This window comes from Schistocerca piceifrons, chromosome 1 (genome assembly GCF_021461385.2).
Source record: "Schistocerca piceifrons isolate TAMUIC-IGC-003096 chromosome 1, iqSchPice1.1, whole genome shotgun sequence".
Lineage (NCBI taxonomy): Eukaryota > Metazoa > Arthropoda > Insecta > Orthoptera > Acrididae > Schistocerca > Schistocerca piceifrons.
The window spans coordinates 578,486,467-578,630,645 of NC_060138.1; the positions used below are offsets into that span (position 1 = coordinate 578,486,467).

Consider the following 144,179-nt stretch of genomic DNA (forward strand, 5'->3'; position numbering starts at 1 on the left):
ACATTTAAAATCCTAGAGCCAAGTGTGTTAAATCGCTCAATTTCACTCTTTTTTTAAGGTCAACGAAGTTTACGTAGCTCATAATTTTTCAAGTTACACTGTACATTTGTACCTCGTGTCAATCATCGTAGTGAAGACCTGGTGATGAACAAAATTTCTCAAAACGTCCCACATTTCAGCAATGCTGCAGTAATATAACTGTTCAAGTACTTATTTTTCTTAAGGTGAATGACTAAATTTGGCCCCAGTGTTTGCATGAACAAAAAAAGGTCATATCCAAAAACTATCTAGTTCTTTGATATAACCCTTCGTACATTTTCATCTTACAATAAAATTTTATTTCCGGCCAGAAACAGCTTCATATTTTGTGTTTGATCATAATATTCCTTACTTTTTAATTTACATTGCTTGCTGAACTTTCAAGCACATTGGTGCATTTTTTCTTTTAATTCCCGTACAAAAGGGTCATCATTGTATATTATTCCGCCAGGATCTTTCTGCAGGGCACCTGGTATATTGTACTCTCTTCATAAAAATACATCAGTTGGTGCATATCTTGTCACTGCATATGTGTGGCATTGAACACAAATACAGTTAAGGTATCAACGTGTCCTGTAGATACTCTTTATGGTGTCACTCATTAAGTTACTCCCTTGGTCACTTAATGAAACAGATGAGATTCCGAATTTTAAAATAATACTCTCCCCTAAGATACATGATGCTGTTATGGTGTCTTGTTCTTTGGTTGGTTCTGCAAGGAATTTTGTCAATGTATCCTGGAATGCTAGGAGCTGCCTTTTTCATTTGATTGAGAGGTCCTACAACGTAAATATCACAATCTAGAATACTTTTGCAGTAGTTGTCATTATTTCTAGCAGCACCTTTATTTTGTGCTAACTGACTGTGTTCTTTTGGCAGCTCTTGCACTTTTGAATGTACTGTACAACATCTAGCTTCATTCCTGGCCACATTTTGTATTTCTTTAAGCATTCAAATGTGTGACTTATTTCTTGCTGACTGCCTTGTGGAAAGCTATGGAACTGCTTCAGAATTCTTTGTTTCATTTCTTCAGTTACCTCTGATTTTGCAAGTGCATCTTCAGAACTAACAGTGTGTTCATTATTTTGTGTTTGTATTTCTCTTATGTGTTACAGGCTTCAGCTGCTTTGTTATTTTTGTCACTTTTGTACACATTCTTGTAATCAAGTTCTTCAAGCTCCAGCATGAACTTCATTGGGTGGGGCAGTCACACTTGCTGTCCAGGTCAGTGGCTTATCTGATTAACTTGAGAAAAAGACTATAATTGTTTTGTGTTATGTGGCTGTAGGTACTCTTTTTATAGTGCTAATCACTGTTGGGATTGGTTTCAAACCATCTGCGGACAATGTGTGTCTCAAGTAAGTGGTCTCGTTGCTTAAGAACAGTAATTTCGAATTATCGTGTCACAATCTTTCTAATGCTTCTGCTAACCTGGCATTATACTCCACAAATGAAGATCAGGGAATGACAACATTGTCTAAGTAAATGAACAATTTATCCCCCTGCAAATCCACCGTGACAAAATTAATACATTTCTGAAATGTACTGGAGGCAGTCTTTAATCCCATGGACAATCACTAGTACCTATAATTCCCCGGTGGTGTCCTAAAAATAGTTTTTCGTCAGTCCTCACCCAGTAACACCTGGTAGAATCCTTTGGCCAAATCTAAGGTTGAGAAAAACTTTGCCTTGCCCAAACTATCTAGAATTTCATCTATGCATGGACGAGAAAAACCTGTGTTGGCACACCGGTCATTTAAGCAGCTGTAATCAGCCACTAGTGGCCATTTCTGCTTACCACAAGCATCCATTTTCTTCATAATATGTGGGGAATTTCATTCACTAGTACCTGGAATTATTATATACAGTTGTCTTCTAACAATCTGTCTACCTCTTGCTGCAATGCTCACATCTGAGCTTGTGGTATTTGGTACAGTCTAGAACAGATTATACTTCCTTTGGCCTCTGGTAATAACATTATGTCACATGCGATGGTAATTGCGTGGGTTAAAAGATCTGGTAAATGAAATATGTCACTGTAAGCAATGCACAACTCTATGATCGACTGGTTTTCCTAGGAATACAATGTTCGATCCTCATGTCTTCCTTTAATCTGGCAATGTGTGATTTCCTCTCTTAGGGCATTTTCTCTACATTCCATATACACAATTTTTTGTGCACAATTTCCCTTGACACTGCTTCCACCCCACTTGCACTCTTTACTGCGACTAACTGAGAAGTCACGTTTGATACTACGGTTACTAACATTTTAGGAAGATATACACTTTTCTGTAATTCTGGTTCTGAAACTATAGTTTCACATAAACATCTTGCTCTCACTTTAATACACACCATTTTCACCTCTCTTGGGCCTAACACAAGTTTCACATCCACACTTTCTCTGACTACCTCGACTGCATTCCAGCAGTTCTGTTGCTTAATGTTACTTGTTTTTACTTGATTGTAACACTTGATTACTTTGCTCATTTACTGCTTTTCTCTTGTCCTTGCTCACTGGCATTGCACGTTCGGTTCTATTTCTGTATGTAACTTGACCCCTCTATTTCTTATCCACAAGCTCTAATTTGTGTAATTAATGACTACCTTGCATTTCTTAAAGAAGTCTCTGCCTGTTAACCCTTGACCTAACTGTTCTCCCCAACATGAAATTCTGGTCACTTCTAGACCACCGCAAATGTTAAATTTTAAATACACTGTTCCACCAGTATTTGTCACTTGGCATACTGTGCCTTTAATTAATATACTCTCTTCGGGGTTATACAACACTTGTTCTAACAAACTTTTTTTATATTAAAAAACAAAGATGCTGTGACTTACCAAATGAGAAAGCGCTGGTAGGTAGACACAATAAAAAACACACACAAATATCAAGCTTTCACAACCCAAGGTTGCTTCATCAGGAAAGAGGGAAGAAGAGGGAAAGACGAAAGGATGTGGGTTTTAAGGGAGAAGGTAAGGAGTCATTCCATTCCCGGGAGCGGAAAGACTTACCTTAAGGGGAAAAAAGGACAGGTATAAACACACACACACACACACACACACACACACACACACACACACACACACACACACACACACAGGCAGACATTGACATATGTCTGCCTGTGTCTGTATATGTGCGGATGGATATATGTGTGTGTGCGAGTGTATACCTGTTCTTTTTTCCCCCTAAGGTAGTAAGTCTTTCCGCTCCTGGGATTGGAATGACTCCTTACCCTCTCCCTTAAAACCCACATCCTTTCGTCTTTCCCTCTCCTTCCCTCTTTCCTGATGAAGCAACCTTGGGTTGCAAAAGCTTGAAATTTGTGTGTGTGTGTGTGTGTGTGTGTGTGTGTGTGTGTGTGTGTGTGTGTGTGTTTTATAGTGTCTGTCTACCAGTGCTTTCTCATTTGGTAAGTCACAGCATCTTTGTTTTTTTAATATATTTTTCCCATGTGGAATGTTTGTTTCTATTATAGGCTAATTTGTGCTCCACTGTCTATAAGTAATTGAAATCTTTTGGTATTGTTTTGCAGACAATAACTCAATAAATTCATTTTTATTCTTACAGTCTGTTGTGAACAATCTACCTGTGTTGGTGTAAGCAGACAGCTCACTTATGCCTTTTTCCTGTTTCCTTGTTCTTTTGGCTTCTGTCTGAGTGCCAACGAGATGCACTCTATGCAGTGTTATGCTAGTTGTCGTGGTCCCTTAAATGTGTAACATACCACTGGTACAGATTTCATGCAGATAACAGTGTGCCCCAGTTTGCGGAAAGTGGATCGTAGTCCATCTGTCTCTCTATAGTTCCCAAAGAATTCCCTTGTATCTTCTTCTAAGTATCTTCTTCTAAGTCCTTCCCTCAATTCTTGTTACTCCTTGAACCTCTCTTCATATTCCCTCTGGGACTGTTTGTACAGTGGTATTGAATCAATTGTGCTTACTCATTTTTCACACCTACAGTCTCATGTACTATAGTTACTTTGGTTGCACTTAGCACATCTGTTGAAGCTTTGGCAGTCTCTCGTGGAATGCCTCAATTTCTCACAGGTGTGGCATTTGACTCCCTTGTTACAATCAGAATTTGTGAAGCTCACTTTATAGCCATAGTTCTTTTTCCTTACTGATTGATTTCAGATTCCTCAGTATGTGCAATCTCTACTGTTTTGTCAAGCACAATGCATTCCCCTCTAGCAAGCACTATTGTCTTTCTTCTCTCATTGTATATTCCATGAAAGCTTCCTTCCAGCTTGGACAATAGCATCACCCTGCAATTGCCTCTCTGAATTGGGGTTGCAAATATTCATTTTTCTCCTCCCTGCTTGAAAACGTCTTAGACGCATAGTAGTTCAAAGTTCTTTTACAAGCATAATTTTACAAAAATGTGCTTATGACTTCATGCCAAAACAGTGGTTAAGTCCTGGACTGAGTCAATGATTCTAGTTTTGACAAACTTCAGGACAAAATAATGCTCTGTTTATGAAACTAATTGCAAGAACTATCAAAATTGTCCAGGAATTTGATTAATTTATCTTTACTGGCATCAAAATATTGGGGAATTAGTTTAAGCCCTTCTCTAATTGGGATAAGTGCTTAGACTGTTCTATGGTATCAGTATCTGCTGCTTCCATGCGTGACATTTATTTACTCATGGTGATTTGTTGTGATGACCTGCTATAATAGTGTGATGGCAGAGATGTCGTTGAAGGGAATGGCAGCATTGGTGATGAGGCTTGGCAGCAGTTGGTGTCAGTAATGATAATAGTGGCATGAGATTAAGAATGGCGAATGTCAGAGGGCAGGCTCCATATAATAGCGGATATCTGACTCAGGAACCTCGGCTCATGTAATAGTCTTCTCTCTTCCCTCGTCCTAGTGTCACCTTTGTTCGCTCCCTCAGTAGCATAAGTGTAGTTCAGGAAGTATAGGATCACAAGCCATCTGTTGTAGTATGACTTCAGGCTGACTGCTTCCGCAAGTTCAAGAAAGGACTATTGCCCTATCACAGCTACAGTAAACACCTTAACAGTAGAACCACCCCACATCTGACATCACTTTTTGTGTGTTATTCTGTTGTGACCGAGTGGTCTGTGTATCACCTGCAAGCATCATGAGAGGTCAACAGCTGCCTCCTGTAAGGTTAATACCCAGAACTGATGTGGCTAAGTGTCCTATGGTAGGGACACCTGTATTGGGCTCGACTATAAAGGAGCTTCCAGGTAAAAGAAATCTGAAGGAACCAACATTGAATGTTAACATATATGCATTTCCTATCCCTGAACAACTATACAAGAAATACATAGCAGGTGCGCCGAACTGCACAAAAGAAAGTGCATGACGCGTAAAACATGCCAACTGCAAGGAGGCGAGGCATATAAATTTAAAGTTCTACATCAGGGATTGACAGTCACAGATTGGGTGTCTGTGTGACTGATGCAGAGATACCCTTTGTTCTAGGAAACATTGAGTTTTATATACTAGGACTCCATTTCCACCTGTCCCTTCGGTGAGGATGTCAGCCACCTGACAGATTCCCGAAAGTATTGCAAAACTAGGCAAATCGTGATCTGATCTCTCTCTCTCTCTGTGGCTGAGAGTGGGGGTTCCTTTCAATGTTTGGCATAAACAATAGTAACCATTGCCACATAAAAAGCATTAGGTGTTGTTAGCTGTTTTGCTACTTTACATTGCTGGAGTAGGGGCCCCTCCTCTGCTCAAATGCCTTCCTTCAGCATACTCATGTATAGGATACATGCTGAGCAATGAATTCTCACTGTGGTGTGTTAGCAACCATGTGCTTACAGAAGGTGCTAAAAATTTGTTACCATACATCTGAACCTGACCATCAGAAGTTCTGCGGATATGGTAACCGTTGTCTTCAGCAATGCCAGCCAGGCAACTGACACAGTCAATTCCAGGGAGGGAATTGAGTCTGGTGGGATCACGAGGAGTTGCATCTGCGTTTAGACTGCATGTACACTGTGTCAGATAACACTTCTGATTTCGCCTCTTGGATTCTCCTATGTTGACAATGACATATGTTGTTACAGATCACGACAATATGCCGCAGATTATGCAACAAGCCAGCAGTTACACAAATGAGTGGACTAAGCAAATTAATAAATCAAAAACCATCTCAAATAAATTACCATTTCATAGTCTTGGCATACGGGCATTGAAAAACATTTTCTATGTGTGTTTCACATGATGGCAGAATTGTAGGAATGAACAGAAACGCACAATATAAAAACAGACATGGCTCAAAAAATAGCAATTAATTGAAAAACCACTTGCTTGCCTACTTTCAGCATTCCAGAATATTTGTGCTTGAGTGGGAGCCACTAACATATCATTTTAGCAAAAGACACATCTTTGCATAACTTTTTATAACTATCCCACTTGAGACTGAACAGAGAAGTAAATCTGCATGCAAAATAATATTTTTTAATGGAAATTGTCGGTCAGACAGCTGGGACTATTTTCCTTTAGCTCTAAAAGAGCTTCTTCCGAAGGAAGGAAGATTTTGATTCAATTCTCTTCAAGAATGAGGTCATTAGAGACTGAATGCAAAATAAAGTAGAGCAAGAATGAGTAGGGTGCCAGCCAAGTTGTTTTCAAAGAAAGCGTCCAGTATTCGTAAGAATCAATGTAGGGACACAACTGAAAAACTAAATAAAATGACAGGACAGAGCTGAAAACTGCTCTTTCAAATGCAAGTCCAGAACACTAGGCACGTCTCTGTCACGTTCAGTACTTTACAGTGCACTACACACTGGTTTTCTTCCACTCTGTACATTACTTTATCACAAAAATAATGTGATATATATCTATTACTTGGTATTGAAAACATTGTATCCTGAAATAACATTGGTAGAGCACTTGCCCGCGAAAGGCAAAGGCCCCGAGTTTGAGTCTCGGTCTGGCACACAGTTTTAATCTGCCAGGAAGCTTCATATCAGTGCACACTCCGCTGCAGAGTGAAAATCTCATTCCGGATTTGAGAATTCATCTATTTCATGCACTAAAGATAAAATCCATTACATAAATAGTACTCACCACATTTTGTGAGTAGCAATCCATTCTTTTCATAATATTGTTGTTATTCCATCCTGGACTTCCTATTGCTTCATAAACAGTACAGTACACTTGCTTATAACAATGTCAGCTTTTGAACAACAAACACAGTAAAAATAGTTGTATGATGCCACTGCCACTGTACTCCAATAGTTCTGACACAAGTAGAAGAGAAAGTGTGCTGACTCCCCTAGTTCACCAGTTCTGCCACAAGATGTCAGTTACTCCGCTTGTGACCTACAGAAGTACACGTTACTATGGAGATGCAGCACAGGAACTGATTCAGTCATGAAATATTTTCAGCTAGTTCTGATAGGTTCCAGGCAGTCTTCAAAGTTTTTGAATACTTCAGATCCTCCCACATTTGTTTAACACCTGACCAGCATTTCATGTGATGAAGAATCAGCTTGGGAATGATGTCCATCACATGATCTTCGCAGCATCCTAACATATGATAGTTCAACACTAATGTGATGCAAACTATTTAAACATTAATAAAAAATGTCGCCCTATAAACTGTCATGGAGCTGTACCGCAACAATATTTTCCACCTGGATAAGAACACTGAAGACACCTTTTGATGGGTATGTGAGCAATTTCTTTGTTGCAGAAGAGACATAATCTCTAATAGACATAACCAAAGAGGTTGAAATGTCTGATGAATTCCTACTTAATAGGCACAAACACTTTGCCCATTTTGTGACTCTTCGTGCTTCATGCACCATGTAACCCATCAGATGATAAATTAAACATTTTTTTGCTGATTAGCTTTCCAGACTCCTTTCCTTTAATTAGACTCCTTTCCTTTAATTATGTCTTCCAGTTCCAAAACTATGTCTCTGCCCTTTTGTTGCAAATCTCTAGCTAACGTCCACATCTACCTTACATATGACATCAACGAAAATTCACATTTATGTTTACATTTTCCACTGAAAGATAATGGAAGTTTAACAGGAATGTAAACACACTGTAACATGTGCAAGCTGAGCAAGTCCATTACTGAAGGATGACTATTGCAACTCAAGAGAGCTAATGATACCCAAATGATGTTCAAGTGAATTCTGATTAAATTTTGCTATCAGGACATAGCTGAAACCTCTTTCCCACAGTTCTAAGATATTCCTAACATACTTTCAAAGGTTAGTGTCAGAGACTAGAGAGTTCTTTCAGAAGCAAAGCTGTTACCTTTACTGGGAAGAATGTTTCACTATTTCATTAACTTCTTGCGAACCTTTGAGTTTTTGCACAAATCATCCTTAGGAAAGGAAGAGTTACTTGCGTCTACTAAGTTGTTCATGCACCTAGTGAATGATTCCTTTGATTCACTGCCTTTGAATTCTATCACTTCAGTTTTCCTGAAGAATTTTATACTGTTGGCTGCTGAGTTACTGAACAACTGCAGAGTTAATCTAACACTCATTCATTGAAACGACCTCGGATCCAAGTGGGTGCAAGTTAAGATGTGGCAAATGAAATGCCGTCCATCTAGGAGCTTAACTTCATCAAAAATCAGCACACCTAAGCATTAGTTTTCATTTTGTTCTTCCTAAAAGTAGTCCTTATTTGGTTCCACAGCTTGTGTATTGATTCCATATGAGCATCTGGGACCCTTTACTAAATTTTGGATATGTGTTCTGGAAGAAAGACATAACAATCCATGCTTCAAAAAACGTCTGTAGCCTTTGGGCAACTTAATTTTAAGAGCTTGCTGTCTGGAAGAAACTTGTCATCATACACCATTACCTTACTTATTCAGCTGGCACTTCATTCTCATAGTATCTAACATGTTTTTCTGTTTCCTACCAAGTGAAGAATGATCTAGAAGATTTGACTGCGTAATAACCTTTCGCTTAGTGCTACTTTTGCAGAAACTAATTTTGACATTTACTGTTCTTAATTTATTATGAATCTCAACACTTCCAGTTTGTTACACTTCAACGTTCTTTTTCATAAAATTATTGTTGTGTCCGTTACTGATTCATTCTGTACATTTTCTTCGACAGCAGAAACTCAGATACATCTACATCTACATTTATACTCCGCAAGCCACCCAACGGTGTGTGGCGGAGGGCACTTTACGTGCCACTGTCATTACCTCCCTTTCCTGTTCCAGTCGCGTATGGTTCGCGGGAAGAACGACTGCCTGAAAGCCTCCGTGCGTGCTCTAATCTCTCTAATTTTACATTCGTGATCTCCTCGAGAGGTATAAGTAGGGGGAAGCAATATATTCGATACCTCATCCAGAAACGCACCCTCTCGAAACCTGGACAGCAAGCTACACCGCGATGCAGAGCGCCTCTCTTGCAGAGTCTGCCACTTGAGTTTATTAAACATCTCCGTAATGCTATCACGGTTACCAAATAACCCTGTGACGAAATGCGCCGCTCTTCTTTGGATCTTCTCTATCTCCTCCGTCAGACCGATCTGGCACGGATCCCACACTGATGAGCAATACTCAAGTATAGGTCGAACGAGTGTTTTGTAAGCCACCTCCTTTGTTGATGGACTACATTTCCTAAGCACTCTCCCAATTAATCTCAACCTGGTACCCGCCTTACCAACAATTAATTTTATATGATCATTCCACTTCAAATCGTTCCGCACGCATACTCCCAGATATTTTACAGAAGTAACTGCTACCAGTGTTTGTTCCGCTATCATATAATCATACAATAAAGGATCCTTCTTTCTATGTATTCGCAATACATTACATTTGTCTATGTTAAGGGTCAGTTGCCACTCCCTGCACCAAATGCTGCAACTTCTCTGTATACTACAGCATCATCCGCGAAAAGCCGCATGGAACTTCCGACACTATCTACTAAGTCATTTATATATATTGTGAAAAGCAATGGTCCCATAACACTCCCCTGTGGCACGCCAGAGGTTACTTTAACTTCTGTAGACGTCTCTCCATTGATAACAACATGCTGTGTTCTGTTTGCTAAAAACTCTTCAATCCAGCCACACAGCTGGTCTGATATTCCGTAGGCTCTTACTTTGTTTATCAGGCGACAGTGCGGAACTGTATCGAACGCCTTCCGGAAGTCAAGAAAAATAGCATCTACCTGGGAGCCTGTATCTAATATTTTCTGGGTCTCATGAACAAATAAAGCGAGTTGGATCTCACACGATCGCTGTTTCCGGAATCCATGTTGATTCCTACATAGTAGATTCTGGGTTTCCAAAAAACGACATGATACTCGAGCAAAAAACATGCTCCAAAATTCTACAACAATGTAACTAACCTCTTGTTCAGTGTTTTCTTTGCCGTGTATTCCCTTTTGCGAGTGTTTTCCTTTTGTGTAATATTTTCTATAGGTATCTCAGTAAATTGGGAAACAAAGAGGAACAACATCATTGACTCGGAATTTCAACTTATTTGTGGCCAATAACAAACAAATCTATTTCTGTGTTAAGTTCCTCACTAAAATGTGAATCTCACACAAAACAATTGTTAGTCAGACCTCTGACTTTCTGAGGTACTGCTTTCACACATTAGTGAAATTTTACTTTGTTTTTTGGAGGTCCAAAAAATTTTTATCTTTACTTTCCCTGTAACCAGATGTATACACTGGAACAAAACACACAGTCATTTCTTCTTCTTCTTCTTCTTCTTCTTCTGATTTAAATACATGTAACTATGACTCTTAACACCATTTCATCACCACATCCTTCAACTCTACAATGTTCATTCACAACACCATAAACAAACTCCCAAAATAAGTACAGACACTAGCAACATACACCTTCTATACAGTAAACTCATGTCAACCTGAATCTCAAGCGACAGTGCTGCTCATAATTCGCAGACACAATACCTATCCTACGTTGCCCATATTTACGTGCGGGCAGTTGGCACACTTTCTCTTCTACTCGCTATGGTACTGATTAACTTCTACATACTGTAGACCCATGGATTAAGTCTTAGTAAAATGTAGATATCAACATCAGAAACTTCAACGAAGATCACTTGTGCTCCCTACAAGTCATAAGTGCTTGGGGCTAAGGATAATGATGCAAGCTTGTAAATGGAAACATGGAAAATTAACAATGTCTGTAATGGATCCAGGGCAATCACTAACTAAAATTCAAGATGGAAATGCTGAGAAAAAACAAATGTTAATTCTTGAGCCTTTGGAACAAGTGTTTCATCTGAAAGAGCATACACATACAACACAAGAAAGTGCAAGTAATGAAAAAAGAAGCCACACCAAGCCTTGTATCTCAGAAGACATAAAGTACATATAAAAGAAGCTTAACAATTAAGAGCTGTCTCTCAAGTTTTCTTGGCATGACTGATTCATAGTACTGTGCATGTCAGGATGTGGCTGAGGTGGAAGTGGGGTCTAAAAAAGAAAAAGTGTTAATTTTTCAACTCCGGTCGGCAAACTGCCTCCCGTTTATTGAGAAAACATTTACTGATTGACCTAGCCAGGGTACATTATGTGAGTTTAGCGGCCCTAAGGTGCAAACAGATTGAGCCGGGTCTCGAAAAGTGCACGGAGGCAACCGGCCAATGCGTCTGATCTCGTCGGGGGCCTGTCAGTAAAAGAGGACGATCCACACGCCTCGTTCGCGCAGCTCGGTGCGGTGGGCGCTCACATGTGATCTCCTGGACCTTTCTGATTGGTTGCTGTAGGAGCTCTGCCTAGGCAAGTGACACTTCCCTAAGCGTCACCCCGTCAGCAGTAAGATTGTTTGTTCGTTGTGGACGTGAACAAGCCGTGGGATAGCGGCGCATACTGGAAAAATCTGATGTGTCACCAACCCACAGCCTGTGCACGGCTCTGTGAAGATCCTTCCTGACAGATTAAAACTGTGTGCCGGATCGAAACTCGAACTCGGGACCTTTGCCTTTCGCGGGCAAGTGCTCTACCAACTGAGCTATCCAAGCATGACTCACGCCCCGTCCTCACAGCTTTACTTCTACCAGGAAGTTTCATATCAGCGCACACTCCGCTGCAGAGTGAAAATCTCATTTTGTGAAGATCCATTGCCATCCATAGATCACCCATTTTAAAAAAATTTCCCTTTTCTTTTATTGAAAATAAAGGACTCCCGTACTCAATCTGTCAGCACCTGTACATCTCCTTCCCCTTCCACGGGAGCGAGGTTTTATGGTGAAGAGTAGTTGTTGCTCTTTGATAAAAGAAAACAATTTGCTCCTTTGGTCGGGTGTGCTAATATTTGCAAAAATGGGGGTGGGGTGAATCTAAGTTTTACAAAAACATCTGTGTATACTGGAGTGGTTTTACAACAACATAAAAAGAAAGTACCTTAAAAAAAAACGATTTTATACAGGAAGAGTGTTGTGAGTTTGGTGATCAAAATCATAAAACATTTAGAGACATTGATCTTATCACACATAATTCAATATGATAATTTCCCATCATCATTACTGTATCAGAATGCAAATCTTAGCACAAAAAGTTAAAAGTATGTCAAAAGTTTCATAACATTGGAATGAAGTATTACAGATTCTGTTAATCATATATACTTGCAATGCTAAACTCGGTGTAGCAGAAGTGTAGATTCTGGCTGAACTGAATCACCACTGATCTTTTGAAGGTTACAAGTGCCTCTAGAAATGTGTAATTGTTTGTGTTGTTTGGCAAACGTTAAACTCGTTGTTTCATAGTGGAATCAGTTTCAGAATATAAACTAAAATATGAAGGTAGTAATCGTAACAAATTAGTTAATTCCACAAAATAAAAGTATTCAATTGACAAACATAGTTAACATAAACAGAATATGAAGATAGTAAATAATTAGATAAAACATTGTAATTCTCAAACTGAGAGGTAGTTTCTATGGTCAATAGCCTCAAAATAATAATTAAAGACCTATTGAAACACTAACAACCTAAAAAATTGCTTCATATACAGATAATAGAAAGTTAAAACATGTTCATAATGTAACATAAAAGGTATTTGCTTCTGTGTAGGGACACTGATTGCAGTTGGTTAAACATAGTAAAGTTCTAACTGTTGATGGTATATCTTCCACATATAATACAGACAATCATTGAAAAATAAACAGAGTGAGAATCTTTGGGTCAGATGCGGCGCTGTGATGGGGTGGCCCATGTACCACTGACAGAGAGCGAGGCAGCACAGGGCGCCACTGGGGATGGCGGGAAGGAGGGACATAGTGGCAGCTGCTTATTGTGTAGGCAGGTAGTGAAACACTCCCCCAGGGATTGTATCAGTAAAGTTTGCAGGGGTGAGCTTCAGTAGCAAATAAACTAAGGTTTCCTACATTCAGTGGCCATCTCTAGCATTTTTACCTAAAATATTAGACCCCAAAAGATAATTGCACTACTCACTGATAACAATGCTAGAACAGTAGCTATCTTTCCCAATAGTTTACATGATTAGATACAATGATACATGATAACAATAATAGTAAATGAACATTAGACAATACAAACTTTATTTCAGTTAAAGAGTGTATTTCACTATGGTAGACCATGCCTGACATTACTCTTGCTGAAATTCACCCTCGGGCTGTGCCTCAGGGACAGTTGGTTGTGTTGACTTAATGTGTTTACAATATCCTTTCTTATACAGGCACCAGAGAACGGCTCCTGCGACAATCAGGGTTGGAACAGTCAGGGCACTAGGCAGAGTAACCGTATACAATTGTTTCTGTGGCCCCAGGTAGCTATGTGAGCAACAGCTCAATCGAGGGCGATTTGGCCGTTTTCGTGAGCTAGTAATTCGTCAATTGACTGACGTAATCGAGCATCGGACTCGTTAGGTAGCCTGGGTACACTATCGGGTGATGGTAGTACCACTGGTACCGAAAAGTAAATAAAGTAAAAGGTGTCCGAGGCTCAAATTTTTCACTTGTGTTAGGTGTGCTGACAGTTTGATAGTAGGTGTTATTAAATCACATGTGGACATGTTGAACAGTAATCCACTGTTTTCTAGTGCGAAATGATACGTTCGAGACACGAAAACATGGTCATAGCACATTAAAGCAATTGTAGATGTTTTAGGTACAAAATATAATAAACTATCCCCTACTGGTTTAAACCAAGGCTCACGCAAGGTCGATAACATACGGGTGGTGGGGGTTGTTTCCTCTAAAAACAAGGCCACCTCACAGTCCTTAGTTCCAGTATGAATGGATAAGTTTGAACACATATAGTAATTAGTGTGAAGGCACTGATGGAGGTCAGTCAGCTACATGACAGAATGTCTTTGGCGATCATTGCTAATAGCTAAGATATCATTAGTTTGCCAAGTCACTTGCTTTTGTAGGGCAACCCAAGTAACTGGAAAGGTGTGTAATCGGTAGCATTCAAACTCGCAGTTGGCGCCTGTGATGGGTAGAGAAATCTGTGCACACAGTCCTTGAGAAGTTCGCACAAGATGTACTGTAGCTGCCGCATAATAATGGGGTAGTGAAGATTCCCATACGGGGTAAAGCATTTGCATTGGCGATGCCAGATGAAACGAGGCATTAACGTAGGGCTAAGCTTATGCTGTAGTCCTAGCAGAGTAATAGTATGGAAGGTGTTAATATGTAACTGAATAGCATGGGTGTTGTATAGTAAGATCTGTAGCGCTCTCGTTATCTCCAAAGTGTAGGTCACATTAGTTATGGTATGATGTAAAAACTCAAGGTCCCGTTGGATAACATTCCTGAATGTTTCGTACTGGTGTACAAGGTCAGTTGCCACGACATGAATTTGCCTAGTAGTAGCTAATAAACTGTCTTCAATATGGGTGAGGCGTAACTGCTGGTGGACCAGTACGTCCCGATTTTGGTTAGTAGTAAAAGTTACTTGATGAAGGGTTTGGTCCCAGTGGTTAGCGTCAGCATGGTCGGGGGTAACAAAGATAGTTTTGAGTATCACACCTCCGACATTGAACCAGGCTCTCTTAGCCCGAGTTAGGGGCACAGTGTCGAAGATGCTTCGTAATTGTTCTTGAGTGTTTAGCAGTGCTTATTTTAAATCCCACAGAATGCGTAAGGTGAAAGTCTGCTCTGATTGTTCAAGTTAAGGTTCACAGGCCAATAGGCGATTGATAAGTTGTTGTAAAGCTAGCTCTTCTTCCTTAATGGAGGTTAGTTGTATATCAGCACGTATTACCGCTTGATGGGTGGTATGTAGCAATTTGTTCAAACATTCAAACATGATGCCTGATGATGACGGATGATTCCTAAAGGGTGGGAGACTGACAGCTCCAGTAAAAAGAATCAATAAAGCACAGCATCTCATGGTGTAATGTCTGGTCGATATGCTCCTGGTAGTTATTCAACAACTCCAATAGATTATGAGCAACACCACCGAAGTGGCCAATGAAAGGACAGAGTGTAGTAGTGTCCTGCATTCAGAACAGAGAGAAGGCATGAGAATATCTCTATGCGACTGTATGTAGTAATGACGACAAAATATATCACAGCAGTGCGTAATAGTGTTTGATTAATATTTACTGTGCAACGGAGTCGGAGAGTAGTATGTTCCGATGAGACGGATGCCACTTTACTGTTAATACTGAACTGGTCAGTAAGTGAGCGGTCACGGGTCTTTATACAATAGCAAGTAGCCAAAAGAGGGTGGTCAGCATTGCTGACAAGCACCTATAGTCAGCGATCACATGTAGAAGACTCACACGGCAATTTCACACTCTGAGTGAATTCGTCAGCAGAATAAGCCCGCGGCTATGTAAGAAGTGTGACTGAAAGGGGATCAGCAGCGCCTATGTGTTATTTGTGAGTGTTTTTGTTTTATATATAGATATTTATGGGTCTTCACCCAGAATATTGGTGCTATATCAATGAGAGTCAATCTGTTGAGGTGGAAGGTTTCTTAGCCGCTAGATGCAGATAAACGGTTAAGTGTGTTGATGGAAGCACTTAACCATACGATAAAGTACATGACTGCTTGTTTCCTTTACAGAGAAGGTTACACACAGGTAGACAATGGCAGTAATTACATTTTGTAAGTGATAACAATTTTCAGAAAATTCCATAGGTCCTTTATCTAGGGAGTTTTTATTTCCGGGGTGACTGTTCAGATCGCTGCAGCTACCCTAGACAACACATTGTGCACTATGTTGAAAAGTGTTTTCTGCGTGAACTGTAACAGGTTTTCCCGGTGAGACGTATTTAATGAATAATCCTCTCCAAATAAAGTGAGTAGATGCAAAAGCGATAACCAGATAAGAGGGTTTAACCGCCCGAAATGCAAACAAAACAAGTGCAGCTGAACCCTTTTAATACATCTCCTGTAGTAGAGTTTATACTCTCCCTTTTAGGGTGGGGTGAGTATGACTGTATACGTATCATGTGGATGAGGTGTCTGTGAATGAATAAAGAACATTGTGCGGGAGTTCATGAAGCGATAACATGTAGTTCATACACTATGTCTGACAATATGTGGCTATTCTTCGCTCTGGGTTGCCAAAGCGAGATGGGAATCCATCATCATAAGCACCAGAGGTAATGAGAGGAAAAACCGATGATAGCGGCAATGAAAGAGATTCTGGTGTACAAGGTTGCGATTGCCAGATGGGCTGAATAGTAACTAACTTGAAGAAGGGCTTGCTACTGCTGTTATCGAGTGGTCGAGATTCGTGGATTAAGCAAACCAGTGCATATTTACGAGGATAACAAAATGTTTCCCGCCATCAGGTAAAAGTAAGGCAGAGCATGGCAGAAAAAGATGAAATAGCAAGCATTTGCGGAGAGATGGTTACGTGAGAAGCATTGGCAATGACCAGTGGTTACTACACCTGATTGCTTCAGGCAAATTGGGAACAGCAACTTAACAAGACAGATACTTTGGCTCTTTACTCCTATGAAAACTCGAGATTTGCTGACGTGACTGTTGGAGAAGAAATGTGCCAACACCTGGCATAATACTCGGGTTCAAACAAGGCAGCGAAATAATGCAGTATGTAATGACTGTAATACAAGAAAAGGCGGATCAACATTGTAATAATGTATAGCATTTTAAAGCTCAGAGTGACTTACTGCCCATTCTGTGGATAAAGATTCTGAGATGTGAAGCGTAGCCGAATAGTAAAGTTTACCGGTTACAATCCGTATGCACATGGCTGCTGATCAGGCAGCTCGTGCCCACACGCACACGTGTCTTGCGCTCTGCACTGCTTCACAGTAGTACGCGCAGGGAATAAAACTTCCCTCTTACACGACTCAGTACTGGCGTACTTAGTTTAGCGAGTTATGCTGAGAGATAATTTATATTGGCACTAAGAACTGTGTGGTGGCTCTTCCAAGTATCTATCGTATCGTTGCTAAGACGCAAATTACGCGTCGCGCTTGTGTTCAGTGTCACGAAAAGTCACGAGCAGCAAGGAAAAGTGAAAATGTGAACACGATGATTGTATTCATGTACTTTAAGGGAGGGACAAAGCTCTCCTTAGGAACAACCAAGTAATGCCCATGGTTACGTCTTTAAAAATTTTCAACGCAGGTTTTCGCGTACTGTTGAAGGACACCGATTCTTCGCTTAGCTAGATAGCAGAGACATGATTCTCACTTCACAACAGATTGTTGGAGAATAGCTTAAACATGGACACTGCAACAAGGGAGGAGCGATACCTAGATGAGAAAAATGGCTGGAAAGAAGGATAGGACCGGTATTGTTGGAGTAATTTACAGTACCACTGCATACTCGTCAACTAAAGAAAAAAGACAGGATAGATCCGAGGGCTCAGCAGTAGAGTAAAAGGGGGAGGGCTTCAAAAATTAACTGCAATCAAAGGCGACTGCAGGTATCTACCGATTCGGCAGCACGGATACCAGCATGTCGTGTGTTGTCAGTAGCGTGAGAAAACCGAGCCAACGAAATAGTTGTCGCTATTACTCGTTGTCCATTGTGAGTGCGAATCTGTCTCTCGCTGAACTAGCCAGTTGTGATTCAGGCCAACTCAGCAGGCATTCCTTTACCCTTGGCCAATTACTACGTAGCGCCTGGGCCATTCCTGAGTAGTTCCCATAATTTACTGAGTCCAACCTACCTATCTGACATGTCAGTGACTGTGTCGGATAGTCTTCCATCACTGCGGTGGCAGCGAAACATTCCCACAGACTAGCAGGTGTATTAGTTTTTATCGCGGAGCCGATCCTTGTTATGCAAGGTAGCAGAATGACTGGCATGGTTTAGGTGCTATTTGATTCATAAAGGAAAGATAATAGTAAGTAACTATCCCTTAATACAGTGAGGGGAGGGGGAGGGTTGAGACATGGCCCTGTGTTCCCTGCGTATACAAACTGAAGGTATACAACATAAAATGAAAAAAAAATGTACACATACAACATAATAAACTGACATGAGGCATAATGCAATTAGCGGCACACTAAAATAATACAAAACAATAAAATGAAACACACAGCATAAATTAGCTTATGACTTAGATCAGTGAGCAAGCATTGCAAAGCGACTGGAAGGCAGTATAGTTGTCTCAGGACTAATAGATGTGCAATCTGCTACGAGTTGGCATTTTTAAGACATTTAATTCCAGACGAATTATGTCACTTGAAAGGAGACTGTCATGATCCGTGGCTATGAATACTAAGGACATCCATTACTGGGTGTGTGAAAACATTACTTGTAATGCAAGGTGGTGTGATCGGTACAAAGTGCGTAAATGACGGTAATAGCAAATAGGAACGAGTGGGACTGTGGTGATGTGAGTCAAATGTAATTCATTGAGGTGTTAAATTGTAATAAAATCGTGGCAGTGAAATGATGAGATTCTCTCACTTGTTTGGTACCACCTATAAGCCCTGCCACACTCTCTAATAAATGGTTCTTTCTTTAAATCCGCTTACTCTGTTATGGTAAAGTATGCATACCCTATTGCGCTTGACTCTGTATAGACTTGCATGAGTAATTATGCAGACCAGCTGTCATTAACTCTGCCTCTACCTTGTCAATAGGTGTCTCTCATGCCCTATCCTCTTTCTATCATGTATCTCCCTAATCCTGGAGACTTACCTGAGCACGTACTGTAGCACCACAGCGACATCTCGACGATCCATGACTTACTTGTGGCGTCTGCTCGGTGAGCTGCTGTTGCGATCAGTAAGACATAATTTTATAGGTGTGTCGTAAGTAAACAGTGAATAATTCTCTGAGTTAGCCTTCTATAATGATCACTTGTATGAAAGCTAATAGTGTTCTATTCTTCATTAGCTAAGAAAAATGATTATCTGCATTGTAGAAGACAGCAAATGTGTATATGTGAGACATATTTACACTAGTAGTGCAGAACCCGTTTCATGACGTATCATGGCAGTTGTGTATCCTGTAATTCTCATACGTGCTTGTTGAACGCCATAGGTTGCATTCAGACAGCATAAGAGTGTGAATTAGTTGCAAGGCTGTAGATAAGGTAGGAATAATTTCGTTTACTAGTGTGTTTTATGTAATTTGCATTTGGTTAGGTATAAGATACTTCGTGTAGTAGTGTAATCCATCAACTAAGACTTGTGTGGTTCATTAGATGACGTAACAAATGACAAAATGTGGCGCAGTGATTCATTCGACGTAGGGTGTACTGGTGGGTGGGTGTGCGTGCAGCTGCGTATCTAACAGAATGCGCTGCTCTGGCGCCTCCAGCAACGACGCTCTATCAGGCAGCTGTGCGCTTCTTCGTACGCTTAATTATGTTTTGTTTTTGGCTGCGATGGCGTGACCTGTTATTTTTACTATGTCGGTGAATGACTTTAGTGCACTAGTGTTTGACTATGCCAAACTAGTGAAGTTGAGATACTCAATACGTGCTCTCTATCGGACGATTCCGAGCCCAGCTCCCTTTCGTACATAGCCAGGTTGGATAAAGAAATGCACATTGTAGTGGCCGGCTACACTAAGTTATGTATATCCGCCAATTCCTGAATGTGTATGGTGAAGGAGTACACCCGAAGACGCCCAAGAGCGGCACTACTTCCTTTAACTTGCAACCGCGAATATCAATAGTCTCTTTAAATATTATTGGGCGCTATATGAACTGAGATGCATTACATTAGAAATGATTGTATCCTCTACCAATTACGTAGTAGTGCCAGTATGTGTCAGTTCATAGACAACGATCTTTCTATGTGAACTTTGACTAAATAAGTTACTTTTTCATCACATAGTATTGAAGAATTTACATTGAATATTAACTTGGTCTGTAACCTGAGAAAACTTTTCACTAGCTTCTGCTAGGCAATCAATGAAAGTTCCTCTTAAAAGATAGCAATTTGTGTTGTGTACGTCGGCAGACATCATTATGAAATGATGTACTTTATTTGAGCATTGTGGTTAATAGCTATTGCAGCGATATTCAAAAGGGAAGTTACCAGTACTGTCATATGGAGGATGAATGGCATAAATACTACAAGTGTAGTTCCCATAACCAGGTACCATAACACAGATCACTCCTCTTCACACAACACTTACCTTTCAACGTTCTTTTTCATACTCTCCAGCATTTCAATGTAGGCATATGATGCGCTAAAACTTCGGTGCAGCTACCAGCTCTCTTTCATTACAGTGGCACTAGTAGGTGTATTTTGTTACTGATAGTCATACGTACTTTGCATAGGTGTAGATGGACAGTGTAACGTGTGAAAAGAAATATCATTAAAATTGCTGTGTCCTTCCAGGCTGAATGTTAGGTTTGTATGTACTGTGTAATTATTTCTTTCGATAATAAATGATTCCAAAACCTAACTATTCTCGTCCTGTTACCTTATTGATACATAGATTAAACTCTGGGGTAAACTCCATAGTTCAAGCATGGATTTGTACTCTCAGGGTGGGAAACAGAGAGAGAGATGTGGTGTGATATTTACAACGAGGCAGATGAAGCTGGTATGAGAGTGACCCAGCGATTATAAGCATTGGGTCTGATATTCTCTAGTGTGATACACAGGAACTGCAGAAAATGTGGACAGCTGTAATCGTTCCGTTATCTTAAGCTCTGGAGAATTTAATTACATGGACGATATAAACAGTGGCTACAACTGATCTAATATCCCAGGATTGAGTTTTAAACTCGTGTTAGTGTAGGATCATGATAGTCTCGTATTATTCGTCAATTACTTTTTCCATTCAGGAAGTGGTTAGGAGCCCTTGCGACAACTTATCGTACTATTTGAGCAGATATCTCCTCATCGAATATAATTATACTGCCGTTCCAACCCATACTTCCAGCACTTTGCTTGCTTGCTACTTACTCTACACTTTGCACTTGCATATTAGTAAGATACACTTAAGGCTGCAGCAGCGCACGTAACTGAACAAGTATTACATGAAACTTCAAATGAATATGAGTTAACAGCTACGCTTGATACACAACAAAACAAGATACAAACTTAGTCTCCTGACCTCAATGTATAAGGATGCTTGTTCCTTAAGGAATATCTAGGTCTGACAGGTAAAGGTTTTACGTTCTTTTTCTTCACTTTAGTCACTGTGGGTCCTGGCATAGTTGATACACTACTAGGCGATGGATTAGGCAAAACTGTCGGAATGGAAGGTACTTTTCCATAAAAGGGTTTCAGACGATCAAAATGTACAATCACTAACCGATCTGGCAACTGGATTTCAGCATTTACTGGAGAGGTTAACCGAATGATAGGGTATGGTCCCTCATATTGAGGTGCAAACTTCTTTGTTCTTCCTCGTCTTACTGTTGGGTTATGCAACAAGATTAAATCTCCAGGCTTGTAAAGGGGAATTACTGCATTCTTATTACTCCGTTGTAATTGTTTTTTGAAATTGACTTGAAACGGCGAGCTAACCTCTTGACTTCAGTTATGTCCACACCTGGGGGCAATTTGTCCCATTCAAAAGGTGAGTTCATAGGTTTGCCAAAAACTATCTCATAAGGACTATAGCCTGTTGACTCATGGACACGGCTATTACATGCTGAAGCGACTATATTGATATAACGGTCCCAATCTGAATGCGTTCTGTTTACATAGTAACTTAACATTTTCTTAATTGTCCTGTGGACACATTCCAGGCGGCCATTTGCCTTTGGATGAAAGGGGGTGGTTCTCACTTTTTGATTCCTAAAAGCTTGCACACTTGAACGAATAAAGCCGACATAAAGTTCATCCCTTGGTCTGTTAGAACAGCGTCAGGGCTGCCAAAAGGCAAAACTGAGTGATTGACAAATTTTACTTTTGGACGTCTTTATTTCTGTTTTTCCACCAATACCGTGCAGCTATCCTTGCATTTGTTGCTCTTCGCCCATTATGGCATGCTTGCAAACTATCATGATATTGAGCTATTATTCTGGACTGCAATTCCTTAGGAATTACAACTCTATTACCACCTGGAGTCTTTTGGTATAAAATACCATCCTCAGTAAAGAAATCTACACTGGTAACATACCTATGACATTCAACATCTCAGCTTTGTGCCTCTTTCAGTTCCTAAATCAAAACATCATTTGTTTGAACCACCCTTACTTTATGACTCAGGGAGTCAGCATTAGAATGCAGTCTACCAGGTTTATGCTTAACCTCGTAGTCATATTCGGCAAGTATTAAAGCCCATCTAGTTAAACGATTGCTAGGATCTTTCAGATTCAACATCCAAGTTAATGCCGCGTGATCTGTTATTACAGTGAACTTTCTACCATACAAATAACATTTAAAATAGTTTACCCCGAACATAAGTGCAAGCAATTCCTTTTCAGTAGTACTATAATTTATTTCAGCCTGATTCATCTGGCGGGAGGCATACCCAACAGGTCTTTCCTCTCCGTTATATTCTTGGCTAAGGACTGCACCCAGAGCAAAATCTGAGGCATTGGTTGCAAGAATAAAAGGTTTTTCAAAATCTGGATAGACTAACAGAGGTGAGCTTTTTAGTACTTCTTTAATCTTCTTTACAGCTACTTCACATTCTTCTGACCGCTCGAAAACTGCACCTTTTGTCAACGACTTGGTTAACGGCTTAGCTATGGTGGCATGATCTTTCACAAACCGGCGATAGTAATTATATAGGCCAAGCAGTGACTGTAACTCTTTTACATTGGTTGGGGTGGGAAAATCTCTCAGAGCCACAGTCAACCGAGGATCTGGTTTGACACCTTCAGCACTAATGACATGTCCCAAGTACTGGACTTGTGATTGTGCAAATGAACATTTTTCTATCTTCAGACTTAAATGGGCTCTCTGCAAACGTGACAAAACATCCCTCAACTTTTCTGCATGTTCTTCAATAGTTCTAGAAAATACAATAATATCGTCTAAATAAACTAAACATGTGGTGGGCTTTAAACCACGTAACAATAAATCAGCAAATCTTTGAAAGGTTGCAGAAGCATTCCTGAGACCAAATGGCATGCGTAAAAACTCATACAAACCCAAAGGCACAATAAAGGCGGTTTTAGGTCTGTCCTTGGGAGCTATAGGAATCTGATGATACCCTGATCACATATCTAAAGTGGTGAAATACTTGCAGTTTCCTAACTGATCTAGGGTTTCGTAAATACGAGGCAAAGGATAAGTATCAGGTGTTGTTACTTTATTCACCGCTCTCATATCAACACAGAGCCTATAACTCTTCTCACCATTGATTGATTTCTTACGAACCAGAACGATTGGGGACGACCAGGGGCTGGCTAGGGTTGAATAATCCCTGCTGCTAGCTGCTGTTGAACTGTGTCTTCCACTATTGGTTGTAAATGATAAGGGATCCTATATGCCTTTTCAGATATAGGTCTAGCATCCGCAGTGGGAATCTCGTGCTGTATGAGGTCAGTAGCAGGCAAATATTGCCTTTCCTCAAACAACCATGCAAATTCTTCCAATAAGGGGCCATATTAGCCTCTGCTCTGCTTTACTCAAATGCTCTAACTTTTCATTAAATTGCTTTTGCAAAGAGGGTATCAGGGTATGCACACTTCTAATAGGGAACTACTTCCTATTTTGACTCTTACCTTCATTTATCACTGAAAAATCATCATCTCCTATTTCCTGACCACTTGCTAAAACTGTTCCACGTGGAATCTCTATCTTTCTCAAACCAAAATTATCGACACATACAGGTACACAAAACTTCTTCCCTTTTCTCTCCACAGCACATAAACCTCTCTTCACATGAACTTGTAACCTGTCCAACACATCGTTTTGATGGAGCGGATCCACAAAAACGATTGAACAAATAGGCAATGGAGCTTTGATATCAATCCATAGAACCTTGCCTGTCCCACTCTCAATGGTAACTGGGCGTGACGATTTAATGGGCCATGTACGCGGTTCTGTCAGATCCTGTGAGAGCGGTCGTCCCTCACAGTTTCCTCGCGCGATTTCAGTCCGAACGCCGCCGAATAAGTGAGTTTCCTCACCAAATTGGACGGTGTGCGTCCTATAATCGATTACCCCTTGGTACTAATTGAGGAAATCATTGCCTAGAATGATACCAAAGTCCCTCCAACGTTTCCATGCAACCTCCATATTAAAACCATATGTTTTTTTACTTAACTGAAAACTAACGAAAGATGATCAGGCAGGAATGATCAGTCCTTCACCCAATCCAACAATGTGATAGCGGGGCAGTTTCAACCTCCGCTTATCGTGATAAGGGACAAACAGCACGCTAATTTGTGCTCCCGTATCTACTAACACTCTAATTGTTCTACCCCTGAGTTTACCCTCTAGCAAAATATTTGCCACCTCATCTTTCTGCTGTTTTTTATACACCGGTTTCATTACCTTTATCGGGGGTGAGGGTTGGTGGCTGAGCCTGAGCCTGACCCCCCCCCCCCCCCGACCATTTCCCTGTTGGTAACTACCCCGTTGCCTGTTTGTCAGTGGAACATTTTGCTGCGTTTGTCTGGTTACATTGTTTTGGGGGCATGTGGCATTAGTATGCCCGATCTTGTGGCATCTGGCACAACACGGTGCGCGGCAGCGGGCGGCAGTATGATTAAACTTCCCGCAGCACTGACATTTTGCATCATTAAGAAACACGTGCCGCGACTCGTTACTTCGTGATGGGTTAGAAACAAATCTCCCTGCTTCCTCACGTAGTAGTGCAATTCGCACAGCTTTGTGCAATGTAGTAGGGGAAGCCATTTTCACTTCTGTCCCAGTTTGTGGGTTAATCCCTCGAATGAACACATCTATAGCCCTTGCTTCTGCTTCGTCTATTAAAACTTCATTACGGGCCTGGCAGTTGCTAAGCACATAAGTGCGACACAATACCGTGCGGATTCGATCAGCAAATACTTCTAAATCTTCATTGGTTTTCTGTGATAAGGTAGACAGCAAATCCCGATAATAACTGACACCTCTCTTATCGGAATAGCGCTCTGCTAACCCTTTAGCCAAGGCTTCAAAAGTGATAGCATCTCGCAGAGCGTCGACTGACTCAACATATGTTCGAGCGTCTCCTGCTAGTTTCAGCTTCAGCACACTCAAAAGGAAACTATCAGGCCAGCCACAAGTCCTACCTACATCTCTGACACACTGCGAAAATGTCGTTACATTTTCGTTAGTTTTACCCGCGAAAGTCGGGATGAAATTTACGGCAGGGAAACTGCCAACAAGAGTGGACATAGGCGGAACTGTGCTAACTGCAGAGGCGCGACTAGCGCTTGCAGCTGCTTGTTCAATTGTAACTTTTTTGTTGCTTTCCGCTGCAAGCACATTGCACTGCTCTTGCAATTCCATCTTTTGCACAGTTAACTGTCTTATCTGATCTTCTAACATAGTGACAGGGTCTGCGCCAGGAATTTTGGCAGCAGCTCCTGCTTGCTTATTTGAACGGGTTTCAGGCATGTTTACAAAATGACTTCACAAACAACTCAAGGAATTGCTACAAAGATAGCGAGGCCAGGCTACTGCAATTGCTTGCGACTTACACTACTTCATTATGCTGGAGGCGGCGACGTTGGCGGCGCAGCAAAGGCGGCGGAGGCAGACAAGGCGGCAGCTGGGCGTTGACTGCAGGCTGCGCAGCGACGCTACAGCGGCGGTGAGAAGTGCTGCCCCGGCAGCATCTGATACAGTGGCATCCGGCTGACTGTGGCTTGGTTGGCGGTGTGATGGTCAACGTGCGGCGATGTCGCTGTATCGCATGCGTTAATGCTGAAATAAAATGGGCCACCAGGGCCGACGCGGCGGCAACAGGGACAGTTGCATGTAATAATGCAGTGTCGTATCGGTGCTTCCAGCACCACAAGAAGTTAATTTACTGCATGGCCCCCGGGTCAAAGAAAATGTCCCGGCATCTAGCCGTAATTTCAATACTTGTTAGACTGCATGGTGTGTCGGATCCCACTTCACTGACACCAGTTGTGCATGTCAGGATGTGGCTGATTTGGAAGTGGGGTCTAAAAAAGAAAAAGTGTTAATTTTTCAACTCCGGTCGGCAAACTGCCTCCCGTTTATTGAGAAAACATTTACTGATTGACCTAGCCGGGGTACATAATGTGAGTTTAGCGACCCTAAGGTGCAAACAGATTGAGGCGGGTCTCGAAAAGTGCACCGAGGCAACCGGCCAATGCGTCTGATCTCGTCGGGGGCCTGTCAGTAAAAGAGGGCGATCCACACGCCTCGTTCACGCAGCTCGGCGCGGTGGGCGCTCACACGTGATCTTCTGGACCTTTCTGATTGGCTGCTGTAGGAGCTCTGCCTAGGCAAGGGACGCTTCCCTAAGCGTCACCCCGTCAGCAGAAAGGTTGTTTGTTTGTTGAGCACGTGAAGAAGCCGTGGGATAGCGGCACATACTGGAAAAATCTGATGTGTCGCCATCCCAGGGCCCATGCACGGCTTTGTGAAAATCCATTGCCATCCATAGCCCACGCATTTAAAAAAAAATTCCCTTTTCTTTTATTGAAAATAAAGGACTCCCGTACTCAATCTGTCAGCACCTGAAAGTATGCTTTCAGGTATTCAGCCATGAAGAAGAAGGCTTAGTTGGTCGTCCATTGTGCATAAAATGGAAACAGCAACTCGACAGAACACCTGGATGATATATAGAAATTGAAAAGAATCACAAATGTGGATAGAAAAGAATGATAAAGGTTCTGATAGCTCAAGAGACTATGCCTGTTAATGTAATTTTCTTGTTTCAGAGATAACATGATGCTGTGCTTCAACTGAAATATATCAATCTATTTCAATACATAAAATTCGCATAAGGAATTATGCCATGAAAGTTCATAAAAAAATCTACAGAGCCCTCCTGTCAGTCAGATAATAACCATGGCTGCAAGATGATAAAGTAAGCCAACAACAGAAATAAAATTGTGCTTTACATTAAAGATCCACTATCCACAATGTTGGTTTCAGTATCCAGGTGGATTTACATCTAATGAATGATGGGAAGAAACCATTTTTCTATTTCAATCACCACATACAAACAACTTATTGTATTTTATGGCCTATAACAAGCTGCAGACTGTAAGGTGCACCTTAATTTTTCAGCATTTTTTAAAAAATAATATTTTTACCATTATTACTGTAAAGCCAGACTAAAAACATTCCTAGTTTACAAAACCAAGCTGACATGTAAAATCCCTGAAAACAGTCATCTGAACTTTCTTCTTCTTGTTCTTCTTCTTCTTCTTCTTCTTCCTCTTCACCATCATTGTTGTCTTCGTATATAAGATGGTCTCAGCTGCCATCGAAAGCATTTACACTCTTTCAATGACATGTATAAAACTTTTGTTATTTCCATCTCAAGATTATTTTGGAGCCACAAACCTTTCAACCAGAAAATTAAATTATATTCCATGGAAAACTTCCCACATACTTGAGCAGATTCTCTGGAAAAAATTGAAAGATCTTCCACCTTATTAGCCAGCTTGTAACAATCCATAAACTCAGGAATGACTAATCTAACCACACCAATTGTGCCTATACCATTACATCTTATTTTCAACCAACAGGTCTTCACTCTCACATTTAAATAACAAAATAACACAGTATTATTGTAAGAACAGTTTTTATGTGAAAGCCAGAAGAAATTACTGTACAGCAATGTAAAGACATGTCATACAGGGCAAAGACTGCAAATTGCACATTACATTGAAAAACGGTACACACAAACAAAAAATATTTTGTACACTGGAGAAAATAAAAAGGAAATTGCAATAATGCATATGTTGACAGCTGAGCTACATTTAAAAACAAAAGCTGTGACACTTATTTGACAAAATTTAACACAGTACTCAGTAGGTCACAACTAAATGCTGAGCTAGAACATGGAATTTCATGTTGATAAGAACTGACAGTTCTCACAAACAACAATAAGTCCACCATTCTTTCTTTCTAACATTATATTTTCCATCAATATTTAAAACCTTGCACATACATGCCAAACACATGCACACACAATGATAATAAACCATATCAGAGAAGGCCCTGTCTTTTTAAATCCTCAAAGGTTTTCTTGTTAACAACATTTCCAAGTGAATCTTCATATTCCTCTTCCTGTTCAGGTTGCCAGCGCTCACTCTGCTTCTGTGTTTTAAGCTTCTCCCACACTGAAAATATAAATAAAACAACCACTTGAAACTATAAAACAACTTCAAAAAACCTTCAGATACAATCCCTTACATACACTGAAAATGTTTGCTGAAGTTTTGATCATCACACAGTATCTATAGTAAAGAAAACTACTGAAGGAAACAATGTCAGAAGTACTACACATGACAAAATACAATGACAAACATATTTCTGTTTTCTCCAATTGAAAAAGAGCGAGAGAGAGAGAGAGCGCAATTCCTTCAGTCAGAGAGGGGTGAGAGAATGAAGCATCTTTGGATACCTCTAAAATGACTTATGATTAGGTCAGACAGGATTTTAACCTCTCTCATCCTATCTGCAGCTGACTGAGGAAAGACCAAATGTGTACTAGTATTAAGCAAATGATCAATGGAAAACAACTGGACATAATGATTGCCCAAGTGCAGTGTGACCCTGTAACATTCATTAGTACTGGTTTACAAATTACACAATAATAGTAACACTACTACTACTACTACTACTACTACTACTAGTAGTAGTAGTAGTAGTAGTAGTAACAACAATAGAACAAATAGAAAAGTGGAGTAGCTATTCATCATAATAGCGGAGATGCTGAGTTGCAGCCGCATCGCGAGCAGGAGCAGCAGCAGCAGCAGTGTGTGATGGGAGTGCCAACTGAGTGGGGACAAGGAGGAGGCTGGGACAGAAAAGGGGAGGGATAGAAGGGAAAGGGGTGAGGGACAATGAAGTGTTCCTGGGGAGCGCGCAGGGACGAGGTGGATAGAGGGTAAGGTAGCTAGGGGGAGTTGGGAGGATATGCCGAGAGTAAGGGATGGGGGAAGAAGGGTTGCGGGAAAGGAGAGAAGTAAAAAGACTGGATGCGTCATTGGGAAGGGCTGTGTAGTACTGAAATCGGAACAGGGAACGGGCTGGATGGGTGAGGACAATGACTAACAAAGGTTGAGGCCAGGAGGGTTACGGGAATGTAGGAAATATTGCTGCGAAAGTTCCCAACTGCGCAATTCAGAAAAGCTGGTGTTGGTGGGAAGGATCCATTTGGCACAGGCTGCGAAGCAGTCCCTGAAATGAAGGACGTCATGTTGGGCAGCGTGCTATGCAACAGGGTGGTCCACTTGTTTCTTGGCCACAGTTTGTCAGTGGTCATTCGTGCAGACAGACAGCTTGTTGATTGTCACAGCCAATAGAATGCAGCACAGTGGTTGCTTAGCTCGTAGATCGCATGACTGGTTTCACAGATAGCCCTGCCTTTGATGGGATAGGTGATGTTTGTGAACGGACTGGAGTAGGTGGTGATGGGAAGATGGAGGGGACAGGTCTTGCATCTAGGTCTATTACAGGGATTTGAGCCATGAGGTAAGGTGTTCAGAGAAGGGGTTGTGTAGGGATGGACAAGTGTATTGTGTAGGTTCGGTGGATGGCAGAATATCATTGTGGGAGGCGTGGGAAGGATAGGAGCAGGACATTTCTCATTTCAGGGCATGACAAGAGGTAGTCGAAACCCTGGAGGAGAATGTAATTCAGTTGCTCCAGTCCTGGGTGGTCCTGAGTTACGAGGGGAATGCTCTTCAGATGGTGAGACTTTGGGAGGTGCTGGGAGAGTGGAAAGATAAGGCACAGGAGATTTGTTTTTGTACAATGTTGGGAGGATAATTATAGTCTGTGAAGGCTTCAGAGAGACTCTCGGTACATTTTGAGAGCGACAGCACATCACTGCAGATGCGATGGCCATGGTTAGGCTGTATGGAAGGGGCTTCTTGGTATGGAACAAGTGACAGCTGTCGAAGTGTAGGTATTGCTGGTGGTTAGTAGGTCTGATACGGTCATAGGTACTGATGTGGTCATCTTCGAGGTGGAGGTCAACATCTAGGAAGGTGGATTGTTGGGTCTTGCAGGACCAGGTGAAGCAAATGGGGGAGATGCTGCTGAGGTTCTGGAGGAATGTGGAATGTGGATAGGGTGTCCTCACCTTCAATCCAGATTGTATGGATCTGAACCAATTAGGATTCTGGGTATTTAGGAAGAATTAAGATGGCACATGGATAGGTGGACATAGGATGGTGCCATGTGGGTGCTCATAGCCATATCCCAGATTAGTTTGTAGATGATGCCTTCAAAGGAGAAAGTGGGTTTGGTTGATATGGTTTTTGCAGGACTATGTTGGTGAGGGCTAAGGACTGGTGCAATCTAAACAGATGGAGGTCACTGTGGAAGGAGATGGGTAATTTGAGGGTAAGGCCATTTGGGGAGGATTTCACGAGTGAAGCAACAACACAAATAGCATGTGGGACAGGATTCTCACTTGGGATAAGGAAACCTTTCTGTATTGATGCAGATGGAAGGAGCAAGGACCCACGGTGGCGGAAAAAATGCAAAAGTTATATAAATAATGTGTGACGATGTCCAAAAAAATTGGAAAAATACACCCAAATACATTGGAAAAATCACTAGAAGGATGATATGGATGAAAAAGAGGGCAACAAGATGAAATCTAAAGGGAATCAATGGTAGCGAAAGGTGAAAACTCACTAAAATTGGTGTGAAGTCACAATGAGATCAAAGAAGAGATACGAAATTTTACTGCAGGTAGCAGGTCTAAGGGTGGAAGAAGGGGGATGACAGATATGACTGAATGAGGTGGAATTACTTGGTGCGAACAGGGATAGAACGAAGAAAGAGTGGGGCTTGGGGAGGGATTCTTAGGGTGAGATAAAAGATGGTGTGGCATGGGAAAGGTGCAGGAAATAACATGTGAAAATATGGGAGAGTGAAACAGGGATCAATTTATAGTTATAAGATAATTGATATCGGCGGGAGTAATGTGGGACACAAGATGCTGCATCAACAATCAGCATGGTCTTGAAGCCGTCTGTCATGCGTGGGCGAGACAGTTGATACAGTATGGCTCATATGTAGAGCATGCAGTACGGTTTGTAAAGTGACAAGAGAAATACAGGGAAGAAGAGAAAGGAAGATGGACACTGAGTACAGTAACACATTAGAAAATAGTAACAAAGGAAAACAGCACTGGGTTAGGATCGAAGAAAAGCTGCAAGGCAAAAACCAAACAATGGAAAATCCAGGACAGAATGTAACAATATTATGAAAAGGAAAGTAGCTACTCAGCATATAGAGGAGATACTGAGTCGCAGGTAGGCACAAAAAAAACTCTTCTGGCACTCCTACTTTCTATATGGTTCCTAAAGTCCATAAACCCAACCACCCAGGATGCCCCACTGTGGTCAGTTACTGTGCCTCCACTGAGTTTATCTCTGCTCTTGTGGACCAACAACTTCTATAAATTACCCAGAACCTACATTCCCATATAAAAAATATCAACCATTTCCTCCACTGACTCTCCACAGTTCCTACCCCTTTCCCACACAGTGCCCAGCTCGTCACTATTGAAGCCATCACCCTTTACACTAACATCCCTAATGCCCATGGCCTTACTGCTGTTGAACACTACCACTTTCCTAGTAGCCATGACCAACTATATCCTCATCTACAGTTAATTCTCCTTTAAAGGCGTTACCTACAAGCAAATCAGGGGAACAGCTATGGGTACCTGTACGACACCATCCTATGTCCACCTATTCATGGGATATCTACAGGAATCCTTCCTAAGAACCCAAAATCCTAAACCCCCTCACCTGGTTCAGATTCACTGTGATATCTTTGCGATCTGGATCGAGGGTGAGGACAACCTATCCACGTTCCTCCAGAACCTCAACAGCTTCTCTCCCATTTGCTTCAACTGGTCCTATTAAACCCTACAAGCCACCTCGACGATGGCTACATCAGCACCTCTGTCCATATCAAACCTACTAACCACCAGCAATACCTCCACATCAATATCTGCCACTTGTTCCATACCAAGAAGCCCTTTCCATACAGCCTAGCCACCGGTGTTTGTCGCATCTGTAGTGACAAGCGGTCCCTCTCAAAATATTCCAAAGGTCTCACTGAAGCCTTCCAACATTGTACAAAAACAAATCTCCCATACCTTATCTTTCCAGTCTCCCACCACCTTCTAAAGACTCACCATCGGGTCACAAAGAAGCATTCCCCTTTTAACTCAGTACCACCCAGAACTGGAGCAACTGAAATAAAGTCTCTGGCAGGGTTCTGACTGTCTCTCGCCCTGCCCTGAAATGAGAAATGCGCTTCCCACTTTCTTCCCACCCACTCCACCGTGGTACTCCGCCACCGACCAAACCTATACAATATACTCGGCCATCCCTACACAAGCCCTGCTCCCGACCCTTTACCCCATGGCTCATATCCCCATAATAGACTTAGATGCAAGACCTGTCCTATCCATCCTCCCACCACCACCTACTCCATTTCGGTCACAATCACCATCTATTCCATCAAAGGCAGGGCTACTTTTGAAACCAGTCATGTTATCTACAAGCTAAGTTGCAACCACTGTGCTGCATTTTATGTGGGCATGACAACCAACCAGCTGTTTGTCCATGTGAATGGCCACTGACAAACTGTGGCCAAGAAACAAGTGGACCACCCTGTTGCTGAGCATGCTGCCCAACACGATATCCTTCATTGCAATGATGGCTTCACAGCCTGTGCCACATGGATCCTTCCCACCAACACCAGCTTTTCTGAATTGCACAGTTGGGAACTCTCCCTACAATATATCCTACAGTCCCAAAACCCTCCTGGCCTTAACCTTCGTTAATATTAATTATTATTTTAACAAGACTCTTCCCCTTTGCAGTCCAACACCAGGACCACATAATACACTGCCATGGCTATTTAGATTCGCTTGATGTTGCACTTCTTGAGCTCTGGCCATTTGCTGTTTCTATTTTGCTTCTTTTTTCACTGTTCAGTACACCTTCTTTCCGTTTTCATGCTTGATCTGTGTTCAGTTTTTGGCGGGCTGTCCACTGGGCCATCTTACCACTAGATCTGAAGGGGGGTTGTGAAGGTGAGTTTCCCTTGTGAGAACAAGTAATTGCGGCCATGGTTATTAGCCTCCGATTCATAGTTGGTTAACTTACTTTGTTGTATATCCATACGTAACTATTAAACTTGCTTCTTGTTATCTCAACCCCCCCCCCCCCCCAAAAAAAAAATAATTTTATATATATATATATATATATATATATATATATATATATATATATATATATATATATATATATATATATATATATATATATATATATATATATATATATATATATATATATATATATATATATCTCTTAAGTAACTATACAAAATTTCCTCCATGGAATGGAAGGAGTTCTTACTATGCAATGACTTTAATTTATTTGCAAAATTGTTGTATTTACTGGCACCTTTAGTTCACCAGTGAGGCAGCCAATTATTTTCTTGATACTTATCTGAGCCTTTCTCTGCCATAAGGCTACATTTGTATTTCTATTTTTAGAATGCTGTTTATGACTACTTCTGCTGTTTCCCATTGTATTAAAATTATCAACTTCAGAAGGTACTATTCTTAACTTCAGTACATTTTGTTATATAAGAAGTAAGTAACATATGCAAATGCCATGTGTGTTTCTCATAAAGTGTTTGATGTACTTAAATTTTAGTGAATAGGATTTTTTCCCACATCTTGTAAGTAGATGGAAGAAAGTTGAAAAATAAATGAAAATATTAAACACTCTGGACCATATAAACTGTTTGTTAAGTTTTAGCTCAGACAAATAGGTTAGTGCTAGGGAATATTTTTTGCATACTTGGATACCATGGAAAATACTAGTTAAATTAAATCTTACATATTACCAGCAAAGATGGTGGTGGTGGTTAGTGTTTAACGTCCCGTCGACAACGAGGTCATTAGAGACGAAGCGCAAGCTCGGGTTAGGGAAGGACTGGGAAGGAAATCGGCCGTGCCCTTTCAAAGGAACCATCCCGGCATTTGCCTGAAATGATTCAGGGAAATCACGGAAAACCTAAATCAGGATGGCTGGAGACGGGATTGAACCGTTGTCCTCCCGAATGCGAGTCCAGTGTGCTAACCACTGCGCCACCTCGCGTGGTACCAGCAAAGGTGGAATATTACTGACAACCAAATAATTAAATGTAAATACCACAAATTATAAAACTTCAAATTTTTCCTTTCCCTTTAACCCTTCTAGCAGGAAAAGGAGTCACTGGCTCTGAAAGTTAACAAATTTTCATGGCTTTTAATCTGCCACTGCTAAGTGAGTAAATTTTTTTATCCATTCATATTATACTTTCAAACAATTATTAGTTTTGATAAAACATTACATTCATTTCATGAGGCTGGTATTTCACTGCACAATACTTGAAACATTTCATGCCTATTATTCAGAAATAAACTACATCCTGTATGTAAAAGTTAGAAATGACAATGAGTCATTAGAGACAGAGCATACATTCGAATAAGGATGGATGGGAAAGGAAAATGCTATGACGTCTGAAAGGAAGCATTCTGACATTTTCCTTACGCAATTTAGGGAAATCGCGGAAAACGTAAATCAAGATGTATACCGACATCTCTATCCGCCATTCCAATCCATTGCTTTGACTGTTCAATTATATCAACTCCTCAAATTTGTGATTTTACGTTGTTTGATGCTGCATGGTATACAGCAGAAAATGTTTTTCTTTCATGTAGCTTCATACGAAGTAATCAAGGGCAGCTGAGGTAACAAGAAAGAGGTACACACGTTATCCCTTAACTAAGGAATCTATTATGCAGCGTTGTAAAAATATGCCTCAGGTGTTCATTTAAGAATGGTATGTGGCACTCTCTTTGAGAAATTACAAATTTTACAAATCAATCCCCATGCACTGGGAAAATAAAATCGTGCAATATTAACTTGTATCACTTTGCACTGTTTATGGTCAAAGAAGAAACATGAATATTGAAGGATAGGGTAGAGAAGCCAATCTGACAATAATCAAATAGATTTCTATTGACAAATAATTACCAAGCTATGTGTTGAGATATATTTCTGGAGTGATGTATGAAAATAATAACAGGAAAATACTTACATGCCAAAGCATCTTCAATCTGTGTGACATTTGCAAAATGGGCTGTGTTTGGAATTCCAAGACATCTCATACCGTGTGCATGGCGCCACTCCTGTAAACAAATAATAATGTGACCATGTATTTTGTTAAACAAGAATATTTTTTTATTTTTATAAACTAAATCTTTACTTACGGCGAAGTGTCTCTGGAATGCTTTTGGCCCCTTGTAGGTAAAATTGCCACATATTTCACAATTGTAACTGATGTTCAATCCATGAAGCTTGTACAGCCAGTAAGGAATGGGCTGAAATTAAATTATACAACACTTTAAAATTGTAGTATACTTGACACAATGCTAACAAAAGTTCAAATGGATAACTTTCTGTAATAAAAGTCTACAACCTCTACACATTCTTCAAATGACATATATTCTGCTTTTGGCTGTAAAAGATTTGATGTCATATTATGACACAGAAATAGGTTAGGAATAATAAATGTTCTTTCAGGGCTGTGTCACTTGTTATACGTCAATAATGTTATGAAAAGGACAGAGTGCTACTTACTGTAAGGATGACACACTGAGTTGCAGACAGACACCACAAAAAGAATATTACACATTGAGATTTTGGCGAAAGCCTTCTTCACAAATGAGAACACGCACATTCGCACAAGTAAGTGTGCCTGTCTGCAACTTAATATGTCATCTTTATGGTGAGTAGCATTTTCATACTACTGTTGGTATTACAATCTGGACTTTCCATTCCTTATACACCAATCAACAAAAGTTTTGCATCACCCTCATTTCGAAATTCATGGCACAGGATGCTCGCTTTAATCCCTCATGGGATATTATAAATGAGATCAAGCCATCCAAGATCCAAATTACCCTAATCTTCACAATGGCGATTCTGCATAGGTAGCGCTGAGTACATGGTTATTTTCAAAATTAGCTTATTTCAACTGACACCGTACATGTTCAATTGGGATCATGTTTGGGCAATAGGCAGGTCACTCAATTCTGATGATGCTAGAGTATGGGGTCATTCCATATCAAATCACCCAATAAAAAATAAATTTTACACTCACCTCCTTAGATTTTCATGAAATTTGGCTCAAATGGTTCTAATACCATCCTGACAACACCTGCAATTTTTTTTTTTGCTGTATCTCTTACAGTTTTTTTTTATAAATTTTTAAAGTTTTTATGTTTTGCATTTTCTGAACCTTCGGAAATGGTCAGTTTAATTTGTATTCAAAACTTTAAATTTGCTTATCTTAAAAACTCTTTTAGATAACATCATGAATTTTTGCAGCAAGTTTATTTATTATACATATTTGAAGATAAAAATGATGCTATTAAAATATATTAATATTTTCTATGAAAAAAAATATATATATGTATTTTTTTCTTTTTTTTTTAACGGATGTTTTGTTTTATAAGAATTGCAATACCTCGAGTCTCAGACCTGATAGAATGCTCAAATTTGTTTTAATTTACTCTTAAACATATAGGCCACTTGATAAAACAAAAATAATGATGGCTTTTTAACATGTTTATTAATTATAGTAGATTACATTAGAATTATGTACAAAGATAGTTTACTTACGACACTTACGTATAACCCAACTGATTACTTGAAACATTGAATTTTTTGAGTAATTTTGTCTTTTTAATAAACATTAATGCTGATTCAAACTGTTTTTCCACTTCATCCAAGAGCTTTCAGTTCTTTTGATACAGTCTTTTTTGAAGTAATACATTCTCCCAGTGCCGCTTGATTGAGGTGCGTCTACTACACAGACTATGTGCTCCAAAGGCACTATGCAGGAATCGTCTCTTTCAGGCCAATAAAATGATGCAGCGGGTCCTGAAGGATGTAGAAATAGAATTTCTGCATCTTCTTCATCATTGAATATTGTTTATACCAGTCCAAAGTACCAGTTACTATCATAATTTGCAGCCACATAGCAATTTATGGATGGTTCAACACGAACCCAATCAGAAGAAGAATGGAAAGAAAAGACTAAGGAGGGTTTTACACTATCTGTAGTCCTTCTAATTTCAAGGTTGTTTGTTGGAAGTGGTTTGAAGTTATGAAAACTTCTAGTTCCAGGAATGGTTCGGGTTGCTTTCTAGTTTTAACTGTAGCAAGTCAGCTTCTTTTTTGTCAGTAAAGTGAAAATGAATGTTTTCAATATTTTTTTCACAAAACTTATACACATCGATTGCTGTCATTATTTGTTCTTTGTCTGAAAGCTGTAGACTGGCTTTCCTTAAAATTCTTTTAATATTTCCTCCTAGGCCATCACAAATTGACTTCCCATGACTTGTTGCAAAAAAAGAGTGTTGGGCCTTCAAATTAAAGTCTCTCAAGTGTTCAGTCAAATTTTTAAAACTGTTTCTATTTTTGTACTGCCCAGCACCACCATCTGTAAAGTAGTGAACTGAGTCTATGTCAGTATGATGTAATGACAGCCACTTTGTAATTTCTTTTTGTACAAAGTGAACAAAACCAGTGTCATGTTCTTGGTCATCACTAATAAAACAGTGGTTGGAAACAAAAACATTGTTTTCCTCATTTCTTAGAAAAACTCCAACTGGGTGTAGAGTACAACCACCTCTATTCCAGTGGTAACTTTGGATCTCATTTTGTATAACAAAGGAATAATTTTCACTGAAATCCATCACAATAATTGCTGTTTTGGGTGGTGGGTCTTCTTTCAATCTTTTAAAGGCTGCTGATTGGGATTTTGCTATAAATGAGTGTGGGGTGAGCTTTTCCAATGACCTAACCAATAAAGAAATGTAGTCTTCAACACTGATAGACAGACTGATCATTTCTGCCCTGTCTGTGTTAACCCACTGACTGATTAAAATTTCTTCTTCTAAATCATAATCTTCACTTAGTTTTTCAGTTAAGCACTCTGTTAGTGCAGTATTTGCAGGACAGCTGTTGCAATGATGTAGCATGCAGTTTTGGTTTTCTGTGTTGCACACAAGCATCTTAATTAGGTCTTTATAAGATTCTTCAATTTTCACAGCATCCAGTAATAGTTTAACATTCTGGTGGATACTGCATACACATACAGTGTGTGTGCCTGCAGCATCAGCAAGGATACACCATTTAGGTCTCAAGAAACAAAATTTTGAAAATCCTACTTCTACCTCGGGATTCTCCCATTTGAAAGAATAATAGAGTTCTCTCAAGTTACACAAAATGAGTCTTTTTTGCATGTACACATTTTTTTGAACACTTACTTTGTCTTTTGTTCCAGGTAGCACTCTGGAACTTTCATCCTTTTCATAAAAATCTGTTACAAGTCTTACTGTATTTTCAGAAAGAGTTTTACCTTTTTTTGGACCAGGAGTTTCCAAAATACCCTTTTCAGATTTTAGCTTTCTAGCTTGTCGCACCATGTACTCACTTACATTAAATTCTTTCATCACTTTATTTCGAGTCCAAGAATCTGGAGCCAAGGTCAGAATCTGGATTTTTCTAGACCTCCCAACAGATGAAATCTTCTCTTTCATAAGAGAAATCATTACATCAAAATCCTTTGCTTTCTCAACCACACTTTTATCTTCTTCGTCATCATCAGAACTTGGTGCATCATATTTTAATGCTTTTGAAACCGCCTTTTTTGCAGTCTTTTCAATACTGCTAACCTTCCTTTTAAAATAAGACCCTTTACTTTGTTCTGACAAGCCATGAAGCTTTATCGGTGTTAAACCTAAATAATCAAGAGCAATGTTTGTTTGTACGAGGGATTCATTTCTGGATTCCAATGATTCTAATTCAACCATGACTTCATCATCTGTTTCACTTTCATTGACTTCAACTCTTAATTTTTCCTCACAAAAGTTACAGCATGTTGAGCAAAGCTAATATTTTTTGTCAGTAATTGTTTAGAAAGATCCAAGCCTACACTTCTCAACGATTTTTTGATGGGCTTTTTGTATTTTTTTAGTGGGTCTACACATGTTGTTTGATACTTTTCAAAAACATTTAAGAAGTAGTAGCTGTGGTGTGAACATATATTCTTAAATTCACACAGATTAATTCCAGATCATAGGTGGATCAAATCTTTTTCTTCCTCACTCAATTCTGATACCGGTTGTAACTTTTTTGAAGGTGTGTAGGTTGTTTGGAAACAGTCAGATTTTTTAAATAACCCTACACTACAGGTTTGAATATCTGACATACTGATTTCACTTTTGGTCTGATTACTGTTCTGGTTACTTTTATAGGATATTGGAAAAGAATCTCTGTAAACTAAGCAACAGTACTTACTGAGAGTTCGAATAAACTTAATAAAATACTATCCAAGCACTATTTAACACTGTAATAATTTTTTACTTCAAAACACAGGAGTAACAATACAAAATCCAAGTGTACATTGTTACTCCAAGAAGACAAAAACTTATTTTCGGTGTCTAAGTCACTTGGCATTTTTTATTTTTAAAATATAATTAATATTATTTTAAAAATTAGATAACTATTAAACAGGTTAAAAAGCCAACATAATTTTTCTTTTATCTAATAGCCTATACAATTAAGAGTATTTTAAAACAAATTTGAGCTTTCTATCAGGTCTGAGACTCTAGATATTGCAGTTTTTGTAAAACTAAACATCCGTTAGCTAAAAAAAAAAAAAAAAAAAAAAAAAAAAAAAAAAAAAAAAAAAAAAAAAAAAAAAAACCCTTATAAATTTTTTTCATTTGGAAGAATTTAATATATCTTTATGGCAATTTTTTTAACATTTAGATATAATACACAAACTTATTCCAAAATTTCATACTGATATCTTGAGTATTCTTTAATATACAAATCTTTTTAGTTGTGAGGACACGTTTAAGTTACAATTTCCGACTGCTGGAACAAAGCCAAATCTAAAAACTTTAAAAATTTATAAAAAAAACTATAAGAGATAGAGCAAAAAAATTTTACAAGTGCTTTCAGGATGATAAAAGAAGTAATTGTACCAAGTTTCATCAAAATCTGACATGGTTGGTGTCAAGGCCTGGGTGACTTGACATGGAATGACCCTAATATGCTGAAAGAACTTTTCACAAGAACAATGTGACAAGCAAGTGAGTTACAATCCCTCAAGATTAGAATTGCAACTAAAATGTTGGTAGTACAGTCTCGTTATTAGATGCAGAATATCATCCTTGTATTGTAGAACAGTGAGACTGCCCTCAACAACCATGAGAGGTGTACCATGGCCTCATGTACTGCCATCCCAGAACATAACTCCACCATCACTTTCTTGCACATGTGGGGGACAGTTTTGGATGTGTCTGATACTACCGGGTTTCTCCAAACACATTGCCTGTGATTATCCAGATACAAACAGATCTGAGTTTCGTCCATAAGTAACACCAAATGCCAATCCTGGGGAGTTCATTCTGGTCAGAGTCCATGGTGGTGGTGTATATGACATGGTGCTCACCATGGTTGTCAAGAATGGAGATTTGCATCATGCAGCTATTTTCCGACATTTTGATGTGATAAATGACATCCTATAGCCTCCTCTAACATGGAATTAAGTTCTGGAACACTCAGCCCACCATCCCTTTGACTCAAAAATCATAGATATATCATCATGTACATCTGTCGAACTTTTACAGCCTGTGCAGCATACACGACCTATCAACTGGAACTGATACCATGTCTACACCACATTGTTTTGACTATGGTGCACACATCAAGCAATTTCGCTGGTTGACAAGCCTCATGTCTGAAACATGATGATGCAGATCTGATTGCTGGTCACAATTAGTATTTGTGGGAAGATTTGTGGGACCTGTTCATTGTGTATATCTTCAACTATAGTTGGTTTCCTATTTTTCATTGAATTCAGCTCATGATTAGATTCTTTTACAGTAAATGACATTTTGAACTAATTTGATTCTTTGCTATGGCAAGATAATTTTTATTTTCTGACATTTATTGTTGGATTTTCCATTTCATAGGAATTGGTGGCCAGTTTGACTGGGTATTACTGCAGGGAATTGTTTGACTATTGTACAGTTAAGTTTTTTGACTAACTTCCAGGATATTTTGCTGTTCTGAGTCATATCCATTCTTTTCGGGGTTTTGCTCTATTTGCTTTGTCTTGAATCACCAATCATTGCCACTAGTTTTTCTCCACTTAGGACTACCTCTTTGCCAAAAGGATTCTGTCAGTAAAGTGCCAAAATCTTGAAATTACTAAGATCTCCAATAGTTAATTTGATATATCACAAACAAAGACAGAATTTTACTGGGCTATCATCAAATATCCCATGCTTCATAAATGTGTAAACATTTACCAAAAATTATTTAACTGCAGCTTTCAGAAGACAGTTCAATTCCAGAAAAGGGATTAATGGCAGAAGATTAACTTGTTGAAATGTTTAAATGCCAATTAGAAATTACTCACCTTTCCATCCCATCCCAGTGGCAAATTCTTAGGATTGTATGGTACATCAGTATCATCCTCATCCTCAGATTCACTTGCACTTGCTTCTGCATCAGAATCATCACGTTCTCCTTCTGTGCGAGCTTGTTTGCGCTGAACATTTTCTTTTGTAGCATTTCGTTGTTCAGAAACTAACTCTGTGAACCTGGGGAGACAAAGAAATATTGATAACCTCATTTAAGTAATGAAACCATCCTGTGATGAGCACATTTTTAATAATAGCATTTACAATCAGAAACACTATAATTTGGTCCAGGGTCGCTCCTATATATATTTGGAGGTTTGTGCTACCCCCATGAAACATTTTGTTAAAATGTGTTTGCTTTTTGTGCCTTATATACAAGTGGGGAGGTAGTGCAGAACACAGCTAAGTCTGATGGAAATGTGCCAACAGTGACTTGGGGTTGCACTGTACTTGCAAATGTGGACTGAGGTATCTCAGGAGGGGACAGGGTATGCAGAGTGCTTAGCAGCATGTAGCTACGAGCAATGTAAATATTTCCTGGGTGTTGTCTCTGCAACTGAATGAATTTTGAGGCTTGAGTGACACGTGAACACATTAAATAATGAATCTGGTCATTTCCTTGCTCTCTGAATCTTTTAGTCGACCCAACTTTGAAGAAAAATTAGAAATCAAGAGGCTAGTTAGGCCGACTCCTACTTTATGAATTTCACAGACAGTTAAAATGAAAAAGTCGTCAATTCAGTAAAAAAAGTCTACTGCAAATTGTACAGTAACAGTGATGGCTGTATGGTTGTGATTTCAAAAATGTCTTGCTTTATTTTCCTTGTTTATTATTTGGATAAGAACTTTCATGGATATTAAACACTTCCATGACAAAATTAGGAAACATGAATTTTCTTTAGTTCATTTCAATAACATTTTGAATCTGGCTACTATAGGCGGTATAAATATATCTATCCATTTGAAAGCAGGTACAGAAGGTCAGTGGCATTACACTAATAAAAAGACACCGATACTAGGTACATACTAAATCTAATTATTACATATCTGTTTTTGTGGTGCATTGGAACTTGCCCTCAGAGGGTACAATGAGACTGAAACATCTTCCAATTCTGGCCTTTTTCGTGCCTTGATTAATTTTAGTGCACAATTAGACTTGGCATTAAAATTGCATTTAGAAAAAATCAACAATTTTCAAAGGCACCTTAAAACCATGTAGTATGAAGTCTTCCATTGTATGCTTCAAGACTGCCAAGAAGAAACTTGAAAAGAAATTAAGGGTACAGAGTTTGTTTCTGTAACAGCTGACAAAACAAGTAATGCAGCCTTTGTTTTCTAGATAGTACTAATATCCAGGTACATCATTCATGGACGAACTATTGAAAGAGTTTGGAACTTCACAACACTAGAAAATCATGACACTCATTCTCGGGCAACATACATAACACAACAGATAAATCACCGTTTGGAGAACTGTGAACACAAACTAACAACAAAAATGTATGATGGTGCAGCAGTCACGAGTAGCTTGTGATGCACGATATGATTTCGTGTTAAAGAAAAGTTTTCCAATGCCTCTTACATTCAATGTTGTGCCCGCCAGTTGCATCTGTTTATGCTTCAAGCTGCTTCAATAAATAAAAATTTATGAATATTTTTCACTACACTTCATGGACTTTGCAGATTCTTTTCAGCATCTCCACAAAGAATAGCAATTCTCAATGAAATACTATGCATATCTACCAACTTTCAAAAACAGAAATCCAGAAGATCCCAAATCGCAAAAATTTAACATGTGTATGCATCGCAAGGTGTTCAAACATAGTGAGGAAAGAGATTACAGATAATGTTAAAACATATAATGTAGGCTACATTTTAAGATAACCATTTTCGAACTCTGAATTAGGTACTTACACAAGTTACTTGCTGATGAGTGTTAATTTTTTTGTCACTTAACACTGGGAACAGTTTACACACTACACAAAAATGAGCTTTTCTGCTCTTGATCTTGCAAGCCACAATACGAACGACAGTGTCAAAACTACTAAACTGAACATTTATTTACACTTATTTACAAAATTTTCAAGTTCACAGAACACTGGCTATATTCCATCACAGGTTGCAGAGGAGAGATGAAGACGAGTAGCTTTCTTCGCTTTCTTCAGAAATTCTGAAGGAAAACTATTCATGTAGCATGGACCACTGATTCTTGTTTTCAAAACAGAAATGGATCTCACAGTTTCATTTGACACACAGGACCTAAACTGATTGTGATTCTTCTTCATCAAGCCGAACACCCACTCAAACTCAGCACTGCTGTGCAGTAAATTCAAAATAGAAAGCATTAGCCTAAAAACCTATAGTACTTAGGAACACGAATGCTCATCAAGCAAGCCCATTTGGAATCATCTGTCAAGTTCTCACTCTCAACAGTAGCAGAGCCATCACCTGCAAAATGACTCAATTTTCCTGCTGCTATCCTTTATTTTCATATTGGAGACGTGTTTAACGGATTTAATGTGTCCAGAATGAGATTTTCACTCTGCAGCGGAGTGTGCGCTGATATGAAACTTCCTGGCAGATTAAAACTGTGTGCCCGACCGAGACCCGAACTCGGGACCTTTGCCTTTCGCGGGCAAGTGCTCTACCAACTGAGCTACCGAAGCACGACTCACGTCCGGTACTCACAGCTTTACTTCTGCCAGTACCTCGTCTCCTACCTTCCAAACTTTACAGAAGCTCTTCTGCGAACCTTGCAGAACTAGCACTCCTGAAAGAAAGGATATTGCGGAGACATGGCTTAGCCACAGCCTGGGGGATGTTTCCAGAATGAGATTTTCACTCTGCAGCGGAGTGTGCGCTGATATGAAACTTCCTGGCAGATTAAAACTGTGTGCCCGACCGAGACTCGAACTCGGGACCTTTGCCTTCGGATTTAATGTGATTTATTAATTCAGTTCTTCCTCCGTGAGCAATGTTTATATCACACAAACACATGGAACAGAACATTAATGTCTCATCTTTCCATGATAGCATAATACACAGAAATTCAGCACAATATAAATCCCTAAAAGACTGATGACATCATTTCTTAGTTGAACTCACCACGAAAACCCTAAATCACATAATAATATTGTCGGTCGACTTTCCATCAAATTTCAAACACTCGCATCTCAGAATAGCAGCTATTATCGAAAGTCAAAACTAAAATGCGATATGAATACAGTGGGCAGGAAAAATCTCGGGAGTTGAAAATCCGGAAAAAAACTATGTTCATCCAGAAAACTGGAAGACTACCCCAAAATCCAGAAATCTTCTGGGAAAACCGGAAAACTTGGCAGGTATGATTATGAAAACAGCTGCCAAGTTCTGTGCTTATTCTTTTGCATTTCCAGTCAAAGAGTGTCAATACTGTTTTCAAATATAGGGAAGATATTATCAAGTGCATGAATAATATAACCAATGGGGATATGTGATGAAAATACCATCCTGCAAGCCTGCGGCTTAGTAACTATTTTGAGGATGAAGGATTCATTTTATGGCTCTCGTTTTTTCATAATATTATGATCCACATTGATATTTTGTATAATCAGCTACAGAAAAGGATACTAACCCAACTTCTGCGTAAAATCAATTGACAGCTTTTGAGCATGAAATTATAAACTTCAGAGAATGTGTAAATGAAAAATTCAACAGAATTGCATAAGTATCACAAAAGAGTGAGAACAGAAGATGGAGAAGTGAAATGTGATCTATTACGGGAGGCAAAAGACATATGTGATGATGTAAGTTCCAGGGTGAAAGAAAGATTCAAGCTTAGAGAACACTTAGCCGCAGCCTCTCTCTTTCTACAAAGAAATTCACCATTAAATCTTCCAGCTTTCCAGAAACTTCTTTTAGAGCTGGTATTGAATGTTATTCTTTTTTGGAAGCAAAGAAACTTTGAACGGAGCTCTCTTATTTAAAGAAAGAAAAGGATTCAAAAGTATGTGTGCAGCTCTGTGCTTGCTAGACTCTGTAACAGCTTATAATATTTCTGATACACTGAATGAACTTGTGAAACTGTTGAAAGAATAATTATAATTACCATGATCACATCAGAAGAAGAACATTGTTTTTCATCACTGAAATGCATCAAAACTTTCTTACAGAACACTATGGAGCAACAAAGACTAGCACTTGCTGATTTTCTCACCTTTGTTAATGTTTTTATTAGTAAGCACGGTGCACCACCATCTTTTCTGGTCACAATCCAACAATAAATATGATTATGATTAAATGGAAATAAAAGAAACACCACCTACGATGTCAGGGACTGTGTTTTGGTGGACAAATACTTCAAACAAGTTAGTTACTTTGTAAGCCTGGGCATAAGTGGTATTTACAAAATAAGTTTGTCTCCACTACTGAACAGGCAGAATAATAAAACACTCATGTCCATCAAAATTCTTAATTGTCAGTAAATTTATTACACTTTATTTTTAGAGCAGTGCATATAAGCTATAATTTTAATTGAAGAAACAAGTGACATCTGCTCCCCACGTATCTCCAAATGCTTCACTATTACATCACTAATGTCAACACAGTTATAGTGATTAACACACACAGTTGTACACAGGAAATGAAAAAGTGCCAAAAATGGCAGATACCAACAGACAAAGCAACCTCAACAGATAAAGTTTTGTTAGCTGGTGGTGATGACTGTTCACAAGGAGTGGCAATTTTGTTTAGAGGTTGCTACCTGTCACTTAGGAACTGTAACATCTATTCCACATTATAAACCCAAATAAATCTCAAATGTTAGCTCTTAATCTCCCTTTCAATGTAGAACAAAGATTCTTCAAGTGTCTATTCGAGTTACATGTAATGATGAAAACAGGAAATGACACACCACAACGATTATATCAAAACCTTCTGAAAGGTTTGTGTGCAGGACTGGGACTTTAACCTGGAACCTTTGCTTTACACAATCAAATTTTCTATGGAATGAGCTATCCAGGTATGAATCATGGTTCATCCTTACAGTTTTACTCTTATTAGTACCTCTTTCTTACTTTTCAAACTTCAAGTCCCTTTCCAGCATGCGGTTTTAATAAGCCCGGAAGTTTCACATCAGTGACTTTCTTAAGAAAAAACATTGCAAATAATAAAAATATTAAGAAACACAGTGTAAATAATAAAAATCACAAAATATTTTAGGAAAATAAAACTAGAAATATGTTTCTGCAGACAACATAGCAATAAATTGTGTTTGTGATGGTTTTGGCAAACAAGGTCGAAATGCAATTAGCAATACTGTCCTCAGAAAAAGAAAATCAGATGTGAAATACAATGCTCAATGTTATTTCAGAACATATAAAACCTAAGTTTCCTCAATACTTCACCTATAACAATAATTTACAATAATGACTGCCATTTCTCTTAGGTTAAATAAGACAGATGTGATTTGTATATCTGCAGTATATTCTCCTTTTTGAGAAACTGTCACACTTTTCGTTGAATTTGCAACTACGTTATACAGTATAGTTCCTGACATTTATTCTATTGTTATATATTGGGGATACCCAGGAAGTAAGCCAATTTCCAGGTAGAGTGGGAAGGAAACAGAATAGTTTCTACACTGACTTGTGGAGTACATCATTGTGCTTAGAGCTGTGACAGCGAGAATGCTACATTATTTTTCATGAGACTATAGTAGTGTTGTAATGGAAAATTTCATCAAACGTGAAATCTTCTTTGCAAAACAACTTTCTGTGGCATAAAATCCAGGAGCTGTTGACATTCATCATGAAATTTGCATTTTATATAGCCCAAATGTGATGAGTGAAGTTGCTATGCATCAATAGTGTAACCTTATGATCTAATTTATTATGTAGCTACCAGTTTCAGCACTTCAATGTGCCATCTTCAGACCTTAGTCAATGCCGAAGCAGTTATCACGATCCGTATATATGCTGCATCAATGGCCAACATAATTGGTTTACGCAGACTATCTGCAACTGTGATGCCAGCACTCCAACCATCAACTGCCAATTGACGGTTGGAGTGCTGACAGCAAACTTACAGATAGTCTGTGTAAACCAGTTATGTTGGCCACTGATGCAGCATACAAATGGATCATGACAACCCCTTCAGCATCAACAAAGGCCTGGAGATGGCACATTGAAGTGCCCAAACTGGTAGCTACATAATAAATAAGATCACAAGGACGGTTGTATGCCTTTCATTTTTTTACAATAGTGTAATTTGTCTAATAGAATGCAAGAAAAACAATCTCAGATTATTTCCCGCATTTCCTGTTTTTTTTTTTAAAAAAAAAATCCCAGGTGAAAATACACTATACTCCAGATGAATGTGTGTTTTTTCCATTCAAGAGACAATATACTTTCCTTCAGAGGTGTAAAACTTATCAATCCTCTTAATGCTACAAATTTTAAACAGCAGTGTAGAAAGTTACCTTTAAGCTTGGCCTTTTTTACAATGTGTTACCTTTATGCACCAATAAAACTTTAAATCATGGTATAAATGGCTGCTCTTCTGGGACTGAAATTTTTCTAAGTGGCTGGCTCTCAAAGTGCTAACTTTTGAATGAAAGTCAAATGTTCAGTTATGTAAGAAATCCATCTCATGTTCTCACACTTAATTTATCTTGCACGAAAAAAAATTGACTTTGAAAATAATGCTTCTCAAACAACTCACAATATTTTCCCATGACCTGTTAGAAATGTAAAAAGTTGTGACATCACACACATCGAAAGCAGTTTGTTGTTACAAAGTATTGCATAGTCCTCTTCCTAAAGTCCTCGACACATTTTGCTGTCGGCATACACTTGTGTGCGCAGTGTGTTTTTTTTGCTGTAAATGGTGCATTTCCTTTGCAACTTAAATCTTATTTTGGTGTTATTCTCTTGTTTATGTTTTATTGCTACAGTATTATTCTGCAGCAAAAGGCAAAAGTAAAATTATTTGTTAGAGTATCAGTCTTTACAAGTCAAAATACAGAAACCCAACTGAAAACTACAACAATAAAAAATTCCCAGAATGCTAAAAAATTTCCACGTTTCTCCCGGATGAAAAACATTCCTGCTTTTTTCCCAGATTTCCCAAAGAGTGGACACATGAATGTAAATGATGCTGATGCCAATAGCATTTGCTGCCTGTCTGTAATCAGCAACAACTGGAACTGAAACTGACATAAATATTTATGAAAACTTGTGTTCCATAATGTATCAACAGCTTTATTCAGATTTCCAGAGCATTCTGTAAGTGATCATGACTAAACTAGTTGAGAGTCACTAGTTCCGTGCTCGTTGAGTTCTGAATCGCTTTTTGAGAACCACAACACTCAACAGATGATTGCTTCTTTGTGCTTTCTTATTTGTTACAATACAGAAGAAAAAATTCTTCTGAACAGAACCAAGGCCAAACCCAATCAGTCAGAGAAGTTATGGCTAGCAATTATTGGGGCACTCAAGGAACCTTGTGTGTTGATTTTACGGAATGTAGAAGCAAATCAATCCTGAAGTCTACTGTGAAATATTAAAAAAACACAGAGTAGACATTCAAAACAATTGGCCTGGTTATCTTGGCTATTGGTTTCTTTTTACAGCACAATAATGCTTGGTAACACAATGCTCGACAACCACAAGAACTGTTACATCAGTTCAAATGGGACACTTGTGAACATCCATCCTACAGTAGAGACTTTGTTCCAAGGGTTTCCACCTCTTCATGCACAAGAAATAGTGCTTCACCCTGAACACTTAGACTAAGTGCAAGATGCTGTCAGAATTTTATGAAGTGGGAATAAGTTGACTTGTCAGCAGATAAGACAAATGCTTAAATTTGAATGGCAATTATGCAGACAAGCAATACAAAGGTTCAGCTTTCAAAAATTTACAATATTTATTTTTACCTATGGCAGTATTTATTTATGGCCTAGTAGAAGTTATTTTCTGGATAGTCCTCATATCTGCTTATTGCATTTAATTTTATGTAATCTGCATACACAATCAATCACAAAGGCTTGCACTACATCAACATTAACTATATAAAAATGTTCTATTTGTGTTTGCAGTGTATAAAGTGCATTACGTCCAAACTGCCTTGTGCACTTTTTGTCATTATGCCTAATAAAATGAAAAAAAAAAGGAAGAGGAAAAAAGTTAAACATAACAGCAATTCACGAGATATATGACGTATCAGTTTGGTTGTTGGATTATTTTACTTTAATGGGTATTCTTTTTGGGTTTAAACACATTACATAGCAAACATACAAACAAGTGAACACAAATATAATCATATTTTATACAATACAAATTAATATTTTTACACAATTTGACAGCCACAGAGAAAGGGAAGTGATATAAAAATAGTGAGCTACAGAACACAATGAATGTGGATTGTAATATGATTCTAGCACATGTTTTGTTCCAGAACAATAAAGTACATTACAAGACATAAAATAATTAAATTACCTGTAAACTTGTGCTTCTAATGCAGCAATATCTCTCTGCCTTTCACTTTCTTTGCCACGGCCAGCTTTACCTGGTTTGTTCTTGGCTAGCAAATTGGGATCTAATGACTTTTTCCCTTTAGTGCTGAACAGTCTCTGAGCCCTTTCTTCAAGTGTTCTGTGAAAAGTACAAGAACATACATAAATATTTATTAATATAGAAACTGTTTAAATTACATATTCCCAACATAATGTCACTTGGTACAGCAGGAAACACAACCAGAAAAAATATATGTTTCAGTCTATAAATGCCATCTCTTATTTTGCCTACTGCTGACTGGTTTCAGAACACAGGACCATCCTCAGACAAGCCTCTGGCATGCAGGTGCCATGCTGCTTCCCAAGCAGGTGTGTCAAATACTGCATGCCAGGAGAAGATGTGAGGATGATATGGTGTACCCAAACCAGCAACCACTAGGCCCAATAAAAGAACTGTGATAAAATACATATTTTTTCTAACTTCAATTGGTCCGCCATCTGATAACACGAAGAAACAGAGACAACCCACCTTCTAATATTTATGAAAAATAGTAATTTGTTTAAAAAGGAGCACCTCAAAATATGGCAGCTGCAGGAGGAAGAGGGGAGAATGTGATTTGACAAAAGACATTCTTCTGGCTTGCATTAAACACATAATAAATTCCAAAATGACATGAAAGTAATTGTCAAATATTTTAGAGAAAAATATGCAAATAAAGAGAAACACTTTGAAAATAGTATGAAAAATGTGTTTACATCACTGGTGTTCAAGCCAAATAACAGAGCACAGGTTGCTCATTTTAGAACTGGAAGCAACATCATTACTGTCAATGCACACAACCACAAAGTATTTGCCTTAAATAACAGAAAATTCAGTTATGTACATGGGTATGAAATTTAAACCCCCATTTCATTGTGACAAAACATGAAAAAAAATCAGAGGAAATATGTAGTACTACATGAATGAAACTGTCATTGGCAACCAGCAGACAAAAATATTTTATCAGCCATGTGGTATGCAACCTGCACATTTTCTTTTCTTGGTTTTGCTTTGAATCTTTCCTGTCTTGGGTCAAAAGCTTTTATATTGCATTACAATGTGGCATAATATTAAGACAAAGGTTGCATATTGTTAACTGGACCAAAAAAAATTGACTTTTTATCAGACAAGTATGCATATTTACCCTCCACATTTCAGTCCAAGAGCCATAAGTGCAGATTTGAGTCGATCCAAGCCTAGAGAAGCCAGTTCTTCCCAGGATGAGAAAGCCGAGAGATCAAGATGAGCTCCAACATGAGTAAGAGCGCTTCCAGTTTCTTTCTGAAAGCAAAGAGGACTATTTTTAAAAAGAGGTGAATGAATTTTGATTTGCAGTCAAATGAAAAAGATTAGTAAATGAATGGTCATAAAAACTATACCCTTATCATATCAAGAATGATATAAAAACATTTTTTAAAGGAAAGAGTATGAGATACACATTTTATTCATTTTTCTTTTATTAATATATTTTATTTTGTTGTATTCAAATTTTCAATGAACAGTGAGTTTTGTTTGTTGAAGAAGTGACTTACCGGCCAACCAGGGAAGGTTCCAGCTTCCCATTGTGCATTAAATTGCTTCTGCACATTTTCCATCTCAGCATTTATATCCAGCAATGGCTTAATTCGCTGAATATAGTCATGGAGGTAGTCAAGCAATGATTCCAAGTACTTTCTATACTCCGAATTTTTTCTATCTTTTGGTATGTCAAAAAGATGGTCAAATGTAGTCAGGTATGTTATGTAGTCCACTTTCTAAAATATAAATCTTAAGTATAAAAATCCATTTCTTACATTAGCTGTGTATCATCACACGGCCATAAAATAAAAAAATCATGGTTAATCATGAAACAACTTATGAAAAATTGCATACTTACCTCTATACCCTTAAGATTGACGTACTTCTCATAGCATTCATGAAGATCAAGATATTTTCCATAACCTTCTTCATCCGTAAACTCAACCATGTCTGTGAAGTAAGTCACGAGAAATGTATTAAATCTGCGAAGGACATTTCGAAAAGGAATAGCAATCACCATATTAGGTAAAACAACAAACTTATTTTTCACATTAAGCAGAAAATAAAATTTCTTACAATTCAAAATAGTATTAAACAAAAAATGAATACTTATTTTAAGGAAGCAAAATGTTTTATTTTATTCTACTCTTTTCAGAAAGCTGGATATGGACAGAAATGATGCTACTAGCATTTTATCAACAATGTCGACCAAGACGATGTTTTCTATTGACAGCACTCAAGTTTGATGGCCAAAAGCCAAAAATGAGAAATGCATAAAGAGGAAATGTTATAAATGAAGCTATGAGTTGGTCCATGACCAGATGCGCCTATCTGCACACCAGTTAACTTGTCACAACATTTTAAAAAACTGAGTAAGGTACCAGACCTAGCTTTCCTTTACGTAACAAACTGCAGGATTTGAAAAAGTCATAGTACTGCCTTGAGCTGCTGGTATTATTTACACACGTTACAACAGTTTCAGTCATCTAAGCATCATCATGTTCCTATAAACCAAATAAAATAACACATAAGTGGCATTATAGGCTTAAACTGTAATGTATGTGACATTCCCTTACATTTATGTATTGTTGTTGTTGTTCTTGTTAATATTTACATCAGTAAACAGATCCATGGCAATTTATGGCTGTAATGTTACTTTTGTATAATTTTATTTGGTATACAGGAACGTGACGATGGCCAGACAACTGAAACTGGTTGTACAGCTACGGGGCAACACCATCTGAAAAAATTGCTCTGGTGAATATGTGTGTGTGTGTGTGTGTGTGTGTGTGGGGGGGGGGGGGGGGGGCGCACGCTCCCATTTATTACGTCTGCAATATGAATAGTATCATTTCCAATTTTCATAGTTAATCTCAACATTGAAAGTTTTTGTACAAATCTTTGGAAAATTCCAAATAGAAAAATTTTACATTAAGGTTTTTTCTTCAATGTATATTTTTAACAGAAAGTTATATAAAGAAAAAAAGGACTCTTGTTTGGTGTAGTAGGTTTGTGAGTACAGTGATTACTGCCAAACAGTGGTAACAATTATTCCAGCGACTTATAACCAATCAAATACAAATGTATAAGATTTACTGCAGTCAATATTAATTACACCACCAAAAGTCAATTATCTCACTAAAAAGCAGTAATCATTCTGGGCATGAGGGTGTTTCTAGCAGATAACTGAATTTTAGTGCTGACTCACTATGACCTACCTTGAGTCATCTTTGCAATGAATTTATAATTTAAAGAGATTTTTCATTATCAACATAAATGTGCTGACATTAGACCCTCAATAAAAAGAAGAGATGAAAACTACATCTAACACACACTCTATTAAAAAAAAAAAACTAGGAAAGGAGCCCATGATTACACTCTTTTCACAGTATACCTAACTACCTTTCAGTTATGTTCTAAAAATATTTTCTCAGAAATTAATTCCCGTCAGCCCTTAACAACAGAAAATATCCTGACGGCATATTTTGTGAGTTGCTGAGACCTTTGATTGTGTAGTCCATACAATTCAGCTTGGGAATCTAAAATGTTACGTCTTTAATGGCAACTTTCTTGCATGGATAGGATAGTCTCTTCATAATAGAAAGCAGAGCGATACAGTGGCCAACTGCACTGCAGGAATAAAACTTAACTCGGAATGGAGCAAAACGAGAGTGTTCAATGAGATTCTGTTCTAGCTTCACTCCTGTTATAACATATGTAATTGACTTTCCACCGGGTGTATAAGCGGAAACACACACACACAAATCCCAGATTTTTTCCCAGATCTCTCTGTTAAAAATGCACTAGAACTTTCCGGCATTTTAGAAAATTAAACTCAGCAAGGAAGGGGGGAGAGAGGAATGTGTTTTGGATAGATCTTTGACATGCAGCAACATTTATGCTGCATATTTTCATATTACGACATGCTGCATATTTACGGAAGTATAAATTCAAATCCCACCAAACACAACATGTTAATTTCAGAAGCACTGAAATAGAGATTGCAATGTGCTATTGTAAACCAGTCATAGCTAATGTCATGTGATCTCGGCACCCAATGACAGCAGATATTCAGACCATAGGATACATACGTGATGTAGTCAGCCAATAGCAACACCACTGTCACGTAACAAACACAAAAATAGGAAAAGTTAATGGTTTAAATTAATGTACATAGAGTAGCTACATGAAAAGCTAAGCTTTCAGATATAATAATAGTCTTGAAGATTAATAAGCTACAAAAAAAGTTAAGCATTCAAATATAACATTGGTTTTTTTAGAGCGTGTTACACTCTAAGATACATCACACAAATATGCTAGTAAAATTTTAAACAATGACATTAATGTCTGGTCTTCTGGGTTTGAAATTATTCTAAGCGACTAGTCCTGGAAGTGTTAAGTTTTAAATGGGAGTCAAATGCCCTGTGCTTTAAGAAATTCATTGCACATTCTCACACATAACGTAGTTCATCCTGTGTAAACGCAAATTTCCTTTGACAATAATAGCGCTTTTCAAAGAACCATTTGCAATATTTTCCCACGACCTCTTAAACATGGGTTCATTTCAGCAGCTGCCAGAGAGCACCAGAAAACAGGTGTTACTATGCCTGGGCAGCTACGATGATGTAGGAAACCCATATGTTTGTACACATACAGCATTAAGAGATCTTACATGACGTCATAAAAGAAATAGGACAACAAAGGATACTTCAAGTGCATAGGAATTTTGTAACCCATACTAAAATGCATAATTCAGCTTAAAGGACACATTTGTATGTCCCAACCTGATACTAAGTTTTTCAGTGCACTTCTTGGAGTTCCAGTACTATATTGTCTAGTATTTGATTCCTTATTATGACAATGCCATACGTCCCAGAAGACAAAAATGTGCACTTGAAATTCAGTAAACAGCTGAAACTAGCCAATAGTGTGGAATGAAACACTTCGTTTCTTATAAATTGACTGCATCTGTTGAAAAGATTAATAAAAGCCATATTTATTGAGCAAACCAACAAAAATAACATCATTGCTGTGCAAGGCGATTAATGCTTGACTGCCAAAAATGTGGAAATAAAATCAAATCAGAAAACTGAAACTAATAACAGCCTTCTGTAATTGTGTGAATGTGTTTCAATTCATCTGATAGCTCCCGGCAACAGAAATCCGTTTTGTTTTCATTTTACATGTGAACTGTAAATGAAGAGGAAATAGGACATAAGGAAACAGTAAAATCACTAAATACGAACATGTCACTATACCCCACCCCACTAAAACCCAGACTGCTCTGCGCATGTGCGAGTCTGGCAGCTTGGGTGTGCCAGAAAAATTTTTCTGTGTAGCGTGACTGCTTCTTGCTACTGGTGCAGCCACCCACGCTTCCAGTAGACAGAAGTGGGAGAAGGCACTGCTCATACGCAACTCAACTGCGCATGAGCATCAGCTAGCAACTGCTTAAAATGAACTTTAAACAGTTGTGACGTCATGCTCATCAGAAGCACTTTGCTGTTATGAAGTATTCCATATCTTCGTCCTAAAGCCTTTGATGCATTTTGCTGTTTAGCAGCTCTTACCAGTCAAAACTACAAAAATTTAATTCAAGACTAAAACAATGAAAAATTTCAGGAATTCTAAAAAATTCCCAGGTTTTTCCCGGATTTCCTGCTTGTCTCAGAGCGTAGACACCCTGTTCCAATGACATGGCAAGACAACTCAAAAATTGCAAGGTTCACTGATTATACAAGTATACTGCTATATTGTACAGACTAATACATGCCACTCACTATAAAATGCACCTTAATTTTTAAGCTTTTTTTTTTAATGGCACTTCTCCCATTTTATTATTAGATAGCAAAGCCAGACTGAAAACATCTTAGTTGATAAAACCAAACTGACCTTTAAAATCACCATCTAAACTTTTCTTCTCCTTCCTCATCATCATCATCATCATCATCATCATCATCACGTAGAAAATGGTACTCACTGCCATCAAGAGTGTTACTTACGCCACACTTCTTGAAAGATTTAACAATAATGTCTTCATCACTCCAGACCATGACTGTTTTATCCACCCGCATACTGGTTTCCTTCGCACGAATTCATGTTGGGTTTCATCTATCATCCCATTCGTCCCATCCGTCTCTCATTTACACTTTAAACAGTTTATTTCTCGAGATATTATGAAGTTGCAATTGTGAAGTAAGTCCTCCCGGAATAACAGCAAGCTCTGTGTTTCCCTGTCTCAATTTCTCTTTCACAGAATTTTTCAAGTGACTACTAAATTGATCTAGCACAAGAAGAGAATTCTTCTTCAACAAAGCAACTTTACTTCTCTCCCACACTGATAATCCATAATTTCATATGTCTCGTCTGTCCAACCCTTGTCATGTGAACAACAATACCTGGCAGTATTTCCAAAGGTTTTGGCATTGTTTTGTGCTTGAAAATAGTCACTGGATTAAGTTTAGTACTGTCAGCACAACATGGAAGGAAACAGTGTAGCACATTTTCTCACGCCCACTTGTTTTTATAGTTACAGTTTTAGCACAATTCATGGCATCAGTTCTGTTACTCAGTATATCAAATGTCAGAGGAGCTTCGTCCATATTCAATTTCTGGCTTAGTTCCGCACTCATTTTCTTACGATGTTGAACAATACAGTGATGAAAAGAAATATTCTCTCTTCATACTTTGGTGGCATTTTCTGAGATATTTTGGTTTTGTCTCGCATGTTACATCCATGACGCTTCATAAAACTTTAGCACCAACCAACTCCACCGCTAAAGTCTGTTAAGTTTTACTGTAGCGCTACCTTACCAACTTGTATTTGAATCATTTCTGTATTAATTCCAATGCCATTTTGACAGTGCCTTTGAATCCATTTCAATAAGTCATCATTTAGATCGGGCCATTTTGGATTCAGTCTTCTGTTTGGACATTTGGTCTTCCTCATTTTTTTCATTTCTCCTTTACTAGCCTGTCAAATGCAAGTGGTTTTTTCTGTTGGTGGAGGGCCAAAATGCCGCTCAGCTGCTCTGTTTCCATGTTCTTCAGCATATGATATTATTTTCAATTTATAGCTCGCATCATATTAATACCTTTTACTTATTAACACAACTACTGTACTGTTACCAATAACACAAATCACTTTCAATTCAAGTTCACTGGTACCGTAGATTGCAGTTAAGCATCATAGGTTAGACTGTGTTCTGGGTACAAGATGGCGGGGTGGGAGGGAGACAGTTTTAGCAAGTTTGTGAATCCCCGCAACTCATGTTCGTCGCATCAGTGCACTGCTGCTTCCAGTTAAATCTAATGTTGCCAGATAGAGATTCGTTCCCTGCAGCAGAGAAAATATGGCCATTTTCTAGACTGGCAAGAATTTTAAATCAGACACTGGACATTTTTAAACTAATTTTGAGTACAAGACACACCTGCATACAGGTTATTTTTATACAATTTTCAAGTATAAGATGCAGCTGCATTTTGGAGGCAGTAGTCTGTACAATATGTAAACCAAGGGTCTTAATCCACAAAAACTAGATGATAAACAAATGGTTTACATCAATAAATGCAATTCTTATTTTGATAAAGACTCACAGGAGTCTTACATAGTAACATTCTGTAACACTGCAGCTAAAGCAAACAAATTCAATTACCAAAAAACAGCAAGAATAGCAAGTAGTAAAGTTGGAGAAATGGCCTGATGAAGAAAGGTTAATATAGAATAAGTTATAGGCAACCATTCACTCCATTATTTTATGTGTTGCTCAACCCAAGAATTTCCATTATTGTTCTAAATGTTAATACTGGATGCCCACTATGACCAAGAACCAACTGCATCCTATGAAAAGCAATAAACTGGAACTCCATAATTTGTAGAAGCTGAACAAGAAAGTAATGCAATATCTAACAGTTGCTTCTCTTTCCAATCCAGGTGCCAGTACTTTTTTTTATTTTGGATCAATACATAAAAAAAGACTTTGTATAAAACAGGAAAATAACTTTTTCATCCATTATGTCTTATAACCATAAAAAAATCATTTTTCTTAAAATCAGGATGGATCCGAGTTAAACAAGACACACAAACCACAAGTAAAATTCAGTGACTTCGTTCCCAGTCAGCAAGGCACTGTGTTAAATGCGGCAACACAATCTGTAAGAGACACTGTGAGGTAAGCTTAAAAAGAGCAGATTGATATTTAAGTAACAAGATTAACACAACTAAGAATACCGTCTATGTCTTCTGTTTTACATGCCATCACAGTTTATGACTATTTTCATCAAAAATAGCATCTAAGCAGAATTTTGTCACACAGACTTTTGTCTTCAGATATCTGAGGAAGAAGACAACTTGTACAAAGTACGAAGTTTTCAGGCTTATTTAACAAGCTACGTTCTGTTACCTTGTGCTGAGAGTAAATGAAAGTATAGTATTATCATACTTGCTTGTTCATCTGAGGGATTTTCGCGCAGTTTATTCAGTTCTTCAAATTCCACAGACATAGGGATACTGATCTGAAATTGAAGAGAAATTACATTAAAGCTTGTTCACAATTTCCATTGCACAGCATTTCAAAACTGTTACAATCTGCAATATAAAAACATTTAATAAGCAGTGACCAAGTTGCATTTAATAATTTGTTAGATTTTGGTACTATCTCACAGGCAAGCCATAATAAAATACAAACTATGAGGTTGGTGGAAAAGTTTGTAGCAATTTTGGTGGTGGTTAGTGTCCCGTTGACAACGAGGTCATTAGAGACTGAGCGCAAGCTCGGGTTAGGGAAGGAAATCGGCCGTGCCCTTTCACAGCAACCACCCCGGCATTTGCCTGAAACGATTTAGGGAAATCACGGGAAACCTAAATCAGGATGGCCGGAGACGGGATTGAACCGTCGTCCTCCCGAATGCGAGTCCAGTGTGCTAACCACTGCGCCACCTCGCTCGGTGTAGCAATTTTCTTTTGCATTTTGGTATTCTGGTTGCTATGGTCTCATTTATCAATTGTCATTTTTTATTTGTGGTTCACTGCAGCTCTCTGAGTTCACATACTGTCATTTGGATACAGTGTGTGGAGTGTGACAGCAGCAAAAGCATGTGCATGATGTATCAGGATAATCCCACTGGGACAAAGCACAGCAAGAAAATCGCTTTCTCCTTTTAAGGAGGATTCCTTCAATACTAGTGACTCTTCACATTTAAGAAGACCTTCGGGATTTGATGATGATCGTCTAAATGCATTAACCCACAGTGATCCATGTCAGTGTACTCGAGAACTGGCCAGTGTGAAGTGTGATCATTCCACCATTGTGGGACATTTACATGCAAAGGGGATGGTTCAGAAATCTGGTGTACGGGTACCACACACTTTACGCCAAAATCACAAAAATCAGTGGTGGCCATATGTGCACCTCTGCTTGCTCGTCATTAATTGGCTCATGAACAACACCCAACATTCCTATCCCACCATATTGTTACTGGTGATGAGACACGGCGTCTTTATGCTAACATAAGGAAAATAAAGAAATGCCTGAGCCCAAACAAAGCAGCAACTCTGCATACAAAGACCTCCGTGCATCCACAAAACATAATGTTATGTACCTGGTGGAGCAGCAACAGTTTGTTGCACTATGAATTGCTTCACCGAGGTGTAACCATCACTGCTGACATTTATTTGCAGATGGAACACAAAAACACTACACACTCTATGATAACACCTGTCCACACTCTGCTAGAATGTCAGAAAACAATATACAGGAGTTGGGTTGGGGAGTCATTCCATCCACCTTATTGACGTGATCTTGTGCTCTCAGATTTTCACCTTTCTGTTCTCTACTAAACAACCTTCCAGGAGCTTCCTTTCGAGTTGGAAATGCACTCTGAACATGGCTCAGCAATTTCTTCACTTCAAAACCACACGATTTCTACTCACAGAATTGAAAAGTTAAAAAAAAGTTACCCCAGTATTAAGTAGTGAAGGAGACTATATTGTCAATTACTGAAGTCTCTGCCTTGTGTTCATTAAACTCGCTGTGTTCATTAAACTTATGGACCAACCCAATAAATGCAGAATGCAATTTCACTCTGCAACTAAACATGAGACATGTAACTTCCTTGCAGATTAAAATAGCGTGTAACCATGACTCAAATCTGATCCCTCACTTTTAATGGGGAATACTTATAATCATTCTACACAGGTGTCTTCACAGCCCACCTTCACAGCTCCAGCTAATACCTCTCTACTACTTAACAAACTCTATACAATATCCTCTGAATGGTTTGTAGATCAGCACTTCTGAAACATAGCGAAGAACAGCTCAGCCAGAGACCAGAGCAAAGTTGATCGAAAGTTGCACTCGACTGTGCTCGAATATCTCACTCAGTAAGGGCGTTGTTAAGACGGCTATGCCCAAAGTTTTTAGCAGCCCGTAAACTGTAAGGCGGAGGACAATGGGGTTGTTTTCATTCGAAAGAGTGATGTTTTTTGACCTTGGGACGTGTGATCCCCCCACAGCGCGGTAAGAAAGCACAGGCAGTGCTCAGTCAGAGATGGTGCAGGATGGAGCTGTCGCGTCGTGACTTTCGCGCCATGATTTTTTACAGTTATAAAAAGGGTTTAAGTGCCAAAGAATGCCATTCTTCTTTGCTGCGTGTTTTTGGTGAAGCTTCCCCTTCCAGGGCCACAGTTGGGAATTGGTTTCGCGAGTTTTTGAGGGGTCGGCAGTCAATTGAAGATGAACCTCGTCCCGGTTGGCCAGCAACAGCTGTGACTCCTGAAAACATTGATGCTGTGAGGAAAATGATCAAAGAAGATCCACATCTTACATTTTGCGACATTGACGGGACCCTAAATATTGGATCAACAGCAGCACAAACCATCGTCCATAGTCACTTAGGCCTTACTAAGAGATGTGCCCGTTGGGTGCCACATTCCCTGACAGAAAGCCAAAAGGAGGCAAGAGTGGACTGGTGTCGTTTCATTCTCGAAAAATTCAACGGAGGGAAGTCCCAAGACACCTACAATATCGTCACAGGTGATGAAACGTGGGTCTACCATTACGACCCTGAAACGAAGAGACAGTCTTCTGTGTGGTGCTTCCCAGGGGAGGAACCACCCACAAAAGTTCGATGAAGTCGGAGCTCTGGAAAAAAAGATGGTGGCAACTTTTTTCATAAAGATCGGGCATCTCAACTCTGTGACCTTGGACACATGTCGTACAGTCTATGCTCAATGGTATGTGAACGATTGTCTTCCAAAAGTCATCCCCACATGGAAGTCACAGGATCCAAAGTCCAAGAGTGGGCATCTTCTGCTGTATCACGACAACGCATCTGCGCATAGGGCTGCCAGAACGATGGACTTTCTGGAGAAGGAAAAAGTGCGAGTGTTACCCCATCCCCCCTATTCACCTGACCTGGCCCCCTGTGACTTCTTTCTGTTCCCTAAGACTAAGGAAAAAATTTGAGGCCAGCGGTTTTCATCAGATGAAGAGGCCATTGCAGCATACAAGAGTGCACTAAGTGACATCCCAAAAGAAGCTTGGACTGACACATTTTCTAAGTGGTTTCAGAGAATGGAAAAATGTATACATGCTGCTAATGGAGAGTATTCTGAAAAGTTGTAAACGTTTTTTGGCAAATACATTTTTTTTCACACATTCTGCTAAAAACTTCCAGCATAGCCCTCGTTACAAAGTTCAAGTATCTGGGTTTCGGCCCCAGTCTAGAAATCTTTCAATTTGACAATCAGTGTCATAGATTGTAAAAATAGCAGACCAATAGTCCCATAGCAATTTACAACATATGCAGCACTAAATAAACATGTGTTAACACGTTACATAAATCTTATAAGTTAATTTTTTTTAGTGTGACCACAGAACCTGACGAACTTGACAAGTCACAATATGATCACCCAAATAGTTATAGAACCTCAACCACTCCTCACAGTTGGAAGAAGACAGTTTGCATTTATCCATTCCTAGGTAAGCTTACCAGACAAAATGTCAGCCATCCTCCTTAAAAGAAGACACTGGTTAATTTAAAGCTTGTAGATGATATAGAACTGGTACCAAGTGGCCATGTGACCCTTCACCATTGACATAAGTCATGGCAGAAAAGTGGTGTGTATGTGGCACTTGGTTCGATGGAATCAACACACTAAGATGGGTCAACATGGAGACCCAACAGAAAGGCAGAAAGATGGTATTGTATGTGGATGAGTCTATGACCATTATGTGAATGGAGCTGGCCAATGCGTTGGTGTATCAACGTGGACAGTTAAATGTATCTATACAGAATAGTGTATCAACATACACTGTTCCATATGTCTACAAGGAATGGCATACAGCTTACAGCCATATAACATGATATAAGAACACTAGTCATAAAAAGGTCCTGACCAACAGAGACTGAAGACTAAGTGTCATGTCTCTGTCAATCTGCTGCTGCCATTGAATGCACAGCCATCTCAAACTGTTTCTAAGTAAATGTTGTCAAAGGAACTGCAAGCAAATGGACATGTGGAATCAGGTACCTGCAAAAGGCCATTGCTCGCAGCACAACATCAAGCTGCATGCCTTTAACGCACCTAACAACAAACAAACTGGTCAGTAATTGACTGGAGATGTGTAATGTGACCTGATGAGTCTCAATTTTGCACTGACTGACAAATGGCCCACAGAGACATGTAACTTGCAGTCTGTTCCAGTCGGAAATGGTTCTGAGATGTTTTAGGGGTGTTTTTCATACCGTGCCTTGGCCCACTCATTCAGATTGACATGAATATGATACTTTCATTTTCCAAGGTGACAACAGTTGTTTTTACAGGGTTTCACAAAAGCACTTCTGGTATGATGGACAACACTCAAGGACCCAATTGCATCTTCATCAATCCACTAAATCACCTCATGTTACTTCCACAGAAAATGTATATGAATCATCTGTAAAAGCAAGTGAAATGTAGTAATCAACATTTGTGAATTTGCCGGTGCTACAAGATCTAATCATCAACAAATGGTTTCAGTTGGGTATGACATAAACAAACAAAAATTGTGGACGCTCTTTCTAGCTGAACTGAGGCCTTTATAAGGACTGTAGAGGATATTACATGGCATTAGCATGTTGTCTCCTGAGGGAGAGTAACTTTTTGGCTAGAATACTTCTTTGCTGTACAGGTGTGAGATGACTTTGAGAACTGTATATAAATAGACTCATCAGACCACAATAAATAATTCAAGGTTTATGCACCATGCTTAGTCAGGTTTAGAAATACCCATTTCACTGCATTAAGGTTATGGTTTTCTACTTTTCCGAGCACTTGCAGGACATAAGAGAAGCATTATTTCATCATGTTTGATAAATTGTTTTTGTGGGTGATACATTATTATACTTGTTACCATCAAAAATATGTCCTTACCAGGAAAAGTGAGAATAGTGTATTGCTAAAAAAAGAATAGAGGTCATTCACAGATTGTGTCGGAGGCATACCAACTCACATAACAATGATATTCCATGAATTTTAGAGTCTACTAACCATGATGTTGAGAACCATGTTTTGTGCCGAAATAATCAGGTAGGATGTTCCGCGGCTCTTCAACAATTAGGCTTCCATCTTAAAAGTGTACTACAGACATCCACCAACAATTAGAAAAAAAAGAGATAATTTACTGACACCCACAATCAGACATAATAGAATTTGCATATGAAGTTACCAGAATGGTTATACCAAACTGAAACACATCTTCCCCAAGCCAGAAGTGTCACTGCAGTCGCAAAGTTCAAGACTTACTACATACATGTAATTCCACTATTATATGCATGCTTCCCGTGATTTACCCATCTACTGCACATTAATCTGTAATGAGATGCTGTAAACGCCGATAGTGGCAGTTACTAAGTTTTAATGGCAGAGCACCTTTGTTTTATGACCACTGTTCAATTACACTGGCCACGAACAATGAAAAGCTGTTTCTAACTATGGCATGTATGGATCTTGTCATTTTAAGAAAGATATTAACGATGTGTGAAGCTGTAATGGCGCCAACACTAATCATGGATATTCTATGATCTGGTCATCTTTGACCTTAAGACTGGTTTGAGGCAGCTCTTCACACTAGTCTACCCTGTCTAAGCCTCTTCAGCTCTGTGTATCTTCTGCAACACTGCAACTTACTCCCCCCCCCCTCCTCCTCCTCCTCCCCCCCCCTCCCCACACACACACACACACACACACACACACACACACACACACACACACACACAAAATTGACAATTCCTTTTTACCTCAGGATGCGTGCTATCCAATCTTTTAGTCAAGGTGTGCAGTACATTTCTGTTCTCTCAAATTTGATTTCATACCTCTTCATTAGTTATACAATCTAGCCCATCTAATCATTCTTCTGTAGCACCAGTTTTCAAAAACATCTACTGCCTTCTTGTTCTAACTGTTTATCATTACCACTTCACTTGCAACACCCTTTTCTAGTCCTGGGGTGCTTCTGCGCCACTGATAGAACATTGCTAAATGTGTTGCCTGTTCTACTGTATAATCAGTATAGAAACTAAAACATACATCACGAGACCCCGATGTTAAGCTGCCATCAAGTGAATTCTCCATTTTCACACCACATAGTAATCTAAAGGAGGAGGGAATGAGAACTTCTGACAAAAGACAATGGAAAAATAGGCTGGGGATCAGCTGCACATTTGTTACTGTTATGTACAGCAAACTGCCAAACGCAAGTTCTGCATTCCATGAATGGAAGTCAGACTCTGTTGGAAATCATGTCCCCAATTTCTTTAAAAATTATTACCAGAAAGAAACTGTACTGGGGATTGTTATCATCATTACTGAAATTAATGCCTTTGCTATACCTCTAGACATGGTTTTCTTTCTTTCTTTTGCTACTGCCTGTACCTTGCATTGTGCGCAGGGGCGGCTGGGTTAAGTACGGATTTGGCATGGTTAATATGAAGGGGTGGCCAGATGCCCTTCCTGCTGCCAAACCATAACCCCCCCCCCCCCCCCCCGGACGGAATTAGTGTACCCCAGCTGTCAGTGTCTAGTGTAAATCGTGAAATAGTGTGAATGTGTTTCAAATGACTACAAGTCGTGTAACTGAGGCGGGACGTGGGGACCAGCCCGGTATTCACCTAGTAGGATGTGGAAAACTGCCTAAAAACCACATCCCGGCTGGCCGGCACACCGGCCGTCATCGTTAATCCGCCGGGCGGATTTGATCCGGGGCCGGCGCGCCTACCCGAGTCCAGGAAGCAGCCCATCAGCGCTCTCGGCTATCCTGGCGTAGCTCTAGACATGGTTTTATACACCCATTAATGTTTATAATTAATAAATATGACACATAATATTTTGTAACATGAGATTATAAGTACAAAAAGACATGCCTCACACCACCTTCCTAGGTTTAGATAATTCCACTACCAGTAGTAACAATCAGTTACACCAACTGGATTGCAAGTGCAGAAAAAGCTCATGAATGACAAACAGATGAAGGGAAAAGGAAACATGCCACAAAGCAATCATATCACTAATTCTTGCTGAATAATTCCACAGACACACAAAGAAGTTGCCATTATTCACAGTATAATGAAACAACAGCAAATAATAATCAATATGCCTCCCTGTTATTATTCTTCAGTATCAGCAACTGAGATTTTAAAAAATATAGTAATTAGTAACAACTGTAGTTTTATCCTTAAGAGTAAATACAAAAAGAAATATGCAAACCTCATTTGGCAAACGCCTATAAAAATCTTTAATGGCCTTCAGTCTTGTATAAAACTCTGCAAATTCGTTAGGACCAGAGAGTGCAGCCACTTCCTCCTTTCTAAGTCCATCTTTATCTTCATAAAGTTCTCTGAGATTATTAGTACTGTCCATGTAGTGCTGAATAACAGAAAATACAATTATGCATAAATTAATTAGTTTCTGCTATCAATTTTAAAATACTGTGTAATAGCAAACAAGTTAGATTTTTCTCTTAATATATACCTAATCTATTACAAGACTGTGCAGATAGGGATATCTGTGGGTATACCCACAGAGCGTACATTGATAATATTAACAATGTGGCTATAATTTCATTTAAAATTAAGCAAGAAGACAACAGACAAATGTGAGAAACTAATCTGGAATTATATATATACTAAGATGGTATCTGTTCTTTTGGACATGTCCGAAAGAACAGATACCATTGGTGACCATACAGCTCGTTAGAATGAAATTCCAATGAAATGAACACCCTTAGCTGCTTACAGGCGTTGACATACGTCAACGGGGACAGATGAAAATGTGTGCCCCGACCGGGACTCGAACCCGGGATCTCCTGCTTACGTGGCAGACGCTCTATCCATCTGAGCCACCGAGGACACAGAGGATAGCGCGACTGCAGGGATTTATCTCTGTCCGAAAGAACAGATACCACCTTAGTATATATATAGTTAAGGCTCACCGGCCACTCGAACATCTTCTTCTTCTGTGCGAACACACAAACAGTGCCCGAACTCTTATGGGAATCGGCAATGCGCCACGAGTAATGAGTATAATGGGCAGGGCCACTACGAATGTAGTGCGGGACAATATGTTCAGAATGTGGGTTTCGCGGGAGGCGTGCCAGAAATAAATCCCTGCAGTTACGCTATCCTCTGTGTCCTCGGTGGCTCAGATGGATAGAGCATCTGCCACGTAAGCAGGAGATCCCAAGTTCGAGTCCTGGTCGGGGCACACATTTTCATCTGTCCCCGTTGACGTATGTCAATGCCTGTAAGCAGCTAAGGCAGTTCATTTCATTGGAATTTAATCTGGAATTAACGATTTGACAGAAATTTGGTTACCAATTATTTGGGGAAAACAAGGATACAATGGCTTGTTTTACAGTGTATTCTAAACTGGAATTCAAATAAAAGCATGGGGCTGGACAAAGTAGTATAATTAGTTTTTTTAACACAAATAGTGATGTCAAAATTCTCAAGTTCCTCTGAATATCAAGGTGCTGCACCAAAACACAAATTTCTCTATCTTAACAATGGAAAATCCAGGATAGAATGTAACAATACCAGAGAAGTAAAGTTGTTACTCACCATATAGCGGAGATGCTGAGTCACGACAGGCACAACAAAAAGATTCACACAATTATAGCTTTCGGCCATTATGGCCTTTACCAGCAGTAGACACACACACACACACACACACACACACACACACACACACACACACACGCGCGCGCCCGTTAATGCAACTTGCACCCACGTCTGCAGTCTCAGAGAACTGAAACTGGTTCTGTCAGAATAATGGTCTGAAATACTTTCAAAACTGGTTTCAGTTCTCTGAGACTGCAGACATGTGTGCAAGTTGCGTTGGCGTGAGTGTGTGTGTATGTGTGTCTACTGCTGACAAAGGCCTTAATGGCTTTTTATTAGCTTTGGACATTGCATATGGAAATGGTTTTGTTGAAATGGAATCATTCGTTATCGATGTGAAAGCCAGATGTGGTGCTAAATTCTATACAACTGCTACTTTGCCCAATTATCAGTTTCAGAAATTTAAAGGACGCAATCTATCTCCTACATGAAACTTCAAGATAGATGACTTGCAAAATGTATCAACAATATGACATGCTATGTTGTATTACGGTGTGGTCACAATAAGCCTCTGTGTGTTTAATTATGGAATGTAAACTATTACTTTATCTCAATTAATTATTAAGATATTAAGTTAAAAATCTTTACTGAACAGCATTTACTTACATCCAGAAGCATCTTCAAACGGTGGTCTGAATTTATAACCTCTCGGTACTGAAACATACAAAAGTCTAGAATGAGAGTAAAGTCTTGAAAGGGAAGATGAAGAGGGTGGGCAGAGGAAGACTGCTGCCCCCACCCTTCCCACAAACTCCATGTCCTATACCACAGCAAGCAATATGCAACAAAACCAATCTGCACTCCAGAGCGAACACTCTATGGTGGTGTAACCTTATCCCTTCTCACACTGTTCCTGACTCTCCTAATCCTGCCACCATCCTATGATCACCTCATCCACTTCACACAGCACAAATCCTAACAACAATCAGCTTCTTATTAATGTACCTATACACTACTTGAGGCGACAGCTTATCTTTACTTATTTCGCTATTTATTTCAAGATACCAATGTTAAATCACATTCTGCATTATTCTGATATAAAAATGAAATGTACAATGTCATGGATTGTCTGTGAAGTGCCAAAAAGCACTAGTGTAGTTGAGCTTTTGTGTCTCTTAGTTCTATGGGAAATACTGGACCACCCTCTGAGCTAGTATTAAAGACAGATATTTAGTACAAAATTAAGACTATGTATTGATCAATGATCAAAATGCCATGGTAAATCATAAATGTATTACCCAAAACAGTATAAAATAATACATTTCTTGTCATAATGAAGAGTTTGGAGAGCCTCTCTCTACTTATCAGCAAAAATTTAAGCCTGATGCTATCTTCATGTCAATGTGACCAAAAAAAGGAGTATGCTCTTTTGTAATCTTTTTTGTATTTAAATGCTAGTGCTTGAAATTTGATGACTGTTTTTCTATACATTCTACACAGTCTGTATCTCGAATGAAAAAATACATTACCTCCCCCTCGTTATAGCTTAGTGTGTTTCACTTGTCCCTTCGGTTTATATGACACACATGCTTAAAATTTGCTACTTGTACAAATACCACTAGCAAATGTCAAGCTAGCACTTATAAGAGTTCTGTCAGAATAATGGTCTGAAATACTTTCAAAACAATATAAAACTGGCACAAATTCAACTGATAGCTTTCAGTGGACATTATCCATTCAGACAACACATATCAAGTAAACTCTCAAAATACGGCCACTGTGCCATAGCGCTACTTTTTTATGTTTTGAAAAGACAAATTTATTGAGGAAAGCTACCTGACCAAACACCTGGAAAAAATAGGGCATGCAGTTTGTAACCCACCTCTCGATGAACTAGGAATACTCCTAGTTCTTCCTTACTTTGAAGCTAAAAAAAGTTGCTATAAAATGAACAATCAGTGGCCTTTGTTAGAAGACATCAAACAGAAAATTCTTCAATGCCAAGCCCTAGTGGCGGAAATCAAAACTGAAGACGCCAGGTGCAAACTCTGCCCATCAAACAATGACAACAAAAACCCTATAAAGTGCTCAAATTGCAACAAACATTGTAAAACTCATATGTTATGCACCACTGCCAAAATTGTGGAATATTCTAACTTGTCTTAGGTGAGGCAGTTAAGACTTTAGAAATTACAGCTATTGCAGTTTTCACTCTTATTAGCAATTTTTATTTTGTGCAATTTCAAAATAAGTGCACAAAAACTATTTTTTACATCACTGACATGACTGTTAGTTTCTAACACTGCAATATTAATTTTATGGCAGTTAATGCACTAATTATTTTTAGTGCAAGAAGATGAGAATTTAAAAATTATTGTTATTGTAATTTTTGATGTAAGTTAATTGACAATTTTTTATTTTGTTCATCTTAAAACCAAGTAAAAACTCAATTGTATTATATCCTGTTGAGAATCAGGGCCTTACAATTAAGTGAATACTGAAAAAGTTTATATGTACACTAAAAATTTATTTACTTTGTTCCAAATACAGCCTAAAATTGAAATTATGTAAACTTTTAATACTTTATTAGTGTTATGACCTTAAATAACAATTAGGTCATTATGAGCTGAAAGAGTATTTACTTTTAGCTTTCTTGACAAGAAGAACCAAGTTAAATGTGAAGGAGCTCATGCGCCCAAACAGAGGGCATATAAGATTTCAAGAAAGGATTATCTATGGCATTTGGTTAGTCTACTGTAGTCATTCATTAAGTATGAACTGGAAAGAGTCCGTTGCCATCACATAAGACTGTCAGTTTTTCCCATCTCCTAAAATTTGATATTGGAAAACTTGCAACCTTACTCTGAAAGAGCTACTGGGATACTTAATTTCACCACAGCACACAATACTAACCACAAAATTTACATAATAATGTTTGGTCCCAAATAACTTACGATAATGAAGGATGGGTTAAAAGACAACAGATTCACAGTTGTTTAATGTATAATAAACATTTAAATGTAGCTGAGTAGGATTTTTAATTCAAGTATAGGGAGATGGCAACACCGATAAAACCATCTCATACGACAGTACACAATGAGACACACTCATTGCTTCACTCAGGATGTACTTTCTTTGTAGGAAAAGGTTGGCTAACTACTAAAGAAATGTTGGAAACGTGTTACGATTGGGAGGCTGATAGCTAAATAGGGGTTTATTTCCAAACAATACCCTAGACTATTCTGTAGCTGCAGCAACTGCTGTGTTGCATTTGATGAGTCATTTGGAAGAACTGTTAAGTCATTAGAAAAAGGGGCAACACTTGAGGTGTCTAGAGTGACTACACACCACACAATATTGATGGGTGATCGAACTATGGCACTACCCAGTGTGTTCTCCCCCTACTAAACCCTGAGAACAGACACACTCAATATTATTTGAGATGCCATGATTAACTCTATTTCGTAAATTCTTTGGGAGTACAGGAAACTACTCACTGAAAAGCAGAAACGCGGGATTGAGAAAACTAGCTAACTATTAGAACTTGGCAGGAACTTTGGGAGCTAGAAAATTGCCAACCCCTCTGCCTGGCACATTCCAACAGTGTCATTATGACTGTATGGTGTTCACACCAAAGATTGCAAGCAAACAAATTTCACTGACTTGGGCAAGGTACACAAATGAATGAACAAAGATTGTTTTACTGTTAAGACATATTTATGTCTATTATTGTGAAATTTATTTGCTTACGTAAAATATCGCAAGTGAACTAACAGGCTAGGATGTCATCAGCTTTGAGCAGTGACATTACTGTCGTTAACAACATGATATCAATGTTGATTTTTTTTTAAATGGGCAAAGCTTCAAATCAGTCTGTCATAACAAACAGTTAATTTTTTAAGTTTCACATTCATCGACTTCACCAACTCACAACCAAACTGTCTCCTTCCAACCTAACCTAGATCTCCAGCAAAGCTATTAGATCAGTTTCTCACCACAAACAAGTTCTTCGCTTTCACATTTGTAAGTTTTACCAACTAACAACAAAACATAAGTATGCATAAAAAGATGACATCATACCATATATTAACATTAAATCACTGGTTGAAGCAGACAACTCGTAATGAACATTCCTCTTGACTCTATAGGTTTATTATAAACCGGCTTTCAGTATTTTAGGTCGGAATCAGGTTCATCTTGAAAAATGTATTAACGTCAACTTGCAGATAAAAAGCACACCAGAGTCAAGAGAAACAATTACTAGACAAATGTAAGTGAACAAATCCATGTACACAGATGAAGTAAAGAAAAATGCTGCTTCAGTTGAAAGTAGGGTTAACACTTTGGTGAGCAAGCCCAAGTGCAACTCACCCCATAACAATGCACTCAAAAACTGTGAGGTGCAAGCCACCTATAACTCAAAATGTGGACTATTCTAGTATGAAATGTTTGGACGTCTCACTATCTGCCCCTTGACAAGACTGCCTCCTGTTGTCAATTTCTAGAATTATTTAAAAAAAAAAAACAGTAGCGAATGTAAGAGCTGCTGTCACAACTTATTGAGACATTGTGTGATTGTGAAGTCATGAAATTTGTGCATTTATTTGGTAGATTTTGGAATTTGCTGTAATTCTACTATAAACATGTTGAGCAAGCAAGGAATTTTAGAACCTCTAGAAGAAGAAACAACGATTCTGAATCGGAGGGAGAAATATCTGAGGAGGGAACAGTTTGATGAAGATTCATACTCAGATAATCTTCAGTCAGCTACAATTTTTCATTGCTAATATGGCTGATACAGATGCTACTACTGTAATTACAACTTAGTTTAGTGTTATTTGTCTTCATCTCATTTTTTAAAATATGAAACTCATGCTGAAGCAGCATACAAGATTTGTTTAGAGAAGACAAAACAGTCTGGGTAAAGCAAACAGCAAAAAATAAACTGGTATTGCCCTGCTGGAACATACCTCTCCGTAAGTCAGAATGCTTCAGACTTTTCCACACAATAAAAGCCAGTTATGAGTGAAATTGCTGAAGAAGTCACATTATAATTTTTGTTTTGAAGGACAATTATACTTTTTGTCTCTGTTGATCCATCATGGACAAGACACTGACCAGCCACATATTTACCAAAGAAATATCACACAATGGCGGTAGGTTTTCAGAAGCTGTTATTTTATTTACCCGACCAGTTTTGGCATCTCATTAATGCCACCTTCATGCCCCAATACAGTGATGCATGCACAAGCAGAGCCATCAATACCTGGATTCCGCAAATTTTTTGTGGAATGTGCACTTCAAAGACTTGGAAACTGTCAATGTCTCTAAAGGACACATTCCACAAAAAATTCAAGGAATCCAGTTATTGATGGCCCCATTTATGCATGCATCAATGTATCTGATCTCTATATATGGAGTGCACAGGGGCTGAAGATGGCATTAATAAGAGGCCGAAACTGGTTGTGTAGCACTCCATCATGCTAATTTTGTCTTTCACTACTGAAATTAGTGCAGTATATACAGAGCAGAGTTTGGTTTTCACAGCAACATACTGCATGATCTGCTCAGGGAAGCTGACAAAAACAGAGAATGGATAATTTAGTGAAGAGGAAGATAATGTTGTGTGTACGGATGACAGAGATACAGACCCAGACTTCTGGAAACATGGCATGTTGGTGTTTTTTCTTTGATAAATAAAGGAATTATACTTTATCATCACATCTATAAAATATGCAGAAATCAAAACAAAGATGAAAAAAAAAACTTTAAGTTTAATCTTTTTTTAGTGTATATTATGCTTTAACCCTAGATTATTACAATCTCATAAAATTTACAATTGCAGTAGGTATCTCTTCGTGGTTCCTGCCAAACTGGGCACATGAGCAACAGGTATTCATGGCAAAAACTGTTGTTAACAATGGGTGAATAATTTACTGCCCAACTCCAGCAATTTGGTGACACTGGTATTCTTTCTGTAAATATTATGAATGTTTAGTGATGGTTTAGTTTATATCACATTGCTCTTATTCTGCGCTAATCTTGTCTTTTGCTACTGAAATTAGCACATGTACAGAGAGGAGTTTGGTTTTCACACCAACATATTGGATGATTTGCTGGAAGAAGCTGACAAAGACATAGACAATGGATAATTTAGTGAAGAGGAAGGCAATGTGTGTATGGACGACAATGGTGTAGACCCAGATTTTGAAGCAACAAATGAGGAACACAAGGCGGCAGAAGAAGAATCGCTGGGCAACCTCAGAAAACCGATCTCGGCTGTGCTTAGATTGTAATAACACCATATTAAGCAGAAGACTCTCAATCCATTTCACATGGAAAGTACTCCTGGAGTTACAATAATTTTTAATTAGTGCACAACACAAATAATGACTTCTTTTTCAATAAGATCTTGGGCAGTAAAATTGTCATTATAGGGTATAAAAAGGGCATTTTGTATGTAACATGCCACTGGAGACCTAACAACTGCAATTAACTGGTGCAAAGCTTCTAAATTATGACTTCCTTTGAATGAAATTTGATAATTTACAATGATTTGGTAGCAATGTAACATTTTCCCCCTTTAGTCCTCTAGGGATCACATATAACAAAAATCAAATGTACCACTAACATTTCAAATAATGGCACAAGTGGCTGGTTTTTCTGGGCCCAAAATTATTCTAACTGAGCGGACCTCAAAGTAATAACAGAAGAAAGTGAGATCTGAAAATGAGGAATGATACTGAATATAGTGTTGTAAACAGATACAGATGTTTATATAACAAGGGAACCTCCCCATCGCACCCCCCTCAGATTTAGTTATAAGTCGGCACAGTAGATAGGCCTTGAAAAACTGAACACAGATCAATCGAGAAAACAGGAAAAAGTTGTGGTGGAACTATGAAAAAATAAGCAAAATATACAAACTGAGTAGTCCATGCGCAAGATAAGCAACATCAAGGATAATACGAGCACATGAGTGCCGTCGTCTCGTGGTTAGCGTGAGCAGTTGAGAAGCGAGAGGTCCTTGGTTCAAGTCTTCCCTCGAGTAAAAATTTTACTTTCTTTATTTTCGCAAAGTTATGATCTGTACGTTCTTTCATTGACGTCTCTGTTCACTGTAATAAGTTTAGTGTCTGTGTTTTGCGACCGCACCGCAAAACTGTGCGATTAGTAGACAAAAGGGCGTGCCTCTCCAATGGGAACCGAAAACATTTCATCGCAAGGTCAACCGATTCCTCCACAGGAAAACACGTCTGATATATTCTATACGACACTGGTGACGGCATGTGCGTCACATGACAGGAATATGTTGTCGACCCACCTAACTTGTACACTTGGCGAATGGCTAAAAAGATTCTTCTACTTTGCCCGATTTAGGTTTTCTTGTGGATGTGATAATCACTCCCAAAAAAGTGATGAAAACATAAGTTTGTCACATAAACTGCAACAAATGAATGCAACAGTTTCACAGTCGCACAATTTTCCCTGTGCTCTGTCAAAACAAATGTTTTTAACGTTTTCAATTTTTTCCATGTGTAGACCGTCAAATCCTGCATATGCCCAACCAAATCTGAACATGTCCTGGAATTTTGGAGAGCGAAGATGATTATGTGTGAGTGCCTGAACTTTGACAATTGTCTGAAAATAAAAAATTAAACTTTTCGCTCGAGGGAAGACTTGAACCAAGGACCTCTCGTTCCGCAACTACTCACGCTAACCACGAGACCACAGCGCTCTTTAGCTCACAATTTCCTTGATGTTGCTTATTTTCGGATGGACTACTCAGTTTGTATATTTTTCTTATTTTTTCATAGTTCCACACAACTTCTTCCTGTTTTCTCGATTGATCTGTGTTCAGTTTTTCAAGGCCTATCCACTGTGCCAACTTATAACTAAATCTGAGGGGGATGCGATGGGGAGGTTCCCTTGTAAGATTGTGTACGCCCTTGGAAATGGAAGGTATCAGGGTCATTCCACGCCAAATCGTGCAGCCAAAAGTAGATATGAAACCCAAGGTTTTTGGATTTATTCCAAAATTTATATGTGAAATTTGTGCATAAAGATAAGAAAATATCAAAAGTTTCATCCAATTCTGTCACACAGTTTCTGAGTTATCACCGTTAAAGTTTTCAGCTAATTGTATTTCTAAGGACGATTAAGACATAACTGAAGCATGCATGCTTTTACAGAATTTGAAGCAAAATCGTTAAGTTTTGAAGCTAGAGCCTTGAAATTTTCACTATTTTGTTCTCAATTAAATGCTGAAACTGATTGATCTACAAAAATCCGATTTATAATGTTCATTCACATTGAAAAACTGTACTGAACTCAAAACATTGTTAATTTCAAAACTGTGACGTAAGTGTAGAAAATTATGAATAGCTAAAATCTCTCTCCAAATAACCCAGTACAACAAAATGTTTTTGAAAACCGCATAAATTACCTTTCAAATGGTGCAAAAAAATTGGTGGGGTTCTGAGTTGTAACAATTTTATCTTATACTGAAGTCAAAACAAGTTTTATCTATTCAAAGCATATAGAACGGCTGTTTTAAGATTCAAAATGGTTATAGTAGAGGTTATATAGGGATTATACAGAAGTAAAAGGTTTTAAAACTATAATTTGGAAGATCAGCTACTTAAAACAGTAATTTACTGGTACATTTCTTGTTATGTATTTTTAAATTGGGACAAAGACTTTACTGTAGTTGTAATTTTATTTATCTTTTTTGTTTTATTTAGCTGAAGTTAAAGTCAAGAAACACACATTTTTTAGAGTCATGGGAAGTGTGTTGAAGTTCAGATAAGGCAGTACTACTATGCAAGAATGCACATGAAAAATTCACCAGTCAGCAGTCTGCCTGCTGTCTACCGTCAAGACATGAAATTCAAGCCAGGACATGAAACCATCCCTCTCCTACAGCCTGCCTGTACTGCAAGTCTATCAGTGTGCATTTTGCTCTGTTCATGTTAACTGCCTAGTGTTTTGTGCTTAATGACATTTTAAAAAATTGTTACATAAACACAGTTATAATTTAATTTTTAAAACTTTGTTTTGTGTGTGTTTCTTGCCATGGAGATAAGAGCAAGCTCGAGTAAAGATGAAACTAATTTTAAGTATTCAGTAGGTTCATTACTAAATGTTTCATGTGAAAGTACTTCACTGACAAAAAGCAAAAACATTTATTTAATTTCAGAAAGGTTGTCTAAAGAAATATTTTGAAAAGAACCAAAAATCCTGTTGTGATCCATTTAAGAAACATTCTGTACCTTTAACAAAGAAGAAAGATTTGAGGATAACTACTCTGGAAAAAGCAAAATATGTCAAGGAAAATAAGAACATTATTTTAGTGCCAGGAAAGCTGTTGCGCAGTACATGTAGAAAACTGTTGAAGGAGGCAACACCTACTTTAGATCATGAAGGTATTGCTCTACTTGGAAGTGACAAAGCAAATAATATTGAATTAAATAATGCAAAAAGAGTAGTAGAAAGAGAGAAGTTGTATGAAACTCTTTTAGGGTTGGATGTGACAACACTTAAACTTCAGTCATTATTTACCCAATTGAAGAAAAAAATATGCTAAAAAGAAGTTTAAAAAACCAAAAGAGCAGGTTAAAAAAAGTTGTCATTTGTTTTGAAAGTACAAGAATCCAATGATTCAAGTGAAGCTGACAGTACAACTCAAGGTAATGAACTGAAGGCAAAATTGAGGATCTTTATCATTTAGTGGTTACTATGAAGGAAAAACTCAAGATAAACTTAACCACACGTGAAAAAATACAGAGATTAACAATCACTCCAAAGTCTTGGTCTCACAGAAAAGCAGCGAAAAAATATAATGTATCAGAATATTTCGTGAGAAAAGCCAGAACGCTTGCAAAAGAGAAAGGTATTTTGGCTTAGATACAATCCAAACATGGCAGAACCCTTCCCCAAGAAACAACAGACACTGTCCAATTGTTTTATGAAGATGATGAATTTTCTTACATGTTGCTAGGTGCTAAAGACAAAGTTAGATTAAAAAAAATACTTACAAGACAAAAAGAATTCTTTCATGCAACTTAAAGGAACTATTTATTGCATTTAAAGAAAAACACCCAAATATTAAAATTTGATTTTCCAAATTTTGCTCCTTGAGACCGAAATGGTGTGAGCTTTCTGGTTCACCTGGAACTCACAGTGTGTGTGCTTGCTTGTACCACCAAAACGTTGAGCTTTTAGGAAATGCTCTGAAACAGCATGATAAGGAATCAATACACACTATGATGAGCAAATTCGTTTGTGGTAGACAAAACAGGGACTGTATGTTAAGACATTGTGATGTGTGCCCAAAAACAAGTGAATCACTACAGCTACATCTAAGAGAAATACTAGAAGACTAAGATGGAGATGAAGACATTAAATTTTCGCAGTGGGTTTCAAGTGATGGCAGAATGACTTTACAAACAATGCTACTACCTTGCAAGGAATTTACTGCTTTTACTATTTAAAAAAAAATTGAATCTCTGATACCTCACTCTTACATCACAAAAACTCAAAACTCTTACATGAAGCAGAGAAAGGAAAATTTTACATTTAATGAGGTTTTAGTTCTTATGGATTTTGCAGAAAACTGTAACTTCATTCTGCAAAATGAAGAGCAATCCTACCACTGGGGCCACTTCGAGCTGCTCATTTCATCCAGTAGTGATTTTTTAAAAATGAAGATTCCACCACAAGAGAAACATCATTGTGTTTCATTTCAGATGATCTAAAGCATGATGTACCATTTGTATATTCAGTACAAGGAAAAAACCATGGATTTCATAAAACAAAACTTTCCTGATGTTGACCAAACTGAGTATTTTACAGATGGTTGCAGTGCTCAGCACAAAAACTTTAAAAACATGATAAATTTATGTTTTCATTACAAAGATTTTAAATTAAATGCAAACTGGTCATTTCATGCTACGAGCCATGGTAAAACAACATGCGATGGGATCGTGGACACAGCCAAGAGAACTATTACAAAAAAAACTTGCAGAGCAGTAGGAAAAGTGAGCAGATAATAAATGCTGAACAAATGTACAATTTTTGCAAAAGTTTATTCTCAAAAATATATTTTTTCGTTTTAAAGTAATAAGAAATTGAAACTAAAAGAACAATGCTTGAAACTAGATTTCAAATGGGTCAAACAATACCGGATACAAGAAGTTTCCATTATTTTTAATCAGCTTCTTGCGAAGAAATTACAGCCAAACAAGTGAGTTCAGACGGGGAAATTTTGTTGAAACAAAATATTTTTGTGACTATCCCAACTATTAAACTTAACCTACATTCTTTCATTGTATGCATTTATGAGCAAAACTGGTGGCTAGGAATGATTCTGGGTTCCAATGAAGAAGGAGGGGACTATCACATTCTTTTTATGCACCAGACGAGCAGAAACTCTCTTTTGGCCTCAAAAAGAAGACAAATGACCTGTTCCACCAGCCCATCTTCTGTGTGTAATAGCTCCTGCAGAGGTAGCATCTCAGTTCAGCAGATCACATAAGATTGATGCTAATTCCTGAAAGGAAGTCATCAAAACATGGAACAATTTCAACGTTTTACTGTAAAAAAAAAAATACCTTAATGGACATTTAAAAGTAATAAATGAAAAGCACCAGTTTGCTTTTGTTCTACACCCGTGTGAGTTCGATGTTTTCGATCGAGAAGTTCGTCAAAGTGTAAGTGATCTTATTCACGACGTATTTTTGTGTCAGAACAAGAAATTATCTATGATTAGGAAGGTGAGTGAACCTCTAACCTCAAACTGTAAACAAAATTTTTCGCAACGTGTAATTAACTTATCGAACTTGGTTCTGTCCCCAAAGGAACAAAAAGTGCTTGAAAAAGGTTTTAAATATGCTCCTCCCCACCCTCCATCAGAAAAACAACTGGATGTTATGAAAGTTGATATTGAATATGCCTTAACGAAAGACACCACTGCAAAATATATAGTTGCCAATGCACTAAAGAACGAAACCAAATTCGTGTGTAACATCCCACGGTCTATTGACTTTCACACCCTCAAGTCCTTAAAACAGAAATTACAACACCAAGGTATCGTTGCCACAAAATCTGATAAAGGCAACAGCATTGTGCTTTTGAACAAATGTGATTATGTGGATAAAGTTAATGATTTTCTGAATACCACAGGCTTCCAAGTCTGTCCTAAAGACCCTACTAAATTGTTCAAAGAGGATGTTAAATATGCAATCATTTCATGCAAAAGCATATTCTCTGAATTTGAAGTAAAACTGTTAACTAACATGAACCCAATGCCTCCTAGAATGTACGGCCTTCCTAAACTGCATAAACAAGATATTCCTATTCGTCCAGTTGTATCATCATTCACTGCTCCATCTTACAAACTAGCCAGTAAACTTGATGTCCTAATTAAGAGCAAGACTAAATTTAAACCAAAGCATGGTATTTCAAACTCTGTGGACCTAGTAAACAAGTTAAAAGGTATATCTGTCTCACACAGTGATAAATTAGTATCCTTTGATGTCAGCAGTTTGTTTTCTAACATACCAGTAGTAGAATGTATAGACATTCTGACAGAGCTGATGCACAAGTCTAATGTCAATCCTGTGGAATTGAATGACTTGAGACTTGCCACACAGACCTGCCTTGCACAGAACTATTTCCAGTTCCAAGGCACTCTTTATAAACAATTAGATGGCTTAGCTATGGGTTCCCCTCTTAGTCCACTGTTGGCTGAAATATTTATGGACCATTTTGAACAAAATTTTCTAAAAACAGAACCTTTGAGTGCAAACATCAAATACTGGTTTAGATATGTAGATGATGTCCTGTGTATGTGGACTGGTACTACAAGACAACTCAACACATTCTTGAAAAACCTAAACGGTCAACATAAAAATATCCAGTTCACTATGGAAATTGGCAACAAATCCATAAACTTCTTAGATCTCACCATTGACATCAGTACACACACACATTGTTTCAAAATTTACAGAAAAACAACAACTACAGACACAGTAATACCTTCTTGCTCACAACACCCCATAGCTCACAAACATGCAGCTTTCCACTCAATGGTACACCATCTCATATCCATCCCCATGTCCAGAGATGATTTTAAAGCAGAGTTAGATACAATAAAATTTATTGCCTCAGCCAATGGCTACAATCCAGTTCTTATTGACCACATCTTGCACAGGAAACAAAAACGGAAAATTATACCCCTCCTCTATGCCCCACCTGCTTCCCCATCCACTGTCTGCAAGAAATGGTGTACTCTACCATTTCTAGGTAAGGTATCACAGACTATAGCCAAAGCACTGAAATCCTGCAAGTATAGGGTTTCCTACTATGTCAGGAACACTACAGCCCAGTGTGTTTTTAATAGCAAAGATAAGATCCAGTTATTAGCCAACAGTGGGGTATACAAAATCACCTGTTCTGATTGTGACAAATTTTACATTGGTCAGTCAGGCAGAGACATATCAACTATGCTGGCTGAACATGAACGCAGCTGGAGGTTGCAGAATTCAGACTCTGCATTTGCTGAGCATGTACTGAGTGAGGGTCACAACTACCAGCCAGTGTCCCATGTACTTCACTTAGCAAACAAAGGCCATAAACTCAACCTGCTGGAAGCCCTGGAAATTACCAAACATCTTGCTCACAGTCCAGATCTCATCCTAAATGACCAGACACAACTCAACACTTCCCCTCTCCTAAACTTCATATAATCATCTTTGTTGTTCATTACTTCCCACACCCTCTCTTCCTACATATTCCCATTTTCCTGTAGTCATTAAGTTGTTTTATTTGTTGCAGTTGTCTTTGTATTCCACATATGCTGTAGTTTCAATATTTAAGGGTTTGCTTTTAACTTGTACTTGTATTACTGTCCATGTTTAACTCCCCTTGTAGTTGTCTCATCAAATACTGTTCATATTTTACTTTGCTCATTTATTTAATGTAAACTGGTATACAGCCACTGCTTTGATTATAAAGTTAATGTTAAAATGCAGTACCACCACACTCTCAAACTGTAGGTTCCCTCAAACACCTCAATTTTCCTGCATTTATTAATTTCTGTTTATCGTATTGATATAGCTTAAGTTCTTCGTGTATTCTGTATTTACATTGACAACTGTCTCTTCTTTTTTTTAATTGGTTGTGTATCACTCTCCATGTTTCATACCTCTTGATGCAGCCTTGCCTAGTACTAAGTTTATCTTATTTCAATAGTTTTGTTTATCAATAGATACCGTTATGTAGGCATGTTATTCTTATATTGTGCTAAATGTTTTCCTGTCAACTCCATTGTTATTTATGTACTGTTCAGTTTTTACTATTTCATTGCAAAGATGTTACTCACTGTATGTTTCTACTTCACTCTAGATGTGTTACTTCTCTTCCAGTGTTGTCTGCTAACATTTAACTTCTTTGGTGATAATACTCAGTAAATGCCTGAAGATGGCCTTGTAAGCCGAAGATGGCCTTGTAAGCCGAAAACCGGTTAGCAATAAAAATAATATTGTAGAACAAAAGCAAACTGGTGCTTTTCATTTATTATAATGTTGTTCTACCAAGAACCGACGGAAGATTCTGTTAATATGACATTTAAAAGTAATTATTGTGCATATTGAGTCATATAAACTTAGCATAATACTTCAACTGATTGGTTGGTTTGGGGGATTAAAGGGACCAGACTGCTATGGTCATCGGTCCCTTTTTCCAAAGACAAAGATCACCCACAGAGAATAAAAACGAGGAACAGAAGAGATCACAGACGATACACAACAAGAGAAACTGAGACAAAGACAAGACAAGACGAAACGAACTAAAACCACACAGAGTGTGACGGTGGTTGGCCGACCAGAGAAATAAAAAAGGAAAAGCCAACCACTGGAAACACATTAAAAAAAAATCAGTTTAAAATCGGAGGCCAAAGGCCAGAATCAATACAAAACAATAAGATAAAAACAGAAACACTCAGATTAAAGAATAAAAACCCCCTGCCCGAATAAAACGTAAAACTAAGTCAGCCATAGCCGAGTCATCTGTTAAAAGGGCAGGGAGCGAGTCAGGCAGTGCGAACGACTGCCTGAGCGCAGCTAAAAACGGACACTCCAATAAAACATGAACCACGGATAAAACGGAGCCGCAGTGACATAGAGGCGCGTCCTCACGGCGCAATAAGTGGCCGTGCGTAAGCCGAGTGTGCCCAATGCGCAGCCGGCAGAGGACAACAGACTCCTTGCAAGAGACCCGCAAGGAGGAGCGCCACACACCGGTAGCCCCCTTGATGGCCCGAAGTTTGTTGCGTGAAGGCAGGGCGCGCCATTCAGTGTCCCAAAGGTCCAGAATTTTGCGGCGTAGGAACACTCGCAAATCTGTCTCCGGGAGGCCAACGTCCAGAGATGGTGCACTAGTCGCCTCTTTCGCCAGCCGGTCAACATTCTCGTTGCCGGGGATCCCAACATGGCCTGGGGTCCACACGAAGACCGCAGAGCGGCCGCAACGCGCAAGAGTATGCAGGGACTCATGGATAGCCATCACCAGACGGGAACGAAAAAAACACTGGTCGAGTGCTCGTAAACTGATCAGGGAATCGCTACAGATAACGAAGGACTCACCTGAGCAGGAGCGGATATACTCTAGGGCTCGAAAGATGGCGACCAGCTCAGCAGTGTAAACGTTGCAGCCAGCCGGCAAGGAACGTTGTTCGGAATGGTCCCCTAGAGTGAGCGCATAACCGACTCGACCAGCAACCATCGAGCCGTCGGTGTAAACAATGCCAGAGCCCTGATACGTGGCCAGGATGGAATAAAAGCGGCGGCGGAAGGCCTCTGGAGGGACTGAGTCCTTCGAGCCCTGTGCCAAGTCTAGCCGAAGGCAAGGGCGAGGAACGCACCACGGGGGTGTACGCAGAGGTGCCCGGAAAGGAGGTGGAACAGGGACAAGCCCAAGCCCGGAGAGAAGCTCCTTGATGCGTATGGCGATCGGACAACCCGACCGGGGCCGACGTTCCGGCAGATGGACGACCGACTGCGGGAACAGGAGATGATAGTTAGGATGCCCGGGCGAGCTTAGAACATGGGCAGCATAAGCAGCCAGCAAACGTTGGCGTCGGAACCGCAGTGGAGGGACACCTGCCTCCACGAGTAAGCTGTCCACAGGGCTGGTGCGGAAAGCACCAGTGGCAAGGCGTATCCCGCTGTGGAGAATTGGGTCCAGCACCCGCAACGCAGACGGGGATACTGAGCCATATGCCAGGCACCCATAATCCAGACGGGACTGGATTAACGCCTGGTAGAGCCGTAACAGGGTAGAGTGGTCGGCTCCCCAGCGGGTGTGGCTCAAACATCGGAGTGCATTGAGATGCCGCCAACACGTCTGTTTGAGCTGCCGGATATGAGGCAGCCAAGTCAACCGGGCATCGAAAACCACCCCCAAAAACCTGTGGGTCCCCACCACAGCAAGGAGTTCGTCGGCAAGATAAAGCCGCGGCTCAGGATGGACTGTTCGGCGCCGGCAGAAATGCATAACGCAGGTCTTGGCTGCCGAAAACTGAAACCCATGCGCTACAGCCCAAGACTGCGCCTTACGGATAGCGCCCCGTAGCTGACATTCAACAGCTGCAATGCCAGTAGAGCTGTAATAAAGGCAGAAGTCGTCAGCATACAGGGAAGCGGAGACAGAATTTCCCACGGCCGCAGCAAGCCCGTTAATGGCTATTAAAAACAGACAGACACTTAAAACAGAGCCCTGTGGCACACCGTTCTCCTGGACGTGGGAGGAACTATACGAGGCCGCGACTTGCACGCGGAAGGTACGACACGACAGAAAATTGCGGATAAAAATCGGCAGAGGACCCCGAAGACCCCATCCATGAAGCGTAGAAAGAATGTGATGACGCCATGTCGTATCGTACGCCTTCCGCATGTCGAAAAAGACAGCGACCAGGTGCTGACGGTGGGCAAAAGCAGTACGGATGGCCGACTCCAGACTCACCAGATTGTCGTTGGCGGAGCGGCCTTTACGGAACCCACCCTGAGAGAGCGGCCTTTACGGAACCCACCCTGAGACGGAGCCAGAAGGCCCCGAGACTCCAGTACCCAATGCAAGCGCCGGCTCACCATCCGTTCAAGCAACTTACAAAGAACGTTGGTGAGGCTAATGGGACGGTAGCTGTCCACCTCCAGAGGGGTCTTCCCAGGTTTCAAAACGGGGATGACAATGCCTTCCCGCCATTGCGACGGAAACTCCCCCTCGACCCAAAGACGGTTGTAAAGATCGAGAAGGCGCCGCTGGCAGTCCACTGAAAGGTGTTTCAGCATCTGACAGTGGATGCCATCTGGCCCAGGAGCGGTATCAGGGCAAGCAGCTAGGGCACTGCGAAATTCCCACTCACTGAATGGAGCATTGTAAGATTCCGGGTGGTTGGTGCGAAACGAAAGGCTCCGACGTTCCAGCCGCTCTTTAATGGAGCGGAAGGCCTGGGGGTAATTCGCAGAAGCGGAACTCATAGCAAAATGCTCTGCTAAGCGATTTGCAATGACGTCGGAGTCGGTACAAACGGCTCCATTCAGTGAGAGCGCAGGGACGCTGGCAGGGGTCCGATAGCCGTAGACGCGTCGAATCTTGGCCCAGACCTGCGAGGGAGTGACATGGAGGCCAATGGTGGACACATACCGCTCCCAGCACTCCTTCTTGCCTTGGCGGATAAGGAGGCGGGCCCGCGCACGCAGCCGTTTGAAGGCGATAAGGTGGGCTAAGGAGGGATGTCGCTTGTGACGCTGGAGCGCCCGCCGGCGATCTTTAATCGCTTCAGCGATCTCAGGCGACCACCAAGGCACAGCCTTCCGCCGAGGGGACCCAGAAGAACGGGGAATGGCAGATTCGGCGGCAGTAACGATGCCGGTGGTGACAGATTGAACCACCGCATCAATGTCATCAGTAGAGAGAGGCTCAAAAGCGGCAGTGGAGGAGAACAAATCCCAGTCAGCCTTATTCATAGCCCATCTGCTAGGGCTATGAGAAGAGTGATGCTGTGGTAGTGACAAAAAGAGCGGAAAGTGGTCACTACCACACAGGTCGTCATGCACACTCCATTGGACAGACGGTAAGAGGCTATGGCTACAGATGGAAAGGTCAATGGCAGAGTAGGTGCCATGCGCCACACTGAAGTGTGTGAAGGCACCATCATTTAACAGCGAGAGATCGAGCTGCGACAAGAAATGCTCAACGATGGCGCCTCGACCTGTGGCCACTGACCCACCCCACAGAGGGTTATGGGCGTTGAAGTCGCCCAATAGCAAGAAAGGTGGCGGCAATTGGGCGACCAGTGCAGCCAGGACATGCTGCGAGACATCACCATCTGGTGGAAGGTAAAGACTGCAGACGGTAATAGCCTGTGGCGTCCACACGCGTACAGCGACAGCCTCTAAAGGCGTCTGGAGAGGGATAGACTCGCCGTGCAGAGTGTGAAGGACATATATGCAGACGCCACCAGACACCCTTTCATAAGCTGCTCGGTTCTTATAATAACCCCTATAGCCACGGAGGGCAGGGGTTCGCATTGCCGGAAACCAAGTTTCCTGCAGAGCAATGCAAAGGAAAGGATGAAGGCTGATAAGCTGGTGGAGCTCAGCGAGATGGTGGAAGAAACCGCTGCAGTTCCACTGGAGGATGGTATTGTCCATGGCGGAGAAAGGCGTGACGGGATGGGGAAGGCAGATTACGCCGCTGGGTCACCTGCTGCCTCCGATTGAGCACCCGTGCTAGTGTTATCCATGGCGTCTGAGGGACCGGCGAGATCTAGGTCCTCAGCGGACGCCAGGATCTCCACCTCGTCCTCAGATGCAGAGCTGTAAGGTGGCGGTGGGGTGGCTGCCACCGCGAGTTCCTTGGGCTTAGAGCTCTTCTTCTTCGATTTCTCACGCTGCTCCTTGGGTTTAACTGGCTGGGAGGGCTTCACCGATTCAGTCTCCGGGACTGAGGAGGATCGTGAAGCCCGTCGACCAGCTGATTGCGGGCACTTACGCCACTGTCGGTCGTCAGCCTTCCCACTGGTGGAAACCTGGGAAGGGAGGGACCCGAGGGACCCCTTGCAAGTGTGAGAAGCCGAAGAAGTTGGACACTTCTCCGGCTTAGAAGCAGGGACGGACGTCCCTGATGGGGGGGATGGTGTTGCCCCTGAGGTAGGTGGCGCAGGAGCAACCCGGTGGGTAGAGCCCCCCACTGGCAAGGGGGCAGGAGGAGTCTTACTGCTTATCGAGCTGGCTGGAAGTCGTGAAACTGATGGGGCGAGCACAGGTGTTGTAGCGGCGGCGTAGGATGACGTCATTCGCACGGGATGTAATCGGTCGTATTTCCGTTTGGCCTCAGTAGAAGTCAGTCGGTCCAGGGTCTTATATTCCATGATTTTGCGTTCTTTCTGGAAGATTCTGCAGCCTGGCGAGCAAGGTGAATGGTGCTCCCCGCAGTTGACACAGATGGGAGGCGGGGCACATGGAGTATCGGGATGAGACGGGCGTCCGCAATCTCGACATGTGAGGCTGGAAGTGCAGCGGGAAGACGTATGGCCAAACTTCCAGCACTTGAAGCACCGCATCGGGGGAGGAATATAGGGCCTGACATCACATCGGTAGACCATCACCTTGACCTTTCCCGGTAACGTATCACCCTCGAAGGCCAAGATGAAGGCACCGGTAGCTATCTGATTTTCCTTCGGACCCCGATGAACGCGCCGGACGAAATGTACACCTCTGCGCTCTAAGTTGGCGCGCAGCTCGTCATCAGACTGCAAAAGAAGGTCCTTATGGTAAATAACTCCCTGGACCATATTTAAACTCTTATGCGGTGTGATCGTAACAGCAACATCCCCCAACTTGTCACAAGCAAGTAACCGTCGTGACTGGGCAGAGGATGCCGTTTGGATCAGGACCGATCCAGAGCGCATTTTGGACAAGCCCTCCACCTCCCCAAACTTGTCCTCTAAATGCTCGACGAAGAACTGAGGCTTTGTTGAGAGAAAAGACTCCCCATCAGCTCTCGTACAAACTAAGAATCGGGGCGAATAAGTGCTACTGCCATCCTGAGATTTACGTTCCTCCCACGGCGTGGCCAGAGAGGGGAACGTTTTCGGATTGTACTTTTCAGCATTAAATTGAGCCCGAGAACGCTTAGAGACTGCTGGCGGCTGGCCGCCAGCGAGAGATGATGTACCACGCTTCATTGCGGGTCATCCGCCCTGATGCCACCTACTCCGACCAAGGGCCCTCCCCACGGGCGCCACCCAGCCGCAGCAATAGCCCCCTGGCAGGACGGCCATTGCCGGGAGTCCTGATGCCCCAAGGAGATGGGCATCTACTCCTTGGCATACGAGGGGAGTTAACGGCGCAGGCATCAGTAGAGCGATCCCTGTGTTGTCAGGGGGCTACAACCAAGAGGGTACATGGCGGCCCCACCACAACGGGCTGGCTACCGTGCTGGATCTTAGGTGCAAAAATGGCCAAGGTCGTCGTCGCAGTTAAAAGAAACACTGCAGAGTGCAGCGTGGTAATCGCCCAAGAGATCGAAAACGAGCGGGACACCATTGCAACGACGAGAAATCCGGCTAAAGGTCTAATTGCACGACGGAAACAGTGCACCATGTAAGGCGCCCTTCCCCAATTGGCTCGCTCTTCGGATAAATTTAGAAAGATGGAGGTCAAACCCGAGAGGGGACCATCACATAAGGCCGAAACGTTGGAGACTCCTTTTAGTCGCCTCTTACGACAGGCAGGAATACCGCGGTCCTATTCTTACCCCCAGACCCGCAGGGGGGACTTCAACTGAATAATTATTAAACTTTAAAGTCATCAAAACCTCTTTGTACATAGGATTAGTTTGAAAACAAATAATTGCCAACTCGTGTATTCAAATGTAAGTAAACCTAATTTGTAAAATTCTCAATGTTCATCTGGTATTTTCATAGTTGTATTGACTTCAAATATTTAATTATTGTCTCAAACATGTACAGGGTTATGACAAATGATTGAAGCGATTTCACAGCTCTACAATAACTTTATTATTTGAGATATTTTCACAATGCTTTGCACACACATATAAAAACTCAAAAAGTTATTTTAGGCATTCACAAATGTTCGATATGTGCCCCTTTGGTGATTCGGCAGACATCAGGCCGATAATCAAGTTCCTCCCACGTTCGGCGCAGCATGCCCCCATTAATGAGTTCGAAAGCATCGTTGATGCGAGCTCGCAGTTCTGGCACGTTTCTTGGTAGAGGAGGTAACACTGAATCTTTCACATAACCCCACAGAAAGAAATCGCATGGGGTTAAGTCGGGAGAGCATGGAGGCCATGACATGAATTGCTGATCATGATCTCCACCACGACCGATCCATCGGTTTTCCAATCTCCTGTTTAAGAAATGCCGAACATCATGTTGGAAGTGCGGTGGAGCACCATCCTGTTGAAAGATGAAGTCGGCGCTGTCGGTCTCCAGTTGTGGCACGTCCAGATACACGAGTCCTGTAACGTTTTTTTCGCAGAAGAAAAAGAAAAAGCACACCGTGAGATTGCACAAAACACGTTAACTTTTGGTGAATTGCGAATTTGCTGCACGAATGCATGAGGATGCTCTACCGCCCAGATTCGCACATTGTGTGTTCACTTCACCATTAAGAAAAAATGTTGCTTCATCACTGAAAACAAGTTTCGCACTGAACGCATCCTCTTCCATGAGCTGTTGCAACCGCGCCGAAAATTCAAAGCGTTTGACTTTGTCATCGGGTGTCGTTGCACTGTTATGACTGACTGATGTGAGTGCATTTCAAGCACGACATACGCTTTCTCGGCTCCTGTCGCCATTTTGTCTCACTGCTCTCTCGAGCGCTCTGGCGGCAGAAACCTGAAGTGCGGCTTCAGCCGAACAAAACTTTATGAGTTTTTCTACGTATCTGTAGTGTGTCGTGACCATGTGTCAATGAATGGAGCTACAGTGAATTTATGAAATCGCTTCAATCGTTTGTAATAGCCCTGTATTTTACTCAGTAAATTACAAAATTTGACTTCAATTTGATATAAAACTGTTACAACTCAGAACCCCAACAATTTTTTGAGCGTTTGAAAGGTAATTTTATACTGTTTTCAAAAATACATGGTTGTATTGGGTTACTTGGAGAGAGATTTTGGCTATTCATAATTTTCTACAGCTACGTCACAATTTTGAAATTAACAATATTTTGAGTTCCGTACAGTTCTTCAATATGAATAAACATTATAAATGGGTCATTCCATGTCAATTCAACCAATTTGAATGTTCCAGCTGATAGTCTCAGATTTGGCTGAAATTTAGCACACCAATGCTACTAAGTGTGGAACACTCATGTACAAAATTTTAAGTTCCCCTGCCAATTAGTTCCAGAATTATGGCTTGTGAAAGAAGGTTGCGTGACCTGGAAATTGCAACCCGTATCTGGCAATCTATCTTCAGACCCAACTTCAGGTCTTAATAACTTTGGAACTATTCCGCACAGTCCAGTGAAATTTTTACAACCCAGTAACATCCACTTAGAGAACACACACTATGAATCAAAACACAAACAACATATTTCTAAGGGAAAATAAAAAATTCCAAAATGTAATTAAAAAATAGGTACACATTGTAGGTGCCCTCTATGCCAAATGTAATTCACTCAAAAAGAGTATATATTTTTTGTGGTAAGCTTAATGTGGCCTAAACACACACAGAACTCATCTTGCCCATAACAGTCACACAAACACAGTTACATGCACACGCACGAAAATACAAAAATTTGAAAAATTACCCGAAAAACATTGATTTTTGAAGTGTGGTAGCACAAAAGCGACAAGTGATATCCAAGCCAAATTTCAAACACTGCATAAGTAGATCATAATATAATATGTGGCAAAATTTCAACTTGTTATTGCAAGGCATTTGTGTACAATAAAAGTTGAAAGAGATTTATTTGGTTACGTTTCTTTTAACATGATTTAGCAAGTAACAGTGATGATGCAGACAGCTTGTTTCAGATAAAGCTGCAGCAATTGTTGGGAACCATTAGGCAACAGAAAGTTAAACAATGGTAGTTTTCAGGGACAGAATGAGTCATTGTTAGGCAGGAACAACAAAGGAAACAAGCAACAATTACAGGTTACTAACGTTTTTAAGATTCTAGTTCAGACCGGTCAGTACTGTTGTGGAAAGCCAGTATGGAGGCAGAGGAGTGTACTAGTGGTGCTTTTGTTCAAACAAGTTGCAGAATTGGTAGAGCACAAGCATCTGAATGTCATAAAACAACATATGAAACAAAATGTGGCATTCGCTTTGTCTTGTATGATCTGAATAAATCGGACTAAGATTTGTTGCTACGGAGATCCGGGATACACCCTGTGGGCACAAGAAGTACAGTTCCAGGAAACTTTAGTGTTTGTTACCATCATATGAAAGTGTTTCTGTATAAGTATTTTTTCCTACAAAGAAGTTGTTTTGACCCATTTCAGATTCATAAGAAGACAGTGAAGTGTAGCCACAGAGAAACTGATATCAAATCAGTATTGAATGTAAATCAGTGCATGGGACTTAACATGAAACCAGGACAAAAGTTATGTTCCAGGTGTGTTACACTGCTAAAAAATGAAGAATATTCTGATAACTTACATGACAGCGACGAGGAGTATCAGCCACCTACAACCACAGCGGATGAGCAATTAAATACTTCAGTGAATGCTCTTGGTTTGTCTCCCACGAAGATACACAAAGTTGGGAAAAGAGACAGGCCCAGCTATGGTAGAAGAAAACTACAAGAAGCTCAAATGGAATTAAAACACAAATTAGCTGACACACTAAAGGTGGAAGAGGAAGAACTATCTGCTCCAAAGGAACAGAAATCATGCCAGAAATGCTCCGATTTGGACAAAATTGTGCATGATTTGAAAGAAAAATGTGCCATATCCACACGCCAGAAAAAAAGTAGCTATTCTTACCCTTGCACTTTCCAGCTGGTCTACTGACTACACTGCAAAGGAATTCAATGTTTCTACATATACGGTAAAGCAAGCTAGGAAAATAAAAGCAACCCAAGGAGTGCTTCCACAACTTCAGAAGGTAGGGCAAGCAATTGAGTTCAGAAATTAAGGTGCTAGTGTCGGAGTTTTATGAAAATAATGACTACAGCCGAATAATGCCTGGAAAAAAAAGACTGTAATGGTGAAAATGGGAAATGTACATGTACAGATGCAAAAAAGTCTGTTGCTATGCAACATATCAGAACTATATGTAGAATTCAAGGAAAAGTATCCCAATACCAAAGTAGATTTATCATCTTTTTTCAATCTTCAGCCAAAATGGGTTGTGCCTGTAAGTGCAAGGGGCACACACAATGTTTGTGTATGAGAGACCCATCAAAATGCTAAGCTGATGTTTGCTGCTATAAAGGATTCTGGTCTGGATTACAAAGGTGCAATGAAGCTGCTAGTGTGTGGCATCAGTTCCTACCAGTGCAGGATACACAGGTGTGAAAAGTGTCCTGGTAAGGCAAATCTTGAAGAACACATGAATAACAAACTGTATGGTGAACTCCTTATGGATGACGATGAACTTGTTTCTTATAACCAATGGACACACATGGATCGCACAAGTCTTGAAACAAGTACAGTGGAAGATTTTTGTTGAAATGTGTTGTCAAAAACTGGACAAACTGACCACACACAGCTTCACAGCAACAGCACAATCAGCTTATCTCCAGTTTTGTAAGGACAATTTGAAACAAGATGAAATTATAGCAATACTAGACTTCTTTGAAAATTATGCATTTATAGTTCAAGATGCCATCTGAGGATATCATTGGGACAACAGTCAATCAACTCTCCAGCCATTTACAATTTACTACAGAGGTGAATCAGGTGATGTGTGTGATGGTACTGATGCTACCATTAAGCGCATGGCATCATGAGCTAGTCTGCAGCACCCTACAGAAGGTCACATTCTAACACCTCTTCAATTATTTACCTGGGTACAGAAAAATAACTCTGGCATACAATTGAAAGATGAGGTGAAATCAGTCGAAGAGTTGCTAAAAAGCAGACTAGAACACGTTAAAACTGTTGCATGCACAAGGAGCCATCATCACTTCTCTCCAGCGGACTCTGACTATGTGCAGGTGAGCAGACTGTCCGATTATAACTACAGGTTCATGCACAACATGCATCTGACTAAGGATTCAGAAACAAAAGCAGCAACATACAACCAGGTTGCTATGTTACTGCTATTTATGATGACAAATGGTACTTAGGGTGTGTTGCAGAGTGCCATGAAGCAGAAGGTGATGTATTTGTGAACTTCATGCCACCAGCAGGACCAGCAAGATCATTTCACTGTCCACGTTTGGCAGACAGGTGTTGGATTCCTTTTGAATGTATTCTTATGACAGTTCCAGTTCCTACCACAGTGTCAGGAAGACAGTACAATTTGCCACTCAATGTACAGAGTACAGTAGCTAAAGTGTGGGAGAACTTCTGTTCGAAGTACAATCGACTGGTTTTTAGCTGTTGAGGTGCAGTAAACATAAATGAAAGGTTGTGTTAATCTCTCTATATGTTGTTGCCTAGTGATTAAACAGTTGTGGGAGAGGATAAGAAGAGGCAGAACAGTTTACAATATGTTTTTACAAAATTGTGTTGTGGAACAATGGCCACATCACCAAATACATCTGTCAACTTCCATTGTACACAATTGTCTCGCAATGACATGCTGAAATTTTGAGATATATATCATAATGGTGTACTTATGCAATGTGAGAAATTTGGCTTGGATACCACTTGTCCCTTTTGTGTTACCACACTTCGAAAATCCATGTTTTCAGGTAATTTTTCAACTTTTTGTATTTTCGTGTGCATGCAACTCAGTTTTTGTGACTGATATGGGCATGATGATTTCTGTGTGTGTTTAGGCCACATTAAGCATACCACAAAAAAATTTACACTCTTTTTGAGTGAATTTTGTCATAGAGGGCACCTACAATGTGTACCTATCTTTTAATCACATTTTGGAATTTTTTATTATCCCTCAGAAATATGTTGCTGGTGTTTTGATTCATGGAGTGTGTTCTCTAAATGGATGTTACTGGGTTGTAAAAATTTCACTGGACTGTGTGGAATAGTTCCAAAGTTATTAAGACCTGAAGTTGGGTCTGAAGATAGATTGCCAGATGTGGGTTGCAATTTCCAGGTCACGCACCCTTCTTTCACAAGTCATAATTCTGGAACTATCTGGCAGGGGAAACTAATACTTTGCACACGAGTGTTCCACATATGGTAGAATTAGTCTACTGAATTTCAGTCAAATCTGAGACTATGAGCTGGAGCCCCAGGTTGAACTGACATGGAATGACCCAAATCGGATTTTTGTAGATCTATCAGTTTCAGTGTTTAATTTAGAACAAAATAGTGAAAATTTCTAGGCTCTAGCTTCAAAACTAATGCTTTTGCTTCAAATTCTGTAAACACATGCATGATTTTGTTACATCTTAATTGCCCTTGGAAATACAATTAGCCTAAAACTTTAAACGGTGATAACTCAAAAACTAATTCTCACGGTTGGATGAAACTTTGAATATGTTCTTGTCTTTATGCATACAATTCAAATATAAATTTTCGTAAACATCTATGAGAACTGGGTGTAGGGCCCTGGATGACTTAGTATGGAATGACCCATCAAATTTTCTAGGAGTCAGTAAAATCGTACTGGTACTCACAAACATAATGTATGAGCAACTATAAACTGGAAATACATGGATCAGGAAAAAGTTACCAGCTATACTACCTAATAGACAGAGACAGTTGCTGGAACCTAATGAATCACCTTCATACTTTTTACTGCGAATGAATTTTCTCCCTCTCTGAGGAGTGTACACTGTGTTTGGTTGTATGTGACAAGTTAAAGATGTGTGCCAGATTAGGACTCAAACACATTTCCATGTATTTATTTGGACAGCACAAAGGAAGGACCTCTCCTGTGAACTCCATGTTTCCCATTGGGCTGAATTAATATAAAATTAGTAGATTTCATAAAAATGAAATGATGTTTCAATGTGTGCCACCTCCCATCTTCTGACGAATTGGCCATCATCAAGACATAATTCCTATGTTTCACCAGAATATGATGGAAAGTTACATTTATCACAACTAGTACTTTATATTAACTACTGAGGTATTTGATAAATCAATATGAGAAACTGGGTCAACAGATGGGTCCAATTCCACCCATCGGCTTTGACCAGTGACGTAAGGCTGTTGTGGCATGTCATGTCACAATGGCATAAAGTTTAGTTCATGAGCGTGTTTGCAGGTGTCGTGTTCATGCAGTCGGTGGTGTTCTTTGGTGGTGTGTTTGTGGGTTGCGTGATGTGTGGTGTTGTGGGTTTAGTTTGTGCTTGTGGTGTTTTTGTAGGTGGCGTTTTGTTGTGGTTGGTTGTGCTCTCTGGTGGTGTTTGTGGGTGGCATGTTATGTGTCGTATTGTGTTCATTTGAGTGGTAGACGTTGATGGGTTTTGTTGTTGTGCTGAATGCATGTCTAGTGGAATATTTTGACAGTTTAATTTTTGTTATGGTTAAGTTATTGTAGTGACGCTTTCAGTTCGTTGTGTGTGAATTCTTTAGATAATTGTTGTTGTCATGTCTCTGTTAGGTATGGATATGACACAGAAGATAAACAGTTTTCGTTTGTGGGGGCTTATGGGTGACAGTGCGTTGTCGCTTATAAAGTTCTTGCAGCTGTTCGGTCTCTTGGCGGAAGTGATGAGATGTTTGGTGTGTGGAGAAGACACGAGGCTTACCAAAGTTCAGGCATCTCAGACCAGGGACAGCTACATGTGGAGATGTCGCAGGGATAACCTATGGCGCTCTATACGGCGAGGTTCCTGGTTCGAGAAGTCTAGGTCGGCCATGCGTGATACTGTGTTGATGAGTTATCATTTTTGCTATCAATCCTCTCACAGTTTTTGTGCGCATGAGGTGGGTGTCAGTGAGAGGACAGTGCTTGATTGGTATTCTTCTTGTCATGAGATTTTTTCTGAATATATTAAATATAGGGGTAAGTCGGGTGGGCCTGGGGTGGTTGTAAAGATTGATGAGTCACAGTTTGGGAGGAGAAAGTATGCGAGGGGTAAGCCCGTGGTTGGTTTATGGGTGTGGGGGGCTGTGGTATTGGGGGCTGGGTGTTCATGATGTGTTTTTAGGGTTGTTGAGGGGCGTACAGAAAGGGAGTTTGTGGGTTTGATTGAGGAATATGCAGGAGTGGGTAGCACTATAGTTTCGGACGTGTTTTATTCTTCTAGGGGGTTGGGTCAGCAGGGGTAGCCCCTAGAACGTAGGACTACGTAAACCTAAGTAACCTAAGGACATCACACACATCCATGCCCGAGGCAGGATTCCAACCTGCGACCGTAGCGGTCATGTGGCTCCAGACTGTAGCGCCTACATTTAGTAGTGAACCACAGTGTTGAGTTTAAGAATTATGAAACTGGCACCTGTACTACTGCTATAGAGGGGTTTTTGAAAAGGGGAGGGGGCTGTTAAGTCTGTCATTGGGAGGGGGGAAGAGGTGCTCTTCTAACTTTCAGGCTCATTTAGATGAGTACTGTTTGCGGAAAAGTGTCCCCGAGGGCTATTGTATTTTTAGGGGTTTTTTAAGGGCTGTCAGTAGGATGTATAGGCCGGAGGTTGTGGTTTAGTTTGGTTTCGGGGAGGGGGGGCTGGTTGTTGTTGGTGGTAAGGTTTGGGGACGTAGGTGGGTGCAGGGTGGTCGGTGTTTTTTGATTTTGTTGTGGAGGATTTGTTTTGTTGTAGTTTTTTTAGTTGTAGGGTGTGATTCTGAAGGGTTTTACCCCCCCCCCCCCCCCCCCCAATGATTGTGGAGGTGGTGCTAGTTTTGGATTTTATGATTTGGTATCGGTAGTTCTGTTGACCTATATAGGTCAACGGAAGTGTTCGATTCCAATTTTGTTGTTGTAGGTGGCTTTTTTTTGAGGTAGGAATGATTGTGGAGGTGGTACTAGTTTTGGGTTGACCTATATAGGTCAAGGGTAGTGATCGATTCCAGTGGATATTGTTTTTAGTTGATTTTGGGAAGTTTGTGGTTGTTTTGTTTTATTGTTTTTCTCGTTTTGTTTAGTGGCGTGTGTTTATTTTTCGTTTGTCCCCACCCAAAAACCCCCAACTTCCCCCTCCTGTCCCATTAGTTTCATTATATTTTTCGATGAATATGCATCTGATCGCTTTTCAATCTATTTTCATGTTTGTTGTGATGTGTACGTAATGACTTCATAGGCACGATATGGGAGTTGTTGTGAATGGTCGTTTCCGTCAAGGGTCAAAGCAGATGGGTGGAATCGGACGCTTCCATTATCCTGGGAAACTTGAATGATAAAACAAATGATGCTTATGCTAAAAGAAAATTACACACTTTATTGTTATTACACTTATTGATGTAAACAGGATTACAATGTTTAAAACCCTCATCTATCTGAAATTTGGCAATACATAAATAAGAATTACTTATCAACTAAAGTCTTCAGGGAACATATGGTTTCACTGTAACTGTTAAGGGAGGACTGGATGTCATTGTATGAAATGAAGAAAGGCAGGAACTAAACAGGAGAGAGGAAACATTTATTTTTAAATGTATACAAAGAAGAAAAATTAATGAGAAGTGAGACGGTTTCTAAATTCAAGTGTATGGGAAGTAAATGGCAAGCTGAAAACTACAATACAGATTGCAGACAACACATTTGTGGGAAAACATAGGAACACTGGATAAAATATCATTGGCATAGTTCATATCAATTCAGGCAGGCTAGGAAAAAATCTTACCATCATAGTCTAGGATGTTATCGAATTCAGCATACGTTAAAAAGAAAAAGTAAGTAAATAAAACAAATTTTCTGTTTTCTCCAAAAAAAATTCTGCTCCGAGATACAGCCCTTCAAAGATGACACTGCACACACCATTTTGAAGATGCAAATTTTGGAAAAAATTTTAAAATACTGTATGTCTGGAACAGTTATAGATTATTATTATTATTGAAAGGTAATTGCTTTATGATTACAAAGAAATCCTCCACTTGGACTTATCTGTCAAAATTCTTTTACTATAGTGTTCTGAACTTTTTTTTATAATTTATGGATTTTTTTTTTTCAAAATTTCCAATCCATAAAATTTTGATATATATATATATATATATTTTTTTTTTTTTTTTTTTTTTTTTTTTTTTTTTTTTTTTTTTTTTTTTTTTTTACCACATAGTTCCACATTCCCTGAGAAGGAGAGCTTCCACTTTTAGGTTGAACAGGTTTTATAAACAATTGAAATGTTTGCCATACATATAACCTGTTTCATTATCACATAACAGGATCATAAAAATCAAAACCTAGGCTTATTTAACACAATTTTAGTTTTGAAAGAGGAGAAAAAGATTCATTTTTCAAGCATTTTAAATGGTTCCAAAAATATGGGAAAGGTCCAAAGACTTAAAGGTTTCAATTTATACAACTTCTGTGCACTGTTTTGTACTGAAATTAGGCAGTCAATGAGCTAAAAATGTGTTCCACTGCTTCAGCATCTTCCTTTGATACAGAATGATGCCTTCCTGTTGAACCAATAGGAACTGGAGCACTTACAATCTTCTAAACATTGTGTTCCCAGGTTGTGAAGCTGCTGTTTCTGAGGTGTTGGCCAAACGAACGAAATTTCTTCTTTCTTGCTCTTTAAAGTGTGTGCAATATCAGTTCGCCCATCACTTTAAGTCCAAAAATGTGTCTCCTGAATTCCTTTCACATCAGTAGTTTGTTTGGACCATTCTTCTTTTTTCTGCTAATGGAATTCTTTGATTTCCTCTTTGGACAAAAGAAAGAGGCTGTGGATGTGTAAAATTTCACGACTCTCGTAAAATCCTCAGTGTTCTGAACCACTGCTGTATTTGGTCTGAAAAGATTATGTTTTGTAGCATGGTGCTTCAGCAGGCCTCCTATACCATCACAAGGCCCCTTCCCATGACCAGTAGCACTGCATACCCAGTCAGTTGGCACAAGCAACTTAATTCAAACAGCTGGTAACGATTTTAAAATGACTAGGAGCACCATCAGAAATGATGATGTCCTTCTCTGCCTCTGTTTGTAGTGGAAGAATTTTGTGCATTGCTAGTAAAGCATGTGCTGAGTCATGTCCTGTGTCATCACTTATAACTGCAACACTTGAGGTCTTGTTTTGAAAATATGTCACTCCAGTAAAAATTGAAACCTGGTCATCACTCCAATGATGCCCTTGTACTTCTTGTGGGAGGATTACAGACAAGTTCTCAGAAAATCACAGTGAAGAACTAAGCATATTTCTTCAGTCTGTACACATCATTTCACTTCTGCAATGTGTTGTTGCAATATCTTCAGAAGCTGGTGATTTACTGCTTTCACTGACCATTTACATAGTCGATCAATAAACCTGTCAAAGGCAACAGTTTTCTTATTTAGTTTACTTCACTCCCATATTGCATATGTAATTTCTGCCAAGTTATCCGCTACACCTTCCAGGCCAAGAGTATGTAAAGACAGTCCTTCCTTTCCACGGCAGTTACTACATTCTTGAAACAAACAAGTCTCTCGCTTTACGTCACAAACTACTATTGACTTCACATGCCCAACCAAGGTTTCATATATCATGTGCTCCACTAAGTCATAGTGCCACTTAGGTCGTAGTGTCTAAAATTTTGATCTTCCAATACGTGAAGTTGTAGAGCTGCTCTTATAAATTGCAAAAGTTTCTTTAATACTGCGAGTCATGTACCTCTTCACTTTAACAACTTTTTGACTTTTCAACTGGTACAGTTATAGTGCCGTTTTCCTTGGCACTCTGGTGAGAACAATCCTATTTATCTTCCAGATAAAATGACTGCACTATTTGAATTTGAGCTGCTTCTACAGGATGACGACAAGAGAAATCTGGTCTTCCAAAGACTCCTTTTACAGACCTCACATTTCTTGATACGTCTACCATGCACTTTGATACTGATGAAACATAGTTCAAAATTGTTTTCTCTGAAAATGCCTCTGGAATAATAATTAAAACTTGCACCTTTTATTTATTTATTCCATGTGATCTGATGGCACACAGTGTGTTTCAGATGTCGGAAAATATCATTTAACATTGTTAACATATATTAACATAGGCCTATAGTATCCTAATGTGTTATATTGCTCAATGTTTTCAATTTAACACAAACAGCAAGATTACTGTTCTAAGTATTCATTTACAGAGTAAAAACATTGACACAACAAATATGACTTCACGGCTTTGCTAAATTTTATGTTGTCTTCGATGGACTTAATACTAGTGGGAAGATTGCTGAACAGTTGGGGGCCCATGTGGAAAGCTCCCTTTTCACACAGTTGAGTGTTTGTACGTATAACATGCAGGTTTGCATTTTTCCTGGTGTTGTGTTCATGTATTTCATTATTTTTTACGACTCTGGGGTCAGTTGGCACTATGTGGTTTCTGAAAAATTTTAGAGTCTCAAGAATGTAGAGGCAAGGCAGTGTAAGGATTTCCAACTTTCTGAAGATGGGTTTGCAGGAGTCTCTGGGTAATAATACTCAATGCTCTCTTCTGGATTCTGAATGTGATCAGAGCAGTTGGAGAATTTCCCCAGAATATTACACCATATTTTAGGTGGGCTTGTATGTAAGCATAGTACGCATTGGTTAATGTTTTCTGGCTAACACGTTTTCAGTACACTCAATGCATAACAGCCAGTACAAATACTGGCATTTACCTTTCCTGTAAGTGTATTCCATTTCAGGTTATCTTGAACCCACAGATCCAGGAATTTGAAAACAGTGTCGGTATCTCTTGACTGGTTATGTACAGTGACAAATGGCTGAGAGGAATTTGCATTTTGTGTTGTGTGAAAGTTCATGGAAGCTGTATTTTTGGTTTTGATAGTTAATCTGTTGATTTTAGCCCAGTTGCTGAATTGTTCAGTGGCCAAGTTCACAGCTTTTTGCACAGCCTCTGTATTCTCCCCTTTGAGGAGTACAGTTATGTCATCAGCAAATATTATTGTTTTGTGTGCATCAACATTCAGGCTCAAGTCATTAATATACAGGAGGAAAAGTAGGGGGGTCCCAATACTGAGCCCTGTGGAACACCTTGCTTTACAGTTTTATTATTTGATAGTATTTCGGTTATTGAGTTGCTTTGTCTATTAGTATATTTCATGCTCACTCTCTGCATCCGATTGGTTAGGAATGTAGCAATCCAGTTCTTTGCAATTCCTCTGATACCATAGTGTTCTAATTTTTCCAGTAATATCTTGTGGTCAACAGTGTCAAAAGCCTTTGACAGATCCAGAAATATGCCTGTTATGGGTTGTTTTCTATCTAACAGTTCTAATAGCATATTTATGCAATCATATACTGCAGTTTCAGTAGATTTGTTGCTTCTGATCCCATGTTGAGTTAAACTTAATAAATCTTTTTTTTTCAATGAAGTCCATAATTTTTTTGTACATTATTTTTTCAAAAACTTTAGAAACGCAGGATGAGATTGAGATAGGCCTGTAGTTATTCATATCTTTATTATCACCTTTTTTGAAGACAGGAATTACTTTAGAAAGTTTCAGAGCTTCAGGGAAGATACCTGCCTGGAAAGAACAGTCACAGAGGTGAGTTAATGATTCTGCAATTGTGTGTTCACAATTTTTGATTACAGCTGCTGGGATACTATCAATTCCAGCTGAATATGAATTTTTTAACTCTCTGGGGGCTTTTGCAACATCATTTTCAGTGACTTTGGTAATGAAAATTGACTCTGCACATATGTGATATTTTTGGTTTGCTGGTTGGTAATTTGTGTTAGGATTATTTTGGACCAATTTTTCAGCTATGCTCGTAAAGAAATTGTTGAAAGAGTTCACCACAACTTCGGGATTAGATATAGATTCATTGTTGAGTTTGATTTCTATGTTCGTGTGTGAAGCTTTCATTTCCCCTCTTTCCCTTTTTATGATATTCCACACTGCTTTTACTTTATTGCTGGATTTGTCAGTGTACTCATCATTCTGTGTCCTTTTTGCTTCTCTTATCACTCTTCTTAGGATACATGTGCAGTTTTTATAGTATTCTGTTAGTTGGGGGGGAGTCACCACTTTGTTTACATAACATGTGGAGTATTCTTTTATGTTTGCAAGAGATTTTTATAGCTGGTGTAATCCAACTCTTGTTTCTATTATTATTATTATTATTATTATTATTAGTTATTCTTACTGGTTTTTGTGGAAAGGCCTCTTCAAAGTGGTCGATCATTTTGCAAAGAAATATGTTGAATTTCATGTTGACATCATTGGCTGTGTACATCTCTGTTCACTTTTCTTTGCTAAGGTGGGCATTTTACTTGTTCAAGTTCTCTTGGGTGAAAAACCTTCGTAAAGTTTTAGGTGGGACTGGGTTTGAGGTATCTTTGCTAACATTGACCTTTAGAATGACGGCTTGGTGGTCGCTGAATCCTGCATTGTATACTTCTAGAGTTGGGTTAAGTTTATTTCTATTTGCAAAAATTTGATCTAGAGCTGTCTTGGATGTAGGTGTTATTCTAGTGGGCTCGTTTACAAGGGCATGCAGATTATAAGTTTTTGCAATGTTAATCAATGTTTCCCTGTTTCTGTTGTGGGTGAGAAAGTCTATATTAAAGTCACCACATATAATCACATCCTGTTTCCACTGACTTATTTTGGATAGAAACAAGTCCATTTGTAACAGAAAATCATTAATACCACTGGAGGGGGGACGGTAAATTGTAGCTACAATTAGATTATATCTGCAAGCTTTATGGCTGCACATTCAAAGATCGGAAATTCGGAAGCGTCCGATCCCGCCCGTCTGCTTTGACCCATGACGTCACAAATATGGTGGAAACGACCATAAACCACGATTCCAATATGGCGCATATAAAGTAGGTACGCACACATTATGAGGACGAAAATACATCGAAAAACAAACACACACACTTTCCACAAAAAGCCTAACGACACTAACGGGACAAACGCGGGAAATGGGGTGTTTTTGGGTGGGGGCAAACTAAATACACACAAATTTAGACACCCTCCCACGCACAAAACCACACAAAATGACGAAAAACACCGACATCACAAAACTCCCCAAATACCTCTAAACACAATATCATCTGGAATCGGATACTTCCCTTGATCTATATAGCTCAACAGCAGCTTCCGATCCCATAAATTAGAATCAAACTCTTCCCTTGGCTTATATAGCTCAAAAACATCTCCCAATACCAATACCAACATACACAGCCACACATTGGGATCGAACACTTCCCTTGACCTGCGCAGTGTTAGTTTTATCCGTCATATCCATTCCTGAACAAAAACAACAGCCGATTAATTTTATTAAAATTACCGCATGACGTACAGTGAACAACACTAAATTAACCTTCACACAAAATCGTTAACCCACTGAAACGAATTCCACTACAAAAACAGCCGACCCATTACACCACACAAACGAAAACCCTGAACATACCACCAGAGAGCACAACAAACCACAACACGACGACATCTACAAACACGCCACACTCACAAACCGCGCCGTCATGACGTCACACACAACACCCTTACGTCACGGGTCAAAGCCGACGCTTGGGATCGGACGCTTCTGTCGACCCCAAAGATCTTGTCTGTTCCTATTTCCTTTAGGGTAGGAAGTGGACTATATTCAATGTGTTGTTTGATGAAGATGGCAACCCCACCATGTCCAGCATTTGATCTGGAGTAGTGTTCGCACAATTTGAAGTTTGCAATGCAGAGCCAGTGCTCTGCTAGGCACACTACTGAGACATCACCGAGTTCACTGTAGGATGCATGATATTCAACAGCTGAATTGATATTTGTGAAAAATTCCTGGCTAGAGGTGCAAGAGTGCTTTTGTTCATTTTCTTCTGAAGATGGAATTTCTACTTTGAAGATTGTGGTCAGTTTTTCTGTAGTGTATTCATCCACAGAGTTAGTTATTTTGTCTGTGCTTTCTTGATGCATAGAGCTTATGACTCGATTTCACTGGCCACAGTTTCTTAACAGCACTAACACCTATTTCTGTAGTTGACTAATTCACAGTATTTATTTCTCCTTAGATGATGCAAAATCTGCACAATGGGAGTCTTCACCTTGTTCAGATACTATCATCGTTGTTATTCTGTCAAAACGTTTAGAACACAAAAAATCGTCACTGGAAACATCTTCACTTTGAAACAAGGTCTTCAAATGAGAACACTTATTCCCAATCTTAACAGAGTCTGTTTTTCTGTTTGTCTTATATATCACTCTTTTATGGATATGCAAATAGTCAGCACACTTCACTCTCCTGTGGCCCCCAAACAGAAGACATATCAAACAGACACTTCACAAAACACACTGCAACTATGCCAACTGGCAAATTCCTCATTAAAACACATAACTCACTGGATGGTCTCAGATTTCTTAGCAGCCTCTTCAATAAACAAATTAGCACTGAACAACTACAATACAGAAACCTGCAATGAACAACCACAACAAAGAATCTGACAAGAATCTGCAAGACAATAGTAAGAAACAACTTCTGTGAAGACGTATATTATCATTGAAAGTTAAAAAAATGATTTTTTAAAATAAAACCTGTCAAACTTAAAAGTGGAAGCTCTCCTCTACAGACAATATAGTACTACACGGTACCAATCAACAGAAAAAAATCTAACTTTTCTGGATTGGCATTTATTTCTGTGAATTACTACACAGTAATAATCAACAGAAAATAATCTTACTTTTCTGGTTTGGCATTTTTTCTGTGAATTACAAAAAAAAATTCAAAAGAACTTTGACACATGTCCAAACGGAGTATAATGCTGTAATCATCAAGCAATTATCTTTCAAATAAAGAAGTCTCTAATAAAATTTCTAGAACTTTTACAAAGATACAGCATTTTAAAGATTCTTCTGAAATTCGCATTTTCAAAATGGTGTTCACAGTGATATCTATCAAGGCCTGTATCTCGGAGCAGGAATTTTTTTGGAGAAAACAAAATAATAAGTGTTTCTTACCTACTCCTGAATTTTAACATATGCTAAATTCAATAACATCAAAGACTATGAAGGTAACCCCCCCCACCTGAAGTGATGCGGATTATGCCCAATGCGATATGACAAAACGAATATGAAGAATCTAATTGTGTAAGACCTACAAAGTTATTGACAGCTATTTCTTTAAGGAACAATTAACACTATTTTCCTGTGGGATTTAACTTGAAGTGATCAGTATAAATAGAAACTACCTATCCCACTCCCACACCGTCATGCATAGTGAATATGTAATTCACCAACAACGCCCTCTTTTTGATGCTCTTTATTTAATCAAATAAATAATGATTTACATATTCACTCAATCTCTGAAATAGGCCTAGAGAAAAAATAAGTCACATCTGATGGCAGAGTATGCTCCACTACACACTGTACAGTGGCTTGCGGAGTGTTTATGCAAATGTAGAATTCCCAATGCTTTTACTTATTGGCATGTTAAATCTTTTACTGACGTAGCCTCACTCGACTCTAATTTCAGTCATTAAATATATAGCATCAGCAACCATATCCTACCATAAATGTTATATCTTTAGACACATTTCCTGTTCACTCTCAACTGATTCGAAAACAGCTCCAATGCTTAAATCTCTGTTGGTTAGTAAATTAATAAGATGAACCAAAACTGTGAGTTGAATACAAACAATCCCATATGAAAAGACAACCACTCACTGCACAGAGGAAACACTGAACAGCAGATACGTGTGTAGGTGGCCTAAAGCAACGACAGGAACAGTAGACAGGGGTGTAAACAAGGAGTTGAGCGGCGTATCTCGATATTTGTGTAAGAGCATTTTACCATTCTTTACAACAAACGTGTAAATGAAATGGAAAATGTAAATTAAAATAAAATCAAGGAGGTGGAATACTACTATTCGTCTCCATATGAAGGTGGATGGAAAGAACTACAGCGCACCAACTGTATTTGTGTTGCTGCCTACTGCTAGCACATACAAGCATAAATTCCACGCTCTCTTTAAGTGGAGAAATTAGTCACTTCTGCATCCATTTAAATCGACTATCTTTATCTCTTATAGAACATTCCCCGTTAACTAACCCACAATTTTTATTGCTTCGAAAATTATTAATTCGGGTTTATATAGACCTAATGCAACGGAAAATATATTTTACAAGAAGGATACTATTAAACCTTATCTTCGATTTCACAACACAAAGTACGATTTCTTTAAATGCTGTGTCAGTCTGAGGCCGATTCAAAAACTAAATATACAAATAACAAGCATAAAACTCACGGCGGACTTCTTATGCAACATTTCTTTGACCATTGCGTCCATCAATCGTTCTCGTTCTTCATGGTATCTCCTTTGTTGTTCAAGAATAGTTTCCATATTTATCAACTGCAGAAACTAAAAGCATCAATTATAACAACACTCTAGTCCATTAAACTCAACTGAGTTGACAACATCAACAACCTGAAGTCCGGAAGTTACAAAACCAAAGACTCTTAATTACACCTTACAACCCAACGATGTTAGAAAATAAGCCACCTTCAAACCAAAGGTCTAAAGCCCGGTCCACACGCAACGATCTGTCTGCGCAGACATCGGTGCAGATGTCTATACATGCAAAAGATCGCTGCAAATGTGGTGTGTTCACACGACACAAACCCCAATCTACTACTCGCCCGCCATCTGTCGGTGTAGAAAAGAAATATCAGTGGCAAGCGACTACGCTCCCCGCAAACGTCAAACATTTAATTCAGTTATTTTGAAATATAGAAATGGAGGAAGTTCTGTTGTGGTCTGTGTTCGCAACTTGTGTTGCAAAAAACATTCAGACCAAGCGCAGTAAACAGAGAAAGCGGGCAAAATGGTGTAGACAGTGGCTGCTAAAGCGAAAACAGTTTTCTCACGTAAATTTACTGAGAGAGTTGCAGGACGAACCTAACGACTGGCGAAATTATTTGCGGATGGATGTCGAAACTTATAATTATCTCTTAAAGCTTGTAACCCTTCATATTATGAGAAAAAATACTTGTATGAGAAGGGCAATTTCTCCTCATGAACGGCTGGCGGTAACATTGACACTCCAATTTCGTCTTCAGTTGTACTCCTGCCTGGTCTTGGCGTTTCTTGATCACTAAGAAAGCCAAGCAGATCAAAATACCATAACGTTGGCTGGTATACTTGATCTACTCCTACACCAGATCTAGATTTCTGAACTTTGGATAACTCAATTAGAGCATTGTATGCTGCAGTCTTTTTGTCTCGGTCACTATATTCTTTACTTTTAATCTTCCACAAACATGGGTGGTTTCTACATATTTCAATGAATTCACTTACAAACTCTTGAGAACACTGACGAGTATCAGACAATTTAATGCCCTGTGCACGCAAACACTAGACTGAGCAAACAGCTGTTTCGCGCCAGATTTGCGGCGATCTCCTGTCCACACGCTCCAACTTGTCTGCGCAGATGTGGTTCGAACCCACAGATTTGAGAGGTTTCGCTCAAACCTCCAACTCCAACTTCCAGGTTTGCACACACCTCAGGTTGGTGCAAATCTTCTGTCCACACGCAACGATCTGTCTGCGCAGATGTGATGTGCGCAGACAGATCGTAACGTGCGGACGGGCCTTAACGATCTCTGTAATCGACTATCTAAGTAGCGTCTCTACTTGTTACAGTGGGATAGGATGCGTCTTTACATGTAACTGAAGTAACGCCACTGCAAGTAGCGTGAACTACTGTTTCCAGTGGCAGATGAAGTTCTAACAGCGGTGTTTCTCAATATGGTGTTCATCGTTCGTGCATGTCCGCCATCGTGCACGTTTGGATAGTACAACGACAGTCTAGTTTGGGTTGCAGCTGTTATGACTAAATTTGAAGAATAGAACTTGCGAATACTGAGTGCAAAACTGTATCTTGTGCAAATAAATAACACGAATGTCTGAATTACACTGCCGAACACGGAGATTCATTCGTTATAGTGTAACAATTTTGAGTTTTTGTGTTTCATGAAAGTTAACAAAAATAGAAGATCACACATTGATTCAGCCGTTAAATAACGCTTAATCCATCAAATTGGCATTTAGACCTTCATGAGCCACTAAAAAAAGACGAGCGTAAATTCAATGGTGATTACAGTGATAATCCATAAAATTATGACAACCCGCTCAATAGCACGTCGGTCTAGCTTCAGGATTCGGTGATTGGGCGTGGCATGGATTTAACATATCCTCGTTTGGTTTCCGTAAGTACATAGCTTCAGATATCTACGTGCAGCTCACGTAATTCCTATAATTTTGAGGTATGTCGTTTTGTGGGTGTGGAGCTGGCATCCATTAGCGTCTCAGATTTGTTCCATGAGGTTCAGATCAGGAAATTTGAAATCAAGCACCTCAACTTTCACCATCATGCTTCTCAAACCCATCCCATCTCCAGCTCAACATAATGTCACCTATGTTTTATCTTTCACAGCAAGTGTCTTCCCCTCCACTCCTCCCTTATGAACACACTTCATCACACCATTACCCATCTGCACTCTTCCAACTTGAGTCGAAAGGTGGAAAAATTAAGATAAACTTAAAAAGCAGTATCTCTCATTTTAGATAATTTGGCGAAAGGAAATAATATAATCTCAAAATCTTGATTATTTTACCCTGCTCCATCTATGCATGAAACAGCTATTCGTCCCTACAACATTGAACATAACAAATATTCCACAATACACAATGTACATTTATATGTACCATGTCCTTGTCTTACTTAAATTATCGTACAATACATGCTTTTGTGACTGGTATTTGTGACCAAGGTGTTTATTTGTTATAAGTAGGGACACAAAAATTTCCCCAAAAATAGCATGAAAGTGGCGGTTTTTTATGAAATAACGCGAAATTAACCATTTTTATGATATCTCGTTACATGTGTCCTTTTCCCATAAATTTTTTTTAAATCTGAGAATGATATTATCAGTGCTAGTAACTGGCAGTTATTGAATTCTGAAATAGCGTTATGTCTTTTTTTACCCCAAGACAAATGACAAATCATTTCCCGCATAACAAACTATGATGTACTGTCAAAACCAGCAACGAAATCGCCAAATAAACACCGAATTTGGCAATAAACACACTTAATTTGGCAATAAACACACTGAAATTGGCAAACAAGAACAATTAAATTGGAAAAAAACACCGAATTTCGCAAAAACCACTCCCAAGTTTGGGGAAGAAACATCGAATCTGGCAAAACAGTAAGACCCAATCTGACAAAAAGACAGCCAAATCTGTCGAAGAACATAACACCGAATATGGCAAAAAAGTTGAACTGAATCTGTAAAAAAAGTAACACCATATCAAGCAGTCAAAACACTAACATCAAATTTAGGAAAAAAAGCATCGAATTAGGAAAAATATAATACCAAAATTGGAAAAAACAACATAGCAAAGGAAAAAATAACATCAAATATGCAAAAAAGGAAAAAATTGACAAGAAGAATTTGGCAGCTACGTAGCAAAAAATATGACCCAAGTCGGCAACAAATAACACCGAAATTGGGAAAAAATAACAGCAAATTTGTCCAAAAAATTTAACGACTTTTTTCTGTCCCTAGTTATAAGAGAATTAGGATGTGATCAAAAACGTGTTTCTGTACTTAATGTTTCGTCACCTATTGCTGCAGATATCGTTAGAGATAGCAGTTTCAAACTTCAACAAACTTAACAAGCCTGATTATTTATATGTATTGAGTCGTGATGTCATCAGAACGCTACCTAAGGTCACAGAGTCGTGTCGACAAGTCTTAGGAAGCATGCAGTGGAGAAAAGTTGACATTGTTGCAGTAACTCCTACAACTTGTCTCATTTCAGTCCTCCTTTCCTGTTAATGTCGTTTCTGTGCTTTTGAAGGACAATTTTCTGTTAAAGGAGTCTTTTAAGTACAAACTGTTTCTGTTGTTTTGTAGGCCCACGCTGTGGGCTTTCACTGTAAATAAAGCAAACGGCACCTGCTATTCCCTTCTGTAAGTTTCGTAATACAAGTCGATGTGGCTCTGCAAGTTTAGACAATTCATCTTGTGGGGCTTCTTCAATTTTGAAACTCCTTATAGCTTCTGATGGTGTCTCCAGCATTGGAAGACGAAATGTTAGCACAGAAACATGTAGTGGACCATGGCCTAATACCCACAACAGAACAATTAATTGGTCGACCGGAGTGGCCGTGCGGTTCTAGGCACTACAGTCTGGAGCCGAGCGACCACTACGGTCGCAGGTTCGAATGCTGCCTCGGGCATGGATGTGTGTTATGTCCTTAGGTTAGTTAGGTTTAATTAATTCTAAGTTCTAGGCGACTGATGGCCTCAGAAGTTAAGTCGCATAGTGCTCAGAGCCATTTGAACCATTTGAACCTTTAAAAAATTAATTACATGAGTTTTTCCTCTTTCTTGCATGTGTAAAATAGTCTGTTATTTTTAAAAAATCTATATTTCCTGCTCCTTCATAAGCTGATACACCTACATCTTCTTCTTTACTCCTAAAATCATTTTTAATTGTGTGGAGAAGGACACTTTTTACTGAATGATACATAAAAGTTAGTTCCTGTTACATTCGTGAATGGAGCGATTAAATAATGCCACTCTGCAACCCTAATTGCTTCTGAACGATCTCTATGGAACAGTTACATAGAGGGCTGAAGAAAATCCTTGGCTTCTACGTTGATAGATGGATATTGGAGTTTTCCAAGCATGTTATAGAGAAATAGAGAGGTGTATGACGTCTTGCCTTAAGTTCTGTCAGTTCAGATTTTTCAACATTTATGTTATCCTCCTGCCAGTCAAACAAGCCCTTGACCACTCACGCCGTCACTCACCTATTGGTAGTACTGCCAAATTTCATAAAGAAACATGACTTTTCTAGAATGTAAGAATTTTTGACACATTGACTGCTATGAAGCCACCAGTGACGCAGCAGAGTCGCCTGCTGCGACCTCCAGCGGCCACAAGGTACCAAACATATTGTCGCAGAAAATGCTCACTCATACAATCACTCTGGTGTATTGGTTATGATACTAGATTCTTATATGGAGAGTCGTGAGTTCAAAAGTCACCCAAACTGTAAAATTTTAACTTCTATATTTGGTTCGAAGACATTCTAGAAGTATCCACAAATATCAAGAATCATTGTAACGGAATGTTCTGTGACTGTATATATACCGTATGTAGTCTGGCCAGAGGTAGTTCGATCCGTGCTCTTGTATGTGCAAGTGCTGAATAAACGTCCGTTAAGTGAAGTTAGCGTTCGTCATTCATCTAATTACACCTTCTCTACGTGACATTATTCTGGTGGAGACGTTGGGTATTGGAACTTGAGATGCGCACATTATAGACGACACAGTGGCTCCCATCAGGCCATGACAAAGCCGCCGTTTATTGGCGAGAAACGCGAGTTAGAGCCATATTTAACAGATCGAAATCTACCGGAGACAGAAAAGAACAGGACGCTACGATGACAGCAGCTGTGTGCCTCCATATGAGACATCCTTCCGGGTACTCTGGTGAAGATGGCTAAGATCCAAACAAGCGGCTGAATGTATATGAGCTATAGCCAAATTTAACAAATGGGATGACACCGTGGGTTTGGCTAACGTATTTTTCTACTTGGCGGGCACTGCCAAGCAGTGGTATAAGAACAACGAGAAGGTCACAAACTGGGAAGTATTCCATGCGGACTGCACAAGTGTTTCGGCGACACACAACAAAAGAAGTGCAAGGCTGAAGATAAATTAAAGTGCAGGGCACAGCGTCCAGAAGAAACTACAGCATTTTACATTCAAGATGTCTTGGAGCTGTGTAAAATAGAGGATCCTAGAATGGAGGAGGAAGATCTCATGCACATCTCATGAAGGGTGCTGCTGAGGACATGTATCAAGCCCTACTCCTGAAAAAAAGGACGTTTCGACAGCAGACGAGTTCATAAAATGGTGCCGGTATATCGAGACAATGCATCAAAAAATAAGTACACGCAAGAAGTTTGGATGGCTTCCAAACGTGGTATCGATGTCGGTGATGGAGTAAGCAACTGATTTCACAAGGTTCTTCGTCAGATAGTGAGAGAGGAAGTTCAGAAGGCACTTGGATTGCACGGCGAGCAAAATACCTAGACGCTTCAAGAGGTCACAAAGGAGGAAGTGAAACAGACACTGAACCCAATCTCTCGTCCTTAATTTTCCTTTAAAACGGTGAAAAATTCGAGACCCTAGCAGAGTTACGTTCCTACAATGCCGCATGAGGAACCTGTTTGGGCACCAAGGAAGACTGATGTCTAGAGGACCCAGGATAACCAACCAGTATGTTTCCACTGTGGACGACCGGGACATGTCGTGCGCTATTGTCGATATAGGCGGCGGATATTTGATGACGCTCGCGCCAGAAGACAGCAGACCAATCTTAGCCGACGCCAACTCCGTGACGACGAAGATGAACAAGAAGATGTGGGTGCAGGACGACGTAGGTCACCGTCGTCGCAAGCTAGCCGCTGGAGAGGACGCTCCCCAACACGCCAATCGAGGTCTCCATCGCCGTTTAGAAGCTCCATACGATTACTTAGCCGCCACAACCTGGAAAACTAAAAGGTGCGACCTTCCTTGGGCGAGGGGGGGGGGGGGGGGGTGGCCACTGAAGACAAAAATTCTCCGTCGTCGATCACTACAAAAAGATAGGTAACTACGTCGATATCCTCGTGGATGGTCGACCAGCCCAAGCTCTTGTGGACTCTGGAGCATCATATTCAGACATTTCGGAGAAGTACCGTCGCCAGTTGCAGAAAACCGTATTTGTCAACAACAAAACATCTCTGCTGAAGGTGGCTAATGGAAAATATGTAAAACACACAGGAAGATGTGTCATTTGTGTGGGTATAAGTGGCTATACACAGCCCTTAGAATTCATCGTCTTACAAGAGTGTAGTCATGACGTCATTCTCGGATGGGACTTTTTGAAAGCTTCTCAGGGAATTATAGATTGTGGTCGCTCGAAGATTATGCTAGACAAGATGAGATACTGTGGACAGGAAGATGTGCATCCGAGTGTGTGGAGACTATGAGTGCTGGATGAAGTGGTCATTCCTGCAGTCAGCGCTAGGAAGATAACTGTCATGTGTCATACCATGCAACCCATGGATCTTGTAGTGGGATGTAAGAGAAGCATACCACTGAAGAATAACTTGGTCATCCCAGCATCTGTCATCTCGTTTAAGAATGGATTCGGTGAATTGAGGATAGTTAACTGTCTCCGAGAAGCGCAGATCCTTCCAAGACGCATGTGTGTAGCAAATGCTGAGCCGTTAATTGCAGAACAGCTGACGATCATAGAAACCTCCCATGCCGAGTCTGTGGGCGAAATTAGCATACCACTACGAGACAAGATCTTCTATCTCGACTACCGCCAGATCTCACTAGGGAACAACAGAAGAAGCTACTTGCCATTCTTCAAGAGCTCTCTGAATGCTTAAATCTACATGTGATTAGATTAGATTAGATTAATACTAGTTCCATTAATCATGAATACGATATTTCGTAATGATGTGGAACGAATCGAATTTTCTAAAACATGACATAATTAGGTTAATTTAACAACATACTTAAGTTAATATAACAACTTTTTTGTGTGTTTTTTGTTTTTCTTTTTTATTTTTTTTTTTATTTTTTAAATATTTTTTCTTAATTTATATCTAAAAATTCCTCTATGGAGTAGAAGGAGTTGTCATTCAGAAATTCTTTTAATTTCTTCTTAAATACTTGTTGGTTATCTGTCAGACTTTTGATACTATTTGGTAACTGACCAAAGACTTTAGTGCCAGTATAATTCATCCCTTTCTGTGCCAAAGTTAGATTTAATCTTGAATAGTGAAGATCATCCTTTCTCCTAGTATTGTAGTTATGTACACTGCTATTACTTTTGAATTGGGTTTGGTTGTTAATAACAAATTTCATAAGAGAGTATATATACTGAGAAGCTACTGTGAATATCCCTAGATCCTTAAATAAATGTCTGCAGGATGATCTTGGGTGGACTCCAGCTATTATTCTGATTACACGCTTTTGTGCAATAAATACTTTATTCCTCAGTGATGAATTACTCCAAAATATGATGCCATATGAAAGCAATGAGTGAAAATAGGCGTAGTAAGCTAATTTACTAAGATGTTTATCACCAAATGACCAAATGACCCTTATTGCATAAGTAGCTGAACTCAAACGTTTCAGCAGATCATCAATGTGTTTCTTCCAATTTAATCTCTCATCAATGGACATACCTAAAAATTTGGAATATTCTACCTTAGCTATATGCTTCCGATTAAGGTCTATATTTATTAATGGCGTCATACCATTCCCTGTACGGAACTGTATGTACTGTGTCTTATCAAAATTCAGTGAGAGTCCATTTACAAGGAACCACTTAGTAATTTTCTGAAAGACAGTATTGACAATTTCATCAGTTAATTCTTGTTTGTCAGGTGTGATTACTATACTTGTATCATCAGCAAAGAGAACTAACTTTGCCTCTTCATGAATATAGAATGGCAAGTCATTAATATATAATAAGAACAACAAAGGGCCCAAGGCTGACCCTTGTGGAACCCCATTCTTGATAGTTCCCCAGTTTGAGGAATGTGCTGATCTTTGCATGTTACGAGAACTACTTATTTCAACTTTCTGCACTCTTCCAGTTAGGTACGAATTAAACCATTTGTGCACTGTTCCACTCATGCCACAATACTTGAGCTTGTCTAGCAGAATTTCATGATTTACACAATCAAAAGCCTTTGAGAGATCACAAAAAATCCCAATGGGTGGTGTTCGGTTATTCAGATCATTCAAAATTTGACTGGTGAAAGCATATATGGCATTTTCTGTTGAAAAACCTTTCTGGAAACCAAACTGACATTTTGTTAGTACTTCATTTTTACAGATATGTGAAGCTACTCTTGAATACATTACTTTCTCAAAAATTTTGGATAAAGCTGTTAGAAGGGAGATTGGACGGTAATTGTTGACATCAGATCTATCCTCCTTTTTATGCAAAGGTATAACAATAGCATATTTCAGTCTATCAGGGAAAATGCCCTGTTCCAGAGAGCTATTACACAGATGGCTGAGAATCTTACTTATCTGTTGAGAACAAGCTTTTAGTATTTTGCTGGAAATGCCATCAATTCCATGTGAGTTTTTGCTTTTAAGCAAGTTTATTATTTTCCTAATTTCAGAGGGAGAAGTGGGTGAGATTTCAATTGTATCAAATTGCATAGGTATGGCCTCTTCTATTAACAGCCTAGCATCTTCTAGTGAACACCTGGATCCTACTATATCCACAACATTTAGAAAATGATTATTAAAAATATTTTCAACTTCTGACTTTTTGTTCATAAAGTTTTCATTCAATTTGATGGTAATACTGTCTTCCTGTGCTCTTGGTTGACCTGTTTCTCTTTTAATAATATTCCAAATTGTTTTAATTTTATTACCAGAGTTGCTGATTTCAGACATGATACACATACTCCTGGATTTTTTAATAACTTTTCTTAATATAACACAGTAGTTTTTATAATTTTTGATAGTTTCTGGGTCACTACTCTTTCTTGCTGTCAGATACATTTCCCTTTTCCGGTTACAAGATATTTTTATACCCTTAGTAAGCCATGGTTTGTTACAAGGTTTCTTACGAGTATATTTAACTATTTTCTTGGGGAAGCAGTTTTCAAATGCATTTACAAAAATGTCATGAAATAAATTATATTTTAAATTGGCATCAGGTTCACGGTACACCTCATCCCAGTCTAAGTGCTGTAGGCTTTCCCTGAAATTTGCAATTGTTAAATCGTTGACTGAACATACTACTTTGGAGAACTGTTTAGTATTGCTGAATGGAGCTATGTCATATATTGTAACTAGCTGTGCACCATGATCAGAAAGACCATTCTCAACAGGCTGAGCATTTATCTGGTTAAACTTATCTTGGTCTATAAAGAAGTTATCTATCAGTGAGCTGCTATCCTTTACCACCCAAGTAGGGAAATCAATAACGGGTGTCAAATTGAAAGAACTGAGTAAAACTTCAAGGTCATTTTTCCTATTACCCTCTTTCAGAGAATCTACATTGAAGTCCCCACAAATAATAATTTGCTTCCCCCTGTCTGACAGATAGCACAACAAGGAGTCCAAATTTTTCAGAAATAGATGAAAATTTCCTGATGGGGACCTATATACAGTTACAATTATAAATGTGCCTTTATTTAATTTAAGCTCACAGGCACATGCTTCTATATGTTTCTCTACACAAAACTTTTTTGTTTCTATACTTTTTGCACAATGATAACTTTTGACATATATGGCAACTCCTCCTTTCTCCATATTTTCTCTCATTACATGTGCAGAGAGCTTATATCCACTTACATTTACCTTATCCATATCAGTAACAATGTGATGCTCAGACAGGCATAGTATATCTATTTCATCCTCAGCTTCTAAATCTTCTAAACAAACCAGAAGCTCATCTACTTTATTCTTTAAACTCCCAATATTTTGATGAAATATACTTACATTATTTTTAATTATACTTTTATGAGAACCTTTCCTTATTCTAACATTTGCGGTACTCTCCTGTCTGAGTTTCTCATTGTGCTTAGGCCTAGGTCCTATATCAGTGGTCACATGGTGTTCAGAGAGGCAGATTATGTCAACTGGGTTGGGTGACTTTAATTCATCAATGCAATTACCTAGGACTGAGATACAACTTGGTGGAGATAAAATTTCTGGTGATTGGTGAAAATTTATAATTGATAGCTGTGATTGGTGATCAAATGTGCTAGAATTGTGCTGTTTAATTTCTTTCCTAAACTGAAGATTTGTTTCAATCCTGACCTCTCGTAGAACTTGACATCTTTCTGTCTTACCTATCCTAAAAAAGGTGCTGCTCCAACACCTGTAACCACTGGTATTTTACCATTCATGGCAGTGCCTCCCCCCCCCCCCTTAAATTTCCTGCTATTACCCCAGCCAGTTTCCCCTTCCCTTTCCTGTTGAGATGTAGGCCGTGCCTGGTATAGTCCCACCTACTGAGATAATCAACAGGAACCACACCAATATGAGCCCCCACACCCGACCCAAGCAGCTGTTCCAACTCCAAATTAACTCTCCCAACAGAAGAGTTCAAATGAGGCCGGTCATGGCGTCTCAGGACAGATGCAAATTCAACATTGGTGTGTCTAGATGCCGACGCAATCTTTACCAGGTCACACTCTATACTGTTCCCAGGATCTCTGTCGATGCTGTTCCCTGGCCCTCCCACAATAACCACGGTGTCTTCCCTGGTAAATCCTTTACAGAGTGAACCTAAATCCTCTGTCACCTGATCCAGACTAGAACTTGGTTTGAAAAAATTTGTGACCTGGTATTCTGGTCCTAATTCCTCCTGCAGAAGTTGGCCTACACCTCTGGCATGAGAACTGCCTAACAACAAAACTTTCTTCCTTTTCGATGACTTTCCTACATTCTTTTTCAATTTCTTATTGAAAGTTTGTTGTGTCCTGTCTACACCTACCTCTGCTTGAGGCTCATCAATTTCTAACTGAAGCAACAGGTCAAACTTATTTTTGACATTCACCACAAAACTGTCAGACTTAGTTCTAGGCCTGTTCCTTCTGCTACCTGTTGCCACTTCCCACCTCTCTTTGCCCTTCTCCCTCCTTAACCTGTCCAGATCTTCCCTAGCCTGCTCTAGCTCAGCCTGAAGGGCAGCAATTTTCCCCTCCTGTTCCACTATCTTCCTATCTCTGCTGCAAATCCTACATAACCACTGATGAGCCTGATCCACTTTCCCAACACCCACGCCACTGCAGTCCCCCCAGTGAAAAAAACTATTACATCCATCACACCAAACCCCAGAACTAACAATTCTACGACAAGTCAGGCACTTCTCACTCATGGCAAAAATAATACTTTAGCTAGAATAAATCAATTAAATTACCGAAAATCAAAAAAGACGTTACAAGAATTAAGCCTATTCACAAATGTATATAAGCAAGTTTCTGATTTAAAATTCCGCTGTTTTTCTGAGATCTGTATTAAAACAATGAAGGTATACGCTATTTATTATATATTTCACTCGATGGAATGAAAAAAAGGACAATTAAACGAGATACTTTAACTTTGATTCTCCAAAAACGTTACGAGAATTAGGCCTATAAACAAATGTATATAGGCAAGTTTTTGATATAAAGTTACGCTGTTTTTCTGAAATCTGTATTACAACAATGAAGTTATACGCTATTTACGGTAGTTTACTTATTTGTTACCGAGAAACTAGTTAAATTACCGTGAAACAAGAAACAAACACGTTCACAAAATTTAAGCCTAAGCGCGACTTCGCGAAGTTACGATCTTTTCGTGTTTTCTGAAAAAATACGCAAAGAAAAGTCAAACCTTTAATGGCAAGACTAAACGATACACTAATGCACGAATTTAATTTGTTGTCGGCCTTAAACTAAATTATATTCCTGTCTAAATCACTTAACTTTCTGGAAATGTTTTCTGGCGTCACTTACTCGGCGGCCATCTTGGCTTCTGCTCACCATTTTTGTGACATCACAAATCGACGGTGAAGCACCAGATTAGCACTGGGGATCATCAGCCAATAAGCCAGAGAGCATATTGTGTGTGAGCAACAGAAGGTCGAATAAATCGCGACGACGTAGAGAAAATTATGGAGAATGACATCATTCAGCCTTCACAGAGCCCATGGTCGTCACCAGTGGCCCTGGTCAGAGAAGGATGGCAGTTGGCGCTTTTGTGTTGATTACAGGAAGCTTGATAAGATAACTAAAAAGGATGTTTACCCTCTTCCACGAATTGACGATATACTCGATTGTCTGAAAGGGGCTAAGTTTTTCTCAACCATGGACATGTACTCGGGATACTGGCAAATCTAACTAGCTGAGGCTGATCGTGAGAAAACTGCATTCATCATCCCTGGGGGGCTGTATGAGTTTAAGGTAATGCCGTTTGGTTTGTGTAGTGCATCAGCAACTTTTGAACGGATGATGGATAATCTTCTACGTCACCTGATGTGGACGATGTGTCTTTGTTATTTAGATGACATTATAATGTTCTCAGAGACATTTGACGAACACGTAAAAAGACTGACAGGTGTTAACCAGAGCTGAGGAAGCTGGGCAGTTAGCTCGACTCCGCACGCTGCAGGCTCAAGAAAACGATCGCCGAAGGTATGACGCGAGCCACCGCCGTGTCTACCAGCCTGGTGACCTCGTCTGGATCTTCACTCCTGTTCCGAAGATTGGTCTCTCTGAGAAGCTCCTCAGGCGCTACTTTGTATCTTATAAGGTTGTAAGACAGTTGTCTGATGTTACTTATGAAGTTGAAGATTTCAACCCCGACACAAGACGACGAAAGATCAGAGATACGGTCCACGTCCTTCGAATGAAGCCCTATAAGGATCCTGTAACCCAGGGTAAATTCGAAGCTCCAGCGACAGGCAACAAGCGGAAAGGTGACGAAGAGCATAGCGGCAAAGGAAATTCTAAAAAGATCACCGCCAGGGCGAACATCAGTCATCTGGAGTCAGAGTATGCACGACCTATGACTCGTTCCCAGACTAGGAGGACGTAACACCGAGACGCTGATCTCTTAAGAAGGGTGCAATATCGCAGGAAAACAAGAATAGCGCTGTCACTGTGGTGTAGCAGTTATGATACTAGACTGTTGTATGGAGGGTCGTGAGTTCAAAGCTCACCTAAACTGTAAAATTTCAATTTCTATATTCGGTTCGAGAACATTCTAGAAGTATCCATAAGTATCAAGAATCATTGTACTGGAATGTTCTGTAACTGTATATATACCGCATGTGTTCCGGCTGTAGGCAGTTCGCTCCGCACTCTTGTACGTGCAAGTGCTGAATAAACCTTCGTTAAGTGAAGTTAGTGTTCATCATTCATCTAATTACACCTTCTCTTCGTGACATTATTAAAAAGTATTTATAACTTAAGTACTTCACTTTCAAGACATTCGTCATAGGTGGTAAATATGAAAAAAGGTTGAACTGCTGTGTATGGGCTTATAAAATGCACCATTCTTTAAAACGTGGTATTTTACTGTGAATAAAGTCACACTTTCTCCTCCTAAACGCTTTTTCGCTACTTTGACGAGATTGTTATTCAGTTTACGTTATGTTGAAGGTTTTGTCAAGTAGTTCGTCATGTGTGCATTTGATCCTACGTATTTCTAACAGATGAGACTGATATGTCATAGTGATGACATTCGATCGTATTCAGGAGGACAGTGATGCAAATCTTCGTCCACTCTAACGATTTGGACGACTAAGAGTGTGTGAAGTGTATGTGCAAACTTGCCACTTCTCTTATACACGTCGACTTACTTGGTGTACACATCCGATCTTCTTCCCTGGCTAACCGGTTTCTGGAATGTCTATAAACTTCTTCTCCAAAGAATGACGCTTCTTACAGGAACCTTTAAGGCTCTCTCTCTCTACTTGTGGAATAATTAGGTACTCGAAGAATACTTTTCAACAGCTATCGGTATATCTGAGCTTCATAAAGAACAAATGGTTCAAATGGCTCTGAGCACTATGAAACTCAACATCTGAGGTCATCAGTCCCCTAGAACTTAGAACTACTTAAATCTAACTAACCTAAGGACATCACACACATCCATGCCCGAGGCAGGATTCGAACCTGCGACCGTAGAGGTTGGGCGGTTCCAGACTGTAGCGCCTAGAACCGCTCGGCCACACAAGCTGGCCATAACGAACAAAATTCACCCATCGCATATAAACGTTTGACTTCTTGTAAGTCACTCTTATCGTCTCACATTAGAAACAGATTTAAGTACTTTTTAGAAAAGAGTTGGCTTAACAACCATAACTCTATTACAAACAAATCGTAAAAAACGTCTTGCCTCCAGCAAGTCCAAGATAAGAGTTTTTTCAGAATTCCGAATCTCAAATGTTCGTGTTATTTACAACAATGATCACTGATGCGGTTAACACAGAATAACTTAGAAGTTCCATAGTTCTTCCTTGCTCTTTCACTACGACTTCCATGGATCGACGGACAAGTACGTGTCGGTGCCGTTAGGCCGTCGTGCCTACAGTCTTCTCACGACAAACTTCAAACCTGCACACACAAACATACGACGTGCCAAATGCAGGCTTTTATCATCCCAGTCTCAGATCTAAAATATCGTGTGTTCGAGACGGTAGAAGGCCGAGTGGTTCTAGAATTTACGCCGAAATTCTCGAAACACAACACCACACATCCACACAACCTTCCCCTACACAAGTCTCTAATGAAGATATTGCCGATAGGAACAACTCTTGTCTTCCATCCAGCACTGTTCCTAGAAAGTCAAATATAGCTGCATCATCCATACTCAGACTCAAGGTCTTAGCTGCTGCATTAATTCTTCTAGTGCTTTATACTGCATCTGAAAGAGGTAAGATCATGTTTCTAAGAGTTTGCTATATTTTGTTTGTTATATTTCTTACTCTTACGAGCTATGTTCGTCAGAGCCCTAAGAACGTCCATGAACGCAAGTGTAACATTTATTAGCTACCAGCCCAATGTATTGGTTTTGGTGTCTGTAGTGTTACCTTGGAAGTACTTGCGAGCAAGGTTTTTAAATACTACCACCATAGCAGGCTGAAACACAAATGTAGACCCAGACCTGGACCCAGATCTGCAAAAACATCCTTTGTCTCAGACATCGAAGTGCCAGTATTCCGGAACGTGGATTATGACATCATAGAACCTGTCACAGTATCTCAAGTCTGGACCTGTATGCCAGAATTCTGCACTGCTATAAACAGTCCAACAGCTCTGAGCTGGATTACGACATCAAAGGGCAAGTGCCAGTATTTCATCTTTGGGCCAGTATGCCACACTATCTGAAGTCTGGGACCGTATGCCGAAATTCTGCATTGTTGTAATTAGAAGTCTGACCTGGAATGTGATGTCATAGAGCTGCTCGGCATGTTCGATCAGCGTCCTACATTCCAGGTCAGCCACCTTGGATTCTTATGTCATAGTTAGCCTGCCACTCGTATTCCAAGCCACAGATTCTGACGCCGTAGAGACTGTCCCACTGTTCCAAGTCAGCCTTCATGACAATGCAGCACTTTGAATTTCCCATTAATGTATGCTTAGGATGACAAAGAGAACAGTGAGAAACTTAACATCAGTATTGATTGTCACAAAGTAGATGAAGTTAAGGAATTCTACTGCCAAGGCAGCAAAATAACCAACGATGGATGGAGTGAGAAGGACATCAAAAGCAAAATAGCACTGGCAAAGAGGACATTCCTGGCCAAGAGAAGTCTACTAGAATATAACATAGGCCTTAATTTGAGGAAGAAATCTCTGAGAATGTACGTTTGGAGCATAGCATTATATGGTAGTGAAGCATGGACTTTAGGAAAATCAGAACAGAAGAGAATCGAAGCATTTGAGATGTGGTGCTACAGATGAATGTTGAAAATTAGGTGGACTGAGAACATAACAAATGAGTAGATTCTGTTCAGAATCGGAGATGAAAGGAATACACTAAACTCTTGCTAATCCGACCCTCAGTACTACGGCATCTCAGTAATCTGGCCCACGTTCAGCCTCTAGTCGCTCAAGCAGAAAAGACGCATACAATAGTGAATTCTCGCATGCAGAAATGTAGTTAGTAACTATAATGTTAAACGATGCTATATGTGAAACTTCCTGGCAGATTAAAACTGTGTGCCCGACCGAGACTCGAACTCGGGACCTTTGCCTTTCGCAGGCAAGTGCTCTACCAACTGAGCTACCGAAGCACGACTCACGCCCGGTACTCACAGCTTTACTTCTGCCAGTACCTCGTCTCCTACCTTCCAAACTTTACAGAAGTTCTCCTGCGAAACTTGCAGAACTAGCACTCCTGAAAGAAAGGATATTGCGGAGACATGGCTTAGCCACAGCCTGGGGAATGTTTCCAGAATGAGATTTTCACTCTGCAGCGGAGTGTGCGCTGATATGAAACTTCCTGGCAGATTAAAACTGTGTGCCCGACCGAGACTCGAACTCGGGACCTTTGCCTTTCGCGGGCAAGTGCTCTACCAACTGAGCTACCGAAGCACGACTCACGCCCAGTACTCACAGCTTTACTTCTGCCAGTACCTCGTCTCCTACCTTCCAAACTTTACAGAAGTTCTCCTGCGAAACTTGCAGAACTAGCACTCCTGAAAGAAAGGATATTGCGGAGACATGGCTTAGCCACAGCCTGGGGAATGTTTCCAGAATGAGATTTTCACTCTGCAGCAGAGTGTGCGCTGATATGAAACTTCCTGGCAGATTAAAACTGTGTGCCCGACCGAGACTCGAACTCGGGACCTTTGCCTTTTGCGGGCAAGTGCTCTACCAACTGAGCTAAGCCATGTCTCCGCAATATCCTTTCTTTCAGGAGTGCTAGTTCTGCAAGTTTCGCAGGAGAACTTCTGTAAAGTTTGGAAGGTAGGAGACGAGGTACTGGCAGAAGTAAAGCTGTGAGTACCGGGCGTGAGTCGTGCTTCGGTAGCTCAGTTGGTAGAGCACTTGCCCGCGAAAGGCAAAGGTCCCGAGTTCGAGTCTCGGTCGGGCACACAGTTTTAATCTGCCAGGAAGTTTCATATCAGCGCACACTCCGCTGCAGAGTGAAAATCTCATTCTGGATGCTATATGTGTTTTAAATTGTGGCTTTCTTTACGGTTTGGTATCATGGCTTCTAAAAGGAAACAATTTATGCTAGATTTCAAGCAGAAACTCGAAATTAGAGATAAGCTGAACTAAGAAAGCCATTGCTACAGGGTACAATGCTTGAGGAGCATCAATTTATGATCAAACTTTAACAGGCAAAGAGATAATCTAAAGCGCATAGGAAAGTTAAGAGATGAAGAAGAGTACAAAGGAGGAGAGAACATGAAGATATTTCACACTGCTGGTGCTCAAGCTGCAGACATCTTCCAGAAGTACATTATGCATCAATCATAAACAAGTAGTACCAACATAATGCTTCTAAAGCTGTTGTGTGATGCAACATAGTATCATCACATATCGTCATTTCGAAAACTAAAAATTTGGGAAGTCTTCTGTAGTGAGTGATACTAATGTATATGTACTGATTCAAGGACTAAGTTTGTCATGAAAATGTATGTACCATGGGGTTTAATAAAATATCATCCTTATGTGTTTATACTAAATTTAAGACACTGAAAGTTATCCTGGTATGGGATACTACAATGAAAGTTAGCCTGTCGTGCAGACTATATGTAATGATTGAGAATGTAATAAAATTTATTAACAACATTTATTTTTTAAAAGAAAAAACAGGCAAAAATTATAGTTATTGATTGAATACTGTGAACAACGAATGGTTGTGTTAATAGAACAATGGACAAGGATCCTGGGAGGCATAAGTGAGTAAAGTACTCTGGCCCTAAAAGGTGGATAACGCAATCTGAACTGATCTGACGCTGAGCAGACTTTGAGTGATCAAATCTACTGAAGTTTATATAGGTGCAGATGAGAGCAAGTGGCTATTGAGATCTGTACACTGTGACAAGGCCGGAGCAGCAGTATATTACCCTGATTGCTTCGCGCGGTGATGTAAATTGAAGCTGGCAAGAAGTGTGCGGTGGTGGCGAGACGTGGAGCCAGCACTTGTGAACCGACCGCCGCCAAGAAAGAAATGCAGAAATCTCACGGTGTAGTGATCAGGCAGGCGGATCTCAATTCATTCTATACCAGAGCCCTGAAATCACAGTAGATTTCAGTGTGTGACACACCTGTTCAGTTGTTGTACCAACGACCAATTTGGGTCACTTATATGACAGAGCACACAAGGATACCAAACGTTGAGACTGGTAAACCAAAAACGAATAAGTGTGCTTTCAGCAAATGAGTAGTCCGAGGCGTTTGAAGTCACACTGTCAGTACAGTAAGAACTTCACCACAGACTTTCCAGTCTAACTACTTGCAAGTGAAGTCAGTCTCAGGACAGGTCCCAAGCACCAACCACACATGTCAGAGCTTCAACCAGAAGATGCTTCCAGACATAAGTCCAGAACACAAGAGCCTCACACCTCTCCAGTTAAAAAATTCCTTTTTTCTGTACAACGCACGAATGACAGCGCTTTCACCCCGTCTTGAGCCAATCACAGGGCTTTAGAGGCGCTACATGACAGCACAAACTCATGTCGAACCAGCACAAGAGTTAAGAAACATGTGTCTCTGGAGAAAAAAGAAAGCGCCAATTACTGTTTTTTTAAGTTTTTGCGGAGGAAAAAGATGTTTTTCTCCGATGTCGTGTTGCTTCCCTCAGCAAAAAGCGAACAGATACAATCTTAAAGACCTTTATCTAAATCGCCCATGCCTTGGAGCTTGTTAGTCCTAGCTATAAGGTGTAATAAAGATTCTATTTATAAATGTTTCTCAGACACCAGAGTTTCTTATACAACCGAGGCAGCCATTGGAAGTGAGTCATAGGCATTTCTGCAGTATCGGCAAACACGAAAACTTGTGAATTTTTATTACACTTGGCTCTGCACACAATGCCTGATTTATGACTCCACTGTGTATATGCGTCTCTTCAGTCCATGGACCCCAGCCCAGCCTTCAGCTGGTGCCAATGCAGGTATAGAGGCATTGTCCTGCTAGACACCTGTCTCAACTAGGGGCTGCTCTGTCTGCCCTGTACAGCTGTGGGCCTGTCCGGCAAGATTCACTGAGGGATGCTTTCAAATTCCAACATGCCATTTCTACGAACTAAGAACCATAAAAATACCTCATGCTTTTAGCGCCCTACCAGGCCCCATCAACATCTGCTCAGACCGTTAACTTTCTAGAGTCTCGCTCAAGGTGCATAAGGTTGTAATAAAATCTTTAATAATTTTCCGTATATGAAAAATAGGTGAGAGAGTAACTTGTCCTCTCTCAATACTCTCCATAATCCGGCACTTTCGCTAATCTGGCACCAATACGCACAAGGAATGGCCAGATTAGCAAGAGTCTAGTGTATGTGGAAAACACTGACAAGGAGAAGGGACAGGATGATAGGACATCTGTTAAGACATCAGGGAATGACTTCCATAGTACTAGAGGGAGCTGTAGAGGGCAAAAACTACAGAGGAAGACAGAGATTGGAATACATCCAGTAAATAATTGAGAACGTAGGTTGCAAGTGCTGCTTTGAGATGGAGAGATTACCACAGGAGAGGAATTCGTGGCAGGTCGCATCAAACTAGCCAAAAGACTGTTGAATCAAAAAAAAAGAAGGATAAGAGCCTTACTTCCTTAGGAAACACAATAGCAGAATTGGGTTATTTTTTGAATGTCACACCAAAATTTGAGTTTTCCCCAATATTTGTATTTCCTATCATTTTAAACATAGAGCAATTGGCCTTTGTCAGAAGGGGCTGGGATGGGGGATGGGGAAACCCCATGACTCATCAATGATCGCATGAGACGGCAACATCCTTTGCTGGGCTCATTCTCTTCTTACTATACTACTTTTGAGTAGCTTTACTCTCACATGGTGTGATTTGATTCCTAGACTGTGTGACATTCGAAATCGTTTACACTTCTTTTGGGATACCACCTACTGCTGAATCATGACTAGAACTTGTGTGGATTGTAATGAGCAGAACAGTGTCAAACTTGGTTAAAAAAACTAGTGATTTTGACTTCATATTACAAACATAGTGCAGCAAATGACGGAAAAGAACAAATATGAAAGAGAACACTTGGTTTGAGACTTGTAAACTGACAATACAGCAGAGCATCATCTGATTTCCTGCTGGATTAAAGATAACACATTAGAAAACACAGCATGAGAAACTGGATTGCCAATTAATACTGTTTTTGATTATTACAGTTTATGTCGAAAAATATGTTACAAACTTGTGACCGATTGGTGGTCTCAAGAAGTTTGCAGAAATAGATGATCCCACACAACAACTTGGAAATCGAAAAAGAACGACTTCTCAAGAATGAAGCTGAACAGATTTGGGTATTTGGATGTACAGAAAGAAAATCTAGGAAATATTTCATTGTTAAAATACATTCCAGGACTAAACGAACTTTAATGGCTGTTATTAAGAACTTCGTCTTTGGCAGATGGAAATCGTGCAATACTTCGAAGAAACAAGGGTTTCCCCAAGAGTCTGTAAACCATTCTGTGGAATTCATGTCTTCTGAGGATACGTCTGTGCACACTCAGAACATCAAGCAATTATGGGAATTCTCAGATTCTCTATCGAAAGAGAAGGACAACCATGTATCGAGATGGATTGTATGTTTTCCAGAACATGTACTTCCACAATTTGAATTTATTTGGTATAACGCTTCCCTGTGAGACTTTGTCAATTTTCTTAAGAGATATTGCTATCTAGCTATAGAAAGAAAGAACTGCTGGCGACATACACATCACACGGAATTATACAGGACGAAAATATCGATGCACAGCAAGGTCCATATTGTTCATCTTATGTCGATATAGTTGCCATTGTTGTGAACAAATCGATATTGTTAGAAGCATTGTGAGCTGAAACTGGCAGATGACTTGCTTTCTTGATGCTGCACATTTTGGTGATTTTAATCGAGATAAATTTACGCTGCAGTGTTATTTTTCGGCACTCCAGTGTAGAAGTGTGCACAGAATCAGCTAAGTGAAAAATCCGTGCAATACGCACGTTTATTTACATATAAAACCCGTCTTATGAATTTTCCTTTCTGTGAGACCGCGATTTAAAGTTCTTGATTCGCATATTTTACTGTTCGCGTCTTTTCTGTGTAATCTTTCATCTGATTGCATCAATACCAGTTTGTATTATGATATATTGTGAAATTTCGGACATTCGCGAGTGCCGCGATAAATTTATAATGTTATCGTTAACTGTAGGCTTAAACTTAATAGTGCTCTCTTAAAATTTTTGAGAACAGTAGTCCTGTACTCGTTCAAAACAATCGTCCTCTATTTTGAGAATTTTCGGACACCACAAAACTATGGTTCCGTAAATTACCGGTAAGGGCGTTTTGAATACGTAATTTATTTCGTAGCAAATCAGCGTTTGCGGTTCACGGTTATGCCAGATAATATATCAACGCTGAACTTCATTGTACATAAGCGCAAATAAACGTGCGTTTTTGAGAATTCTTTGCGTAACATACAAGCAATTTATAGCAAATCGGCGTTTGTGAGTTAGTAACTGTAGCACGTTTCATTACTAACGTATTGCAGTATACCCAGTTTTTCCTTAAAGAGGAGCAGCCCTATATATTATCTCCATTTATCGTAAACTAGCTACAGTACCCAGCTTCGCTCAAGGAGCTGGATGAGATTTTGTGGTAGTCGGAATAAAAGGATAAACTGTAAGGTATAAGAGGTAAAAAAATTATTGAAATCATATTGTAACTATTTTCAATACTTGCTTGTAAACAACAGTTTTCTTTTTTTTATCCGAGGTACCTATGTACAAATTTTTCAAACTTTCTACTCGAGAGCAAGCTACTATAGTTGACTGTGAGAGAAGCAGGAGTCTTTGAGGTTGATGTTGCAATATTTAAAAGTCTCTCCTAGCGCTTTGTTAATTGTAAAACTGTAGATTGATTTGATTGGGAATTGCAGTCTTTTAAATTAGAATGGCAGTTCAGTAGAAATCAGTGGTATTCTGGGGAAAAATAGTGTGTGTCCCTTGTACTGCCCAGTCATAAGTTTGGCTTTGATGATGCTATTTCATAGCTGTTTGGTGATCATCTTTGTTCCATTACATACTTTTGGTTAGTTGATTAGTATGATTGGAGATCCAATTTTAAGTCAAGTGCAGTGTAATGGCGTTCCTGATGCTTTCAAAGAGTTCAGATATTCTGTAGGGGAGTTCACATTTTCTTCAATGTTTACCATCATGTAAGTCGATTTGTATATTCTCTCTACACTGGTAATTTTCTTTTGAATATTAAATTTGGTATCGTTGACAATATTATTTTTAGTTGCTATATTTGTCTTTTCAGACAGCCAATCAGGATTGGTATAGTTGTGAAAAATGTTTTGATAAATTTGGTTGATGAGTCTGTTTTCAGCAATGGCTATGTTGCAGAAATCACTATTGAGTTTAATGAGGCTGGCCGTATGGTTATTAGGATATGTGTCTTCGCCTATTTGTAAAAGTCGTTTAACAAAATGTGCTGTTTCTTCGGCTTTCGGCAGTTCAGCTCTCATACCTATCTGTATGTGTGGCCAGAGATGTGATTATTTAAAAGGATGCATTGATCTCATCTGCTAGTGTTGACTTGGAGATAATGGGAATTGTTTTCCAAAAATCTACTGAGAGTATGAGTAGAGTTCTTCCTCTCACTTCAGGGTTTCCTCACAAGTCTTGTAATGTTCTGTCCATGGCTTTGAGTGTTTTTTATGTGCCATTGTGCATTCATCTCAGTAGATAATTTTAGCTTGGTTTAGAAGTTCGCCCCGTTTAGATGATCTTGAGATCTTACATACCAGGAATTGTTCTTCGGTTATGCTAAATGGTAGTTGTAAGATCGAATGGGCAATTCTTCCTCCTTCCATAAGTGTGGCTGCAATACCGGATGCTGCTAGTGTAAGTGCAAGGTGTTTTTAGCATGTACTTCCGCCAGCAGTTGATTTATTAGAAACGTTCTCCTTAGTGCTGCCTGGTGCATCCAAGTAAATAATTCCGCCATTGCCGTCGTCGATCTGATTCATGACAATGTTGTGAATTTCCTTTTGATTGTCGCTGAGGAGTGTTTTGTTGTGAGCAATGTATTCAAGTGGTCCGTTGATGTCATAGCTTTTTTTCCATTGAAATTTCCAAGGATGGTACACTGATAGCATCCTTTAAAGGTGCTTGCATCCCAATTTGTACTACGATCTGGCTTTTATTACTTAAGATTTCTCTTCTAGAAGAATGAGTGTTTCATTGAAGATGTCATCACTGAATTCGCTGGTCAGTTCAGGATGAGCTTGTCGTATGTGGTACAGAATGTCATCAATCATACTCCCGTTGAAGCAGTCCCATAGCTGTGTTGGATTCGATGGGCTACATATTGTTAGAATTATGGTGAATAAGTAGCCATCTGTTCAGCTGAGGCTGTGAGTGAGGCTTCTTGTAGTGTTAATTCCCAATGACTGTCGTTTTCCAGTAGTACTAAACGTTGACACGCTTCTCTGTACATCTGACATAGGTAACCATCAATGGTCTTGAGATCTGTGAAACTTGTCCCCCCCCGTATTTCGTGTAGCAACATCTGGAGATAGAAACATTCATTCCTAGATGATTTTCCACTGGAATTTCTTATTTTCATCGTTGACAGCTTTTTCTTGCTGTGTTCTGTATATAATAGGTGGGATGTCGACTTTTGTAATGTTTTTTGAATGGATCCGTTTGCCACTGTTGGTAAATATCTGCTAATGTTATGTTCTGAGCTGGTTCGCTTACAATTTTTCTGGCGCTGTTATTGTAAAGTAAACTCTGTCTATTCTCCAAATGTATTGCTACATGTTGCACAGCCGTGCGGAGTGGCCGCGTGGTTTGAGGCGCCATGACATGGACTGCGCAGTCCCTCCTGCCAGAGGTTCGAGTCTTTCCTTGGGAGTGGGTGTATTTATTGTTCTTAATATAAGTTAGTCTAAGTAGTAGGGACCGATGACCTCAGCAGTTTGGTTTGCGTTCATGTATTGTAAAACGGAAATGCCATGCCATTCCGTTACTGTTGACTTATCTTATCATTCGGTACATGAGGATCTCGTCGTTTCTGTTTTCTTGTTCGCTGTTTTCAGCTATTTCAGATACTGCCTGCCACTGCCTTTGTTCACATACTTACAGACATATTTGATGTTTCACTGAACTGCAGCATTCTACGTTTATGTGTTCTGTGTTCTTGGAACATTTAAGAAAGTAGTGTGTTATTTGGTAATACCCACTGATTATGTATTTCCAGTTCGTTGCTGCCTCGGATTCGTATTTTTGCTGTGAAGCCACCATTTTTAATCCATCGTGTTCCGTATTTGCGATAGCCATCAACTATGGCTTTTGTGTCGTCCAAGTATGTTTTTTTTGCACATTTTCCATCACTCACACCAGTACACAGTGAATTGATGTTTAATGGGCCGAATGGGCCGTGAATCATGGTTTCCACTACTATGTCATGCATTTTGGGATCATATTGTTGATTGGAACATCCATTTTGGATGATTTTGTCGATATTTCTGGGATGAATTCTGTCGTGTAGCCATATGAGATTGTGTGAGTGAGGCAGCCCTCGTTTTTGCCATTCGATTGTATATATCCAGCATCTAACGGTTCCGAAGACCTGGTAATTGGGGATGACTTTAATGAATCTCATATGTTTTGTGTAATACATAAACAATTAGCTATAATAATTATTACAAAAATACAAAGGACAACTAAAACAAGCAGAAAGTTATATGTGTTCAGCAAACTAGGTAAAAATTAGTAGTGTCATATCTCAATTAGGAAATTGAAACTTTCAGCACAGGACAGGAGCAAGCAGAGGAACTATGGCTCACGTTTAATAGAGTAGTTGACCATGCACTGGACAGATATGCACCCAGTAGAAGAGTTCATAGTGGGAGGAGACCTCCATGGTATACAGTCATTCTAAAGAAACTTCTAAAGAAACCGAGATTACTGCATAATAGGTGTATAACAAAGCATAAGGCTATGTATAGAGAGGTAACTGAATGAAACACGTTTGGCTGTCAAGAGAGTAATGCGTGATGCCTTCAATGACTGCTGTAGCAGAATATATTCAAGTGGTCTTTCACAGAATCCAAAGAAATTCTGGTCATATGCAAAAGCTATTAGTGGCACCAAAGTTAGTGTCCAGTCCCTAGCAAAAGAGACAGAAACTATAATTGAGGATGGAAAAATGAAATGATCATATGGCATTGTTGGCTGGGATGTCCCATTTGGGTTCGGTCACCAAGTGCAAGTCTCATTTCATTCGGCGCCACATTCGGCGACTTGTAGCCGATGATGATAGGGACAACGCAACCCCCAGTCCCTGAGTGGAGAAAATCTCCGACCCAGCCGGGAATCAAACTCGGACCCAGTGCATGGGAGGCAAGTTCGTAACCACTCAGCTAAGCAGACAGATGAGGGCGGCAAAGCAAAAGCTGAAACGCTTTACTGCGTTTCGACTTTCCATTACGAAGAAAATCTAGGAGAATTGCCACAGTGTAAATCCTGTACCACTGAAAAGATTAATGAAATAAATATTGGTGTGAGCAGTGTTGAGAAATAGCTGAAATTGTCAAAATTGAACAAAGCAACAGTGTCCAATGGAAGCCATGTCAGATTCTATACTGAATTTGCAGCTGAGTTAGCCCTTCTTTTAACTATAATCTGTCTCGAACATAAAACCATGCCCAGGTGTAGGAAAAAGAGCACAGATCACACCCATCTACACAAAGGGTAGTGGAAGTGGTTGACATAACTACAGACCAATATTCTTTACATCGATTTGTTGTAGAGTCTTGTGACATATTCTGAACTCAAACATAATGAGGTGCCTTGAACAGAATGACCTCCTTAATGCCAACTAGCATGTATTTCGAATGCATCGATCATGTGAAACCCAACTCACACTTTTCTCACACGACATACTGAAAGATAGCATAGTATTTCTTGATTTCCAAAAAGTAGAGATATAAAATGGATTGACCACATAGGCTCAGCTGCGGGTAAAGTAGGTGGTATATTTCGGTTTATTGGTAGTATGTTGGAGAAGTGCAATCAATCTACAAAGGAGACTGAATAGAAACTGGTTCTAGAATATTGCTCAAGTGTGTGGGAGCTGTACCAAATGGGACAAACTGGGGATATTGAACGTTTACAGAGAAGGGCTGCACAAATGGTTACAGGTTTATTTAATCTGTGGGAGAATGTGTAACACCGAAAACGCAGATAAAATACTTTCTGAACCATCCAAAAATATGTCGTTTAATGTCTATTGATAACCTGAGTATTGGAACAAGGGGAATGCTACCCCAAAGTATCGCTATCCAAGATAGTGGCGATGACGTCTTCCAAGATGGTGGATTTTGATGGGAAGAAGGTCAATTGTGCTACCTCCACTAATCTAACACCCCTCCCCCCAGGAAATGGCAGGAAGTTCAAATTCCAACATAATAATGCGTCATACCTATGAAAATGGCGGGAAAAACGGACTTGTCTTTATTACTTAATCAATTTCAAGCAGATGTGTTCTCCACTGGGTATGGACTCCAACTGACGTAGTACACAGCGCTATCGCTAGAGGACGCCACTGTGACATCATCCAAGATGGCGACCATGACGTCAATCAAGATGGCTGCACCCAGTGTATCAACCACGTGGTGTAAGATTGTACACTTGGCGTGCCTCCACTATCCTAACCCCCTCCCCAATAAAAACTGCGTGAAGTTCAAATTCCAGCACGATAATAGCGGGAAAAACAGACGTCTCTTTATTATGTAGCCAATTTCAAGCATGTGTGTTTGCCATGAGGTCCGGACTCCAAGCCAGGAGAGGGTGTCACCTTTACGTCAGAATATGACGCATGTACCATTATTCAAGATGGCTGCACCCACTGTGTCCACCACAACGAGGTACAGAGCTCAAGTGGCTTAGTTCATATCGTGAATCCCAGTGGGCCCTACCGTGCTATCGCGTGGTGACACTGATCGTCTGCTCTCTCTCGCGCGCGCTTTTTAACCGGCCACGCGCTGTGCTGCCGGCCCGTGGGCGTCCGACCGCTTACGTCACACACCCTCTGCCGCCACCTCCTTACACGCGCCAGACGTAAGTCTTCTTCTGTAAATATGCTAACACCCACATCGCGCATATAACCTAACAATTACCTAAGTACTTAATTGCATTTCAGTTTTAATCATACTAAATAATTCAATTTACAATTTCATATAGGTATGAAAAGGTGATCAACTATCTAATTTCAACTAATTTTCAAGGTTAAGACAGCCACTTCTTCCTATGAGCCGGCACCGAGTTTGAATTCTGGCAGTAATGGAAGGTCACTTGCGCTTTCCCTACCAACCTAAGAAAACTGTGGAAGAGAAAGGACACTTGTACTAACCCTAGCCACCCGACCGCCACTTCCTCCCAGGAACCGGCGCCAAGTTTCAATTCTGCCAGTAAACAAAGCTCACTTGCGTTTTCGCTACCAACATAAGAAAATTGCTGCAAACCAAGCTCACCACCACCACTAACGTAACTCGCCAGACCGCCACCTCTTCCTAGGAGCGGGTGGTAAAAGGACTCAGCCCACACTAGGCTGATTGAGAGAGAAAGGAGTGTACTTTATTTATTTGGGGGCAATTTATTTAGGGATGGAGCATATGTATCACAGAACACATGCTCTGGCATGCCCCACAGCATACTGACCTGCAAACTACTCCTACATAACTCTTGTATAAGGCTCTACACACACTCTTGATCATTGTAAACTGTCAAAAATAACAGATTGCACAACCTATAAACATGACTGACATCACAAAGTGCAGCTTAAAACAAGAAAGAACACATTAAATTAGTAATCCCCGTGTACAATTGTGTGTATTGGGTCTCAGTATTGTTAGAAGAAGGAGAAGAAGAAGAAGACGACTTTAAAGAATTACTGCTACCCAAGTATCTGCTCCACCATGACTGGCGACATCCCCAGAAACTATTTGTCTGGAGAATGGGCTGCTAATATGTGTCAGCACATTTGCCCAGCATTCATCATCATCGAATAAGCAGAAACCTGTGACACTAGTAATGCAAGCATTCAGACAGGTATGTGTGTTCAATGATAGTATTGTTAGAAGAATAAAAAGAACTGCTACTCATGTATGCATTCCTCAATGACTGGCGTCATTGCCATTCAAATCACTGTAGAGAATAGTGTTGTCTCTACTACTACAGAACTCTCCTACACATCATCCTGATCATCATCAGTGGTAATTGCTATGGGAGACTGCATTGGCGTTGCTTGATTGGTTATGGGGCTCAGCCGGGCACCAGATCCATCCTCAAAAAATGGTTCAAACGGCTCTAAGCACTATGAGACTTAACATCTGAGTTCATCAGTACCGTAGACATAGAACTACTTAAACCTAACTAACCTAAGTATAACCTGCGACCATAGCAGCAGCGCAGTTCTCGACTGAAGCTCCTAGAACTGCACGGCCACAGCGGCCGGCGATCCATCCTCATACCAACTATGTCACTGAATATTTAACATCAGATGGAAACAAAAAGCATAATGTTAGATAACTGCATTATTATTCACACACTTAGTGAGGGAGGGATGAAGAGAAACTGGTATTGGAAATCTATATACATATGAGTAAATGTCCACAAAATTTTTGAAATGAACATATGGAATTCAGATGCAAGTACTAACTCAAATAATTTATAGAACTTATAGAACATAAAAAGGATAAATCAGAGATGACATATGCAACAACCAAAGATAATCATGACAAAAAACTTAGTGAAACAATATCGCTGTTCATCTGTATAATCTTTGTAAATATGTAATGTTGTAAGGGCAGAACTGTCAATCTACCACCAAGCTATAATTAATATGTTATTTTCAATATATTTAAATCGTTTTCCATCTAAACAAAACACTAGCAGCTATAAGACAGTTCACTAACGGCGTAATGTGGACGTTACATCATTCTAGAAGTGAGTATAATATTGGTACTTTATATAAATGACGCTCACATTTATACATAGTCTCACTTATGTATGCAGGTACTTGACAGTGGCGATAAATGTCGAAATAGTCTGTCGTTACACATCAGTCTAGGTATGAAGGAAGAACAGACATACAGGAGAGGGAATGCCGGGATGGTTACTACTGAGAAGCACTTGAGAGTTGCGCCAGCCAGTCTATTCAAGAGGGGGTGAAAGGAATGTTGGGATAGCTACTGAGAAGCACCAAAGTGTGACTCTGAACAATCTACTTACTAGCAGAAGGAAGCGAAGTGACTCCCATCTGCGATCAGACTGGAATGACCGTTAGCGCCGAAGCGTTCCCTTTATATAGGCGATAGCCACCTATTTCAGGCAATAGGAAACAAGAATACTTATAACTGCTTAGTCAGCTTCATTCCTATGTGAGTAGGCACTAGTGAATCAGTGGCTGTCTGCTGTCACTCTGCAGCATCCTGTGACCAAAAGAATGGTAATTCCTTCCGTCACTCTGCGGCAGCACTATCATGCTGGTGTTATTGTATTCCAGTGCAAGTGTGCAATACGTCATATTCAAGGTAGTACGTGGGCAGCAGAGCATCCGGCGGTGAATAATCTTCTACCAGCAGTTTACAGGTCTCCCCATTATCAGCCATGTACTCACATGCCGGCAACCACCAATGAAGGTACTGCCACCGCTGCAGTCAGTAGACTCTACCCATGTGAGTGCGATATCATTGGCTTGTTGGGTCCTTTCTGGGCGCTGCTGCTGCTGTCCTGGCCTTGCCTGAGATTTCGCTACTATCTGCTGACTACTACGCATATGACTGCTATATCGCTGGTAACCATTGCAAACCCAACTGCTAGTGCTGACCAATCGCCTCGGGCGGCGGAGACACCATGCACTCTCACGTGACACAGCCATCCAATTTTCAGAAGAAGTGTGTATCTCAGTTAACGTATTAGATCATTGGCTACTTACTGTGAACGAAGAGGCTCGGGTTGGCCCTCGGATGCAGGCGGATGTGCACAGGTGGCGCTCCTAGAAAGGTATTGAGGAAGCTTCAGGAATTATAGCTCCAGTACACAGTGAACCGCACAGGGAACGTATAATCAATATTTGCCTGAGCCCTCTAAGAGTACAAGGAGGAGAAGGAAGATGATGTGAATAAATAAATAAAACAGTTTTTAAAAACGGACGATTTCATTTATTGATAATCCAACTTTAAAGTATTTGTACAATTTTTGAGGCACAAATATAATCACGTAAGTTTCTGTACTTTCTCCTGAATCTCTGAATATCTGGGCGCTTGTAATCTTCAGGTTTTGGTAAAGTCGCAAAGCCACAAGACCTTTATATGACCTTTGATGTAAACAACGTTGTCTAAAGACATTTTAGATTCAAAGCAACGTCACAATTTCTTCAAACTGCAGTCTTTCTTCATCCCAGTGCTTTGTGTGTTGATTGTGGGTTAACTAAGCTGCTGTCTGGCGGGTTTGTCTTTCGGTACTGTTCTAATCGATTTATCTGAAGCGACGATTTTTGAGAACATTGTAAATACTCGTTCACTGTTTTCGAATGCATGGAATGCAACATCTTTGAACACAAATAGAGCATTCAGGTTCGAAATTGATGCAGATACGAAAGTTCTGACTGTTGATGTGATTCCAGTGTTTCTTGTGTAGTCGACTTTAACGCCATTAAGATCACATCGTATTTCTTGAAATAAGGACGCATTAAGTGTTAGTCATGAAGTTTCTACTGGAACATCTCCATCATTCTTCACAAATGTGCCTTCCAAGTATAGGAAACTTCTGCCAGTGATTGATAAATCATCTCTATGCTGATTCAGTATTCGTATCTCACCATTATTACTGAACATCAACACAGCAAAAGGTTTGCGAATGATGTATTGTTGATGAGTGATTCGTTCAACATATTGAACTGGTGTTATCATTTCAAGTGACGTCATTGCGAGATTTCAGTCCTATTGAACTGAAGAGCTTCTTGTAATTCTGACGTCTTATCCCCTTGTCCTTCCTCTGCAGATCCTACTGGTGTGTGCCCTATTTTTATACTTTATTTCCGTTGCGCTGCTGCTGCTTCAAAAAAAAGTCATATCACGATTCCCTATCCATGAAAATCAACCATTTTCCTGTTCTGGTCAACGATGCTCGGCTCAAGACTGTCTAATATATGAAAAGTCACCAGGAGATGTACTGGACTCCTGTTCCCCGTGTTAGTGTTTGAAAGAACCCGCAGCTGGTATATATTAATCAGCCACTGATCTATCAATATGTCACGATATTACACTCGATACAGACCGTACTAACATGTAGAATATCCACTGGTTGAACAGACTCGTTAATTTTCTCAGTATTATTAGCCAAAACTTGACTCCTCGAGAAACCATGTATTGATCCTATTGTGCCATCCCAGTTAAATTCTGTTGTATGTTTTGCGGTTTTATCTCTGTTTTATTTATTTATTTTATTTATGCATTTATTTTACCTGGCAAGATTAGGGCCTTCAGGCCCTCTCTTACACCTAACCAGGCATACTCAGAAACAAATTTCAGTTTCTACAGAACATTAAGGGCATATAACATGTTATACAGTATTAATGTTAAAGAAAAAAAATAGAGATTATATAAGTAGTAGAATGATAATTATAACAATCAAAAGATAATTATAACAATAAAAAATAATTATAACAATCAATAATAATAATAATAGTAATGACTATGTATATGAAAATAAACATATTTTTCTTTTATGAATGTCAGTCCTATTGCTAGTTGGGAATTTTCTCGTTATATATTCTTGCAGCTTGTGAGTTATTCTCATCAAGCAGAGACGTAAGACGATAGAATGGGGTGAAAGAGATATAGAAGAGGTGGATAGGTTAGAGGAAGAGAAATAGAATGGTAAAATTCGAAGCTATGATGGAGAGGAGAAAGAAAGAGATGAGAGGGGCACAACAATGGTGGCTATACCGTCCCTTATATGTAAGTCTTGAGTTCCCTCTTGAATGTTGAGTGGTTCTGGATAAGACGCAGATCACAGGGGAGCGCGTTCCATAGTCGTGTGGCTGAGATGGAGAATGACACGGAGAAAGATTTTGTGCGATGTAAAGGTACAGCCAAGATGCTAGACGTATCCGATCTGGTATTGCGGTTGTGGAATGATGATATGTGTTTAATGTGAGAAGATAAGTATTGGGGGCACCAGTGGCTAAGAAATCGATGAAGTAAGCACATCGTGTGGAGATCGCGTGCCTTATGTGGGCGTATGCAACCTAGCTGGGAGTATGAAGGACTGATATGATCATACAACCGTATATTGCACACGTATCTAACGCAAGCATTCATCACTAGCTCGAGGCGTCTCGAATTTTCACTATTTGTGCCATGTTGAACTACATCACAATAGTAAAGATTAGGCAAGACTAGTGTTTGGACTAATTTTTGTTTAACATGGGTTGGAAATATTTTTCTAAATTTTTGAATTGCATGTAGGGAGGAGAGCGATTTCCAGCAAGCTGTGACTGTTTGTTCTTCCCAGTTTAGGTGTTCATCCAAGATTATTCCAAGGTCTTTTACTGTTTTTTGGTATGGTAGTTGGGTACCATTGAGGAGTAATTGAGGGACTGCTTCGCGAAAGTACCGACTGATTAACTTTGGATGAGATATAGGTATGACCTGGGATTTCTTGGGGTTTAGTTTCAGACCAAGGTTCTGTGCCCATCGAGAAACAGAGCAAAGATCTGCGTTCATACTCGCTACTGCGTGAGCAATGTTCTTGGGGCTTGCACTTATGTACAGTTGGATGTCGTCGGCATATAGATGGTAGTTGCAGGAGTGAATCACTGAAGAAATATCATTTATGTAGAGTGAGAAGAGTAATGGACCAAGGACGGAGCCTTGGGGAACTCCAGAGCGCACGTTTTTCCATGATGACTTTTCCGACCCACAAATGACTTGTTGACTTCTGTTTTTGAGGTAGCTGTCGAACCACTGTATTGCGCTGTTTGAGAAATTCAGCTCCTTCATTTTAATTAGTAATATCTCAAAGTCAACTGTATCAAAAGCCTTGCTAAAGTCAAGCAGTGTTAGGATGGTAGCTTCACGTCTGTCCATAGCATGTTTGATGTCATCAGTTACTTTGATTAATATAGTTGCTGTACTATGGTGCTTTCGAAAGCCGGACTGATATTTGTCGTGGATGTTACGAGTTTTGAGGTAATCCGTCAGCTGCTCATGGACGATGTATTCTAGGGCTTTAGATATTGCAGGTAGTATGCTGATTGGCCTGTAGTCACCTGGCGACTTAGAGTTGTCAGTCTTGGGTATAGGTTGAATTAAACTTTGCTTCCACTCAGTAGGATATGTCCTACTGACAAGAGACAGGTTGAAGATGTCTGTGATAACTGGAGTAACAATGTCTACGACGTTCTTAATCATGCCAATGCTCACTCCATCATTTCCTAATGCCTCGGAAGAGATTCTCATAATTGCCTTGTGTACTGTGCCGGTAGCGACATGTTTTAGGAAAAACTTGTCTCTCGAGAGATTGATATCTTGGGGCTGGTAATTTGTCACTGCGTGGCAGTTTACAGCTGTTGAGAAGAAATCATTTAATTCTTCTGCAGACGCTTGACAAACAGCGTCAGATCTTCGCTTCCCTATACCGAAACTGCGCAGCTTTTTCCACAGTGCAGCAGGTTTTGATATGCCGCATACGACAGAGCGGGCATGTCTGATTTTGGCATTCCTCACGCTTTGCTTGGTTCTATTTCGGAGTTTCCTATAAGCTTCGTACGCCTCGGGAGTTGGGTTACGCTTGAAGGCCCTATGTGCAGCATCACGTTTGTTCATTAACTGGCGTAATGCAGTGGTGAGCCACGGAGCGGGAGCTCTCTTCACCTTGACAGTGCGTTGAGGAGCATGTTTATCATACAGTGCAATAATTTTGCGACATAATTCCCGAATTTTTCCGTCTAGAGTCGGTTCATTGCTTATAGCATGCCAAGGGACGTCTGAGCAATTCTTTTGAAGAGCGTCATGGTTAACATTTTTTAGGTTTCTGTAGGTTACCAGGTGAGGTTTTTCTTTGGTAGTATGCACTGAGTAATTTAAGAATATCACGTCATGAGCAGAGAGTCCCGGAGCGGATGTCTGATAGGCGCGAATTATTTTATCTGGTTGCTTTGTTGCTATTATATCTATGAGTGTATGGCTGTGTGGCGTGTGATGAGTTGGGTCCAACGGTGTTAAACTCATATCATTGGAGTGGAACAGTCTCCTTAGTTTCTCTGCAGAGGGAGATTTTAGCTGTAAGTCGATGTTTGTGTCGCCCATAATTATTATGTGTTCATACAGTGTCACGAGCGAGGACAGGGCAGACTGAAAGGAGGACATAGCAACGACGTTTGGAGGTTTATAGATTACTCCAATTAACAGTTTCTGATTTGATGTATTTATTTCGAAAAACAAGATTTTTTTTTAAATGCATTAACTTCTGAATGTAAGTCAGATCCTTTTGCATTTGAGTGTCAACGTTCTAAAAGCCAGATAGAGTTTGAACAACATTCCCACTTCATAGGTGAAGTTTATTGTTCGCCTCAGTGATATTTGGAATGCAGTTATAAGTTTCCAGATCGATCTGTGCAGCACTCCACTCACTGTAACTTTGGACTTAATAGAGATGACCACTCTTTTAAAATCAGAGTGTGCGACATGACATCTGGATTGGTGAACTCGAGACGGTCTAATATCTCAATAGTCGCTGGAGATATAGCGGACTGCTGGAAACCTCAACGGGTTTGTGTTCTGGTGCCAGCACAGGAAAGAACCCATAGGTGGCTTATAGTAATCAGGCGTCGATGTAAAAATTCGTACGATTTTACAGTCGACATGGATCGTACTAACGAGTAGAATATCCACTAGTTGATCTGATTCGTAAATTTTCTCAGTATTAGAAGTCAAAACTCGATTCCTCGAGAAACCGAGTATTGATCCTGTGGTTCCTTTCCAGCACATGTTTTCTCGTTCTTTTCTCTATTTTTAATGTATTAACGTTTGCACATTAGTTAGATCCTTTTACAGATCGTTCTACAATTGCATTTAGATCATCAATTTTCTAAAAGCCAGAAGGTATCTACACAACCCTGTCGCTTCCTAGGCGAAGTTTATTGTTCACCCCAGAGATATCTGGAACGCTGTTATAAGTTTTCAGACCAGTCTAGGCAATGTTGTGCTCATCATTGCTTAGTTCTATGGCGGGAGTAATCTGCACTTAATACAGACGAGCTTTTTAAGTCAGGGTGTACAACGTGTATCTGTGGCTCAACTGATGTGGTGATGCGCATGCTGTTTGTTTCTATGCATATGTCGGAAGTAACGTTAGACACAAATATCTGCAGAGATATGAATAAACGTCTTGGTAGAGTCGAAAACAGTAGAAAACACAGCTATTTGGTTTCATTCTTTTGGCAGTTAGAAATACCCATGTCAGTCAATGTAGAGCACATTATTCTGTTTTGTTTTAACATACGCAACTCAGAGCACTCCTCTGACTTCTAAACCCAGGGTCCCACATTTCTTGCATTTTCTATTCTCTTTGGCAAAGTATTCCACATAAACACAACATGAAATATTGGGATATTGAGTTTCTTGGCGAATTTAAACAGATCAGTATCGGTAAGTGGTCTGTCGGTTAATCCAGATAGGGAACTTTTTTGGTGTAAAACAGCCCAAATGCTTTTTATAGGGTTTAAATATAGTTCTTCGCCGATAGTGACGGCCTTCCTCACCCTATCGTGCCTTTTAGGTTCCTGTAATTGCTCCTAATCGTTTTGCACATTCTTCATTGTTCGGGCTATGATGGTAGTTCCACCTGCCAATGACTCAGTGGCCAATAGCCCAGATAACGGTGGAATTACAAAACGGATAATTCCACAAGAAAACTTGATATTGGCAGAACCCTAGGCATTTTAACATGACATCTTACTACGACCTTCTTCTTTTTTTCTTCTTCAAGACGCTTTTTTCCACTACCACCACTGATTGCATACATTTTTATACACCCTGTAAGTTCCTTCTTCTGTAGTGTGCGATAGGCCCTGTTTGTTATTTGTTTGTAATTTATTCTGTCACCCAATAAACGTTTGGTAAGCATTGCTTTATCATCTGTGAATGCTGCTATACATTGTCCTACGCCAATGTGCGTTTTTCGACGTATTTGATTGGCTTTATCGACTAAAATTCCATTTTTGGCTTGATGTTCTGCAAACCTTGATTTTCAGCAGACGCTGGATCATGCTTCTAACACCTCATCAAGTAGATAAATCCCCTAACACCACGAACCAGGTCCTTTATTAGTTTCGTTGCAGCTCCAAAGAAATTGTATCCAACAAAACGAGCTTCAGCTAACTGTTTATCGAGAATACCACCACAACCTCTGCTGATGCCCTTCATAGCATTCATGGTATGCTACTGCACGGTCTGACGTTTGCTCGCCCTGTTAAATATAGGGCTATTACAAATGATTGAAGCGATTTCATAAATTCACTGTAGCTCCATTCATTGACATATGGTCACGACACACTACAGATACGTAGAAAAACTCATAAAGTTTTGTTCGGCTGAAGCACCACTTCAGGTTTCTGCCGCCAGAGCGCTCGAGAGCGCAGAGAGACAAAATGGCGACAGGGGCCGAGAAAGCGTATGTCGTGCTTGAAATGCACTCACATCAGTCAGTCATAACAGTGCAACGACACTTCAGGACGAAGTTCAACAAAGATCCACCAACTGCTAACTCCATTCGGCGATGGTATGCGCAGTTTAAAGCTTCTGGATGCCTCACGGTTTAAAGTTTACGGCCCCTTTTTCTTCTGCGAAAAAAAAGTTACAGGACACGTTTATCTGGACATGCTGGAAAATTGGCGCATGCCACAACTGGAGACCGACAGCACCGACTTCATCTTTCAACAGGATGGTGCTCCACCGCACTTCCATCATGATGTTCGGCATTTCTTAAACAGGAGATTGGAAAACCGATGGATCGGTCGTGGTGGAGATCATGATCAGCAATTCATGTCATGGCCTCCATGCTCTCCCGACTTAACCCCATGCGATTTCTTTTTGTGGGGTCATGTGAAAGATTCAGTGTTTAAACCTCCTCTACCAAGAAACGTGCCAGAACTGCGAGCTTGCATCAACGATGCTTTCGAACTCATTGATGGGGACATGCTGCGCTGAGTGTGGGAGGAACTTGATTATCGGCTTGATGTCTGCCGAATCACTAAAGGGGCACATATCGAACATTTGTGAATGCCTAAAAAAACTTTTTGAGTTTTTGTATGTGTGTGCAAAGCATTGTGAAAATATCTCAAAGAATAAAGTTATTGTAGAACTGTGAAATCGCTTCAATCATTTGTAGTAACCCTGTACAAAGCACGAGCATCCACCCAACTGTTTTGTGATGCTGGAAAGCCAGCCACTTGACTAAGCTGCTATTCCCACAATGTCTTTTGACATGCCC

At 39.8% G+C, this 144,179-nt stretch overlaps 1 protein-coding gene and 1 non-coding gene across 2 annotated transcripts; both read right to left on the reverse strand.

Annotated features, from left to right (window-relative positions):
• Positions 1 to 28,037: 28,037 nt before the first annotated feature.
• LOC124786080 (splicing factor 3A subunit 3) lies at positions 28,038 to 106,340 on the reverse strand. Its single transcript, XM_047254234.1, has 12 exons — positions 106,129 to 106,340; positions 68,335 to 68,382; positions 66,317 to 66,475; positions 59,013 to 59,085; positions 52,430 to 52,521; positions 52,086 to 52,307; positions 51,698 to 51,834; positions 50,497 to 50,652; positions 42,016 to 42,199; positions 35,783 to 35,893; positions 35,611 to 35,701; positions 28,038 to 28,595 (listed from the first exon to the last, which is right to left on the reverse strand). Exons 1-12 carry the CDS (start codon positions 106,222 to 106,224, stop codon positions 28,462 to 28,464), a joined length of 1,503 nt encoding a protein of 500 aa, XP_047110190.1. The 5' UTR covers positions 106,225 to 106,340; the 3' UTR covers positions 28,038 to 28,461.
• Trnat-cgu lies at positions 66,884 to 66,957 on the reverse strand. The gene has a single exon. It is a non-coding gene; the product is annotated as a tRNA-Thr (tRNA).
• Positions 106,341 to 144,179: the final 37,839 nt, after the last annotated feature.

Excerpts from the sequence above, each read along its gene's own strand:
- LOC124786080 (XM_047254234.1), bottom strand. The coding sequence starts at position 106,224 with ATGGAAACTATTCTTGAACAACAAAGGAGATACCATGAAGAACGAGAA. Across the intron at positions 68,383-106,128 it reads TGTTGCATAAGAAGTCCGCC|TACCGAGAGGTTATAAATTC; the intron begins GTGAGTTTTATG and ends TGTATGTTTCAG. Across the intron at positions 52,522-59,012 it reads TCCCTCAGATGAACAAGCAA|ACATGGTTGAGTTTACGGAT; the intron begins GTATGATAATAC and ends CTTACTTCACAG.